At 41.0% G+C, this 144179-nt stretch overlaps 2 long non-coding RNA genes and 1 pseudogene across 5 annotated transcripts; 1 reads left to right on the top strand and 2 right to left on the bottom strand.

Moving 5' to 3' along the window:
• Positions 1–10884: 10884 nt before the first annotated feature.
• Positions 10885–19044, bottom strand: LOC141277649 (uncharacterized). The gene is made up of 2 exons (XR_012329379.1): positions 14917–19044; positions 10885–11869 (listed from the first exon to the last, which is right to left on the bottom strand). It is a non-coding gene; the product is annotated as an uncharacterized lncRNA (long non-coding RNA).
• Positions 19045–30782: 11738 nt separating this feature from the next.
• Positions 30783–126639, top strand: LOC141277624 (uncharacterized). Of its 4 annotated transcripts, none has more exons than XR_012329312.1 (3): positions 30783–30883; positions 32129–39236; positions 53800–55241. It is a non-coding gene; the product is annotated as an uncharacterized lncRNA (long non-coding RNA). The 4 variants fall into 4 exon arrangements; XR_012329311.1 differs by having other exon boundaries at positions 32126–39236; XR_012329309.1 differs by lacking the exon at positions 30783–30883 and adding an exon at positions 68888–74507 and having other exon boundaries at positions 32035–39236; positions 53800–53982.
• Positions 41348–41799, bottom strand: LOC117310189 (large ribosomal subunit protein eL42-like; annotated as a pseudogene).
• Positions 126640–144179: the final 17540 nt, after the last annotated feature.

Below are 144179 nucleotides of genomic sequence, written 5' to 3'. Positions count from 1 at the left end.
AGTATAAGGAAATCCATGGGAAACCACCTAAAATCCCACCATCCAAAGGTAACACACAAAGTGTGTGAATTTTTTCCATTCTTATCAGTGAGAAATGCTACCTCATTTCTACTATTTCTTTTTTTTATTTTCATGACTACTAGCAGGGGTGTGTTTACTGGCTTTTTGGATTGCTTCCTCTGTTACTCATTTTTATCAGTGGCCCATTTTTCTGGGATTGTTTGCCTTTTTCTTAGGAATTTCTGGGAGCTATTATCTTTATGTGTTGCAGCTATTTTTCCCAAGCTGTCATTTGTCATTTTTTTTTAACATCTTTATTGGGATATAATTGCTTTACAATGGTGTGTTAGTTTCTGCTTTATAACAAAGTGAATCAGTTATACATATACATATGTTCCCATATCTCTTCCCTCTTGTGTCTCCCTCCCTCACACCCTCCCTATCCCACCCCTCCAGGCGGTCACAAAACACCGAGCCAATATCCCTGTGCCATGCAGCTGCTTCCCACTAACTATCTACCTTACTAAGTTTGTTAGTGTGTATATGTCCATGACTCTCTCTCGCCCTGTCACAGCTCACCCTTCCCCCTCCGCATATCCTCAAGTCCGTTCTCCAGTAGGTCTGCGTCTTTATTCCTGACTTACCCCTAGGTTCTTCATGACATTCTTTTTTCTTAAATTCCATATATATGTGTTAGCATACGGTATTTGTCTTTTTCTTTCTGACTTACTTCATTCTGTATGACAGACTCTAGGTCTATCCACCTCATTACAAATAGCTCAATTTCGTTTCTTTTTATGGCTGAGTGATATTCCATTGTATATATGTGCCACATCTTCTTTATCCATTCATCTGACGATGGACACTTAGGTTGTTTCCATCCCCGGGCTATTGCAAATAGAGCTGCAAAGAACATTTTGGTACATGACTCTTTTTGAATTTTGGTTTTCTCAGGGTATATGTCCAGTAGTGGGATTGCTGGGTCATATGGTAGTCCTATTTGTAGTTTTTAAAGGAACCTCCATACTGTTCTCCATAGTGGCTGAACCAATTCACAATCCCACCAGCAGTGCAAGAGTGTTCCCTTTTCTCCACACCCTCTCCAGCATTAATTGTTTCTAGATTTTTTGATGATGGCCATTCTCACTGGTGTGAGATGATATCTCATTGTAGTTCTGATTTGCATTTCTCTAATGATTAATGATGTTGAGCATTCTTTCATGTGTTTGTTGGCAGTCTGTATATCTTCTTTGGAGAAATGTCTATTTAGGTCCTCTGCTCATTGTTGGATTGGGTTGTTTGTTTTTTTGTTATTGAGCTGCATGAGCTTCTTGTAAATTTTGGAGATTAATCCTTTGTCAGTTGCTTCATTTGCAAATATTTTCTCCCATTCTGAGGGTTGTCTTTTGGTCTTGTTTATGGTTTCCTTTGCTGTGCAAAAGCTTTGAAGTTTCATTAGGTCCCATTTGTTTATTTTTGTTTTTATTTCCATTTCTCTAGGAGGTGGGTCAGAAAGGATCTTGCTGTGATTTATGTCATAGAGTGTTCTGTCTATGTTTTCCTCTAAGAGTTTGATAGTATCTGGCCTTACATTTAGGTCTTTAGTCCATTTTGAATTTATTTTTGTGTACGGTGTTAGGGAGTGTTGTAATGTTATTCGTTTACATGCAGCTGTCCAGTTTTCCCAGCACCACATATTGAAGAGACTGTCTTTTCTCCATTGTATATTCTTGCCTCCTTTGTCATAGATTAGGTGACCACAGGTGCATGGGTTTATCTCTGGACTTTCTATCCTGTTCCATTGATCTATATTTCTGTTTTTGTGCCAGTACCACACTGTTTTGATTACTGTAGCTTTGTAGTATAGTCTGAAGTCAGGGAGCCTGTGTCCTCCAGCTCTGTTTTTCTTTCTCAGGATTGCTTTGGCTATTCGTGGTCTTTTGTTTTTCCATACAAACTGTAAAAGTTTTTGTTCTAATTCTGTGAAAAAATGCCATTGGTAATTTGATAGGGATGTCATTGAATCATACAGATGGCTGAAAAGCACATGAAAAGATGCTCAGCATCACTCATTATTAGAGAAATGCAAATCAAAACTACAATGAGGTATCACCCCATACTGGTCAGAGTGGCCATCGCCAAAAAAAAATCTATAAACAATTAATGCTAAAGAAGTGTGGAGAAAAGGAACCCTCCTACACTATTGGTAGGAATGTAAATTGGTACGGCCACTATGGAGAACAGTATGGAGGTTCCTTAAAAAACTAAAAATAGAGCTACCATATGATCCAACAATCCCACACCTGGGCATATATCCAGAGAAAACCATAATTTGAAAAGGTGCATGTACCCCAATGTTCAAGAAGCACTATTTACAATAGCCAAGATATGGAAGCAACTTCAATGCCCATCAGCTGAGGAATGGATATAGAAGATGTGGTACATACATACAATGGAATGTTACTCAGCCATAAAAAGGAACAAAATAATGCCATTTGCAGCAACATGGATGGACACAGAGATTGTCATACTGAGTGAAGTAAGTCAGACAGAGAATGACAAATATCATATGATATCACTTATATGTGGAATCTAAAAAAGGGGTACAAATGAACTTACCTACAAAAGAGAAATAGAGTCACAGATGTAGAAAACAAACTTATGGTTACCGAGGGGTAAGGAGGGGGGAAGGGATAAATTGGGAGATTGGGATTGACATATACACACTACTATATATAAAATAGATAACTAATAAGGACCTACTGTATAGCACAGGGAACTCTACTCAGTACTCTGTAATGGCCTATATGGGAAAAGAATCTAAAAAAGAGTGGATATATGTATATGTATAACTGATTCACTTTGCTGTACACCTGAAACTAAAACAGTATTGTAAATCAACTGCACTCCAATAAAAATTTTTAATAAAGGATATATAGTTGGCAGATAAGTACATGAAAAAGTATTCAACATCATTAGCCATTAGAGAAATAAATGCAGATTAAAACCACAATGAGAACTATCACACATCAGAATGGCTTTTAAGAAAAAATGATGACAGCACCATAGCTGGTGAGGATGAGAAAGTAGATCACTCACACATTGCTCATGGGAATGTAAAATGATACAGTCACTCTAGAAATCCATTTGGTAGTTTCTTACAGAACTAAACATGTAACTACTGTATCACCCAGCAAATGCACTCAGACACTTACCCCAGAGAAACTAAAAGTTCTCTTCACACAAAAACCTGTACACAAATATTCATAACAGCTTTATTCATAATAACCAAAAACTGGAGATAACTCAGATGTCCTTCAGTGGTTAAATCAGCTGGTACATCCATACCAGGAAATACTACTTAGCAATGAAAAAGAATGAACTATTGAAACACACAACTTGGATGAATCTCCAGGGAATTATGCTGAGTAGAAAAAGCCAATCCCAAAACGTCACAGACTGCATGATTCCATTTATATAACATTTTTGAAATGACAAAAACTATAGAGATGGGACTTCCCTGGTAGTGCAGTGGTTAAGAATCCTCCTGCCAATGCAGGGGGCACGGGTTCGATCCCTGGTCTGGGAAGATCCCACATGCTGCAGAGCAACTAAGCCCATGTGCCACAACTACTGAGTCTGAAACCTGCTAGCCACAACTACCGAAGCCCACGTGCCTGGAGCCTGTGCTCCACAATAAGAGAAGCCACTGGGATGAGAAGCCCACGCACGACAATGAAGAGTAGCCCCTGCTCGCCACAACTAGAGAAAGCCCGCACGCAGCAACAAAGATCCAATGCAGCCAAAAAAAAAAAAAAAAAGGAAAGAAAAGAAAAGAAAAAGAAATACAGATTAATGGTTACCAGGGGTTAGGGAAAGGTAGGTAGGGAGAGCTAGGTGTAGTTATAAAAGGAAAATTCAAGAGATCTTTGTGGTGGTGAAAGTGTTCTGCATCTTGACTGTGTAAGTGTCAGTATCATGGTTGTGACATTATACTATAGCTTTGCAAGGTGTTACTACTGGGGGGAAATGGGATCTCTGTATATTATTTCTTACAACTCCCTGTGAATCTACCACTATCTCACAATAAAAGTTTAATTGAAAATGAAGAGATAGACTGAGAAAAAATCCTCATGCCCAGGCCACACTTTAGAGTGGTTAAATAGAAATCTCTGGGGGTGGGACCAGGTATTAGTGTTTATTTTTAAGTTTTCCATGTAGTTTCAGTGTGAAGCCAAATTAAAGAGCCAGTTTTTTAGACACCTGTGTGGAGCATGTGGCATCAGTGTAGAGGTGGTGGAGAGCTTCAGGGCTTGTACATATCAACTTAGACCAGCTGTGTGGTCTTGGAAAAGCCATTTAATTTCATTTAACCTCAGGCTCTTCATTTGTAAAAACGGTGACTACCTGTCCTTACACTTCCCAGCATTTTTCTGAAGATCAAAGAGAGAATGTAGGTGAGTGTTTTATAAATTGTAAAGTGCAATATAAATGTTCTGATCAATGTACAGTGTGTGCTGTATATATGTGCAAGTGTGTTTTTAAATATGTACAGAATACCTACTGCATGCAGAAATCTTCATATTTATCTCATTTAATTTCATCAACAACCTGGCAATGTAGGAATTGTGATTCTGATTTTACAGAGAGGAGGAGCAAGAGGCTCATAGAGATAAATAGTAACACCCCTGGTGTTAGGAGTATAAGTAGATTGTAGTCCAGCAAAACTCCACTCACTGGCCATGGGTTTGCCCAACAGCAGCAGATGTCAAGTCATTTAGGTTTAAAGATAAGCCCCTACTTTCACTTCTAAGACACACAAACAAATAAAATTCCTGTAAGGGTAATTTCTGTTGAATTATCTGAGTAATAGTCTGAATTCTTCACTTCATTTGCCTATACAGATGAAGCTAGGTATAAGTGAGGAAAACAGAAAAACAATTGAGAATAAGAAAGCACCTGGTTTCCAAATGATTTATTCCCAGCATGAAGCCAGAAGAGAGGCCACCTGGGGTAAGAACGAGTTAGGGCTTGTGGTGTGCCATTAGCAAGTGTTAAATCCCTCTTTATGCCCTTGTTTGATTAGGAAGGAAGTTAAAAATGCCTTAAGTATGGAAAAGGTGATTCTGGCTGGCATCAGACTTCTACAAAATAAGTGCCAATGTAGAGGAGAGAAGGAAGCTCTCACCTTTTTATGTGCTTCTGTTATAAATTAAATTAATTACTGGAACATTTGTAAAAATAAAGTCTAAGAGGGATCAGTTCCAAATAGATCCGAGAACTGAGACAATTATATGTTAAAAAGTCCACATATGTAGCTGAAAATATCTTGGTCACTGGTATGCTTTTTGAATTAAGACAATTACTTTATTGACCAGCCATGTGTGTGCAAATAGAGACCAAGTAATTCAAGGTCTTCTACCTCCCAGATGGAGTTGGAACAAGGGATCAGCCTCAATGCTGGCCACCTGGCAACGTTTCTCTAATGATCTTCCAAGAATTTGGAGCTTTGCACGAACTAGCCACCATCTTTCCACCTCTGAATGATATTTTTCCATCCACTATAATCTCTGGTACAGATTCCCAAGTAAATTAGATCCTTAAAGTTTTAGCTCAGTGAATTGGCAGCAACTCATGGGATGAATTTTAAGAGATGGGGGAAGAGGAAGGTAAAGACATGAGGAGTCTATTTTTGCAGCTTATTCCTTTTCCTTTTTTCCTTTTGAAACCAAGAAGCAACCTTCCTACTGACCCAGGTCTTGGGGGAAGTGGCCGGATTCAGTCCTAACTTGAGGACATCTAAGACTTGAAGTAGTTGGACATGGAATTTTACCATTCTTGGTCTTATTTTCCTAAACTTGTGAGATGGTAATAAGAAACATGGTATGGAAAACCATTTGGCAATCTCGGGGATCTTCTTGGCATTGGCCTGGGTCACTGGGCATTGGGGTTTCTGGTGAGGCACCTGTCAGGACAGTATCTGCTTCTGTCTCCAATGGGTACTTCCCCTCTGCTCTTCTTTTTACCCTCTTCCTAGCTATCAGGGAACCCCTGGATTTTCTCACTGTCTCAATTCCTTTGCCATGCTGTTTCTTAGCAAGCAATTAGTAGCTTTCAATATTTAAAACTATTGAAAAATCAGATTAGATATAGGCTGTATATTTCCCTTTTATTATGTTAGAAATGCTAATATTGGTAATCGTAGTCATCTTTCACAAACTGCAGCTTTTCTCAGTTTCAAAGCACCATTGCACTTCACCTGTGGCATTTGATACTTATAAGTAGCCTAGAAGAAAGTGTGGGGGAGTGGGTGTTGAACAGTATTCTCATTTTATAGATGAGAAAAGTGAGGCTCCAAGATACATTGAATTTAATTATTGTGCACATAGCACTGTGTCTGCTGCGCTGGGGGGACATAAGGGACATACCATTCCCCATGCAAAGCATAGTAAAACCTAAGAGGGCAGACAATCACCATTCGCTGAGCATCTGACTTTAATTCAATACAGTAAACTGAACTGAGCACCCACCTGGTCCAGGCTCTGTTCTAGCCCGTGAGGGTGGGTGGGTGGGACAGATGGAGTAGCCTTGCTGTCAAGTTATTTATGGTTTGTCGGGGTAGGGTTGTCAGATTTAGCAAATAATGATAATGATACCCAGTTAAATTGGAATTTCAATAAATAAGAAGTAATTTTCAGTATAAACATGTCCCATCCAATTTTATCTGGCAGTATTTTACATGGAGGAAAGTAGACTAAAAGTCTGAAACTATTGTGACAAATAGTGGGTATTCTGGGAGGATTTCCTGGAATAAGTAACAGTTGAGTTGGGTCTTGAAGGCAGTAGAGGCCATAGAAAATGTAGTCAAAGGAGGCACAATAGAGTCCAGCGAGCTTAGGGAATGGGGTTATTTATCATTTTGGTCTCAGTTTCCTCATCCGTAAAATGGGGGTAATAATAGCATGCCTGTTGTAGGATTTTTGTGAGGATAAAATGAGTTTATATGTGTGAGGCACTTAGGAAAGTGCCTGGCACAGAGTAAGCACTATGTATGTATCTCCTCCAGTGAGAGGTGACAGTGAAATTAACTAAGGAAGGGAAAAGCTGAGGAAGAGGAAGGGATTTTCCAGAGGGTCACGTTACTGGACTCAACTGACCGGGGGAGCAGAGGAGTGAGGCAGAAGGTGGAGGGGAAGAGAAGTGACACACATTCCTAACAGGGGTGAGTGGGAAAAGCTGGAGCCTGGCAAGAGGTGAAGAGGAGCTGGTTTGGGGGAAAGTGACCAATTCCATTGGCACCTGAGTTTGGGGTGCCCGCTCCAGGTGGAGAGATGTGGCTGGAATCAGGAAAGAAAGCAGGGCCGGGGGTAGAGGTTTGGGAGGCTTAAGATTGGAGGTGAGGAAAGCCAGGGCATGAATGAAATCACCCAAGGACTGAATGAGAAGTGAATAAGAATGCTAAAGTCCTACCTTGCCAATGTTCTGCTTGCAACTCATAGCTATTCTTAGTATTTAATGTAGTTTACACTCAGTAAGGCAGTTTCATAAAAAACAAGGCAACCATGGAGGTCCCCCAAAGTTATAGACCTGCACTTATGGATGTGTGGACATGGGCCGTCTCTGAAAGGCAGGCTCTGATGAGAACTAAGAGACCTGGAAATGGTGGGAGGAAAACTTACTTTTTAATTTATATCCTTTTATGCCCTTTTATTTTTCCTCCAAGTAAAAGTGCTATTTGAATGAAATTTATTTTTAAGAAAAGGAGAAAACACTAGAAATTTTGGTAACATAGTGTAAGAGCCTGAAAAAAGTGCTCTCATTTACATTTCATTCTTTCTTTAGTCATCTTGGAGTGGGTTTTGTGGAGATCTATGGTTTTGGTCACTTTCACCCTTAGAAACAAAGATTTATGCCTCAGGATGTGTCATGCCTTGGGTGTGTCCATACAGTCTTAGCTTAAGGAGAAAATATTGTTCTAACCATTGCACACATTTTTCATTTCTCTCAGTGCCTGCTGTCTACATCAGTCTCTCTGTAGACTTGGATTGTGGGGACCAATAGTGAACACTGTATTAAAATTCATTTGACACCTGTTTGAGACTGGCCCAAAGTGCCAGCCCAAGGTCCTGGTCCCCAGGAAGTGCACAGGGGTGAGTCACTTTGGGAACCTTGGACTTTCCCAAGTCTGGTAATGGACATAGGAGAAACAGATGAGAAGGAAAAATTTGCCTTTCTCCTGTAGTTACTGCTGAAGTGTTCCAAGCAAGAAATAGATAAGGAAAGGTCATGAACAACTGGGGAACTGAAACATAAATGACCTGGTCAGATGATTTTTAGATGAAAAAACAGGCTCTGGGTTGGGAAGCAGCTTGCCCAAGGACACATGACTGGCAAATGGAGGAGCTGGGACCATTGTGAGATTCCCCAGGGTCTGGTCCTGCACTCTCTCTACAGCATTGGAGATTCTGGTGCAGCTATATGCAGCTTGGCACATCCAAAGCCTTTGCACTGCTTTCTAATCCTTTAAGAATCACTTAAGCAACAGATTTGTCTGCAAGTTCAAGTGACCTGACAGGAGTGCACTCTTTGCAGGAACAATGTGATTGTGCTCCCTCTGCGGAGAGCAGGAATGAGTCACCTCCAGTAACAGCCAAGCCAGTTTCTCTCACAATACTGGGGGAAAAGACTCCACACATCAAAACCATATCTTCAGAAGACAGTGTGGTGGTGCTCTGGCCTGAGTTCCCAGGCACCCTCTTTGGGTCCCAGCTTTTCCATCAGTGTTAGGGAGCTCACATGGCCAATTGTATCTCACCAAGAGGTGTGATGGCATTAAACACACTTCCCACAAATGGCATAGGCTCACAGCTAGATCAAGAACAAGCCAAGCCTTCTTGGTGAAGATGGGTAAAGCAGGAAGAAGGTCATGGCAGAGAATAATAAGTCATTTAGCAAAACATTCCTCTTCTTCGATAGGATTTTTAGCTGGACACATGGCTGCCCAGTTGGAGCCTGCATTTACCAGCCTCCTTTGCAGCTAAGTGTGGTGTGGCCATGGAACTAAATTCAGGCCAATGAGGTGTGAATGGAAATGCTGTGTGCAACTTCTGGGTCATCTTCAGTTTAAAAGAAGATGTTCTGGAATAGCTTTCCCTTTCCTCTTTCCTTGAGCCAGAACGTGAATGTGCTGTGACCTAGCCTTGACCATGCAGACAAGAATAATGCCCTTGATGATGGCAGAGCAATAGGATGGAAGGAACCTGGATTCCTGAAGGGTTACATGGAGGGAAACCACTCACTAATCTAGACCGCAGGGCCATCAGTGACAGAAAAACAAATCTCCATCTCCTTTCAACTACAATATTTTGGGGGTCTTTTGGATATAGAAGCTTATCCTTTACTTTGACTTCAATGGGCAGAGCATAATAGGAAGTGAGTGATATTTTGAGCAAAACCCCTTTTGGAAAATTACTGGATTGGGCACAGAGTTTCTCTGTAGAACTATTCCCCATCTCTTTTCCTTTTCTGACAGTTTCCTAATTGAGCAAATCAGCTTTCTCCTATGACCCTTATAATAATCCTGTGAACAGGGTTTTCTTCCATTTTATAGTTGAGGAAACTGAGACTCAGAATGGGGAGGTAATTTCCCCAAGATCACACAATTAATAAATGATAGGAATATGATATAAACTCAGGTCTCTGTGATTCCACAGTCCAGGCTCTCTCCTCTGTGGGATGCCGCCCCTCCCAATAAGCCAGAATGTGTTTCTGAATATAGTTGCACACTATGTCTTGGTGGTTTTAAAGGCTTAAGATCATAAGTAGAAGGAGCTTGGTTGTTTCATTGAGGTAGAGGCTGGCAGGAAGCTGTAATTTCAGGAAGTACCCAAGTTGTAAATTACCAGTGCTCTGACAGTTCATTTACATTCCTGTTCTATGGAAATCAGACCATGTTTTTCCATAGAATCAATGTGATTCATGGTGACACACGCCCAGGCTAGCTCCCAGATACCTCTATCACTCATAGCCTAGGTCTGGGTCTAGGGAGCAAGGAAAGAGAGTCATGGTAGGGATAATGATTCTCCAATGACCAGATGCCTCAGGCCCGTTCTGCCCTATGCTTCTGGCCTGCCTTGCCTCCACACTGCCACTTCCCCTATATTTCAACTGAATCTCCCAACTCCTTAGTCTAGCTCATTTCATGTAGGAATAAATAAGAAAGCAACGTGGTTGATCAAATTTACACTAACATGATTGTTATCTAAGAAAATCTTATGCCATTCAGTATGGTAGACTTAGAAAAATTTGCTTTCAATTTAGTGTATTTAATTACAGTGCTATTGTGGTCTACAAACATACTTGGACCAGGCCGGGGAATTGTTATTTTATTGATCACTTTTAATTCTTGCAAACAGACTAAGCTTCATATGGAAAGGTATAGGTAGTATCTTAAAGCAGAGTGAGGTGGGGAATCAATTTCAGAGGGCAATCAGATATATAGCTACCTGGTACAATTGCTAGAAGACTGGATGGCATTCATGGAGTTTGGAAAGCAAACGAATTATCTGGGAACACAAGAGCTCTGTGGTAAGTCTTCTTTGTTCCATATCAGTCAGAATTTGGTTCAGGAGACAGAATTCATCCTGAATATATTTTTTTAGCAGGAAGAGATTTTAATGCATGAAATCTTACCAACTTTTGCTTACCAAAATGGTGGTGAGTGTTGGCACAACTGGCTCTGGTTCTGGGCCTCTGGGTATGCAGAACACTACAGAAGTGACCCACTAGGAAAACACCCATCTCTTATGCCGAGGACCAGCCCCAGCGGTACAGGATTGCCTGAGGGGAAGACGGAGTCGGCGTGGACAGAACTCAAGACACCTCTTCTTGGATGCAAGGATCTGACATTTTATTAGCAAAAAACTGCAGTATTTATAATTCTACAGTTCCTTATTCTTATTTTTCATAACATCATTTAACCTTTCACAACCTTTTGTTCTTGAGTCAAAAATCTTGCACAGGCAATAACACATTAACCACCTTAACAAAAATACCCGCTGACATAAGCGGCTCACACAATGGTTTCATTAATGTTTTCCCCACACAGTCTCCTGTGGTTGAGCATATCCTGGTCACAGTTTCGATGGTCTCTTTGTGCTTCGATAAAATTAGGCACAATCCCTTTGGTTTTTCACATCTCGGTGATTTTGTGACTCACGTAAGCTGTTTTCTTCATAGGTCAGTACCAAGCAGTCCAAGTCCCACCAGGTGCTCCATGTTCTGCTTTCACAGGCCTGCCGTTCCACTTCCAGATCGTATCTCTTCCTGTTGTTGGCCATCTCGGAGGACACTGTACTGCCTAACTTATTCTTAAAATATCCATAATAAATCAATTAAGCTTTATATCTATTTCTTTGCATAGCTTTATCTGTATCTTTAAAATTTACATATCCCATGATCATTTTAATTCTAGCTATTTCCCACATAACCCAATATAGTTTCTTATATACCCAATCTACTAAAAATCTTCCCCACACCAAAACCAAATGTTTCCTTACCCATCAGTAATTCCCCACAATATAATTTATTGCACAGCAAAAACACCACAAAGAGCATTATTTTACAACCAGGGAATTGCTTGGGGGAATCTTGAGGGGAATCACCTCCTGGGAAGCTTTGCTCTCCCATTTTGTACCTTCCAGTACTAGCTTTGCTCAGTACTGTCGGCCTTGGCTTTGCACAGGCCTCTTGGTACATTCAGAGCTGGGTCCCGACATCTCCCCCTTTTTTATTTTTTTATAAAGGGTATGCAATTCCAATTTGGTGTGATAAACGCTCTTTAAGGCGGTCTGGATCAATCTGACAAAGACTGGAAAACAAATTAAAAACAAAATTACTACAATGCCAGCTGCTCCATAATTTATCAACATGTGGGTAAAGGAATTCCCTTGGAAAAAATTTCTCATATTTTGAAACATTTCTTCTGCAATTTTGGATGGATTAATGTTTAACTGAAAGGAAGCAATATCATGTATTTGTTGATGCAATTTGTTTAAATCTATTCCTATATCACTGGAATTCCAGACATTTAAAATATGCATTTGTATCTTCTCCCAGGTATATTCTGATTCATTTACTATTAACGGTGTTACACAAACCCAAGAAAACTTTACATGACAAGTAAGAGATAATCTTATTTTTAGAGCTGTTAGCTCTTGGCCTACATGCAAAACTGCTTCCTCTAATGCATCAACCTTATTTTCTAATTTCCTATCTATAGCTTCTTGAATTGCTAAGGCTAAGGATATATTTTTAGACAAATCATTAATATATTGAGCGGTTTGTACTTCCTTAACTAATGTATACGTTGCTAAGGAAAAAGAACTTACAATCCCTATTAAAGCAGATATTCCTAAAATTAAAGTAGCAACAAATCTTTTAGGCCTCATTAATTCATTAACCCTTTTAATAACTTCTACACCTTTATCACTATACCAAGATTCTTCTAAAGTAACTGGCAACATAATATAAGCAGGTTTTTTCAATAACATAATAATTTGAACTTTCATATTGGGTATTATACAGGTGGTCAACATACATTCTGTACATAACACATAAAATCTATGATATTTTCGTACAATCTGCAAATTATCAGACTTATTAGTTAACAATAAAACATATGGAGACATAACACAAGTTTGTACATAATATACATTTTCCTTAACATTTGGTCTCTTCAATGTCACATTTCCTACAGCTAATAATAATCTCCATAATTGAGGTTGTATATAAACATTATTTTTATGATTAAAGGTATACATAGGTGCTATCCAACCAAAACTATTCCATCTATTAATTCTTAAAGGAGAAGGAATTAAAGAGTCCTTCCAGTTATATCGTATTACATGTTGTAAATACTGTCTATAATCACTATCAGGCCTATCCATACTCCAATCAGAAACATAATATTTACTCCCAGGAATAATAATTTTAGCTTCCTTATTATGCATGCAATAAACCCAGGATGGGAACCCAACATTAATATCTATCCCTCTCCATTCATCTATTGCTTTATCTGGTATAATATCACAATCAGGATATTTAAATGGATGGATTTTTGATTCTCCTCTAGTACCTGAATCTACAAACTTTCCTATTAAAGACCATAAATGTCTGGTGGTTTTATCTCTACCTGAAGGCTCCTTAGAAGAATCTGTTAATAAGCCAATATCACTTACTGGCAAACATCCATTTTTTCCTTTATCTAAGCTATATTTCTTTACATAAAAACAAATTGGTGGAAGATTAGTTTGCCCTTTAAACGTATAATTTCTATTTATTACAAATTGCCCATAATTTTGTATTCCCTTTATACCATCTGTCAATTCTGATAAAGATGAAGACACTGTAACAGCAGAATCCTTCCAAGTAACAACATGTAATATAGGCGGATCAGGAAAATAAGCCCAATAGGTTGTATTAGCACTTACCTGAACTGAAAGCAAGGTCAAAAGAGCCATAAAAAAATTACAGGTAGTAAGCGGTAAGCCTTGAGTATTTACCACAGCCTCAGCATTGTTACACAGCCTTTTAATAGCCCCCCAGGTGACTTCGGGGGCATCTAAGGTGGACGCAGCATATCGGCGCTTGCTTCCTCTCTGACTCCTTTTATTAAATGATAAAGCTTTAGACCCTAAGGACAGAGAGGAAGTTTGAACTTCCTTGTTACATTTTTCAAGAGAAAGCTGCTGAAGCGGGGAAATTAGTTGTTTCACAGGCTCTATGTCTGGTTTCACTTTCTTTGACATTTGATTTGACATTTTGTTCGTCAGCAGAATTTCCTGTTATTCGCTGCGTTAAGTTCCCCGCCACGGGATGTCTCACTAGACGATCTGGTATCCAAACAGGTGAATCAAAATTCTGAGGAAACACACAAGCATATCCTCTACCACTTGTTAATAATTTTAAAGGCAAAGGATCCCAATGTACTTCTTCATCAAAATCTCCTTCATATAACACAGGAAAACATGCAGCAAAAGCATAATCATCCTCCTCACCTTGTATCCTTTTAAATTTTTTGTATAAAGATTGTAATTTATTAAAAGATGGAGGTGGTGGAGGACCCCTAGCATATTTATTAATTTTAAACTTTGATTTTAAGGAAGTATGATTCTGAGAAGTTGGCATAGAAAACGGAACTTTCAAAGTTTCTTTTTTAATCAATTTAGCTTCCTCAATAGTAGGAAGTATTTGTAAAGATTCATGTTTTTTCCTTTCATAATCAAAGGCTGCAGCATCTAAATCATCTTCATCTGCCCTAGGTAATTTATCATCAAAAGGCGAATCGGCAAAAACATTCGATTTCTCAGGTTTTGAGTCATCCTCAACCTCTGAATCATTGTCCTTAGTAACACAATTTTTTAAAAGCTGCAGCTAAAACTTCACCCTCATCGGGCGGAGGTTTCGGAGGAAGCAATGGAGTACTTTCATCAATATTGGGAGGGTATTGATAAGGTTTTTTTTTGACCCTCAGGCAGGGGAGCAATACTTTCCCTAATTAAATTCCACAAAGCAAAAGTGTCTACAGGAACTTTTTCAGGCCCAAAATGAGTATAATATACCTGCAAAGTTTGTCCTACCTTCTGCCAGGTCTCTAGATTTACCGAACCCTGTTCAGGAAACCAAGGGCATTGTTCTTGCACAAACTGAAAAAATTGAGTTAACTGTTTGCTAGTAACCTTAATACCTCGTCCATGCAGCATATGCTTAATAATATCAATAAATAATAGTCTCTCTTTAGACTCAGCATGTCCCATATTAGTACCTATTACTCACCTTCACTTGCCAGTTCTCCTTTAACTGGGGGTCTGCAGCACCTTATGGTGAGACTCCTATCCGTCCGAATATTATACTTACCCCTTCAGGTCCCTGTTCGGGCGCCACTTGCCGAGGACCAGCCCCAGCGGTACAGGATTGCCTGAGGGGAAGACGGAGTCGGCGTGGACAGAACTCAAGACACCTCTTCTTGGATGCAAGGATCTGACATTTTATTAGCAAAAAACTGCAGTATTTATAATTCTACAGTTCCTTATTCTTATTTTTCATAACATCATTTAACCTTTCACAACCTTTTGTTCTTGAGTCAAAAATCTTGCACAGGCAATAACACATTAACCACCTTAACAAAAATACCCGCTGACATAAGCGGCTCACACAATGGTTTCATTAATGTTTTCCCCACACAGTCTCCTGTGGTTGAGCATATCCTGGTCACAGTTTCGATGGTCTCTTTGTGCTTCGATAAAATTAGGCACAATCCCTTTGGTTTTTCACATCTCGGTGATTTTGTGACTCACGTAAGCTGTTTTCTTCATAGGTCAGTACCAAGCAGTCCAAGTCCCACCAGGTGCTCCATGTTCTGCTTTCACAGGCCTGCCGTTCCACTTCCAGATCGTATCTCTTCCTGTTGTTGGCCATCTCGGAGGACACTGTACTGCCTAACTTATTCTTAAAATATCCATAATAAATCAATTAAGCTTTATATCTATTTCTTTGCATAGCTTTATCTGTATCTTTAAAATTTACATATCCCATGATCATTTTAATTCTAGCTATTTCCCACATAACCCAATATAGTTTCTTATATACCCAATCTACTAAAAATCTTCCCCACACCAAAACCAAATGTTTCCTTACCCATCAGTAATTCCCCACAATATAATTTATTGCACAGCAAAAACACCACAAAGAGCATTATTTTACAACCAGGGAATTGCTTGGGGGAATCTTGAGGGGAATCACCTCCTGGGAAGCTTTGCTCTCCCATTTTGTACCTTCCAGTACTAGCTTTGCTCAGTACTGTCGGCCTTGGCTTTGCACAGGCCTCTTGGTACATTCAGAGCTGGGTCCCGACATCTCCCCCTTTTTTATTTTTTTATAAAGGGTATGCAATTCCAATTTGGTGTGATAAACGCTCTTTAAGGCGGTCTGGATCAATCTGACAAAGACTGGAAAACAAATTAAAAACAAAATTACTACAATGCCAGCTGCTCCATAATTTATCAACATGTGGGTAAAGGAATTCCCTTGGAAAAAATTTCTCATATTTTGAAACATTTCTTCTGCAATTTTGGATGGATTAATGTTTAACTGAAAGGAAGCAATATCATGTATTTGTTGATGCAATTTGTTTAAATCTATTCCTATATCACTGGAATTCCAGACATTTAAAATATGCATTTGTATCTTCTCCCAGGTATATTCTGATTCATTTACTATTAACGGTGTTACACAAACCCAAGAAAACTTTACATGACAAGTAAGAGATAATCTTATTTTTAGAGCTGTTAGCTCTTGGCCTACATGCAAAACTGCTTCCTCTAATGCATCAACCTTATTTTCTAATTTCCTATCTATAGCTTCTTGAATTGCTAAGGCTAAGGATATATTTTTAGACAAATCATTAATATATTGAGCGGTTTGTACTTCCTTAACTAATGTATACGTTGCTAAGGAAAAAGAACTTACAATCCCTATTAAAGCAGATATTCCTAAAATTAAAGTAGCAACAAATCTTTTAGGCCTCATTAATTCATTAACCCTTTTAATAACTTCTACACCTTTATCACTATACCAAGATTCTTCTAAAGTAACTGGCAACATAATATAAGCAGGTTTTTTCAATAACATAATAATTTGAACTTTCATATTGGGTATTATACAGGTGGTCAACATACATTCTGTACATAACACATAAAATCTATGATATTTTCGTACAATCTGCAAATTATCAGACTTATTAGTTAACAATAAAACATATGGAGACATAACACAAGTTTGTACATAATATACATTTTCCTTAACATTTGGTCTCTTCAATGTCACATTTCCTACAGCTAATAATAATCTCCATAATTGAGGTTGTATATAAACATTATTTTTATGATTAAAGGTATACATAGGTGCTATCCAACCAAAACTATTCCATCTATTAATTCTTAAAGGAGAAGGAATTAAAGAGTCCTTCCAGTTATATCGTATTACATGTTGTAAATACTGTCTATAATCACTATCAGGCCTATCCATACTCCAATCAGAAACATAATATTTACTCCCAGAAATAATAATTTTGGCTTCCGTATTATGCATGCAATAGACCCAAGATGGGAACCCAACATTAATATCTATCCCTCTCCATTCATCTATTGCTTTATCTGGTTTAATATCACAATCAGGATATTTAGATGGATGGATTTTTGATTCTCCTCTAGTACCTGAATCTACAAACTTTCCTATTAAAGACCATAAATGTCTGGTGGTTTTATCTTTGCCTGAAGGCTCCTTAGAAGAATCTGTTAATAAGCCAATATCACTTACTGGCAAACATCCATTTTTTCCTTTATCTAAGCTATATTTCTTTACATAAAAACAAATTGGTGGAAGATTAGTTTGCCCTTTAAACGTATAATTTCTATTTATTACAAATTGCCCATAATTTTGTATCCCCTTTATACCATCTGTCAATTCTGATAAAGATGAAGACACTGTAACAGCAGAATCCTTCCAAGTAACAGCATGTAATATAGGCGGATCAGGAAAATAAGCCCAATAGGTTGTATTAGCACTTACCTGAACTGAAAGCAAGGTCAAAAGAGCCATAAAAAAATTACAGGTAGTAAGCGGTAAGCCTTGAGTATTTACCACAGCCTCAGCATTGTTACACAGCCTTTTAATAGCCCCCCAGGTGACTTCGGGGGCATCTAAGGTGGACGCAGCATATCGGCGCTTGCTTCCTCTCTGACTCCTTTTATTAAATGATAAAGCTTTAGACCCTAAGGACAGAGAGGAAGTTTGAACTTCCTTGTTACATTTTTCAAGAGAAAGCTGCTGAAGCGGGGAAATTAGTTGTTTCACAGGCTCTATGTCTGGTTTCACTTTCTTTGACATTTGATTTGACATTTTGTTCGTCAGCAGAATTTCCTGTTATTCGCTGCGTTAAGTTCCCCGCCACGGGATGTCTCACTAGACGATCTGGTATCCAAACAGGTGAATCAAAATTCTGAGGAAACACACAAGCATATCCTCTACCACTTGTTAATAATTTTAAAGGCAAAGGATCCCAATGTACTTCTTCATCAAAATCTCCTTCATATAACACAGGAAAACATGCAGCAAAAGCATAATCATCCTCCTCACCTTGTATCCTTTTAAATTTTTTGTATAAAGATTGTAATTTATTAAAAGATGGAGGTGGTGGAGGACCCCTAGCATATTTATTAATTTTAAACTTTGATTTTAAGGAAGTATGATTCTGAGAAGTTGGCATAGAAAACGGAACTTTCAAAGTTTCTTTTTTAATCAATTTAGCTTCCTCAATAGTAGGAAGTATTTGTAAAGATTCATGTTTTTTCCTTTCATAATCAAAGGCTGCAGCATCTAAATCATCTTCATCTGCCCTAGGTAATTTATCATCAAAAGGCGAATCGGCAAAAACATTCGATTTCTCAGGTTTTGAGTCATCCTCAACCTCTGAATCATTGTCCTTAGTAACACAATTTTTTAAAAGCTGCAGCTAAAACTTCACCCTCATCGGGCGGAGGTTTCGGAGGAAGCAATGGAGTACTTTCATCAATATTGGGAGGGTATTGATAAGGTTTTTTTTGACCCTCAGGCAGGGGAGCAATACTTTCCCTAATTAAATTCCACAAAGCAAAAGTGTCTACAGGAACTTTTTCAGGCCCAAAATGAGTATAATATACCTGCAAAGTTTGTCCTACCTTCTGCCAGGTCTCTAGATTTACCGAACCCTGTTCAGGAAACCAAGGGCATTGTTCTTGCACAAACTGAAAAAATTGAGTTAACTGTTTGCTAGTAACCTTAATACCTCGTCCATGCAGCATATGCTTAATAATATCAATAAATAATAGTCTCTCTTTAGACTCAGCATGTCCCATATTAGTACCTATTACTCACCTTCACTTGCCAGTTCTCCTTTAACTGGGGGTCTGCAGCACCTTATGGTGAGACTCCTATCCGTCCGAATATTATACTTACCCCTTCAGGTCCCTGTTCGGGCGCCACTTGCCGAGGACCAGCCCCAGCGGTACAGGATTGCCTGAGGGGAAGACGGAGTCGGCGTGGACAGAACTCAAGACACCTCTTCTTGGATGCAAGGATCTGACATTTTATTAGCAAAAAACTGCAGTATTTATAATTCTACAGTTCCTTATTCTTATTTTTCATAACATCATTTAACCTTTCACAACCTTTTGTTCTTGAGTCAAAAATCTTGCACAGGCAATAACACATTAACCACCTTAACAAAAATACCCGCTGACATAAGCGGCTCACACAATGGTTTCATTAATGTTTTCCCCACACAGTCTCCTGTGGTTGAGCATATCCTGGTCACAGTTTCGATGGTCTCTTTGTGCTTCGATAAAATTAGGCACAATCCCTTTGGTTTTTCACATCTCGGTGATTTTGTGACTCACGTAAGCTGTTTTCTTCATAGGTCAGTACCAAGCGGTCCAAGTCCCACCAGGTGCTCCATGTTCTGCTTTCACAGGCCTGCCGTTCCACTTCCAGATCGTATCTCTTCCTGTTGTTGGCCATCTCGGAGGACACTGTACTGCCTAACTTATTCTTAAAATATCCATAATAAATCAATTAAGCTTTATATCTATTTCTTTGCATAGCTTTATCTGTATCTTTAAAATTTACATATCCCATGATCATTTTAATTCTAGCTATTTCCCACATAACCCAATATAGTTTCTTATATACCCAATCTACTAAAAATCTTCCCCACACCAAAACCAAATGTTTCCTTACCCATCAGTAATTCCCCACAATATAATTTATTGCACAGCAAAAACACCACAAAGAGCATTATTTTACAACCAGGGAATTGCTTGGGGGAATCTTGAGGGGAATCACCTCCTGGGAAGCTTTGCTCTCCCATTTTGTACCTTCCAGTACTAGCTTTGCTCAGTACTGTCGGCCTTGGCTTTGCACAGGCCTCTTGGTACATTCAGAGCTGGGTCCCGACACTCTTAGGCCACTATTGAGACTATTGAGTTCAAGAACCCATCACTGTAGCTTTGACCTTGGAAAAGGAAGTGGGAATCATGAAGCTGCGGCCACTGTATCAAGGCCAGTGCCAGTGCCACACCTACCTTTGACACACAGGAAGCTGAACAGGCGCTGGTGTCTGCTGCAGAAAAGTCTGCCATCTTCATGGTCATGCTTATCTTATTTTTTACCTCACCAAACTCAGACAAGCATATCTAGTTGCATGCAAACAAAATTTGCATCCAGAACCTGCAGAGGAGTGCGGGAAGTGTAGTTTTAGCTTTCTAACCTCTGCCATACAGCAAGGCCCTCTAGATCTACCCTGTCCAATAGAATTCTCTGTGATGAGGGAAATGTTCTCTCTCTGCACGGCCCAGTACAGTAGTCTCTACCCAGATGTGGCATCTGAATACTTGAAATGTGGCTAGCACAACTGAGGGAGTACATTTTTAAATTTTATTTAAATTAAATTAATTATTTAATTTTGAATCTCCACCTATGGCTAGTAGCTAAGGTATTGATTAGTGTAACTCCAGAAGGAGGGCGGAAGGGAGGTTGAATGAGCCAACCCACAGTATCCTTAACACTGATTATAATCCTTGCAAATCACTGTGGAGGATAACCCTCATGGCCTCTATTTCTGCACCTGTAAAATGAGGATAACTACTTCCAAGGGTAATGTTACAATAAAGTAGCTGGGAAACAGTTTATGATTAGCAATACATTCAGGACCATGAATACCAGAGGGCTGGGATTAGGATGTAGTAGGAAAGATTATCCCAGAGGGTATTTCACTTTATCCCAGATAAATTCACTTGAAACTACGGTCTGGCACAGTACCCTTAACAACTCAAGGGCTTTACAAAGTGTACTTTTCCAAGGAGAAAGATGCTGATATGTGCTTGGCTGAACTTGGCTTCTCCAGTCCAGACCTCTCTCCTGAACTCCATATCCACATATCTATTTACTGAATGGCTTCACCTGGATGCCCAGCAGTCACCACAAATGCAACACATTTATCCATCCACCCATCTGTTTGGCCATTTGTCTGTCCATCCATATATCCATCCATTCATCCAAACATTCATCCAAACGCACAAACATGTATTATATGCTATAATATGCCAGGTAATGAGCTAGGCACTTGGGGTGTAGTGTTGAACAAAATATAATACTTCTCTCTCGGAGCTTACAGCTTAACAGGAAAGACAGAAAAGTAACAGACAGTCGGGTAAGTAGAAGTGTAGGGTGCAATGGGAGAACCTTGGAGGAGCATCAGCCCTTTACCTGGAGGGCCCAGGTTGGGTCAGAGAAGGCTTCCTGGAGGATCATAAGAGTTAGTCAAAATAGAGAGATGTTAAAAAAAAAAAAGAAGGGCTCAAACTTTCATTGCTGGCTTTGAAGATGTAGGAAGGGGGCCACAAGTCAAGGAATGTAGTAACCTCTAGAAGCTGGGAATGGTTCTCAGCACTTGGGGAATGGGTGAATATTGGTCCACAGAACCTGTAAGATAATAACGTTTGTTTTGTTTTGTTACTACATTGGGGGTAATTTGTTGGGGAAGCATAACAACTGAATACAGGCCCTCACATGCATGGTTGGTAGGCACATCAGTCAGGGTCCAGTCAGGAGCTTAAATCACACTAGCGATTTGAACAAATTTATTATAAAGAATTATCAACTAGTAAAAGGTGATTAACAAATAAAAAGAGTAAGAGAACTCTAAGGAATATAGGAATAGAAACTGTAGGGAGCAGCTACTACCTCTAAGGCTGAGAGAAAGTATCAAAGAAGGAGTAAACTTGGCCAGATGATTTTAAGGAGGTCTTGAAAGGAGGGGAATTGATTGGGATGGTTTAGAGTTTATGGCATAATAGGTTTGGATTGGTGCATGAAACAAAGCAAAGATCTTGAAGCAAGCCTTGATAAGCAAAGATCTTGAAGCAAGCATTGATAAGAAATTATTAGTCCTGGTGAGTAAATAATTTTAGTTGTTTTGCATTTTAATCTTCCAGGAGTAAAGCATTTCCTGGAACAAAAGCTAAATTATTTTTGCTTGTTCTCAGTGTTGCTTAGCATAATGATGGAAAAATATTCAGGTCCTAGTATTATTTAATACAGATACAGAAAAATATGTTAGTTTAAATTCTCATTATTTTGCCATTCTAATAGGGGGAAAAAGATACCTTCATTGTTTAACTTTTTGTTTCATAAATGAGTTGAACAGCTTTTCATGTATAGCTATGTGAGAACTCCTGTGAATTAATCATTTTTTCTGACTCATCTGTAAGAATGTTGCATAAAAAGGGCATTAATTCCTTATCAATTGAGTTCTAATTTTTCCCAGTTTGTCATTTGCTTTTGACTTTTATAACGTATCTTTCAATCCTAACAAAAGGTATCTTACTCTCCGAAAACAAATTTTCTCTCCAGCCTTCTTTTAAGTCTCTAGGTAGAATTTTAGGAACTTGTGAATTCTGTGTACTTACTTTTTACTTAGCTACTTTATTATTTTATAATCTTATCAGTTAATTCTCTTGACCTTTCTAATTTTCTTAACTCTCTGTTTTAAGCACGTAGTTTTATAGATAACATAGTACGTGGTTTCATTTTTGAACTCAATTTGAGTTTTTCATTTGCTAAGGATTTTTTTTAACATCTTTATTGGAGTGTAATTGCTTTACAATGGTGTGTTAGTTTCTGCTGTATAACAAACTGAATCAGCTATACATATACATACATCCCCATATCTCCTCCCTCTTGCGTCTCCCTCCGACCCTCCCTATCCCACCCCTCCAGGTGGTCACAAAACACCGAGCTGATCTCCCTGTGCTATGAGGCTTCTTCCCACTAATTATCATTTTACATTTGGTGGTGTATACATGTCCATGCCACTCTCTCACTTCGCCCCAGATTACCCTTCCAACTCCCCGTGTCCTAAAGTCCGTTCTCTACGTCTGCGTCTTTATTCCTGTCCTGCCCCTAGGTTCTTCAGAGCCAGTTTTTTTTGATATCCCAGTAGCAATGTTAACTGAGAATCTATCCCTCATTCTTGGAAGATAGTTGTGCTGCCAGTTTCAGCAAAGCCTCATCATCTGGGTGGGAAAGGACCGAGTGCCCTGGACTAGGACTGTTTCAGGGAAGGAAATAGTTCGGTGCTTAGTTCACAGAACTCATGTGATCCTCACGACAATGCTGTGAGGTATGGAGGCCAGGTATTACCTCTGAGGAGGAACTTGAAACTTGGGGAAGTGAAATAGCTTGTCCAAAATCAGGATCCAGGAGTTCTGCCTCCAAAGCCAACCAGTGGTTCCAATATATCTCACACCACCACCAGTGGCCAAGACCCATGGCCCAGCTCCATCATTCTTTCATTTGGGTGGGTGGGCAGAACAGGGAATATGAATCCTTCTTGTGAGCCTCCTCTCTGAGAGCTCTGTTTCCTAGTAGAGACGTGCTCTGAAGTGCAACTCAGGCTCAAACAACTGAGCACATCCTCAGAGATTGTGGACTGGGCCCTCATGGAAAGGTGAGATTAAGGTTAAACTTTGAGTAGCCCAGGGTTGACTAGACAAAGCCTTACCTTTTAATTCTATACCTTTGTTCCTCTTTTTGACTCTGCACTGATCTTGAGAGACTAGAGTGAGAGGCTAGGATTGAAGTTTCACTTTTTTCTCTCTGGGCAAGCCATAGACATTCATTTATTCATAGATAATCTGATTTTCCATATTAAATTAATAGAGCTCTGTGATCCATCCCTGTTAGTCACTTTAAAGTGGATAAAAATATGTTCTATTTTTCCTTCTTTGAAAATTTCAAGAAGTATTTTCCGTATGTCATGCTCAATTGATTTTTTCAGTCCTATCCTTTGCAGATGAAGGGCACTAATTTCCAGAACTTCAGGCGCATGTGTATGCCTTCACATAAGACTTTCCCCTGCTAACAGAGCTCGGGCTCAGCATCTGATTCACAGCTTTCAAAGGCTCGGAGCATTGTTCCCCACATCAGCCCTAACACAAAGGGAAGCCATGGCCCAGAGATACCTGAGGTGGAACCATGACTGGTGAATAAGAGTTGAGGGACTCGGTCCTCCTATAAGAATCCTGAACTCTATTAATAATCCAATCCCTGGCCAGTGACTCACTGTGTTCAGGATTTTACCATGGAGCCCTCTATCACAGACAGATAGATGGTCTGTGAGCTTCAAGCCCTCCCCTGTTCCCCACATTCTAACCCTCCCTGAGAGTTTCCGTCTTAGGTGGCTCTCTGTGCCAACATAATTGATTTAGAAAAGTAGGAAGAGGAGGAGGAAAAGGTTATTCTCTACTGGTGGCTGACCTTAGAGTTCCTTTGCCAAATTGATGTGTCTATTTTTCCTAAATGTTAGTTTTTTATTTCTCTGTAAATAGTACAGGAATGGAAAAATGAACCCCATACTATACAGAAAGTATGAAATGCAACTAGTGCCTCAAGACACACTGAGATGCATCTGAAAGCAGAGTTTATCTGAAGTACACCTCAGGCTAAAACAACTAAGCACTGAGAATATGACCACTTCGTGGAGCTATGGAGAGGGCCCTTAAAGAGCAAGATGAACTCACAATTCCTTTTCACAGCATCCAGCCTGGTAGATCCCTCCAACCTTTCCTGGGTCTCCTAGATCCCTCCATCCTTCTCTGAGCCATAGTATTTTTCCAATTCCATCCTTTTATCATATCATAGATACACTGTGGTGTTATTTTCTATTTATTCCTCCTATAGCACAGATAGTAGCTGGGTTGTCCATTACCCCCTTGGTCACCTGTGCTTCAATCCTACCAATTATACAGCCTTTGAAAATCTGGAGCTCTTCCAGAAATTTTTGCTAACTCCTAGATATTTGCAGTCTCAGGGTTTCCTGTGCTCTCATCTCCAACTTCCCACCTCACATCAAGCTAGACACAGGACATGACTCCACCTTCACGTTCACGCAGGAGAGTTCACTTTCACATAAAAGTATTAGTGAGCAATGTAGCCTTTACAAAAGATACTGTGAGGATGATTAAGAGTGCTACAGGCACACCTCACTCCTGGCAAACAACTTTAAAGTTTCTAACTGCTGAATTAAGCACTGAACTATTTCCTTCCCTGAAACAGTCCTAGCCCAGGGCACTCAGTCCTTTCCCACCCAGATGATGAGGCTTTGCTGGAACTGGCAGCACAACTATCTTCCAAGAATGAGGGATAGATTCTCAGTTAACATTGCTACTGGGATACCATTGCTTTTAGGTCCTCTCAGTGAACAGAAAAAGTTAAAAAAAAAATTAACCATGAGTTCGTATTAGTAGGTACACATGAGGATCACATGAGTTAATGTCCGTGAAAGGCTTACTATTATTGTCATGGACAATTCTGTATACTAAATTTGGTGCTTTCAGAGTCCTAGTCTCCCAAACGTCTCCCCCAAAGGATCATTCCACTCAGCCTCCTAAAATAACACTTTGCTCCTCTCTTCACCACAAGTAACCCAGATTTTTGGATTCTCACAGTGGAGAGGCTGACTGAAAAGAATCCACTGTAGCACAGAACAAGCTTTCCTAATGAACAGGAGATTAATCTCTCCCCCTCTCTCCTGTATCCCTCTTCCTAGGATGACTTATGCAGTTCCAGGGCCCAGTGCAGCCTGGGGTTGACGTTGGAGGGAAAACCTGTAGGGAAGGGAATGTGAAAGAAAGCCTTGGCATGAGGAATAAGAGAAGCATTGTGAAGTCTGGGATGTGGGGGGATGTAATGTGTTTCTAGCTCTGTGAGGCCCTCATCCCAGCCCTCTTGATTTTAGCTTATTCCTCTTGTCTTCTGCAGACACATGGCCAAGCTCCCTGTTGCAGGAAGTCTGTGGCCACTGTTTCATCAAGATCCCCACTGTGAGTGGGGAGGAGTGGTCATGGAAGCTGACATTCTGCTGTTTGGGGAGTCTATGGAAGATGCTGCCGCCTCATAGTCCCATCCCTCCCACCATTCCTCTGAGGGGTTCAGTTCAGTCTCTGCCTTCAACCTCTCAGTGACCCTCAGAGGACCTATAACCAGGCCCTCTCTCAGCCCTTGTACCTGTGGCTTCTACCTTCTTACTGGATTCCACAGAGGCCCATGTTCCAGACCATTTACAGACTCCATAGCACTGGCTTCCATCTTCTCTGGGGACTCTGCAGAGGCATATTTACTTCTGTTGTCTTTTTGCCTGAGTATCCTTTGGGGCCCATCTACCCTCACTGAACTCTTAACTCTCTCCTTTCCTCTCACTGTGTTCTCTTTTCTTTTCTTTTTTTTCTTTTTTTGGCTGCACCGCACAGGTCTTCTGGGTCTTAATTCCCTGACCAGGGATTGAATCTGTGCCCTTGGCAGTGAAGGCATGGAGTCCTAACCACTGAACTGCCAGGGAATTCCCTGTGTTCTGTTTTCTCAAAGTACCCCCTTGTCACTCCTTTCATCTCCATCACTGGCTTTAGTGAAAATTTGTTTGGAATAGCTAAATTTTCACAAAACGTTTCTGAGCATTGTTTTGTTTAGGACTGAAACCTTCCTTTCTATGTATGACGTGATAGGGGGTTTTAGAATTCTCGTTGTTTGGCCTATTATAACACTATTTTTCATCCCCAGATCACTTTTTGGTGATCTGGGCAGGGAACTAAGATCCCACATGCCACGGGGCAACTAAGCCCATGTGCTACAACTACTGAGCTCACGCACCTCAACTAGAGAGACTGCATGACGCAAACTACAGAGCCCACACGCTCTGGAGCCCACACACCACAAGTAGAGAAGAGAAAACCCACACGCCACAACTAGAGAGAAGCTCGTGTGCCACAACAAAAGATCTGGCATGCTGCAACTAAAAGATCCCACGTGCCTCAACGAAGATCCCGAGGGCAGCAACTAAGACCTGATGCAGCCAAATATAAATTAAATAAATAATAATAATAAAAAGAAAACTCTTATCTAGGCACAAAATAACTTGGTCATTTTATCGAAAGAAAACCCTAATATTACTCTTTTTGTGCGTATTACAATTTGCAGTAAAAGATTTATAAGCCTTTTTCTGTGAATAAATCTATTAACATGGAATATACCTTTGAATTTTCCTTTTTGTCATGTATAGAACTAAATTAATATGCCTTTGTATGTATATGTAGACATACATAAATACATAATGCATATATAATGAAATTTTAGTTTTTATGATATACTTTATCTCAGCATATTAAAACAAGTTTATATATTACACTGAATTATCATTTAATAAACGAATAATTCCTTAACAAACCATATTCATTATCTTATATACATATTCACATTTTCTGTAATTATTATATAAATATAGTCTTTATAATTTTTATTGATTACCACATTTAGCCAAGGTAACCAATTTTTGTTTTCTCCAGACACAGGGAAAACTAAAAGGCAAGAAACCAAGAACTGCTTAACTAAATTTTTATGGGTACACATTTTAGATTACCTTTTACATTTTCAGGAAACAGAATAAACACATCAGCCAAAGGTGCTTACATACTCTATTAATTTATGACCCTTATATACTGTATATGAATATGGGTAAATTAAAACTATATGTATGTGTGTGTGTGTGTGTGTATATATATACATATATATATATATATATATATATACACACACACACACAGACACACACACATATATATAGTTTAGCTTAGAAACTGTTCAGGTATCGACATATTATATAGCAAGTAATTCAACATTTTCTAGTCTTAACATTTTAACTAAGTATTTAGAAATTACAATTTTAGCTAAAACATTAAGTCCTCATGATTTGTAGTATTTTAAGAATTTTATAAAATCAAAACCCTTTAAAAGACATCTATCCTGGAATTCCCCTGGCGCAGTGGTTAAGAATTTGCCTGCCAATGCAGGGGACATGGCTTCGAGCCCTGGTGCGGGAAGATCCCACATGTCGTGGAACAACTAGGCCAAAAATAAATTAATTAATTAATTAATTAAAAAAAAGATTAATTGCTCAGAAAGAAAACTGTCACTATTTTGCATACTAAATAGTAAAAATATCTAAGAGACAAGAAAAATGCCAATAAACAGTTTATTTTGCATTATAAAATGTAGACAAATGTATTTAAAGAATAGCCTTCATTACTATAGCTATGAGAGATCTTACTTTCAATATAAGAGCTTTTTACATTTTAACATTTTTTAAATTTTGTCTCATGAATACAAGTTTATAAAGTATATTTTTTAAAGTATCCTGTAATATTTCTGTTAAATTTGGACAAATTGGAATGAGTTAATCATATTGATGAAAGACAACCCTATGTCTATACTGCCCTGGTTTTACTATATAAAATTAATGCTAAGACAATATTCTAGTGCACATGACTAGTATTAAAACTTCAAGACTTAAAATTTCTAAATTTTGTATATTGGTTTTATGGGGCAAGAAAAGGATCATTGTTGAAACAAATATTTTAAGCTTACAAAATATAAAATTGTTTCTAAGTTAAATCATAGGATAGATGTCTTTTTGTAATTTTATTTATTTTTTGGCTGCGTTCGGTCTCCGTTGCTGTGCGTGGGCTTTCTCTAGTTGCGGCATGAGGGGGCTCCTCTTCGTTGTGGTGAGCAGGCTTCTCATTGTGGTGGCTTCTCTTGTTGCAGAGCACGGGCTTTAGGCATGTGGGCTTCAGTAGTTGTGTCACACAAGCTCAGTAGTTGTGGCTCGAGGGCTTTAGAGCGCAGGCTCAGTAATTGTGGCACACGGGCTCAGTAGCTGTGGCTCGAGTCCTCTAGAGCACAGGCTCAGTTGTGGTGCATGGGCTTAGTTGCTCTGTGGCATGTGGGTGGGATCTTCCTGGACCAGGGCTCGAACCCACGTTCCCTGCATTGGCAGGTGAATTCTTAACCATTGCGCCACCAGGGAAGTCCTCTGAGTAATTAATCTTTAAAAAATGTCCCAAGTGAGGGGAAAAGAGAAGGATAGAACAATAACAAAACAAAACAAAACAAATAGTGAGAGAGAGATAGCTTTAGACAAATATGAAATCATCACTGTCAGAGTTTGTCTTTTTTCTGTAAGGAGAAGGGAGAAAGTTTAGATGCAGGAAAACCTTTTTCACATATACAGAGACACAAAAGAGAAAGTCATTACAGCTGCTTTAAACAGTAACTCAAGTCCCTGACAATATTATGAAGCCATACAATTAAAAGCCAATCCTTATTAATTCCTAAAGAATGGGAATAGAGGGAAATCTCCTACATTAATCACAGTGTTCTCTCTTTTTTAGGCAGACCAGTTATACAATCTCCTCTTGAGAGTTTCTTTTCCCTTTATGCCTCAGGCATTTCTCGAATGAACATCCTTGTTCATGTCAAAGCTCCCCAAGTGGCCACTATAATTTTAATTTATCCTCAGTGAAGTTATGCCAGGAGGTAGCACAAGCTTGTTAGCAGACAAGCCCATGAGAGATTGCTTGACTGTTGATCAAAGGTAAAACATCACTTGTGTTGTGAGTCCTCAACCCCAAGGTTAAGCTGCCTCTACTTACTGACCTGAGAAATCAGCAGCCACCTGGCTCTCAGAAAGTGTGGCGAGCTCTTTGCCAAAGCCAAGTTCTCATACCCAGAAAACACTGGGGAAAGTTCTCATAGACAAATAGAAGACAATAGATAAACAGAAGGCAGGACAGGGTGTTAAAAGCCAAATTTCACCAGGGAAGACGAGTCTGATGGGAAACCAAAAATTCCAGGAGACAAATAAACTGATATTGAAGGACCAAAGAAGACAACCAGAATCTAAATTCAATGTAAAACCATGCAATCAAAGACAAATCTTGAACGTCTTGAGACTCAAGGAATCTCAGATATGCACATTATTACTATCTTGGAGGCCAGTCCTTCGTAGCGGGGGGATTTGACCGACTATCAAGAGAATCTCCAAATGTGCTAATCAGGACACCCAGAGCAAATCTGTAGTCTGACAAAGTCAGGGTTATTGGCTCATTTCAACAAAGGAGGTCACACATTGGAGGAACCATGGGGTGTGTCACCAAGAAAGAGAAAAGTTATGATACGATTTTGGAGAAGGGTGGCATTAGGTGAAATTTATATGAAATAGTATTTTGATATGTTAAAGCAAAGCAGGGCTGTGCATAAAGGGCCAACATCATGTCTGGATGGCAAAGCGGACACTAGGTTTCCTTTCCTTAGAAACTACAAATTAAGATAGATGTGAAATGTTAATATCCCAAACCCCCTTATCTGAATCTGCACCAGGGTTGAAAATTAAGGCAGGTGCTCTGTGTCAGTGTGAATTAGATCCTTCAGGCAAGAGTGGGATGTTTTGTTCTTACTTCAAAAGCAAAGTTTCTGATAAACTGTAATTTTAGAAAACAGGATTTCTCAGTAACGAAGTAATAGTTATGCTACTGAGTGTCATTCAGACACTTTACAAGCTGTAGTGTTTCCTTGGGAGAACTATAATTTTCTGCTAACTTTGCACCTGGCTTTATCTGTGATCTGTGTCTGTTTTCCCATTTTGATGAATGGCATGGCAGATTTTCATTTTTTCGGTCAAACTAACTTTCACTTTTTCTCTTGTTTTAGTGACTTGTTGAACTTGCCGGAAAGAAGCTGTGGTGGCATGGGACCTTTTCTGGAAGTCATTAATCTCTTTCCTTTTTTCCTGTTTCCCACTTCCTAGCATGGGCTATATAATTTTAGGGCCCCAGTGCAGCCTGGCATTTCCCCTGAAGGAGGAACCCGCAGAAACCAGAATGAGAAAGCAAGCCTTGGGGTGAGGTATAAAGGAGTATAATGAAGTCTCAGATGTGGGGCATGGGAAGGGGCAGCATGCTTCAGGTGCCCTTACTCTTGCCAGACCCTCTTGTTTCTACTCTGTTCCTGGCAGCAGCTTGCAGCCTCTTGCGGTTTTGGTAACTGCTGGGTCAAGATCTGTGCAGGGAGGGTTGGGAAAGCATCACTGTGGTGGCTGACCTTCTGCTTTGGGGAATCCTGTGAAAGATGCTGCTTCCTCTGTGTCCCCTTCTGTTCTGTTGAGCCTTCTTTAACTCTGGCCTCCACCCTTTCACCAGACCTTCCAGCAGATCAATTATCAGTCCCTCTGTCTGAGCCCTTTCACTTCTGGCCTATTTATCAGCCTTTCCTTCCAGGACCCTACAGAGTCTCATCTTCCCCTGCTGCTCCCAGTTTTGTATCTGACTCTGCTCCTGCATAATCTGTTTTCTTCTCGTGCCTTGCTCTGTTTTCTTCTCTGCCCTGTTCTTCATAATTGGTCCCCCTCCCTCATCACTCCTTTCATCTCTATACTGGCCTCTCTGCCACCAGAGGCTCTGTCATTGGCTCCCACATTCTCGCTCATCTTTTTTCCCACTCCCATGATGGCCTTCTCCCCTCTCCCTGGGAGTCCTCCTTGCCTTGATCTCTCCTAACATTTCATTTATCCTTATTTCGCCCCATTACCAGCTTTCTCATCTTTTCCACGAAGGTCCTCTCTGCCTCCACTCTGCCCCCCAGGTCCCCTTATTCAATCTCAACACTGCAGATCCCTTTCTGCCTCCGGAGCTACAATCTTAAGGGACCATCTTCTGCCCCCATCATCTACCCTTCCTCCTTTCCCCTAGAACACACTCAGATACTAGACTCTCTTCCCCAACCAGATCCCTCCTCTTGCATGATCCTACCCTTGTTGTCAGGAACTCAACCTCTTATCACTCACAACATCCCATTCACTCCATGAATCCCACTGATTCATTTGCCTGTCACCCCATCATCACCAACAGTCTCTACCCCACCACTGCCAGACTCTCCTTTAATACTGACTCAATTTGGCTTGATTTAAATCCTACTGAACACTGTTCCAGAGACCTCATCTTCAGAAAACCCCCTTTGACTGACTTCTATTGCAAAAAACGTAGGCATTGACTGCTCAAAAACCTTGTCCATTTCAACTTCCTCCTGGGGGCAGCTGTCTGTTAAGGACTTGCTTTTCCCTACCTTCTCATACTGTGATTTCCAGCAGGAGGAGCTTTCTCCTTTCATCCAGCGAGTTCTGTCTCTGGGGAGACCCTGCAATCAGGCATGTGGAAGCAAGTAGACACTCTTTCCTTAGCTCTGCTGTCCAGAAGCTCCTGAAGATATGTCACAAAGAGTGTGGATTTCCAGATTTGGGAGGACAAAGAAGAAGGGATCATTCTAAAACAACGGAGGGCATACTACCAACTCAGTTCTTCTGCACCTTCTTTAGCATCACTTGCTGTTGAGCACTACTCCACAGCCCTCCAACCCTTCTAGAGATGTGAAGGCCAACCATGGTAACTGCATAGCCCATAGGAGTCTCCGAATTCCAAAATCTTGGGAGACTCTGCAGCATAAATGTAGCTAGCTCTTCAGAGGTCCCCCTCTTCGCACAGTGAGTCCCTGCTGGCTACCCTTATGTTCTTTGATAGCAGTCCCACACTAGTCTCCCTTTCTCTTATTCAATCTCTAGCGTCCCCCTCCCCCAGTCCAAATACACTTAACCAATCCCCCATTGCTTCCTCAGCCCCAGACCCTGCCCCCACCTTAAAGCCTAGCCCCAGTCCTTCGGGAAAAATTCTAGAGGGAAGGAGCTCACCAGAGGACAGTATCTTCTCTAAGTTGAGTTTCCACTTTAGGAATATGATGATGGAGGTGAATTTAGGTATTCTTTCAAAGATTAAACAGTCCAGGGAGATAGTCAAGGCCAAGGAATTCCCCAGCTCTGAAGCAGCCTAGGTCAGCAGAAGCCCTGTGTTCCTAAGCTTCAGGCCCCAAGGAAAAGCCAGAAAAAGAATTTAGCCCCAAAGGATGAGAGGACCTTAAGGAGATCCAAAGTTTAAATACATCAAGGAGGGGAGGTAGGATTAAGGATCTTCGAAGCCAGTCACCCCCTTCCAGATTCAGCTGACACTCTAGTGAACAAGACCCCTCCCTAGTTTTTGCCCCAGATGTAAAATAGACTTCGACAAATAGTCACCTGGAGAAAAAGGATGAGTTGCTTGTTCAGTGGCTTTGTCCCAGGACACGAGGCTAAGGGCAAGGAGGTCACTTACAAGAAACTACATCAACTGTGCACGGTCCACATCCAGCTGAAACCAGAGGAGTCTTTGGCTGAAGTATCCTAGTCATTGTTTCAAGCATTTGGGACACATGAGCAAGAAAAACAAAGCTCCCTCCCCTTGTGGAGCTTACAGTGTTGGTCCTTGAGTCAGCTCCTTCTCATCATACTCAAAATGATATCAAACCTCCTTCACTTTCCTCAAGCTCCTGCCCCTCCCTCCCCCTCAACAGATTTGCTGTTTGGCCCACTTTTGAAGGAACCATAAGCCTTCAGATGGGAACTTTTCATCATCAGATCTTCAAAAACGGTTGCATAGCACCCTCCTTTCCCTCTTCCTTACTGCTATGTAAAGCGGGGGTCTTTCTGGGAGGCCTTCCTTGACCCTCCCAAGACACGAATGGTGACCTCACTTTCACCATCACAGCTCTATTTGTAATTTTGGGCTACTCTCTAGGTCCCCAAAGTACCAGGACCTTCTCTATCACCCTCACTAGTGGCCTGGTGTATCGCATCTAGTTAACGGTAAGTCAATAACCCTTTAGACGAACTAACTAGCGAGCCTTGCACAGAACCTCCGCAGGGAGAGCCCCACCCAGCGTGCTTTGCGGGCCCGGCCGAGGCCTGGAGGGGGACTACATCCGGCGGGACTACCCCTGGGGGTGGGGCCATATCTGGGGCGGGGCCACATCTGGGACAGGGGCCAAGACCTGGGCGCATGGCCGGCTTTTAGAGGCGGCAACAGTTTCTCCTCGGAATCCTGAATCCAGAAGTCACAGCTCAGGATTCCCCTCACGGATGAGGTTGTGACGGGGCTTACTGGCTGACTGAGGGGCCCTTCCACCACTTCTGCCTGCGGCGTTCCACTCGCTATCGCTTCACCTCAGCCCACTGGGGCCACACCATCCAGGCTGCGGCCTCCCAAGACCCTGAAAGGCCCCGGAGGCCCTGAGCACGGGACCTGCCCTCTCTGCCTGAACTTAAAGAGAACATCTTCGTCACCATCACTGTAACGCCGACTGCTGTCTGGTGGGCTCTGGGCAAGTCCTTGGGCTCCCAGCCCAGATGTCACCCTGCCACAGGCCAGGAACAGGACGGTACACCGACCTAGTGAGGTGGCCGAGAGGAGTGGAAGGAACCGTGAGCCTTTGTTCAGCACCAGGGCCCAAGGCTGGCCCAGAGGCTCTGCTGCGGTTGCCACCTGGGCTGGCAAGGTCGCAGCTGGCACGCTCCCGGCAGGACCAGTATCCACACCGTGCAGGGTGCTTGCCTCCCACTGGGAGTTGTTTTCTGAGGAGCTGCCGGGAAGGCCCTGCCAGCCAGGCCAGGAGGCAGGGCTGGTGAGGCCCCGAGGGAAAGGCCCGTGACAGAAAAGGGCAGTGTGACTGCGGAGATGAGACCACGCCGGAGGGGCACACGCAGGACCCTGTACAGACGGATGCAGGGATCTCACCTCCCTGGGCTGGGCTGAGGCCTCCAGGTGACGTGGTGGGGCCGAGGGCACAGAGGCTCCCAGCTGCCTTCACAACAGGTACTGACACAGCCATTGCGGGCCCTCAGCGCCAGGTCCTGTGTTACACAAGAACTCTGGCGTGGCGTGGGGGTGGTCACTAGAGATGGAAGGAAATATCATGGTTCTTCTTTCTGGGGGGACAGGTTGTCTTACTCGTGCATAAGTGTTTTATAGCGAATTTGCAAGATACAGAATAGTAGATGGCAGTACCCCATGGACCCCTAAACTCAAAACATCTAATACTAATATTTTGATGTATTTTTGTAACATCTTTACTGGAGTATGATTGCTTTACAATGGAGTTTTAGTTTCTGCTTTACAACAAAGTGAATCAGTTATACATATACATACGTACCCATATCTCTTTCCTCTTGCGTCTCCCTCCCTCCCACCCTCCCTATCCCACCCCTCTAGGTGGTCACAAACCACCGAGCTGATCTGCCTGTGCTATGCGGCTGCGTCCCACCAGCTATCTAAGTTTTGTAGTGTATATATGTCCATGCCACTCTCTCACTTTGTCCCAGCTTACCCTTGCTCCTCTCTGTATCCTCAAGTCCATTCTCTAGTTGGTCTGCGTCTTTATTCCCGTCTTGCCCCTAGGTTCTTCATGACCATTTTTTTGTTTGTTTTTTAGATTCGATATATATGTGTTAGCATGCGGTATTGGTTTTTCTCTTTCTGACGTACTTCACTCTGTATGACAGACTCTAGGTCCATCCACCTCACTACAAATAACTCAATTTCGTTTCTTTTTATGGCTGAGTAATATTCCATTGTATATATGAGCCATATCTTCTTTATCCATTCATCTGTTGATGGACACTTAGGTTGCTTCCATGTATTGGCTATTGTAAATAGAGCTGCAGTGAACATTGTGGAACATGACTCTTTTTGAATTATGGTTTTCTCAGGGTATATGCCCAGTAGTGGGATGGCTGGGTCGTATGGTAGTTCTATTTTTAGTGTTTAAGGAACCTCCATACTGTTCTCCATAGTGGCTGTATCAATTTACATTCCCACCAAGCATGCAAGATTGTTCCCTTTTCTCCAAACTGTCTCCAGCATTTATTGTTTGTAGATTTTGTTGATGATGGCCATTCTGACCGGTGTGAGATGATATCTCATTGTAGTTTTTTTTTTTTTTTTTTTTTTTTTTTTGCGGTACGCGGGCCTCTCACTGTTGTGTCCTCTCCCGTTGCGGAGCACAGGCTCTGGACGCGCATTCTCAGCAGCCATGGCTCACGGGCCCAGCCGCTCCGCGGCATGTGGGATCCTCCCGGACCGGGGCACGAACCCGTGTCCCCTGCATCCACAGGCGGACTCTCAACCACTGCGCCACCAGGGAAGCCCCTCATTGTAGTTTTGATTTGCATTTCTCTAGTGATCAGTGATGTTGAGCATTCTTTCATGTGTTTGTTGGTGATCTGTATATCTTCCTCGGAGAAATGTCTATTTATGTCTTCTGCCCATTTTTGGATTGGATTGTTTGTTTTTTTGATATTGAGCTGCATGAGCTGCTTGTAAATTTTGCAGATTAATCCTTTGTCAGTTGCTTCACTTGCAAATATTTTCTCCCATTCAGAGGGTTGTCTTTTCGTCTTGTTTATGGTTTCCTTTGCTGTGCAAAAGATTTGAAGTTCCATGAGGTCCCATTTGTTAATTTTTCTTTTTATTTCCACTTCTCTAGGAGGTGGGTCAAAAAGGATCTTGCTGTGATTTATGTCATAGAGATTTCTGCCTATCTTTTACTCTAAGCGTTTGATAGTGTCTCACCTTACATTTAGTTCTTTCAGCGATTTTGAGTTTATTTTTTTGTAATGGTGTTAGGGAGTGTTCTAATTTCATGCTTTTACATGTAGCTATCCAGTTTTTCCAGCACCACTTATTGAAGAGGCTGTCTCTTCTCCACTGTATATTCTTGCCTCCTTTATCAAAGATAAAGTGACCATATGTGTGTGAGTTTATCTCTGGGCTTTCTATCCTGTTCCATTGATCGACATTTCTGTTTTTGTGCTAGAACCATACTGTCTTGATTACTGTAGCTTTGTAGTATAGTCTGAAGTCTGGGGGCCTGATTTCTCCAGCTCCATTTTCTTTCTCAGGATTGCTTTGGCTTATCGGGGTCTTTTGTGTTTCCATACAAATTGCAAAATTTTTTGTTCTAGTTCTGTGAAAAATGCCAGTGGTAGTTTGATAGGGATTGCAATGAATCTGTAGATTGCTTTGGGTAATGTAGACATTTTCACAATGTTGATTCTTCCAATCCAGGAGCAGGGTATATCTCTCCATCTCTTTGTATCATCTTCAATTTCTTTCATCAGTGTCTTATAACTCTCTGCATACAGGTATTTTGTCTCCTTAAGTAGGTTCATTCCTATATATTTTATTCTTTTTGTTGCAATGGTAAATGGGAGTGTTTTCTTAATTTCACATTCAGATTTTTCATCATTAGTGTATAGGAATGCAAGAGATTTCTGTGCATTAATTTTGTATCCTGCTACTTTACCAAATTCATTGATTAGCTCTAGTAGTTTTCTGGTAGCATCTTTAGGATTCTCCATGTATAGTATCATGTCATCTGCAAACAGTGACAGCTTTACTTCTCCTTTTCCGATTTGGATTCCTTTTATTTCCTTTTCTTCTCTGATTGCTGTGGCTAAAACTTCCAAAACTATGTTGAATAAGAGTGGTGAGAGTGGGCAACCTTGTCTTGTTCCTGATCTTAGAGGAAATGGTTTCAGTTTTTCACCATTGAGGACGATGTTGGCTGTGGGTTTGTCGTATATGGCCTTTATTTTGTTAAGGAAGGTTCTCTCTATGCCTACTTTCTGGAGGGTTTCTATCATAAATGGGTGTTGAATTTTGTCGAAAGCTTTCTCTGCATCTATTGAGATGATCATATGGTTTTTCTCTTTCAATTTGTTAATATGGAGTATCACATTGATTGATTTGCCTATATTGAAGAATCCTTGAATTCCTTGGATAAAACCTGCTTGATCATGGTGTATGATCCTTTTAATGTGCTGTTGGATTCTGTTTACCAGCATTTTGTTGAGGATTTTTACATCTATGTTCATCAGTGATATTGTCCTGTAGTTTTCTTTCTTTGTGACATCTTTGTCTGGTTTTGGTATCAGGGTGATGGTGGCCTCATAGAATGGGTTTGTGAGTGTTCCTCCCTCTGCTATATTTTGGAAGAGTTTGAGAAAGATAGGTGTTAGCTCTTCTCTAAATGTTGGGTAGAATTCGCCTGTGAAGCCATCTGGTCCTGGGCTTTTGTGTGTTGGAAGATTTTCAATCACTGTTTCAATCTCAGTGCTTTTGATTGGTCTGTTAATATTTTCTGTTCCTTCCTGGTTCAGTCTTGGAAGGTTGTGCATTTCTAAGAGTTTGTCCATTTTTTCCAGGTTGTCCATTTTATTGGCATAGAGTTGCTTGTAGTAATCTCTCATGATCCTTTGTATTTCTGCAGTGTCAGTTGTTACTTCTCCTTTTTCATTTCTAATTCTATTGATTTGAGCCTTGCCCCTTTTGTTCTCGTTGAGTCTGGCTAACCGTTCATCAATTTTATTTATCTTCTCAAAGAACCAGCTTTTAGTTTTATTGGTCTTTGCTATCATTTCCTTCATTTCTTTTTCATTTATTTCTGTTCTGATCTCTATGATTTCTTTCCTTCTGCTGACTTTGGGGTTTTTTTGTTCTTCTTTCTCTAATTGCTTTATCTGTAAGCTTAGGTTGTTTATTTGAGATGTTTCTTGTTTCTTAAGGTAGGATTTTATTGCTATAAAGTTCCCTCTTAGAACTGCTTTTGCTGAATCCCATGGGTTTTGGGTCATCGTGTTTTCATTGTCATTTTTTTCTAGGTATATTTTATTTCCTCTTTGATTTCTTCAATGATTTCTTGGTAATTACGTAGGGTATTGTTTAGCCTCCATGTATTTGTAATTTTTACAGATTTTTTCTAGTAATTGATATCTTGTCTCATTGTGGTTGGAAAAGGTACCTGATATGATTTCAATTTTCGTAATGATGTATTTTTTCCCAGCTTTGCTGTGCATGTTTTCAGTGTTTAAATAATATAAATACATAAAATATTGTTTAGCCTCCATGTATTTGTATTTTTTAGATTTTTTCCAGTAATTGATATCTTGTCTCATTGTGGTTGGAAAAGATACCTGATATGATTTCAATTTTCGTAATGATGTATTTTTTCCCAGCTTTGCTGTGCATGTTTTCAGTGTTTAAATAATATAAATACATAATATATATATATGTGTATATATATATATATACAAATATATACATATATATATATATTTTTTTTTTTTGGCGGTACGCTGGCCTCTCACTGTTGTGGCCTCTCCCGTTGTGGAGCCCAGGCTCCGGATGCACAGGCTCAGCGGCCATGGCTCACGCGCCCAGCCACTCCACGGCATGTGGGATCTTCCTGGACCGGGTCAGGAATCCATGTCCCCTGCATCGGCAGGCAGACTCTCAACCACTGCACCACCAGGAAAACCCCGTAATAGTTTTTAAAAGGTAGGAAAACACGTATGCAATGTCTGAATTATTGTATGCTCTTCTTAAATATCATTTTTAGTGTCTTCCTTTTTAACCATTCTGTTTTTCTATGATATGTAGGTTTGTTGCAACTTTTTGATATTGTAAGACGTTACTTAACATGTTTGTGCATGATTGCACTTGCTTAGAACTGCCTTATTCCCAATCATAAAGCTTTTCTTGAACTTTATTTTCTCATCATGGTTCTACCCTTGATTCACATCTCTTCTCTTTCTGTAAGTCTCTTAGGCAAGAGACTTACACCCATGCAGTAAGTTATTTCACTGCTGACTTCTCCCGTTTGCGTCACATTTATAAATCCGGATGCTTGGTAAACATTCCCAACCTTGATTTCCATAAATGTAGACCATGATCTTCCTCTGCCATCAACCACCATTGCTTGCCTAGTCCCAGTATGAATTAGTAGCACCTGGTCCCCAAGCCCAATGCATAAGAGCCCTTCTGTGCTCCTCCTCCTCCTTCATCCTTCCCATAGTCAGTCAGTCACCAATTCTGCTTATTTTATTGGTTACCTATTTCTCAAATTTTAATCTTCTCTTCATTCTTACTACTACCTTGGTAGTTCAGACCCTCATCATCATTCACCGAATTATGCCATGGCTTCTTAACTAATCTCTGATCTTAACCAATCCTCTACTTGCTGATTTCTACTTCTTTAGCTTCTGCTATTCTAAACTCTGTTTTTCTACTCCAGTAGAAACACTTGTTTTGTTCAGTGCTTCCACGTCCCTACTCATTGTTTTTTTAATTGAAGTATAGTTGATTTACATTGTTGTGTTAGTTTCAGGTATACAGCAAAGTGATTCAGATTTTGTGTGTGTGTATATATATGTATATATATGTATTATGCCCACACATTCTTTTTCAGATTCTTTTGCACTATAGGTTATCACAAGATATTGAATGTCATTCCCCGTGCTGTACAGTAGGTCCTTGTTGTTTATATATCAGTATTTTATATATAGTAGTGTGTATCTGTTAATACCAAAGTCCTAATTTATCCTTCCCCGCCTTTCCCCTTTGTTAACCATAAGTTTGTTTTCTACATGAGTCTATTTCTGTTTTGTAAGTTCATTTGTATCATTTTTTTAGATTCCACATATAAGTGATATCATATAATATTTGTCTTCCTCTGTCTGACTTCACTTAGTATGATAATCTCTAGGTCCATCCATGTTGCTTCAAGTGGCATTATTTCATTCTTTTTTTATGGCTAATATTGCATTATATATATATATATATATACATATATATATATATTAAATACATACACACACACACACACACACACACACACACCTCTTCTTTATCCATTCATCTGTCAGTGGACATTTAGGCTGCTTCCAGGTCTTGGCTATTGTAAATAGTGCTGTTATGAAAATTTGGGTGCATGCATCATTTCCAATTAGAGTTTTCTCTGGATATATGCCCAGGATTTGGATTGCTGGATCACATGGCGACTCTATTTTTAGTTTTTAAAGGAACCTCAGTACTGTTTTCCATAGTGCCCGCACCAATTTACATTCCTGACAACAGTGTAGGAGGGTTCTTTTTTCTCCTTACTCATTTTGATTTCTCTACCTGGAGTTCCTTAGGCAGATAAATACTAGAGTTCTCCCAGTCTACTACAGTAGGTCAGGGCTGTGTTTTTTTTTCAGGGAATTTGTCCATTTCATCCAAGTTGGTGAATTTAGTGGCTTAGTTCATAATATTTTCTTATTCTTCTAATGTTAGTAGATCTGGTGATTTCCCCTTTTTCATTTTTGGTGTTTGTAATTTGTACCTTCACTTTCTTGATCAGTCTGAGTAGAGGTTTATCAATTGCCTATTTTTTTCCCAAAGAAACAACTTTTGGTTTCATTGATTTTCTTTCTTTGTTTTTCTGGCTTTATTTCATAGATTTCTGCTCAGGTTTTTATGTCCTTCTCTTTGCTCTGAGTTTATATTGCCTTTCTTTTTCTAGTTTCTTAAGGTGAATTCTCATTAGAGCATTGATTTGAGACCATTCTTTTCTTCTTAATGTAAACTTATTTTTTTGAAGCTAACATAACCTCAAGATTTTATTTCCCTTATAATAAAACAAAAGGTGAAGCCCAGAACGGGATGATTTGGCCTCTTCTCTTGTTGTCTCTTCCCAGTTCATAATGTATGCATCTATCAATAGCTGGCATTCTTTTAGATGTATAATAGGGCTTAAGCATTCAAGCCTTAGCACAATTTTCTTTGTAGTTTTAGCCTTTGCCGGAAAATCCACTTAGCCTGCTCACCATAGCCACTCTACTTCCTGTGGTAACACTGCTTTCCTGGGACAGGCCAGAATCCTTGCCCTTCTTGTACCATGTCATTTTGTTGGGTTGTGCTAGTCACACTTCTTATAGAAAGTCTAGTGGGTCTTAGGAATGTTTACCATGTTTACCAGGGTACTATCCCTATAAATTTTTAATGCTTTGAATTTCCGTGTAAACACTGATTTATTTATATCCCACAACTTTTCATGTGTTTTCATTTTCAATTCAAGTTTTTATAATTTATCATTTGACTTTGAGTGATTTAGAAGTGTGGGAAATTTTCCAAATATCTTTCTATTCTTGATTTCTAATTTAATTATGTTGTGAATTCAAAGTATTAATTCAAAGTATTGAGAACATACTTTGTACAATTTCAGTTTTTTAAACTTTGTCGAGATTTGACTTATGACCCAGTATACTCTTGGTGACTATTTCATATTTACATATGACTCACTTATAGCCAGCCCTTCGTATCCAAGGTTCTTCTGTATCCAAGGTTCCACATCCATGGATTCAACCAATCAGGGATTGTGTAGTACTCTAGTATTTACTTTTGAAAAAAAATCTGCCTATGAGTGGATCTGTGCAGTTCAAACCCGTGCTTTTCAGTGGTCAGCTGTACTTGAAAAGAATGTGTATTCTGCTGTTTGTTGACTAGAATTCTCTATAAATATCAATTAGGTCAAGTTGGTTTACAGTGTTGTTCAGGTCTTCTGTGTCCTTACTAATTTCTTTTGTGTTCTTTTATTACTAAGAGGGTTGTTGATGTGTCTGACTATAATCATGGAATTGTCTGTTTCTCTTCTGAGTTCTAGCAGTTTTTGCTTCATGCCATTTTGAAGCTCCAATCTTAGGTGTATATACATTTAGGATTCTTATGTCTTGGTGGTGGTCCCCTTTATCATTATGTAACGACTCTCTTTATCTCTGGTAATATTCCTGTCCTGAAGTCTACTTTGTGTAGTATTCATAAGGGCACTCAGCTCTCTGATTAGTGTGTGCATGGTCTGTCTTTTTGCATCATTTTAACCTTTTACTTTTTTATGTCTTTATATTGAAGGTGAGTTTCCTGTAGACAGCATAATGTGTTGTCTTGTTTTTTATCCAGTCTGACAGTCTCTGCCTTTTAATTGGGGTGTGTAGATTACTTACATTTCTACTATTGATATGGTTATATTTAAATCTACCATCTGGCTAGTCATTTTATATTTGTTCCATCAGTTCTTTCTTCCTTTCCCTTCTCTTTGCTAACCTGCATGTGCATTATTTTTTTATGGTTCTGTTTTCTCTTCACTCTTGTCTTATTTGTTAAATTTCTTTTTTCTAATAAAATTTTATCTTTATGTTATTTAATATTCATCTTTATCACATTTTTGAACAGTCATCTTCAAATTATGTTATACCAGTTCATGTATAGAGTAAGAACTTTTCCTTCCCCCCATTTCTTGTGCTATTGTTATATACTTAGGGGCTGTATTATTTCAAATTAATTTAAATTTCTTAAGTAATTTATGATTATAACCTTTGAGTAAAAATATTAAAATATTTCACACAAAGTCCCCTTGACCATCCCTTCCTTGGAGGTAAACAATGTTACCAGTTTGTTACACATCCTTCCAGATGTCTGCTATGTATATGTGTGTGTATGTATGTGTATGTGTAGGTACATATACACACACACACACACACACACACACACACACACACACACACACACTTAGAATATGTACAGTTTATTTGTTTTCCATAAAAGTTATACTATGCATACCATTCTTTGGCATGCTTCTTTTACTCAACAATATGTCTTATCAGTCTACCCATATTAGTACTTTTGGATCTGCCTCATTCTTTTGAAGTGCTGCACAGTATTCTGTTAAATGGATTTCTCAGAGTTTTATTATTATTTTAGTTGATGGACATTTTTTTCCTGATTATTCATTATGGTAAATAAGGCCCCAGTGAATATCCTTCTGTATGTCTTATTGTGGACATTTGGAAATGCTTTTCTAGAGTACATACCTAGAAGTGGAATTACATTTCTCATAGAAACCTCCAGCAAGAAATAAAGGGGAGAGGAGAGGCAGAAATTAACCCAAGAAGGTTTTAAGGTTGCATTGGGGCTAGTGGGTGTGGTAATGGGTGTGGTGGGTGTGTCAGGGATGTGATAGATGATTTAAAGCCTTGGAAACTCTTTGGAGAATTTAATACAGTAATGGTCTCATCTTTGGAACTCAGGGACTTCTGAGGGAACATGGATTGGTTACTATTTTCATGCCTTGGGTATAAAGAAGCAACTTATTTTTATTCATCAGAGATAGAAAAGAGAAGGCTGTGACTCATCTTGACGGTCTATCAGATGGGTCAAATAAGTTGACCCAAGTCACATGGCTGTCACAGAGGAATGAGCGACAGTCCAGTGGGCTAAAGAAAGTTACTAAATTTAGAGATTGTCTGGTTGTATACCTTCACTGTTTACATAGGAAGCAAGGCCTGGAGAGGGAAAGAGACCCGCTCAAGGTTTCATAGTAAGTCAGTGATACTGCTGACATATTTCAGCCCAGCTGTAAGAGGCAGAAAAGCAGAAATAGGAAGGAGATAGCTTAGTCCAGCTAGGGGAAGTGGTGGTGGGGGGCCGAGGAGACAGAGAAGCAAACAACATTTCCACCTACTCTGCCCCCTGCAGCCCACTCTCTTCCTTTCTCCAGATTTTTGTGGACTTCTTTCTTCAGCAGCATCAAAGAAGTCCAAAAAGGAAAACTAAACAATCCAAATTATAGGATAGAGGAAAAACCCATGTCCTTGTAAATGTTACCATTCTGCAGCAAAACAAACATGGTAGAAATAATTAGGCTTTGGTCTGGGTCTGCGATGTGGAAGATGGGCATAAATAGTCGCTAAACCATCTAGTGGAGCCACAGTAATTCTTTCCTGGAGGGTAGAGCAATGGGTACATTACCCAAATGCAGCTATTCAAAAAGTGGTCTAGATTCCCTTGCAATAATCATTAATTTCAGGCAACAAAACAAAATAAAATAAAGAAAACAACAAAAGGAGGGGTGGGTCATTAAAACAAAAAAGCTGGGCACTCAAAAGAGACTTCCCACAGCTAGAAAGTTGTGGAGGATGGATTTGAAACTGTCACCAGGTGCTTGCCTACTTTTACAGTAGAGGTCCTCAAACTGACCTGCCCTTAAGCTGACGAAGGATGCCCTTTGAGAAGTGCAGCATCTTGAGATGCTGTCTTTAGAGTTATTGGGAACAGAATATTCTTCCGGTTTGGAGATGCTCGAGGGGAAGTCCCCTAGAGCAGTCTTTCTGTCTTGGGGTACTTGGGATGCCTTTTAAAAAGCCAGATTCCTGAAGTACCTCACCCCAACTCCAGTACTGGATCTGTGGGTGGGCCCATAATCTGCATATTAAACAGTCACCCAGATGATTGTTATGCCTGCCTGCTGACATTTGGCCCAGGATGGGCTTGCCCAATCATTCTGCAGTGATAATGGTACTGTCTTTTTGAAGACCTGCATTAATTATGTCGAAGACCTGCATTATGTCGAACCCCTTTGGTAATGGTAATTTCACATGGTTCAATCTAGTATCTTTGTTTCCTTTAAATTTCAACTGAGCTCTAGACAATGAGTTTTCTAGGTCTTTCTTTGGGCACACAGGGTGAAGAGAATTTTTCAGGATGTGAATGTTAACTGACACGTGACCTTAGGACAGTGGTTTCCATATCAATAAGTTTGGAAACATTTCGGGGGGGCAACTTAGAATTCCCCTTTCTATTTGGAGTCATGAAGTTCAAAGATACATTTTATGAGGTAGCAGGTCTTCAGGTTTTAAAGATAGTTATGTTGTTATTGGTGTTCCAGACCTAATCCCTTTTTCCGAATCTCTACAAACACACTGGGAGGGGTTTCTCCCCGTATTGCAGGTAAGGATTTAAGGTGTAAACCTCTTCTGGAATGAGGCAGGAAAATCAACTCTTCAATCAGTCAACACAAAACTCCCAGTAATGAATTGAGAGGGCCAGGATCACAGACATAATAATTGGGAGAATTAAGCCTTGAATGTATGTCTTTTGGAAGAGTCCTGGTGCTGTAAAAAAAAGAGTATGAATTAAATTCAACTTTGATCCTAAATTAGGATTGCTAGCTACTAGTTAGTTATGCGACCCTGGTCCAATCAAGTAATCTCCTAGAGCTATCTGCATCTCTAAAACAAAGAGAATTACATTTTGCTGAGCTGGTGGGGTTGGGGCTCCTGCTGTTTCCGGAGAAGGTGTGTGACACCCTCAGTGCAGTGCAGTGCATGCCCATAGGTGGTGCTAAGTAATGGTTATGATTAGTGAATTCCAGGCTGAAGTTTTATTTTTCCACAGATGCACGGCAGCCTCTCAGGTCTCCCAGCCTGTTAGACCAGTTGCAACTCTTCCCCTCCTCCCCCCACCATCCCCTTCACATGTACAACTGCCCTGGGGCATTTATCCTCCAGGGGATAATTCTCCATGAAGCTGGCACATCTGTCATGGGCACTAGTAGGTGCCAGCAAAGGCTAAGCTTTCAGAAGGGCTCCTTCATTTGATTTTTATCATTCTTCCATCCCCCCAGTGTGACTCATGAAAGCCCAGACTTCCTTTCCTTTCATCCGGAGTGATCTCTGACTCTCACAGCCTTTCTTGCTTGCCATTCTGAGCCTGGGAGAAAATGCTCAGGGTTACACTGTCAAATATCAATGAAGAAAGACCTCCTATGTTGGGCATCCTTGTAACAAAACTAATAAACACCAGTGTAGGGACTTCCCTCGTGGCTCAGTGGTTAAGAATCTGCCTGCCAATGCAGGGGTCACGGGTTTGAGCCCTGGTCCGGGAAGATCCCACATGCCGCGGAGCAACTAAGCCCATGCACCGCAACTACTGAGCCTGTGCTCTAGAGCCCGTGAGCCACAACTACTGAGCCCACGTGCCACAATTACTGAAGACCACGCACCTAGGGCCCGTGCTCCACAACAAGAGAAGGCACCGCAATGAGAAGTCCGCACACCACAACGAAGAGTAGCCCCCGCTCGCCGCAGCTAGAGAAATCCTGCGTGCAGCAACAAAGACCCAACACAGCCAAAAATAAATAAATAAATTTATTAAAAAAACAAACCCCCAAAACACCAGTGCTACATTTGGACAGAACTTTACAGTGTGCCATGTACTTTCATATCCATTAGCTCATTTAATAGTTGCAAACTTCTGGCAAGGTAGTGTGATGGTTAAGGGTTAGGCTCTGGAATCTGCAGATTGCTTTTAAATTCCGATCTTCACCTTTTCTCAGCCGAATCATCTTGGGCAAGTAACTTAGCATCTCTGAACGCTGTAGGTTTAAGTGGAAAGTACTCAGAACATGGTCATAAGTGCCCAATAATTGTTAACTATTACTTCTATCATGCCCATTTTACCACATGACCTCAAGTTTTTCTGTAACCTCACCATTGGTCCTTAACCTAAAGGGTCAAACCTCACTTTCTTTGCTTTTCCTCTTATCCCCCTGCCTCCACACTCTCCTCAGCTTTGCTCCCCCCTCACACATAGCCTACAGTGAACTTTCCTTTTTCTTTTTGATAAACTTAATTAATTAATTAATTAATTTATTTATTTTTGGCTGCGTTGGGTCTTCGTTGCTGTGTGCGGGCTTTCTCTAGTTGTGTCGAGTGGGGGCTGCTCTTCTTTCTGGTGTGCGGGTTTCTCACTGCGGTGGCTTCTCTTGTTGCGGAGCACGGGCTCTAGGCACATAGGCTTCAGTAGTTGTGGCTCGTGGGCTCTACAGCGCAGGCTCAATGGTTGTGGTGCACGGGCTTTGTTGCTCCGTGGCATGTGGGATCTTCCCGGACCAGGGCTGGAACCCACGTCTCCTGCATTGGCAGGCGGATTCTAAACTACTGTGCCACCAGGGAAGCCCAGTTTTCCTTTTTCTGTTCAGCACAGGCTATCTCAGGCCTTTGCATGGGCTGTCATGTCTGTCCTGAGCCCACATACTGAATCCTGGTAAATACCTACTCATCCTTCAAGTAGACTGACTCCCTTTTATCACCAGGCTCCCAGGTTGCTTTCTGCACACCTTGATTATAACAAGACTGAGATTGTCTCTTTTCCTAATTTATCTATTCATTAGACTGAGTGCTCCCTGGGGAAAGGGATCATATCTTCTCACTTGTATAACTCCTGTCCCTGATATCTGTGATGTGCCAAATAAATGTTGGTTTGAATGAACAAGTGTTATAGAATTCATCAATCCACCTAAAACTATGTTAGATAAACATTCAAGTTACTGAACCCAGAGGCTGTGGAGACAGTCCTGAAACCTAGGCTCCAGCTCCTAGTCCCCAAGCTCTCTGGGCATCCCCCAGGCTGCCTCTCATTGTGGTCTCCTGACATTGCTGTGTAATTTTTCCAACCAAGCTGGACACGGAAAGAAAGAAAAAAAACAACTAATCATATGAAAGCACTAGACTTCATAGTTACAGGCCCAGTAGAGGTTTCCAGATGACAGCAAGCAGGCAGTATGCAAAGGCCTGCTTTTAATGTATCAGAAAAGACAAAATTATAGTGTGCCTGCCTTTCATGTGCTGTCTGTTTCGTCTTGCTGAATAAAAGGGAAACTCTGGCTCCAGGCTGATTTTCATTTACAAAAACAGACTAAATTCTAACCCTTAAATTATCAAAAGTGCCATATACTTGACAAGCAGCTAAGCAGAGAGAGCAGAAACTGCCAAGTTAGTAATTAAACAGAGGTTAAGTCAAATTAAAAGAGACAGACATTCTTGTCTGGCGGTCAGAACAGAGGCCTGGAGAACCCCAGATCTGGCCCTGGTACCTGCATGTGTCAGAGTGAAGACTTGATGTGCAACCATGGTTGCCAAGGAGAGACCCCATGGGCTCCGTCCACCCCTGTCTGACTTCCTGGAAGGTCTTCTAATGTGAGAACCGGGGATGTGTTCTTGTTGAGAGATGGGATCAGGGGAGGGTAGGCCTGAAAGGAGTCAGGAGGAGGCTGAGGGGACCCAGCTCTCCTCCATTTTCAGAATTTGTTTCCAAATATTATAAGGGACCATGGAAGAGTTTTTTAAATATAAAATGATTATAACTTAGGATCTCTTATAAGTACTTCAATATAAATTATTCATTTACTCAAAATATATTGAGTGCTCACAACTGTGGACCAAGCTAAGTCCTAGCCTTGGGTTGTTGACATGCTGGTAGAGGAAGGCAGACAATAAACAAGCAAATAAATGCATAGTATTTCAGGTGGCTCTAAGTGACATGGGCATAACTATAGTAAAGGAGGAGGATAGGGAGATCAGGAGTAGGAGAGAAGGGAGTGGGGGAGAAGGGGAAGATGGAGTTGCTATTTATATTAGGCAATCAAGAGAGGCCTTTCTGATAAGGTGATATTTGAGCAGAAATCTACAAGGGGAAGAGAATTTCCGGCAGAAAGAACAGCAAGTGTAAAGGTCTTGAGGTGGAGGAGTGTTTAGCAAGTTTGAGGAAAAGCAAGGATCTCAGTGTGGTCAGATCGTGGCAAGCAAAGAGGGCGTGGTAGGAGATGAGGTTTGAAAAAGATTAAGGGCTAGATCATGTAGGCATTCTAAGAACACTGGCTTTTATTCTAAGTTAAAAATGAAGGCTTTGAAGGCTTTTGAGAAGATCTTACATGATTTACAAGGGTCACTTTGGGCTGCTGTGTTGAGAGTAGAATGTAGGGAGATGAGAATAAACAGCAAAGGGAGACACAATTGTGGTTTAGGTCAGGTGGTGGTAAAAAGTGGTTGGATTCAGAATAACTTCTGAAAGTAGATCTTGTAGGATTTGCCGATAGTTCGGATCTAGGATGTTAAAGAAAGAAAGGATTCAAGGATGACTTCAAGGATTTTGGCCTGATCAAGAGGAATGATGGAGTTCTGTTTTAACGAGATGGAAAGACTGTAGGAAGAATAGGTCTGGGAGATGGAATACAAATCAAGAATTTGTATTTGGATATGATAATTCTGAGATGCATATTATACTGCTATAACAAGTATTGCGAAGAAGCACAGCTCTGGGAATCAATTGGAATGCAATTTTAATTTTGTTTCCTAATGTCCCTTTAACATTGATTCAGTGGAGGAACAGTTTTCCCTGCCATTGGGTGAAAACTCTGGCAGGCATCATGATTTTTCTGGTCACTCTTAGGTATCAGAAAGTCCCATGGTTCTCCTTAAGTAGGAACCCAGACACTTGATTCAGAAACAAGAATGTCCAGTTCAGTTTGTTACTTAATACTTACATCTTCATTAAAAGGTCATGTTTCTTCTGCTTCCAACTTCCTCTACCTTAGCAGGTTAGTTACCCCCACTGGGGAAGAAGTTATGGCTGGCTTTTTTCCCTTTCTTGCTCATCATCTCATTAGCTATGGTTTCAGCTGCTCCAGAGTTGGTGTCAACACTCCACTAGGAGGGTAGAGGGGAAAGAGATCAGAAAGTTCTTACTTGACTGGGACTGTCCTAACATGATTTTAACTTTCTCTGGGGCTGACTAATATTTAATGCTGTGTCTTCCTTGGTTCTTTTGTAGATTCTGTGGAGGCTCCACTGCTGTGGCTTCTCTTTTGGCAACTCCACTGGTGTGGGTGATGCATCCTATTCCTCCAGCTGCCGTGGGTTTTCCCGCAGCTCATTCCACGCAAGCTTTCTCATTTACAGTCCCATCACCCCACCAGGCAAAACACTTGAGCTAGGATGATAAGGCTCTTGCTGACTCTCCTGTGTGGCTCACCTCCTGTCCACAGGAAGTATATACCCTGTGCCTTGGCTATTCCCAGGGGAATCTCTTCTCTGCTGCAACCCACTGCTTTAGCAACCTCTCACCTTTAGATTCCCCAGTTGGGGTGGGGGGTCAGACTCCAGTTAATTAAGCAGCTCTCCCCACGCCCTTTCTTCAAACTACAGGGAACGCATATCAGCTCTCTGAGTTATCTCCTATCACTAGGTCTGAGCTGAGGGGTCTTCCCCCGTCCTTTCCATTCTCCAGGGAGAGGAGCTATTCACAGCACAGCTTTCTTCAAAGAAAACCTTTTACAAATTCTCCCTCCCTTCAATCTCCGGTAATGGGACCATTTTATGGCATTGATTACAGTGAGGGGTCCAAGTTAAACTGTTCTTAGATAACCACTTTGAAAATATTGATTTGCATCAGCCCCTTACTTTAGTATTTGATATCTATTGTGTTGAAACCGTGGTCTAAACTCCCCCCCGCTTTTTTTGTTTTGCGATACATGGGCCTCTCACTGTTGCGGCCTCTCCCGTCGCGGAACACAGGCTCCAGACACGCAAGCTCAGTGGCCATGGCTCACGGGCCTAGCCGCTCCGCGGCATGTGGGATCTTCCCGGACCGGGGCACGAACCTGTGTCCCCTGCATCGGCAGGCGAACTCTCAACCACTGCGCCACCAGGGAAGCCCTAAACTCCCTTTTTAACATCTTGGTACACTTTTAAAATTTGAGAGTCAACGGCATATGAATTGTGCTTAAAAGTCATGAGATTAGAGGACGTCACCTATGGTGCGAACGGCAAAAAATATCTGACGACTGAGCCCTTTCATAAGTTAGAAATGAAGAACCAGCAAAGGATACTGAGAAGGAGCACTCAGAATTTGCCCTGTTTCTGGATTGGCTTAAAAAAAAGAAAAGAAACACTTTAGGCCCTTAGAACTCATCCTCCATTCTGAATTACAATCAATACTCCAGCAATGGCTTTTCCAATAGTGAGTTTTCCATTTTTCCTGATGCCACTCTTCATATGTAAATGTCTTTGGCATTTACAAAGTGTCCGTTATTTCATTTCAACTACCTTATACCCCTGTGAGGAAGGTTTCATTACAGATGGGGAAACTGAGGGCCAAAGAACTTTAATAGATTTTCCCAAGGTTCAAGGAGTAAGAGGCAGAAGATGGATTTGAGTTCAGGTCTTTGGCTCCAGGTTTTGAGCTCTTTCTTTCGTAGCCACCTCAGAGACACTCAGGACAATCATAGCTTTTTAAGGTTTTGCTAAAGTAGACTATTTAATAAATGTGTGGCAAAGGTTTAATCTCACATGCCAGCTCCCATGCATTAATCAAAGTTACCTGGAGAGCTGTGTTTAGCAGGATTCTGATGTATAATGAGGTTTGGCAGGAAAGAGTACGTTGATCAGTTAGTGATGACTGCCATTGCTTGGTAGGGATTCTGGTGGCATATGTGCCATGCATTTGACATCACTGATTTAATTATTTCGTGTGTGTGTGTGTGTGTGTGTGTGTGTGTGTGAGAGAGAGAGAGAGAGAGGGAGAGGGAGAGGGAGAGGGAGAGGGAGAGGGAGGGGAGAGGGAGAGGGAGGGAGGGGGAGAGAGAGAAAGAGAGATACAGATGTTCTCTGGAACAGTTGTAGTTTCTCAAAACACATTAAAAGAAAGAGCAGCCTAAAGCCATATTGGGTTACTGGAGATGACAACATTGTATACATGCATTCTGAGAGCACACATTTTTAAAGATGTGGTGCTGGCAAAGGAAATAGCCTGAACTCTGAACAGCCTTGCAAATAAATAAAACTAGCCACTGTTCCCCAGCATTTTTCTCTCCCAGTTCTTATTTTGAGTAATTTTTAGCTAGCAGAAAAGTTAAAAGAGTAGTACAATGAATGCCCATATATCATTTTCCTAGATTTCCATCATGCATCATTTCCTAGTTAACATTCTCTCTCTGCTTTTATTCTGAATTATTTGAAAGTAATTTAAAAAATTCACAACACTAAAGCATTCATTTCTTAAGAACAAAGACATTCTCCGACATAATCACAGTACCATTATCATACCTGCAAAAATAATACATAGGTCATATTTAAATTTCCCTAGTTGTCCCTAAAAGTGGGATCAGATTGAATGTACTGCTCTTTGTTCAGACTTTATTTTGGTAAGTGACATATTGTAAGATTTTTCACTTCATTGATAAAATGTCCTTCAAAAATGACCATGTGGGACTTCCCTCGTGGCGCAATGGTTAAGCCTCTGCGCTCCCAATGCAGGGGGCATGGGTTCGATCCCTGGTCAAGGACCTAGATCCCACATGCATGCCACAACTAAGGAGCCCGCCTGCCGCAACTAAGACCTGGCACAACCAAATAAATAAATAAAATAAATATTTAAAACAAACCCCAAAATGACCATGTTATTTCATTACCTGGATAGAGTACGCTTTATTTTACTAGCCCTTTACTTTTGTGCATTTAGTCTATTTTCTATTTAGTGATTGCTGTCGTAAATGCTGTTGCAATGAACATCATGGGCACATGGTGCATTGGCCTCAATATATATTCCAACCTCTTTTTTAGGGTCTTCCTATACCGAGAAGACTAAAACTTCCCCAGCCTGCCTTGCAGTTCAAGTTCTAGATGTAATTTAGATTCCACCAATCACTTGCACCTACATAAGATCTGGAAGGCAAAAGCATGAGGTAGAGGTCATGCATTTGTTGCCCCTGTGCTTTTTCTGGAAAGTAAGGCCATTTATTGTTGGTTTTTTTCCTGCAGTGCTAGGAACTAATACTCAGTTCATTTACTGGGAAACTTTTAAGTATATTAGAAACAATTTGTGTATGTGAATCAGTTTTTTAAGCTATAAATTGTATGATCTAAATACAGTTAAGTATTTGCAATGAAAATTTCGCATTCATATTCAGATGTGCTGTAAGTGTAAAAAGTACGCTGGAGTTTGAAGACTTCGTATGACAAATGTAATATAAACTATGTCACTAATAATTTTTATATTGATTACATTTTGAAATGATAATACTTCAGATATCTTGGGTTAGGAGAAATTTATTATTAAAATTAATTTCATTTGGTTTTACATGTGGCTTGCATGATATTTCTCTTGGACAACACTGCTCTAGAATTAGCTATGAAGAAAATTTGTGTTTTCTTAACTAGGGATTTCCAGATCAGACCAGTCTAAATCGTAGTTCAAATTTCTCAATTTTTTCAAATAAGGAATTTCTGGAGCAACCTATTCTGTACATTAGGCACTGACTTATTTCTGCTTCTTTAAATTAGTGGAGACTCTTGTGTTTGCTCATGGAGGTTTGTTCAGATCTATTGTGAGGAGGCGTCCTCCCTCTGTTCTCAGTCCCAGCAGCCAGTCTGGCAGGAGTGACTTCCTAACTCTTCTTGACACCCTCAAGGCTTCCTGGGCTTGTGGACTTGGGCCCCATTTTGACCTGACTTCCGGGCTGATTCTATTTGACTCCACGCATGCTTGGTTTTGGCACTTGCTGGTGAGACTCCACCTGGATCTGTGCTGCCTTGGCTAAATCCCACCGTGTAGGACACGATTGGACGTGGCTATGGAAGAAGCTGGATTGCAGGTAATCCACACAGACATTCCTTAAAGCTTGTGTGAAAGTTTAGCACACCCCCAAATAGACATATCTGCTATAAGGTGAGGACTATAAACCCAACAGCTGAAATATATTATAGTCTCAAATAATACCTTGTCATTTATCCACAATCTCTGATGTTATCTTCCCAACATTTCATATATGCTCTTTAATTTTGTAGTTGTATTCACAGTTGGAAATACAGTTAACGAGCTAAACATACCACTAAGACTAAAGATCTGCCACTTTTAACACCCCTAATAAGTGCCTTTGTTTTTCTCAAATATATTAAATTTATAAATTTAATTTAAATATTTAATATAAATATATTAAATTTATAAATCCCACACCTCTTGTCAATAGAATTAATATTTTCACTTTTTTGCACTGTCTAGGTGGTACCATGATGTTTTTTTTTTAATTTACTTATTTAATTTATTTATTTGGCTGCGTTGGGTCTTTGTTGCTATGTGCGGGCTTTCTCTAGTTGGCGGCGAGTGGGGGCTACTATTCGTTGCGGTACGCAGGCTTCTCGTTTTGGTAGCTTCTCTTGTTGCGGAGCACAGGCTCTAGGCGCGTGGGCTTCAGTAGTTGTGGCTTGTGGGCTCTAGAGCACAGGCTCAGTAGTTGTGCTGCACGGGCTTAGTTGCTCCATGGCATGTGGGATCTTCCCGGACCAGGGATCAAACCCGTGTCCCCTGCATTGGCAGGCAGATTCTTAACCACTGTGCCACCAGGGAAGTCCCCATGATAATGTTTTTGATCTGATATATAAGAGCCTGAAATTGGCAGTTGAAAGTTGGTTTAGGATGGTTACAGTGTTATGTATAAAAATGGGTTGTTGTTCACTTGAGGCCTGATTGGTCCCTGCTGGATTCTTCAATCTCATACTGGGCAGTCCTGGAGGAAGGTCCTGTGTATTTTTTTTCTAGGAGAACATGCCTATAATTTGTTGGTGGAGGAGGAGAACTACAGATAAAGAGACCTTACTCCATGCTGAACAATCTGTTTTTATTCCCTTATCATCCAGTTTCCTGAAGGTCATGGGTTATCTTCCTGGCCAAGTTTGCCTCATAAACCAAGACAATAAAGTGTGTGGGACACTTGCCAAACACATAAAAACAGACTAAGAGCTCTTAAATGCCCTTCTTCCTAGCTCCCCACTCCCTGGTCCCCACTGGGTGTGGTTGGCATGGTGGTGGGGAGGGAACATCTCCAGTATCTCAGTGGGCATGAGCAACATCATATTAATAAATAACTATTCTATTCATGGTTAAGAAATTCCCACTTTTCCAAATAAGATCTGCTTTCAGTCAGAGGGCAGAAACTAAGATCCCTGTGCAAGCGAATGGTTTATCAAATTGTTCTGGGAGTGAAAGCACTTAAACAGGTTATCAGACCCCATCCTTCTCAGCAGCAATCTCTTTGGCTCTGCACCACAGGCTTTAGTTCTCTAAGAGAAACAACTGGAAAGGGGGATGCCAGATTTGGATTATTTGCCATATGATTGGCTCCCTACTGTTTGCTTTAAACAGGTAACCTCACTGAATCCCCACAGTAGTTCTGCAAGGTGGGATTTATTTTTCCATTAAAACATGAGAAAACTCAGGCTCAGAGAGGTGGTGTATTTGCTGAAAGTCACACAGCTGGTCACTAGGCATTGCTCTGAAATCCATTTGCTTATGTAACATTAGGAAAACACCTTCAACATTAGAGTGAATAATTCCCACTTTGTATCCCTATAGCGTTTTGTACACAATAGAATATAACACACACCATGACTTGTGTTATGCACCCATCTCTCACTGTGTGTGGGTTCCTTGAGGCTAGTGAAGGGGGCAGATACTTTTGGTTCTCCCATCAGCCACTCTTTTCCTCTTCTCTGCCAGTAAGTCTTATTGCCCAGAATGTAGTCAGATGACCATAGTTAGTTGCAAGGAAGCCTGGGAAGTAGTCTTCCAGCCTAAGTGGGCCATTTCTGCCCTTAATAAAAATTGGGTTCTATTGCTAAGGAAGGGAGTTTGGATATGGGGTAGAAAACTAGCAGTTTCTGCATAGTGTATGTCAACTGAAAAAAAACTGCACAACCTAAAAGTTGAGAAAAGTATGTTTTATTTGGTGGTCTTTCTGAGGACTTCAAGCCCGGAAGACAACCTCTCAGATAGCTCTGAGGGACTGTTCTGAAGAGGTAAGGGAGGAGCCAGGATATATATGGAGTTTTGCAACAAATACCAGACAATCAAAAGATTACCATTAATTGAAGAAAACCAGATATCTCAAGTTAATGAATTTAGCGCTTTTCTATGTATGGGAAGATGCAACAGTCTGGGCTCACTGAAACCATTCCTTTGATATGCACCTTAGCTATTTAGGGCCAGTATCCAGTTCTTTCGCATCCAGAGTTCCCTAACCATTGGGTGCACCGTTGAAGGTGGCTGCAGCGACTGAGGGCTTGGCAGTGGGCAGCCCAGTTTTTCTCCATCCTGAGTTCCCTCAGGGCTCACCATTAGGGGCAGTGGCTGTAGTGGCTTGATGGCTGCAACATCCTTTGTTTACTGTTATGGCAGGCAAAGTTTTCATTCACAGGTACTTTTAAAAATACATATTTTTAAGTACCGTTAAAAAGGGTACATTTTCCACACCCCTTTCTACTCCTTTTTCCCTTTAACCTGGCCCAATTCACACATTTGTGTTACTTCTAGGCACTGAATTTAGAACCTGGCAGAAACCTCTGTGTAGGCAGCGCCCTCCTTTCTTCGCTGGACATTTCTTCTCTGAGGTCATTCTGCATCTGAAGGGGACTCCCAACCACTGCCTAAGTTCTGGAGATTAAGCTGTAACTTCCTGGGAAGTGGTCCCCTTGAATCTGTGCTTGCCCCGTTCTTGCTTTCTAAAGCATTTCTCCTGTCTTATCAAGTTCCTCTAACGTGTTTAAAACACAGTTCAATGTGATTTTCACCTAATTTGCAGGAAAATGTCCATTGAGGAAGGTGGGGGTGGAGGTACTTGCCACAGCTGTCGCATTTGCCTGGAAACTATAAGTGACATAATGTTATAGTTCTTCAAGTAGAAATGCATAGAACCACTATGACTGTGGTGCCTGCTCTCTTATCTAGCTGCTAGTTCTAGAGCAAATACAGATGCAAGCAAACTGTTGTCTCCACTCCCTTAGGAATGAACTATCTTGGGTCTTTGTTTTAGGTGTTGTGGTTATTGGTATTTGTGTTATGATTAGCCCATTTAGAGAAGAGACCTATGGAATCTGAGTGAGTGGTTAGAATGAAACTATTTGCCACTTAAAAAAATTATTTGTTTGTTTGTGTTTATTTTTCCCTGCAGTTTCTTTGATCCTTGGGAAGGCTTTTAGGGAATTGGTGAAATTTGGGCTATTTCCAAAGACTTCTCCACTTGATTTCCACAGGAAATGTAAAAGCACACATTTAATTTTAGTTCATTTGGAAGTATTTCAGGAGACAGATCTACTGTGGATATAGAGAAGAATGTATAAACAGACAAACAAACAAACACTTGAAAAAAAAACCAAGGAATGATCCATGTGCATTTGAAAGGAATGTGTATTCTACTGCTTTCGGATGGAATGCTCTATAAATATCAATTTAGTCCATTTGGTTTAATGTGTTATTTAAGGCTTGTGTTTCCTTATTGATTTTCTGCCTGGATGATCTGTCCATTGATGTAAGTGGGGTGTTAAAGTCCCCTACTATTATTGTGTTACTGTCGATTTTTCCTTTTATGTCTTTTAATATTTGCCTTATATATTGAGGTGCTCCTATGTTGGATGCACATATATTTATAATTTTTATACCTTCTTGCTGGGGACCAGCCCCAGCTGAACAGGATTCACCCAAAGGAGAAGACGGAGTCGGCGTGGACAGAACTCAGTACACCTCAGAGGATGCAAGGATCTGACAAATTTATTTTCAAGATTCCAAAAGCTTTTATACTATAAAGTGATCTCATTTTCAAATTTAACATTTTCATTTCCATGCCAAAAACTTCCCCACATAGGCCACAAAACAAAGGTAATTTACATCAGCAGATTGATTAAAACAGGTTAGGTAATTTTCCCATCGCCCAGAGTTTCTTTCTTCTCCTGTGGTTAGTCACATGTTGGTCACATCTACGTCAGGAACACAGTCTGTGGTTTCATTGTCTTCTTTAGAAAATTAGATGTTCTTGTACCTATATGTTCTTGTTCAATCAGCCAACTATTCAAAGCACAAACTCAAGCACATTATTCTTTTAACAATTGTAAATATTTATAGACTATTTTCTTCTACCTTTATAATCAAAACAAGGCACTAAATTATACAAAAAACAATTCTACTTATAAAAGGCTACCAAGTAGCCTACTCTATCTAATTTATTATGTACCCACTGTAGCATAAAACCTTCCCACCACCATAGCCAAAAATTTCCTAACCTACAATAGTAATCAAAACAATCAAAACAATACACATCATTTTTTATACTTCTAAAAAACCATGGGAGCGGACATTGTACCGTAAACTCATTGATTAAACCCACTGTTGCATAAAACCTTGTCACCATACCCAGGTATTTCCCAGCATGTTTATAACTCCACTGGGAGGCCATAACTCTTGCAATTTTTCTTTTAAAGTACAAAGCTGCTGCAGAAATGTTCCCACCATTGTATTTTCCCAACAAATATAATCATTAAAGGAGCCAAAGTAGTTATAATCCTTCTCTTGATTTTTACCCTAAATTGGGGTCTTTCCTAAACCCCTGCATTAAAACTATACATTTTTCCCAACACCAAAAGCAATCCTATAAAAATCACCTTAGGCAAAGGCAGGGGAAGACAAGGGGAGCCACACAGAGGAAAGCTTTGCTTCCACACAGAGAAAAGCTGTGGTTCACGAAGGAAATGGGAAACAGAGCCCTGCTGCGGTGGAAGAGCAGTTGCCATTGGCCAGGTCTCTGGTCTGCTACCTGGGTTCTCATCTGAGCTGGGCGTGGGAAGCGAAGCAGCCATGGGGACAAGAGACCTCTCTCAAAAGGGGGTGAGGGTTTAGGCTCCTGCAAAGTTGGGGGGGTGAGGGTCTATGCCCCACCTCTGTTGGCCCCCAAGTTCTCTCCTGATGGCCCCTCTGCGACTGTGCCTGTCTTAGGTTGTTCCTTCCCTGAGGAATCTTACCCGTCTTTGGCTAACCAGCCATCCTCCGGGGCCAAGCAGGGAGATGTGAGGTGTGCGAGTGAGCGAGGTGCAGCGCCCCCAGAGAAGGTCAGTTTTCTGTCACCTTGGTAGCCTATGCCCCCGTGGCCTCCACGCCCAGCACCTGCCCTGGGAATCCCTCGCCAACTGGCGGGGCCCTGGCTCTGATCACATGTCTTCGGGAACCCAGGTTTCTCCTCCAGAGAGGGCCCAGCTTACAGCACTGGGCAAGAGAGGCCAATTGCACGGCACCAGCCACCAGGAGGCCTTAACCTCAGTGTGGGCAGAAAAGCCCAGGCACCAGCCCTGGGCAAGGAGATTGTGAAAAGAGAGCACCTCTTGGCTCAAAGCAACTCCATGTATGGGGGATGATTCGGAAAAAGGCTTTGTTTTTCCAAATTTATATCTGACAGCATCAGCTTTGCAGAGGAGAGCTTTGCTTCTCCATATTTATACCCGATAGCATCAACTTTGCTTGATACTATGGGTCTCGTCTGTGCTGTGACTCAAAGGCACTTCCCATATGGCTCCCAACATCTCCCCCTTTTTTATTTTTTAAAAAGGCAGTATGCAATTCCACTTTGGTTTTATATACACTCTGGAGGGCAACTTGAATTAATCGGATAATGACTGGAAAAGAAATAAGGAGCAAAATTATAACCACTCCGGCAGCCCCATAATTTATTAAAATATGCATAAAGGAATTACCCTTAAAATAACTTTGTAAATTTTGTAAAAATTCTGCAGCAGCCTTAGAGGGATTTATATCATTTTGAGAGGCTGTAATATCATGAATTTGTTTATGTAAATGTTCCAAATCAATTCTTACATCACTAGAATTCCATATATTTAAAATATGCATTTGAATTTTTTCCCAGGAATATTCAGAATAATTTACTTTTAAGGGAGTAACACATATCCAAGAATATTTTTTATGGCATGTTAAAGATAGGCGAATTTTTAAAGCAGTAAGTTCTTGACCAATATATAAAACTGCTTCTTCAAGGGCATCAACTTTAGCTTCTAACTTTCTATCTATTGCTTCCTGAATCGCTAAAGCCAAGGATATATTTTTTGATAAATCATTAGCATATTGAGCGGTTTGTACTTCCTTAACTAATGTATACGTTGCTAAGAAAAAAGAACTTACAATCCCTATTAAAGCAGATATTCCTAAAATTAAAGTAGCAACAAATCTTTTAGGCCTCATTAATTCACTGACCCTTTTAATAACTTCTACACCTTTATCACTATACCAAGATTCTTCTAAAATAACTGGTAACATAATATAAGCAGGTTTTTTCAACAACATAATAATTTGAACTTTCATATTGGGTATTATACAGGTGGTCAACATACATTCTGTACATAACACATGGAATCTATGATATTTTCGTACAATCTGCAAATTATCAGACTCATTAGTTAACAATAAAACATATGGAGACATAACACAAGTTTGTACATAATATACATTTTTCTTAGCATTTGGTCTCTTCAATATCACATTCTCTACAGCTAATAATAATCTCCATAATTAAGATTATATATAAACATTATTTTTATGATTAAAGGTATACATAGGTGCTATCCAACCAAAACTATTCCATCTATTAATTCTTAAAGGAGAAGAAATTAAAGAGTCCTTCCAGTTATATCGTATTACATGTTGTAAATACTGTCTATAATCACTATCAGGCTTATCCATACTCCAATCAGAAACATAATATTTGCTCCCAGGAATAACAATTTTTGCTTCCGTATTATGCATGCAATAGACCCAAGATGGAAACCCAACATTAATATCTATTCCTCTCCATTCATCTATTGCTTTATCTGGTTTAATATCACAATCAGGATATTTAGATGGATGGATTTTCGATTCTCCTCTAATACCTGAATCTACAAACTTTCCTATTAAAGACCATAAATGTCTGGTGGTTTTATCTTTGCCTGAAGGCTCCTTAGGAGAATCTGTTAATAAGCCAATATCACTTACTGGCAAACATCCATTTTTTCCTTTATCTAAGCTATATTTCTTTACATAAAAACAAATTGGTGGAAGATTAGTTTGCCCTTTAAATGTATAATTTCTATTTATTACAAATTGTCCATAATTTTGTATTCCCTTTATACCATCTGTCAATTCTGATAAAGATGAACACACTGTAACAGCAGAATCCTTCCAAGTAACAGCATGTAATATAGGTGGATCAGGAAAATAAGCCCAATAGGTTGTATTAGCATTCACCTGAACTGAAAGCAAGGTCAAAAGAGCCATAAAAAATTACAGGTAGTAAGCGGTAAGCCTTGAGTGTTTACCATAGCCTCAGCATTGTTACACAGTCTTTTAATAGCCCCCCAGGTAACTTCGGGGGCATCTAAGGTGGACGCAGCATATCGGCGCTTGCTTCCTCTCTGACTCCCTTTATTAAATGATAAAGCTTTAGACCCTAAAAACAAAGAGGAGGTTTGAACTTCCTTGTTACATTTTGATTCAAGAGAAAGCTGCTGAAGCGGGGAAATCAGTTGTTTCACAGGCTCTATGTCTGATTTTACTTTCTTTAACGCTTGATTTAACATTTTGTTCGTCAGCAGAATTTCCTGTTATTCGCTGCGTTAAGTTCCCCGCCACGGGATGTCTCACCAGACGGTCTGGTATCCAAACAGGTGAATCAAAATTCTGAGGAAACACACAAGCATATCCTCTACCACTTGTTAATAATTTTAAAGGCAAAGGATCCCAATGTACTTTCTTCATCAAAATCTCCTTCATATAACACAGGAAAACATGCAGCAAAAGCATAATCATCCTCCTCACCTTGTATCCTTTTAAATTTTTTGTATAAAGATTGTAATTTATTAAAAGATGGAGGTGGTGGAGGACCCCTAGCATATTTATTAATTTTAAACTTTAATTTTAAGGAAGTATGATTCTGAAAAGTTGGCATAGAAAACGGAACTTTCAAAGTTTCTTTTTTAATCAATTTAGCTTCCTCAATAGTAGGAAGTATTTGTAAAGATTCATGTTTTTTCCTTTCATAATCAAAGGCTGTAGCATCTAAATCATCTTCATCTGCCCTAGGTAATTTATCATCAAAAGGCGAATCGGCAAAAACATTCGATTTCTCAGGTTTTGAGTCATCCTCAACCTCTGAATCATTGTCCTTAGTAACACAATTTTTTTAAAAGCTGCAGCTAAAACTTCACCCTCATCGGGCGGAGGTTTCGGAGGAAGCAATGGAGTACTTTCATCAACATTAGGAGGGTATTTATAAGAATTTTTTTGACCCTCAGGCAGGGGAGCAATACTTTCCCTAATTAAATTCCACAAAGCAATAGTGTCTACAGGAACTTTTTCAGGCCCAAAATGGGTATAATATACCTGCAAAGTTTGTCCCACTTTTTGCCAGGTTTCTACATTAACTGTTCCCTCTTCTGGAAACCAAGGACATTGTTCCTGTACAAACTGAAAAAACTGAGTTAATTGCTTATTAATTACCTTAATTCCTCTTCCATTTATCATATGTTTAACTATATCAATAAATAAGAGCCTCTCTTTGGACTCAGCGTGTCCCATCTTGACACCGCCTTACTCACCTTCCTAACCAGTTCTCCTTTAACTGGGGGTCTGCAGCACCCTACGGTGAGACTCCTATCCGTCCGAAAATTATAATACTTACCCCTTCAGGTCCCTGTTCGGGCGCCACTTGCTGGGGACCAGCCCCAGCTGAACAGGATTCACCCAAAGGAGAAGACGGAGTCGGCGTGGACAGAACTCAGTACACCTCAGAGGATGCAAGGATCTGACAAATTTATTTTCAAGATTCCAAAAGCTTTTATACTATAAAGTGATCTCATTTTCAAATTTAACATTTTCATTTCCATGCCAAAAACTTCCCCACATAGGCCACAAAACAAAGGTAATTTACATCAGCAGATTGATTAAAACAGGTTAGGTAATTTTCCCATCGCCCAGAGTTTCTTTCTTCTCCTGTGGTTAGTCACATGTTGGTCACATCTACGTCAGGAACACAGTCTGTGGTTTCATTGTCTTCTTTAGAAAATTAGATGTTCTTGTACCTATATGTTCTTGTTCAATCAGCCAACTATTCAAAGCACAAACTCAAGCACATTATTCTTTTAACAATTGTAAATATTTATAGACTATTTTCTTCTACCTTTATAATCAAAACAAGGCACTAAATTATACAAAAAACAATTCTACTTATAAAAGGCTACCAAGTAGCCTACTCTATCTAATTTATTATGTACCCACTGTAGCATAAAACCTTCCCACCACCATAGCCAAAAATTTCCTAACCTACAATAGTAATCAAAACAATCAAAACAATACACATCATTTTTTATACTTCTAAAAAACCATGGGAGCGGACATTGTACCGTAAACTCATTGATTAAACCCACTGTTGCATAAAACCTTGTCACCATACCCAGGTATTTCCCAGCATGTTTATAACTCCACTGGGAGGCCATAACTCTTGCAATTTTTCTTTTAAAGTACAAAGCTGCTGCAGAAATGTTCCCACCATTGTATTTTCCCAACAAATATAATCATTAAAGGAGCCAAAGTAGTTATAATCCTTCTCTTGATTTTTACCCTAAATTGGGGTCTTTCCTAAACCCCTGCATTAAAACTATACATTTTTCCCAACACCAAAAGCAATCCTATAAAAATCACCTTAGGCAAAGGCAGGGGAAGACAAGGGGAGCCACACAGAGGAAAGCTTTGCTTCCACACAGAGAAAAGCTGTGGTTCACGAAGGAAATGGGAAACAGAGCCCTGCTGCGGTGGAAGAGCAGTTGCCATTGGCCAGGTCTCTGGTCTGCTACCTGGGTTCTCATCTGAGCTGGGCGTGGGAAGCGAAGCAGCCATGGGGACAAGAGACCTCTCTCAAAAGGGGGTGAGGGTTTAGGCTCCTGCAAAGTTGGGGGGGTGAGGGTCTATGCCCCACCTCTGTTGGCCCCCAAGTTCTCTCCTGATGGCCCCTCTGCGACTGTGCCTGTCTTAGGTTGTTCCTTCCCTGAGGAATCTTACCCGTCTTTGGCTAACCAGCCATCCTCCGGGGCCAAGCAGGGAGATGTGAGGTGTGCGAGTGAGCGAGGTGCAGCGCCCCCAGAGAAGGTCAGTTTTCTGTCACCTTGGTAGCCTATGCCCCCGTGGCCTCCACGCCCAGCACCTGCCCTGGGAATCCCTCGCCAACTGGCGGGGCCCTGGCTCTGATCACATGTCTTCGGGAACCCAGGTTTCTCCTCCAGAGAGGGCCCAGCTTACAGCACTGGGCAAGAGAGGCCAATTGCACGGCACCAGCCACCAGGAGGCCTTAACCTCAGTGTGGGCAGAAAAGCCCAGGCACCAGCCCTGGGCAAGGAGATTGTGAAAAGAGAGCACCTCTTGGCTCAAAGCAACTCCATGTATGGGGGATGATTCGGAAAAAGGCTTTGTTTTTCCAAATTTATATCTGACAGCATCAGCTTTGCAGAGGAGAGCTTTGCTTCTCCATATTTATACCCGATAGCATCAACTTTGCTTGATACTATGGGTCTCGTCTGTGCTGTGACTCAAAGGCACTTCCCATATGGCTCCCAACACCTTCTTCTTGGATTGATCCCTTGATCATTATGTAGAGTCCTACTTCGTCTCTTGTAACAGTCTTTATTTTAAAGTCTATTTTGTTGGATATGAGTATTCCTATTCCAGCTTTCTTTTGATTTCCATTTGCGTGGAAAACCTTTTTTCCATCCACTCACTTTCAGTCTGTATGTGTCTATAGATCTGAAGTGAGCCTCTTGTAGGCAGCAGATATACAGGTCTTCTTTCTATGATTTTATATCCATTCAGCCAGTCTGCGTCTTTTGGCTGGAGCATTTAGTTCATTTACATTTAATGTAATTATTGATATTTATGTTCTTATTGACATTTTGTTAATTGTTGTGGATTTGTTTTCGTAGGTCTTTTGTTCCCCTTTCTTCTTTTGTTCTCTTCTCTTGTGATTTGATGACTATCTTTAGTGTTATGCTTGGATTCCTTTTTCTTTTTTGTGTGTATGTCTATTATAGATTTTTGGTTTATGGTTACTATGAAGTTTTAGTACAGCAGTCTATATATATATATGGGATTTTATTTAACATCTTGTTGTTAAACATCTTTATTGGAGTATAATTGCTTTACAATGGTGTTTTAGTTTCTGCTGTATAACAAAGTGAATCAGCTATGTGTATACATATATCCCCATTTCCCGTCCCTCCTGAGTCTCCCTCCCACCCTCCCTATCCCACCACTCTAGCACCGAGCTGATCTCCCTGTGCCATGTGGCTGCCTCCCACTAGCTATCTGTTTTACATTTGGTAGTATATATATGTCCATGCCACTCTCTCACTTCGTCCCAGCTTACCCTTCCCCCTCCCCATGTCCTCAAGTCCATTCTCTACGTCTGCACAAGGACACATCAAAGACTCCAGCTTTCCTGCTTAGCTTTTGGGCCCGTGGTTCTCGTTTTTATAGTCCTGTGACATCGGGACAGCATTAGCATTTACTCACATTTGCTAAGCAGCATGCCACAAGAAGGCAATGGCTATGAATATTCTCATGGAAAAAAGTGGCCAACGTAGGAGAAGAACTCAGTTTTCTGACATTTGTCAAGCATTTGCTGTTGACCTTAGCAAGAGTACAAAGGAAAGAGCCCACCACTCAGAGCCTGCCTGGGTTTCACTTCTGCCTGCCATCTCCTGGCTGAGATTCCAGGCAGATAGTTTAACCTCTCTGAGGTTCAATTCCCTACCTGTGAAATGGGATAACAGCACACCCACTGCTCAGGGTGGTGTTTAAGGGTTGAGAAGAAGGTATTACTGTAAGGCGTTCATGACATATGAGATTAAAAAAATTTTTTTTCATTTTGACACAGGAGCAATATGATATGCTTTTTTGTGTTCTGAAATGGGAGTTCAGGTAGGGTTAAAAAATGGGTCAAAATAACATGAGAACTTGAAGAGCTTTAGTGAGCAGCAGCAGGGTCTGAATTAAGGATAACTGAAAATAAAAACAAAAGAGTGATTAGGATTATGTGGGAAAAATATACAACAGTTGCTAATGTCTCTCACGTTCTGCAAGAAGGGAAATCAGGAATCTTGAATTCATCAGGGATTCCTGAAGGGCCAGACTGCCAAGGATAACATCAAGCTGGTGACCATGACTTCTAATTGATTATCAATCTTCCAGAGTATTTATCCACTTTCTGACTCTTCTGCCTTATTGGACCATGCAGGTATCTGTTGAGCATCTATCATGAGCCAGGCATGTGTCACTGCTGGGGACAGTAGGAAGTCAAGGGCAGGTCCTGGCCTCCACGATCTGAGAGGGAAAGTCTAGGTGAAGAGGCAAGTTCACCATTCCTAGAGCAAAGGGCCTAAGGTGAGGCCTGCCCCAGCAAGGAGGGAGGTGGGGGAAGTTCTATCTTCTAGGCAGGAGTAAGGGAAGACCTGGCTAAGGAGGAAGTGTCTGGGCTGGGAGTGGGGGCTACTGAGGGCATGGAGAAGGCTGTGGAGGGACCAGTGAGGGAGAGGAGAGAGCCAGCTCCTGAGGAGAAGTGTGCTGCCTCTCAGAGTTAGGGAGGAGGAGATAGTAAGGATTGGTAAAATAACCTGTTCACCCCTTCTCCTTCCTTCTCATAGAACATAAGAGCCAGGTTATCCCACAGAGAAAACTTAAACCTCAGTGGAAAAGCCTTCTCCTGCCTTTAGCTCTAGGAGGACTATTCAAACATATACGTGTCCCATTTTAACTCTGACCTTCAGGATCTGATAGCATCATCTTAGATACTAAAGGAAGTACCTGGAGGAAGAAAAAGATCCCCAGGGAGCATGTGTATTTAAATCCATAGCTTCTCTTCAGGGACTATTGTGAGCTAACTCAATTGGCATTTGTTTTTTTAAAAAAATGTTAACATTGCTGATGAGTTTCTGTTGAAAATGACACACTTGCTGTCTCTAGTGGCAGAGAAGTTTGGTATAATGCCTTAGGAGAACCGTTTGGTAATTTGTAGCGATAGCCACGAACATATTATGTCCCAGTAAACCCAGTGTAAGTTGAAAATATCGTTACTTTGAAAATGAATTTAATATACCCAACTTACTGAACATTATAGCTTAACCTAGCTTACCTTAAATGTGATCAGAACAGTTACTTTAGAATACAGATGGGTAAAATCATCTAACACAAAGCCTATTTTATAATAAAGTGTTGAATATCTCATGTACTTTATTGAATACTGTACTGAAAGTGAAAAACAGAATGGTTATAGAATGGGAGGAGCTTCAAGGTGGAGGAAAAGTAAGACACGGAGATCACCTTCCTCGCCACAAATACATCAGAAATACATCTACATGGGGAATAACTCCTACAGAATACCTACTGAACGGTGGCAGAAGACCACAGACCTTCCAAAAGGCAAGAAAATCCCCACGTACTTGGATAAGATTTCCACACACTAGGAAGATACTTTGTGGGCGGAGACTGCAGGTGGCGGAGGGGGGAAGCTTCTGAGCCACGGAGGAGAGCGCAGCAACAGGGGTGTGGAGGGCAAAGCAGAGAGATTCCCGCAAAGAGGATCGGTGCCAAACAGCACTCACCAGCCCGAGAGGCTTGTCTGCTCACCCGCCAGGGCGGGTGGGGGCTGGAGCTGAGGCTCGGTCTTTGGAGGTCGGATAACAGGGAGAGGACTAGGGTTGGCTGCATGAACACAGCCTGAAGGGGCTAGTGTGCCACAGCTAGCCAGGAAGGAATCCGGGAAAAAGTCTGGAGCTGCCGAAGAGACAAGAGACTTTTTCTTGCCTCTGATTCCTGCTGCGAGAGAAGAGGGGATTAAGAGCGCCTCTTAAAGGAGCAGAGAAGGGCGTGAGCCACGGCCATCTGTGCGGGCCCCAGAGGCGGGCATGAGATGCTAAGGCTGCTGCTGCAGCCACCAAGAAGCCTATGTGCAAGCACAGGTCACTATCCACACCTCCCCTCCTGGGAGCCTGTGCAGCCCACCACTGACAGGGTCCTGTGATCCAGGGACAACTTCCCAGTGAGAAAACACAGTGCGCCTCAGGCTGGTGCAAAGTCACGCCGACCTCTGCCGCCGGAGGTGCACCCCGCACTCCGTACCCCTCCCTCCCCCTGACCTGAGTGAGCCAGAGCCACCGAATCAGCTGCCCCTTTAACCCCGTCCTGTCTCAGTGAAGAACAGACGCCCTCAGGTGACCTACACTCACAGGCGGGTCCAAATCCAAAGCTGAACCCCTGGAGATGTGCGAACAAAGAAGAGAAAGGGAAACCTCTCCCAGCAGCCTCAGGAGCAGCGGATAAAATCTCCAAAATCAACTTGATGTAACTTGAATTGGTGGAATACCTGAATAGACAATGAAACATCCCAAATTGAGGAGGTGGATTTTGGGGGCAATGATATATATATTTTTTTCCCTTTTTCTCTTTTACTGAGTGTGCATGTGTATGCTTCTGTGTGTGATTTTATCTGTATAGCTTTGCTTTTACCATTTGTCCTAGGGTTGTGTCTCTCAGTTTTTCTTTTTTATTACTTTTTAAAATTTTTTCTTAATTATTTTAATAACTTTATTTTATTTTCTTCTTTCTTTCTTTCATTCTTTCTTTCTTTTTTTTCTCCATTTTATTCTGAGCCATGTGGATGACGGCTCCTGGTGCTCCAGCCAGGCATCAGGGCTGTGCCTCTGAGGTGCGAGAGCCAAGTTCAGGACACTGGTCCACAAGAGACCTCCCAGCTCCACATAATATCAAATGGCGAAAATCTCCCAGAGATCTCCATATCAACGCCAAGACCCAGCTCCACTCAACGACCAGCAAGCTACAGTGCTGGACACCATATGACAAAGAACTAGCAAGACAGGAACACAAACCAATCCATTAGCAGAGAGGCTGCCTAAAATCATAATAAGGGCACAGACAGTGCAAAACACACCACCGGACGTGGACCTGCCCACCAGAAAGACAAGATCCAGCCTCATCCAGCAGAACACAGGCACTAGTCGCCTCCACCAAGAAGCCGACACAACCCACTGAACCAATCTTAGCCACTGGGGACAGACACCAAAAACAACGGGAACTACGAACCTGCAGTCTGCAAAAAGGAGACCCCAAACACAGTAAGTTAAGGGAAATGAGAAGACAGAGAAACACATAGCAGATGAAGGCGCAAGGCAAAAACCAACCAGAACTAACAAATGAAGAGGAAATAGGCAATCTACCTGAAAAAGTATTCAGAATAATGATAGTAAAGATGATCCAAAATCTTGGACGTAGAATGGAGAAAATACAAGAAACGTTTAACCAGGACCTAGAAGAACTAAAGAGAAAACAAACAATGATGAAAAACACAGTAAATGAAACTAAAAATTCTCTAGAAGGGATCAATAGCAGAATGACTGATGCAAAAGAATGGATAAGTGACCTGGAAGATAAAATAATGGAAATAACTACTGCAGAGCAGAATAAGGAAAAAAGAATGAAAAGAACTGAGGACACACTCAGAGACACCTGGGACAACATTAAATGCACCAACATTCGAATTATAGGGGTCCCAGAAGAAGAAGAGAAAAAGAAAGGGACTGAGCAAATATTAGAAGAGATTATAGTTGAAAACTTCACTAATATGGTAAAGGAAATAGTTAAGTCTAGGAAGCACAGAGAGTCCCATACAGGATAAATCCATGGATAAACACGCCAAGACACATATTAATCAAACTATCAAATATTAAATACAAAGAAAAAATATTAAAAACAGCAAGGGAAAAACAACAAATCACACACAAGGGAATCCACATAAGGTTAACGGCTGACCTTTCAGCAGAAACTCTGCAAGCCAGAAGGTAGTGGCAGGACATATTTAAAGTGATGTAGGAGAAAAATCTACAACCAAGATTACCCTACCCATCAAGGATCTCATTGAGATTTGTCAGAGAAATTAAAACCTTTACAGACAAGCAAAAGCTAAGAGAATTCAGCACCACCAGACCAACTTTACAACAAATGCTAAAGGAACTTCTCTAGGCAGGAAACAAAAGCGAAGGAAAAGACCCACAATCACAAACCCAAAACAGTTAAGAGAATTGTAATAGGAACATACATATTGATAATTACCTTAAATGTAAATGGATTAAACGCTCCAACCAAAAGACATAGATTGGCTGAATGGATACAAAAATAAGGCTCGTATATATGTTGTCTACAAGGGACCCACTTCAGACCTAGGGACACATACAGACTGAAAGTGAGAGGATGCAAAAAAGATATTCCATGCAAATGGAAACCAAAAGAAAGCTGGAGTAGTCATTTTCATATCAGACAAAATAGACTTTCAAACAAAGACTATTACAAGAGACAAAGAAGGCTCTACATAATGATCAAGGGATCAATCCAAGAAGAAGATATAACAATTGTAAATATTTATGGACCCAACATAGGAGCACCTCAATACATAAGGCAAATACTAACAGCCATAAAAGGGGAAATTGACCGTAACACAATCATAGTAGGGGACTTTAACACCCCACTTTCACCAATGGACAGATCATCCAAAATGAAAATAAATAAGGAAACACAGCTTTAAATGATACATTAAACAAGATGGACTTAATTGATATTTATAGACAAAGACAACAGAATACACATTTTTCTCAAGTGCTCATGGAACATTCTCCAGGATAGATCACATCTTGGGTCACAAATCAAGCCTTTGCAAATATAAGAAAATTGAAATCATATCTAGTACCTTTTCTGACCACAATGCTGTGAGATTAGATATCAATTACAGGAAAAAATCTGTAAAAATTACAAACACATGGAGGCTAAACAATACACTACTTAATAACCAAGAGATCACTGAAGAAAACAAAGAGGAAATAAAAAAATACCTAGAAACAAATGACAATGAAAACACGACGACCCAAAACCTATGGGATGCAGCAAAAACAGTTCTCAGATGGAAGTTTATAGCAGTACAATCTTACCTTAAGCAACAAGAAACACCGCAAATACACAAGCTAACCTGACACCTAAAGCAATTAGAGAAGGTAGAACAAAGAAAACCCCAAAGTTAGCAGAAGGGAAGAAATCATGAAGATAAGATCAGAAGAAAATGAAAAAGAAAAGAAGGAAACAATAACAATGATCAATAAAACTAAAAGCGGTTTCTTTGAGAAGATAAACAAAATTGATAAACCATTAGCCAGACTCACCAGGAATAAAAGGGAGAATACTGAAATCAATAGAATTAGAAATGAAAAAGAAGTAACAACTGACATGGCAGATATACAAAGGATCATGAGAGATTACTACAAGCAACTATATGCCAATAAAATGGACAACCTAAAAGAAAAGGACAAATTCTTAGAAATGCACAACCTTCTGAGACTGAACCAGGAAGAATTAGAAAATATGAACAGATCAATCACAAGCACTAAAATTGAAACTGTGATTAAAAATATTCTAACAAACAAAAGCCAAGGACCAGATGGCTTCACAGGTGAATTCTATCAAACATTTAGAGAAGAGGTAACACCTATCCTTCTCAAACTCTTCCAAAATATAGTAGAGGGAGGAACACTCCCAAACTCATTCTACGAGGCCACCAACACCCCAATACCAAAACCAGACAAAGTTGTCACAAAGAAAGAAAATTACAGGCCAATATCACTGATGAGCATAGTTTCAAAAATCCTCAACAAAATACTAGCAAACAGAATCCAACAGCACATTAAATGGATCATACACCATGATCATGTGGGGTTTATCCCAGGGATTCAAGGATTGTTCAATTTACACAAATCAATCAATGTGATATACCAAATTGAAGGAGAAAAACCGTATGATCATCTCACTAGATGCAGAGAAAGCTCTCAACAAAATTCAACACCCATTTATGATAAAAACCCTCCAGAAAGTAGGCATAGAGGGAAATTTCCTCAACATAATAAAGGCCATATATGACCAACCCACACCCAACATCATCCTCAACGGTGAAAAACTGAAACCATTTCCACTAAGATCAGGAAGAAGACAAGGTTTACCACTGTCACCACCAGTATTCAACATAGTTTTGGAAGGTTTAGCCCCAGCAATCAGAGAAGAAAAAGAAATGAAAGGAATCCAAATCAGAAAAGAAGAAGTAAAGCTGTCACTGTTTGCAGATGACATGATCCTATACATAGAGAATCCTAAAGATGCTACCAGAAAACTACTAGTGCTATTCAATGCATTTGGTAAAGTAGCAGGATACAAAATTAATGCACAGAAATCTCTTGCATTCCTATACACTAATGATGAAAAATCTGAAAGTGAAATTAAGAAAACACTCCCCTTTACCACTGCAACAAAAAGAATAGAATATGCAGGAATAAACCTACCTAACGAGACAAAAGACATGTATGCAGAAAATTATAAGACACTGATGAAAGAAATTAAAGATGATACACATAGATGGAGAGATATACCATGTTATTGGATTGGAAGAATCAACATTGTGAAACTGACTCTACTACCCAAAGCAATCTACAGATTCAATGCAGTCCCTATCAAACTACCACTGGCATTTTTCACAGAACTAGAACAAAACATTTCACAATTTGTGTGGAAAAACAAAACACCCTGAATAGCCAAAGCAATCTTGCTAAAGAAAAACGGAGCTGGAGGAATCAGGCTCCCTGAGTTCACACTATACTACAAAGCTACCGTAATCAAGCCAGTGTGGTACTGGCACAAAAACAGAAATATAGGTCAATGGAACAGGATAGAAAGCCCTGAGGTAAACCCATGCACATATGGTCACCTTATCTTTGATAAAGGAGACAAGAATATACAGTGGAGAAAAGACAGCCTCTTCAATAAGTGGTGCTGGGAAAACTGGACAGCTACATGTAAAAGAATGAAATTAGAACACTCCCTAACACTGTACACAAAAATAAAGTGAAAATGGATTAAAGACCTAAATATAAGGCCAGACACTATCATACTCTTAGAGGAAAACCTAGGCCAAGCACTCTATGACATAAATCACAGCAAGATCCTTTTTGACCCACCTCCTAGAGAAATGGAAATAAAAACAAAAATATACAAATGGGACCTAATGAAGCTTAAAAGCTTTTGCACAGCAAAGGAAACCATAAACAAGCCGAAAAGACAACCCTCAGAATGGGAGAAAATATTAGCAAATGAAGCAACTGACAAAGGATTAATCTCCAAAATTTACAAGCAGCTCAATATCAAAAAAACAGCAACCCAATCCGGAAATGGGCAGAAGACCTAAATAGGCATTTCTCCAAAGAAGATATACAGATTGCCAACAAGCACATGAAAGAATGCTCAACATCATTAATCATTAGAGAAATGCAAATCAAAACTACAGTGAGATATCTTCTCACACCATTCAGAATGGCCATCATCAAAAAATCTAGAAACAATAAATGCTGGAGAGGGTGTGGAGAAAAGGGAACCCTCTTGCACTGCTGGTGGGAATGTGAATTGGTACAGCCACTATGGAGAACAGTATGGAGGTTCCTTAGAAAACTACAAATAGAACTACCATATTACCCAGCAAACCCACTACTGGGCGTATACCCTGAGAAAACCATAATTCAAAAAGAGTCATGTACCAAAATGTTCATTGCAGCTCCGTTTACAATAGCCAGGACATTGAAGCAACCTAAGTGTCCATCAACAGATGAATGGATAAAGAAGATGTGGCACATATATACAATGGAACATTACTCAGCCATAAAAAGTAACGAAATTGAGTTATTTGTAGCGAGGTGGATGGACCTAGAGTCTGTCATACAGAGTGAAGTATGTCAGAGAGAGAAAAGCAAGTACCTTATGGTAACACATATATATGGAATCTAAAAAAAAAACAAAAACAAAAAGATCATGAAGAACCTATGGGCAAGATGGGAATAAAGATGCAGATCTACTAGAGATTGGACTTGAGGATACAGTGGGGGGGAGTGGTAAGCTGGGACAGGCTGAGGGGGTGGCATGGACACATATACACTACCAGGTGTGAAGTGGATAGCTAGTGGGAAGGAGCCGCGTGGCACAGGGCGATCAGCTCAGTGCTTTGTGGCCGCCTGCAGGGGTGGGATGGGGAGTTTGGGAGGGAGGGAGACGCAGAAGGGAAGGGATATGGTGACATATGTATATGTATGACTGATTTACTTTGTTATACAGCAGAAAGTAACACACCATTGTAAAGGAATTGTACTCCAATAAAGATGTTTAAAAAAAAAAGAATGGTTGTATGAGTACAGAATGCTTTAAGCGTATCAGTTGTTCACCCTCGTGACTTTGTGGCTGATTGGGAGCTGCAGCTTGCTGCCACCCTCGTGACCTTGTGGCTGATTGGGAGCTGCAGCTTGCTGCCACCGCCCAGCATCATGAGGGATTATGGTACCTCATATCACTAGTGCAGGAAAAGATCAAAATTCAAAGTATGGTTTCTACTGAATGCAAATCACTTCCACATCATTGTAAAGTTGAAAAATCATTAAGTTGAGCCTTCATAAGTCAGGGACTGTCTGTATATCAGTAGGCCTGCACCTGGCCCTTATTTCCATTCACCTACCCGTAAAGGAACTAAAGGAATCTGCCCCAAGTAAGCATCTTCTCTGTGGGATCCACACAGACTGTGCACTGTGCTCCAGGGGTGTTATTCATTGTAGACAAGGGGAAAAGTATCACCCCCTGGAGCGGTCCACTGCTGCATTCTTGAGAGCAGAGACTTTGTCTTATTGATTGCTAGATTCCTGGTGGCCTGGATTTGCATCTGGCACACAGTAGTAGCTCAGTAAATACTTCCTGACCCATTGTCGTGTGCTTAAGTGAAATGCCAAAACATGAGTCCATTGTCTAGAAATTTAAAATGATTGGGCACAGTGGTCTGCCAGTGCAGGGGACACGGGTTCAAACCCTGGTCTGGGAAGATCTCACATGCTGCAGAACAACTAAGCCCATGCACCACAACTACTGAGCCTGCGCTCTAGAGTCCATGAGCCACAACTACTGAGCCTGTGTGCCACAACTACTGAAGCCCGCGCGCCTAGAGCCCGTGCTCTGCAAGAAGAGAAGCCACTGCAATGAGAAGCCCATGCACCTCAACTAGAGAAGGCCCGCATGTAGCAAAAAAGACCCAATGCATCCAAAAAATAAATAAATAAAATAAAAATCTTTTTTTAAAGATTTAAAAATTTAAAAAAAAATGACCATCATGAAGATAATGTGTAAACTCACTTAATGTTGAAACTTTAACCAGGAAAAAAGCAAGACTTAAATTTCACTTCTACTGTGTAATTACCACCAGGCACAATTATATACGAATATGAAAACAAAGCCTGAAATGGAAATGAAATGAGCAAAATGAAAATAATTATGTTAGTATGCTGAGATTATGGGCCATTGCTTTGCAACGTTAAGAAGTTTCCAAAATAAACTGAAGTCAGATATTTTTTTGACCACACATTTAAGGTTGATTTAAGAAAAACAAGGCAAGACATTATTAGTAAGTAGAATTGGATTTAAATAGCTGCTTTATTTCATAACTTTTTTTCCTCCCTTGGAGTTAATAAATATTCTTCAGGCATCTGTAATCCGTACTTTGTAGTATCAACCTATTCAAAAGCAAAAGGACTGCCAAGATGGAAACCTAGGAGAGTACTCTTGTTCTCAATATCTACTGTGAGAATGCATATAAACGAGCAATAAAGAACCACAAAGAGAAAAGCAAGCGCTGATTTGTTGGGAGGTTTACATTCACTAGTTGACCAGAGATAGAGTTCCTCTGATGAGCTGAGTGTACAGTGAAGGTGAGCGAAATAGGGCCCAAAGTTTCCTAGGGCAGAGTTGGCTTTGCCATAGGACATTCTGATTTGCCTCTTTCATTTTCAGACTTTATTCTCACTGAAAAGGATGGATTAGTTCCTAATTGTGGGAATGGGACCTGAAGTGAATCTTCCGGGGTTCAGTTCTCCATTCCACAAGAGAATCTGCATCCTTGGAGGAAGATGCATTCCTTTTCCATGTCTGATTTTCCCAATCTCTGGTTGGCTAATAGTTCAAGTTGCCACTGATTGCACAGAGATGCCTGTACAGCAGAAACTCTCAGTGTTTGGTGGGCACCAGAATCACCTGGAGAGATTCCCAACACAAATTCTCAGGTCCTGTCCCTAGAGATTCTATTCAGTAGGTCTGGGTGGGGCCTGAGAATGTGATTTCTAACCAGCCCCCATGTTATGGTAATGCTGATGCTGCCGATTGGGTTATCATCACTTTGAGTAGCACTGGTTAACAGCTTTCTCAGGTGGTCACCAGATGATGTTCTAGTGGTTATCTGGGTAAGGATTCACCTTTACTATGACCAGGTTACAGTTACTCCCTAACTATGAAGTGAAACCCATTTATTTCTTGAGAGGCAGCCTCACAGTACAAAGAGCAAGAGCTTTAGAATGAGGTCTAGGGTCAAATCTCTGCTCTGTCTTTTCCTCTGTGACTGTGGGAACCCAACCTCTCTGGGCCTCAGTTTCCTTACCCACAGTGGAGATGATGTTGCCCACCTGGTAGAGGTCTTTTAGAGATTAAATGAGACAGTGTTGGGAAAATACCTAGCACAGTGCCTGGCTTATAGTCGGTACTTAATAAATAGTGGTTCCTTTTTTTTTTTTTTTTTTGCCCCTTTATTGGAGTATAATTGCTTTACAATGTTGTGTTAGTTTCTGCTGTACAACAAAGTGAATCAGCTATGTGTATACATATATCCGCATATTCCCTCCCTCTTGAGCCTCCCTCCCACCCTTCCTATCCCACCCCTCTAGGTCATCAGGAAGCATTGAGCTGATCTCCTTGTGCTATGCAGCAGCTTCCCACTAGCCATCCATTTTACATTTGGTAGTGTATATATGTCAATGCTACTCTCTCACTTCATCCCAGCTTCCCCTTCCCCCTGTGTGTCCTCAATTCCATTCTCTACGTCTGTGTCTTTATTGCTGCCCTGCCACTAGGTTCATCAGTACCATTTTTTTTAGATTCCATGTATATGCATTGGCCTACTGTATTTGTTTTTCTCTTTCTGACTTACTTCACTCTGTATAACAGACTCTAGGGCCATCCACCTCATTACAAATAGCTCAATTTCATTCCTTTTTATGGCTGAGTAATATTCCACTGTATATATGTGCCACATCTTCTTTATCCATTCATCTGTTGATGGACATTTAGGTTGCTTCCATGTCCTGGCTATTGTAAATAGAGCGGCAATGAACATTGTGGTACATGTATCTTTTTGAATTATGGTTTTCTCAGGGTGTATGCCTAGTAGCGGGATTGCTGGGTCATATCTTAGTTCTGAAATAGTGGTTCTCAATGGAATTTATTTTGAGATGCTACAGATACTAAGATGCTATTCAGTTAATTCTTTAAGCATCTTTAGGGAGGTTTACAAGTGCACCTTTATGGAGTGGGTAGGTGGAACTAAAAGAAAGGGAAATGGAAAGGGGGAAAAACTGATCTAATTCATTAAACTACAGCTTCTCTATGATCCTAATTTTTGTGTTGTCTAGGGGAGAATGCTTTCTATTCTGTTCTGTCTGTCCTATCCTATCCTATCCTACTCTATCCTATCCTATTCATTAAAATTTCAAGTCCCTAAGACGCTATGTACTATACCAAGTGTTTTCTATCCTTAAGGAGAGGCAGCCTGATGAGATGCCAAAATTGTGGATTTTGAATCAGGCTGATTTGTGTTTGACTTTGGACTCTGTTACCACACCAGCTGTTTGACCTCCAAGCTGGTTATTTCAGCTCTCGTTTGTAGAATGGGGAGAATAAGACTGAAACCACTGGGCGGGAAGGTGCTTGGCTTACCTGACTGAGACTGGGAAGAACATTAATATAAAGTAATGAATCCCACCTCACAGAGGATGAAATCAAATAACAGATATGAAAGTGTTTTGTTATAAACTATGTAATGCTGTGCACATGTGAGGTGAAGAGGAAATAGTTTCCTTTTCACTGTGGGACTTTGATGAATATTCAGATCTGCTTTCCTGCTCTCATTCAGCCTTCTTGAGTTTTTCTCTTACAATCTGATACATTTCTTGGCAACGGGGAACATTTAATGACACCTTCATCACGGAACCTAATGACTCGCTGCTAAAGTAACTTTAAAGTAATCATGCTTGAAATGGTAACAGAAATTCTTCCTATTCTCTATGACAGCACTTGATGCTTTATTATGTAGCTACAAGTTTTTTGATTGATTAGATAGTCTGCTATGGAGGAATGATCCTGGACATAAAATTCAGAGACCCGGGTTTTAATCCTCTTTCAAATGACAGACCTTGGCAACTTCCTTCCCTTCTAGATAAAAACAATATCAGGGCCAGAAGTTAGAGATCCTTGAGTCTAGGAAAGGAAAACTATAGGCCAGAGGGCCAAATATGGCCCACCATCTGTTTCTGTAAATAAAGTTTTATTGGGACACAGCCATGCTCATTTGTTTACATGTTGCCTGTGGCTATTTTCTTGCTACAAAGACTAAATGAGTAGTTGCAACAGAGACCATATGGTGTACAAAGCTGAAAATCTTTACTCTCTGGCCGTTTACATGTAAAGTTTGCTGACTTCTGCTCTAGTCCAACATCCCGTCTTCCTTTTTAAATATGGGAAATTAATTCCAGAAAGAGGAAGGAACTTGTCCAGATCACATAAAGCATTAGCAAAAGCAAAAAGGCAAAAATTTAGGAAAGAAAAAAAATTAAGGTTAATGAATATTCTGTCATAGTCCAGAGCCTAGACATATTAATTATTCTAAGATCTTTCAGGGATATTTGAGAGGCATTGCCTTCCCTCATTTTATATCTGTCTAAGTAAGACAAATATTATCACATTTAAATGGTTCCAAGGAAAGGAGTGCCTTGGAGAGTCCTATAATGAAGGCTTTGCTGTATGAATCCAACACATTCACCATAATGAACATACAGCCAAAATATCCATTGGCATTTTGTTTTCGTAATACTCTCTTTGATGTCATGATTAATCTGAACTTCACTAATTTGGAAGTTGTGTTAATTTGATAACATAAATTCTGGTTAAATTTATCTTTGCATACTGCCTGACAAAATGCTTCATTAAGCAAGTTGATAGCATAAACAAGATTTTGGGGGAGTGGTGTTTAAGTTACTCAGGAGGGTGAATGATTTTTTAGGCACTGCCGAATCATTTAGAAGTGTTTATTTGAAAATAGATGATGATAAGGCAAATCACAAATCATTTCTGTTTGTAAATGCATGTTCGAGGTCCTTCAACTGGAAAACATTCTGACAATGTTTCTATTTGGATATTGAAAGTCATTTCTCTCAGGATAGTCTGTAACTCAGATTTTCCACTAATTATGATTATCCTTTCTCTACAGTAGGGCCCAAATGGCATATATATATATGGGAGAAGACCTTAGAAATTATCAGTTGTTTCCTAAACCATAGGGACATTGAGATAATTTAGGTGATAAAGCTACAGTCTTGTAGAGAGAAGCTTTTTAGTTTTAAGTCTCTATCAGTCTTTTTTCTCTTTTCCATTTTTTTTTTTTTGATTAGGAAAAAGTCTCAAATAGGTGTTGGAATATCCTTAACACCTCTTTACCATTTACTAATTTCTTTGCTTCAAAAACAGAGAGTAGACATCAGGGAGCCCATCCTTGAAAGGCTGCACTTTTCAGAGATAATTAAAAGCATTGTTTTGTTTTCATTGTATTTATTTTTATGGCTGCCTTCTGTTCTGGCAAGTGATAATGGTTTCCACTCATGGTAATTCTATCAAGTTTCCTTTTAAAATCAATTTCAAGGAAGAAAAAAAGTGAGGAAACGTGGCAATTTTAACCAAATATAATATGAAAATGTAATAGTACAGGTGATGTGTGGATATGACAAAAATCACAATGTGGTGTATATTGATATAGAAAACATAGTAAAGGTGGGCTCACATGATGGACATTTGGCTTAAAGTAATCTAGTCCAATTGCCTTATTTTATGGCATAGGGAACTGATGCCCAGAGAGGGCTAGAGACAGTCTAAAGTCATACCACCCTGGTGTCAGAGCCAAGAACAAGAAAAGGACCCTGACTCTCAGTTTACACTTTCTGGCACCTGATATCACCTTGCGCCCATTTGGGTGTTACTGCACAGGTATAAGCGAAAACATCTGGGAATGTGAGCTTGTTCTCTGAATGTTTTTTTTCACTAACCTGCCCTGCATCAAAATGTTTGCCTTAAACCAGCCTGCCCGGTGGCACTGAAGAAAAGTTTGCTGGAATGACGGTCAGTGAAACATAGGATCCGGCCTTCACCCTATTGTCATTCTAATTCCTTCTGTAGCTTTCCATGAGGCTATAAAATATCAGCTCTTTGAGAATAAGGAGATTCTTTCTCAGAATGTGGTCCTCTTCTCAATAATATCCCAGGAAGAATTTGTATTCCCCCCTCAGTGGAGCTTACTACTTCATAATGCGGCCTAGGGCTTCCCTGGTGGTGCAGTGGTTAAGAATCCGCCTGCCAGTGCAGGTGACACGGGTTCGAGCCCTGGTCTGGGAAGATCCCACATGCTGTGGAGCAACTAAGCCTGTGTGCCACAACTACTGAGCCTGCGCTCTAGAGCCCACGAGCCACAACTACTGAAGCCTGTGCATAGCAATGAAGACCCAACGCAGCCAAAAAGAAAGAAAGAAAGAAAATTAAAAGGCAAGTTAGAAATTAGAAAGAAACAAAAACATTATGTGGCCTATTCAATTAATGGTGGTGAATGCAATCTGTGGTTCTTCTGAGGATGAGAGGAATGGCCCATAGCTCTGAAATTTCATATGCCTACTTCCTTAGACCTAAAATAGCAGAGATGTCGAGGCCTCTGATATTAGAATCTTGTTGGGAGTCGGGAGTTGCAGTAATGGCCTCCTCAGTCTCTGTCTCTCCTTGCAGCAGGCCTGGAGGCAGCCTTGCGGGCAACTGGGGAGCTGATTGCCCCCATTTCCCCCAAGCTCCTGGCCTCTGGGTGCAGCTGAGATACTGGGTTCTTCCACCGTGGGGCCCCACCTATTGGCCATGTCTCTCTGGCATCCCAGGCCTGTGGAACATGGACAGATGTAACCTTGCTTTGAAAGTAAAGCAGTGGAGGGAACAAAGGCTCAGTTCTTAGAGTATTGTGCCAGGATACATATTTCCTATGCATTTTTTAGATGCCACTCAACCCGCGCGAGCCAATAATTGTGCAGAAACCACATACCAGCTCTTATGGAACATGATGACATTTATTTTTAACAGTAGCCCTTCAAGTGACACAGTGATTGGCAAATCAGGAGATGAAAGGTCAGATGAGGAAGCTGGCTAGAGATCAATATCTCCCCTCGCTCCACGTTTGGAAATGACTGAAGAAAGATTTAAACAATGGTAATAAAATCGCTTCCACTTATTGAGCATCTACTTTGATTCAGGCAGTATCCTAAGCACTTTATTTTTCTTGTCCTATTGAATTCTCTCAAACACTTTTTTTTTTTTAACATCTTTATTGGAGTATAATTGCTTTACAATGGTATGTTAGTTTCAGCTTCACAACAAAATGAATCAGTTATATATATACATATGTTCCCATATCTCTTCCCGCTTGCGTCTCCCTCCCTCCCACCCTCCCTATCCCACCCCTCCAGGCGGTCACAAAGCACCGAGCTGATCTCCCTGTGCTATGCGGCTGCTTCCCACTAGCTATCTACCTTACGTTTGGTAGTGTATATATGTCCATGCCTCTTTATCACTTTGTCACCGTTTACCCTTCCCCCTCCCCATAGCCTCAAGTCCATTCTCTAGTAAGTCTGTGTCTTTATTCCTGTTTCACCCCTAGGTTTTTCATGACCATAATTCAAAAAGAGTCATGTACCAAAATGTTCATTGCAGCTCTATTTACAATAGCCCAGAGATGGAAACAACCTAAGTGTCCATCATCGGATGAATGGATAAAGAAGATGTGGCACATATATACAATGGAATATTACTCAGCCATAAAAAGAGACGAAATTGAGCTATTTGTAATGAGGTGGATAGACCTAGAGTCTGTCATACAGAGTGAAGTAAGTCAGAAAGAGAGAGACAAATACCGTATGCTAACACATATATATGGAATCTCTCAAACACTTTTAATGGTAGATACTATAGCCCTCGATTTTTAGATGAGGAAATGAGGCTCAAAGAGGTATTTGCTGAGGGCAAATAGCCAGCATAAGGCAGAGCTGGGATTTGATCCCAGGTCCTTCTGATGTTGGAACTTATGGTCTTTTCAAACTGCAGCAGCCTTTGTAGAAACACTGGATTATCAGGACTCTCTGGTCTTGCCCAAATTACACTATTCATCAATAACACATTGGGTTAGAATCCATTAAATGAGAAATATTACAAATGGGGCGAGGGGAAGATTAAAAAGAAAAGATTATTGCTGGCTTGTTTTTGAATCCTCGGGGCAGCTGTCCCATGGTCTCACATCCACCAGATTGTGGGTGCTTCGAGGGCAGGGACCAGCACCCAGCACAGGGCCTGGTACCAGGGGCACTCCCAGGTGAATTGGATTTAGAATTATTTAGATCTCTGAGCCCTGGAATAAATACTCATTGGAGAGAGGGAAAGTCATCAGGAACAGATTGTGTTAAAGTTCCAAATAGTGTTACTAATAAGTGTTTCACATTTTTAGTTACTTGTTTTTTCTCTAATGCTATGCTCTTTTCCCTTCCAACATACATCCTAACTGTAATTAAGTCATTTTGATAACGCCATCTTACATCCATTTTTTCTGCCTCTGGTCTCTCTCTATTCCAGTCCGCTTAATCTCCCAACGTCCTGCCAGGACAAGGAGCACCTTTCTAAAATGCAACCCTGATTATACTTGTCCTCGCAAAACTGCTCTGTTCTGACGGAACTCTGTGAGCTCCTCTTCTCCCTTGAAGCTGGGAGCATTTTTGATTGCTTTTTCTCTCTCCCTCTCTCGCAATGCATAGTGCTGTACCTGACACAAAGCCGGGGCTTAATAGTGTTTTTTTGTTTGTTTGTTTGCTTTTTTTTATTGAAGACATTCCCTCTTAGTGAAATGTCCTTCCCTTTTTTCTTAATTAAAATACATTCCCCCTCATTCCTAAGACTGTCTCGGGTCAGGTTCCTCAAAGCAGAGCCTGAGATGGGGATACTTTTGCATATGGTTTATTGAGGGAGTGCTCTCAGAAGGAAAACCTGTAAGGAAGTGAGGGCAACAGGGTAAGGGGGGATGAAGCCAATCAAAGAGGAACTTTCAGCTGAAATCTTGCCTCAGCCTTATCCCACAGGGAGCCCTGGAGCATGAAGAGCACCCCTGTGGCAGGGTCAGGCCCTTTTTACTCTGAACCAGTCAGGTACTGACTGAGGGTTGCTCCTGTTTTGGTTTTGTTTTTGTTTTTGTTTGGTGGGGGATGTGTGCATAACCTCTCAGGCACTGGCAGGCCAGGTGGCTTCTATCTGCTGCAGGCAGGTCTCTGGAAAGGGGTGCAGCTGTGATCCCTTAGCAGCCAACAGAACTTCTGGGTGATAGGCATGTGAACCAAGTAAAGAGTTGCTGGGTCAGGGACACCACAGCATCGACCTCAAAAACCAAATCATCTCCCCTGTGACTCACTGGGGCAGGGCTTAAAAAATTAATGGTTTTTATTGTTACGAACATAGAATCTGCTGCCTTGTTCCACATGTGAGTTACTTGCTTAGTCATGGAGTAAACTGAGGCTTTGGAGCCAGTCACATCTGGGATTCAAATCTGGCTCTGCCCTTCATTGCCTTTGGTGCCTTAAACATCGCTTTACCTCACTGAGCTCAGTGTCTGCCTCACAGAACTGTTGCAGCACCCCGTGAGCTATGGACACATAGCACCTGGCCCACAGGAGACTTAAAAGAGTGGATCCAACCAATACATGAATGAACAACTTGCAATGGATTTTATGCTTTTCAAAGAGCTGTCAGTCCCCACCACTCTTATTACCCCCACTACATGGATGAAGAAACACTGGCTAGATGTGGTCACTTGAAGCAGGTAGCAATACCTGCTTCAGTAAATGGCAGGGCTTGGTCTTATCCTGGGACTCCACTAAGGAAAAACACAAGTGGATTTTGCTAGATTTTCCATGTAGCCATCACTTTCAGCTCTGGGGAAGCCCCAGTGATAATTAGATTGGAGCCATATTTTCTTTACCTGGTGGATAAGGCAGACCAAGAATAGAACTAATATGCATTGGGCACCTACCATGTGCCAAGCACGGGGGAAGGCATTTTTATATCTGAACTCTTTTAATCCTCATAACCAGGTGGGAAGTTTCATCCCGATTTAGTAAATGAGAAAAGTGAGCTAGTTGTTCAAGTCCCACATTTTGTTACGTGGAGCATCAGACTCTCTCCAGAGATGGGCTGCCTTCTTGAAGGAAGGAGTGGTGGCTCTTGCATTTGTCCTCTGCTGGAGTCTGACCTGACGGCAGCTTATTCAGCCCTCATCACATGCTGCCTCCTTCCTTGGTGTGTGTCTCCAGCCCTGCCCAGTGTGTCTGCGGATGGGATTGCTGTGGACACAGAACTAGGCTCTTCCTGGCCAGTGCCATCTGCCTGCCCAGTGGACACTGGAGGCTCTTCACATCACATACCATCCAGAGGCACATTCCATGCACTGCTCAAAGGTAGCGTTGTATGGGCCCACGTGTGTGCACTTGCCCAGGCATCCTAGCACCCAGGCGAGGCCCCTGGGATGAGACAGTCTGTCAGAATGCCTCTCAGGAAAGAAATTGGTGTGGTTGTCCCTGTTGTCTGTCCACAGATGTCTCTGTGCAGTGCCCTGGTGCTGGAGGCTGGCTGCTCCTTCAGTGTACACTGAATGGGGAGGCTACAATATTACAGCCAGTGCCTTCATTAATTGGTCCACTCACACATTCCACCCCCCCCCCCCACTTACTGAGCATGTGCTGTGTGTCACTCAGCCTTGTCCCTAAGGAGCTCAGAATCTAATGGGAAACATGCAGAAGGTAAAAGACTGTTACCACTTAATTTGTAAAGAGATGAAAAATTGTCAAAATTTACTGTAGCTGCTGCTGCCTTCTAAGGAGAGTGAGATAATCCATACGAAGGAAACCCTTTAAGCCTTCCTTCTTTTGTAGATTCTTCCCTAATGGGCTCAGGCAAGGTTCGCTACTCACTCTTCTATAGTCACACCCATGGTGGCAGATGTCACTTCTGTTGTAACTGTCCACCTATTTGTCACTATCTGGCATCAGATTATGAACTCTTTGAGAGTTTGAATATTGCCTGATCTTTTTGACTTGTGGAAGTAGTATGGTTTTGGAATCAGAGACACCCAGATTTGAATCCCAGAGCTGCTAGTTACTAATTCGGGGTTAGAACAAGGGTGAGGAGAGTGAGGCACTCACCTTGGGTGCCAATTTAAAGGAACATCAACAAACTCAGTAATCAAGGTAAATAATATTTTAGTGCAATATTTAAAATAAAATCAACATTAATGTAAAAAATCCACCATGAGCAAAATTTTAGATAAAGACAGGATCTGACCCAGAACTTGCATGACTTACCTCAATTGCCTCTTTGTAATATTGAGTTTTCATTAATTTGGATTAATGTCTGCGTTAATATTGACTTTAAAAAATGTCTCCCTCAAGGAGCTCATGTTCTAGTGGGGTAGGTAGATATGTGCACAAATAAACTTAACACATACTGTAAAGGAATGTACAACATACATGTGCAAAAGGCACAACTCACCTCCCAAGGTTGCTGTGGCTGATTGTGGCGTGAATGTTGGGAAACACCATTGAGAAGTGGTGACATTTGACCTAGGTTTTGAAAGATAAGTAAGAGTTCAGCAGCTGCTTGAGAGGTGGATAGTGGAAGGGAAGCAGAGGGAATTGCCCAAGAAGAAGCAGAAAAGCATGGGAGTGCTGGTATATCTAGGGAATGTCTAACGGGTTGGCTGTTAGGTTTGGTGAGAACTGTTCAGTTGATAAGAGAAATCATTATTTCCATTCTTGATGTATTGTGTTTCAAAGAACATTCAAGGGAAGTTTTCCTGCAGGCAGTTAAGATCCTGGGAGTGAAAATAGTAGAGAGGTTTTGGAGTCAGAGGTAGTAAAAGGTAGGAGGTAAAGGCATGAAAGAATGCTTCTCAAGGGAATGGTGTAGGCTATCTGGCCCTTTACAGAAAAATTTAGCTGACCCCTGGTCTATTATTTAGCAGGTATGCATTAAGTTCCTTATATGATTATGTCATTCAACCCTCACAGCAATCCTGTGTGACAGATTTTATCAGTTTATTATCTCTCATTTTAGAGATGAAGACCTTAGTGAGGTTAAGTAATTTGTCCAAGATTACATAGTATGAGAGTCACTGGAATCTAGGAAAGAGTTGAAGTCATAGGAAATTGCCAAGGGAGAGAGTAGAGAGGCTAGAATATTTGTTTTAAACCTCTTTCAAAAAGGTCACAAACTTCTTGGGAAATCTGATGAAAGCTAAGGACACCCCTTCTCCTCCCCTGTCCCAAGCACATATATACGTAATATTCTTCATACATTTTCAGGGAGTTCATGAAACTCCCGAAGTCACCTGCGATATTGTGACTTACGATAAGCAATATATATTTGGTCTTTGTCCCCAGTTCTGGCACAGAACTCCTAAGTGATAGGGGCAATAAAGGTGTCTTGATATTCTTAACAAACCCCTTTCCACCACACCTGAGTTTATGTTAATGAGGTGATTTGGGGAAAGCACCTAAGGATGGGGACTGGTTGCCAGGAAAACCAACCATGTGATTATAGGATTGGAACTTTCAGTCGTACCCGCCCTGACCTCCAGGGAGGGGAGAGGGGCTGGAGGTTGAATCTGTTGCTAATAGCTAATGATTTAATCAATCATTGTAATGGAGCCTCCATAAAAATTAGTAAGGACAGAATGGTACAGTTTTTACTAAGGATGCACCTACATCGACACATCATACTCCATGGTTTATCTTAGGATTCATTCTTGGTGTCGTGCATTCTACGGGTTTGGGTAAATGTACAGTGACATATATCAACCATTATAATGTCATGCAGAGTGTTTTCACTGCCCTAAAAGTCCTCTGTGCTCTGCCTATTTAACTCTCTTCCACCCCATCCCTGGCAACAGCTAATCTTTCTATTGTCTCCATAGTTTTGCCTTTTCCAGAGGGTCATATAGTTGGAATCATATAGTATGTAGGCTTTTCAGATTGGCTTCTTTCTCTTAGTAATATGCATTTAAATTCTCTTCGTGTCTTTTCGTGGCTTGATAGTTCATTACTTTTTAGCACTAAATAGTATTCTATAGTCTGGATGTACCACAGTTTGTTTATTCATTCACCTATTGGAGGACATTTGGTTGCTTCCAAGTTTTGGCAATTATGAATAAAGCTGCTGTAAACATCTGTGTGCTGGTTTTTGTGTGGATGTAAATTTTCAACTCCTTACATAAATATTAAAGAGCACAGTTGCTGGATTGTATGTAAGAGTATGTAAAAAGCAACCAAACTGTCTTCCAAAGTGGATGTACCATTTTGCATCCATACCAGCAATGTGCTGCACATCGTTGTCAGCATTTGGTATTGCCAGCCATTCTAACAGATGTGTAGTAGTACCTCATTGTTTTAATTTTCATTTCCCTGATGACATATGATGTGGAGCATCTTTTCAAGGTAATCAAGGTAAATAATATTTTAGTGCAATATTTAAGATAAAATCAACATTAATGTAAAAAATCCACCATGAGCAAAATTTTAGGTAAAGACAGTATCTGACCCAGAACTAACCCAGAAGCAATTTCATATGCTTATTTGCCATCCGTATATCTTTTTTGGTGAAGTGTCTGTTAAGATCTTGGCCCATTTTTAAAGTCATTTGTGTTTTAAGGGTTCTTTATAATTTTCTGGTTAGCAGTCTTTTATCAGATGTGTCTTACGAAAATATTTTCTCTCAGTCTGTGGCTTGTCTTCTCATTCTCTTGATGTTGTCTTCAAAAATTAAAGTTTTAAATTTTAATGAAATCCAGCTTATCAATAATTTCTTTCAAGGACTGCGTTTTTGCTGTTATAGTTAAAAAGGTATCACCGTACCCAAGGTCATCTAGGTTTTCTCTTATGTTATCTTCTAGGAGTTTTATAGTTCTGTGCTTTACATTTAGGTCCATGATTCATTTTGAGTTGATTTTTGTGAAGGGTGTCTGGGTCTCACTGTGGCTTTAACTTTGTAGTTCTCTTATAACAAATGATGTTAAGCTCTTTTTGCATTTATTGGCCATTTGTATATTTACTTTTGTGAAATATTTATTCAAGTCTTTTGCCCATCTTATTTGGGTTGTTTGTGTTTTTTAACTGTTAATTTGTAAGGGTTCTTTATATACTCATTTTTTTCCCACATGGATATACAGTGTGTCAGCACCATTTGTTGAGAAAACTTTTCTCATTGAATTGACTTGGTTGGTACTTTGGTAAAAAAATGAATTGGTACTATATATATGGGTCTATTTCTGAAGCCTCTATTTTGTTTCATTGATCTATTTGTCTATCTTATGTCAATACTACATTGTTTTGATTATGGTGGCTTTTTAGTGAGTCTTGAAGTCAGGTAGTGTAAATATTTCAACTTTGCTTTTTTTTTTTGAGGCTGTTTGTTTTGGTCATTCTAGGACTTTTGCCTTTCATATACATTTTAGAATCAACTTGTTAGCTAAGATGTTGATTGGGATATCTTTTTATTTATAGATCAGTTTGGAGGTATGGATACCTAATACTATTGCCTTTTTGAATCCATGAACCTGATGTTTATTTCTACATATTTAAGTCATTAATTATTCTAAGCAGTGCCTTGTAGTTTTCAGTGTGGTGGTCTTGCACATTTTTCATTAGATTTACTCCTAGATACTTGATTTTAAAATTGTTATTATAAATGGAATTGGTTTTTAAATTTTCATTTTCAATTAGTTGTTGCTAGTATATGGAACGTCAACTAATTTTTGTATGGTGACACTGTATTCTGAATAACAAACAATTTTACTTAATAATCTTTGTTTTTAGAGTCCATAGGGTTTTTCTCCACACATACTGATTCTTCTGTGTATGACTACTCTTTGACTACTTTCTTTCCAATCTGTATGCCTTTTATTTCTTTCTTGCCTTATTGCAAGTCAGTAGTCTTTTAAAGAAACATATATATGTATTATATGTAACTATTTTATTTTACTTTATTTTATTTTAGTATTTGCTACCTTTCGTGTGTATGCCCTTGTCTCTTCTGCTGTTGGCCTCTGCTCTTTGAGGGATCTGTCTCCATCCTTCTGCCCTGTTCTTGCTGTTCAAACATTCACTGCAATGCTCTTGGTGAAGGCCTGGAAGATCTGGGAAGGAGTTCTCTCAGTTTATTTGCCTCATTTTTCTTTTAATCTCATTTTTATTTATCTCATTTTTTGGACACCACTGCTGAGCACTCTGTGAAGTCCCAGAGTGGCTCAGAGGGATTTTCCTCAGTTCTCCTGGTCCTACCTCAGCGTGGGTCCCTGCCTTGTACTAGGTAAGTCTCCATGCATTTCACAGGGATCTCTCACAGACTCCTGACCTATTATAAGCCTTTGGAATGCCATCCCCATGCACTTGGTGAAGGCCTGCTGCAAAGAATTTGTTGGTGGGGTTAGATTTATCCTGTGACTGAGACCCCAAGTATTCTGATCCACTACGTCAGCCTACACCCAGGTGTTAACAGTTCATTGAAAGTTCAGCTGGTTTCTCTTTTCCCTATCTATGGTGGATCTTTGTCTTCTCCCCCAGGAAGAGTTTGCCACTTTCTGGAATTTAGTTCATTTGGGTTTCTTTATGTTGTCACCTCTCTGATGTGCTTCCAAAACACTATGATTTTGTAGCATACTTGGCTTGGTCTTGTTGTTATAATGGAAACAGTAGTCTCTTCTGACTCTCTACATCCTAACTGGAACTGCATCAAACTTTTTTGTGTTTTGTTTTGTTTTGTTTTGTTTTGTTTTTGTGGTACGCGGGCCTCTCACTGTTGTGGCCTCTCCCGTTGGGTATCACAGGCTCCGGACGCGCAGGCTCAGCGGCCACGGCTTACAGGCCCAGCCGCTCCACGGCATGTGGGATCTTCGCGGACCGGGGCACAAACCCGTGTCCCCTGCATCGGCAGGCGGACTCTCAACCACTGCGCCACCAGGGAAGCCCTGCATCAAACTTTTAAACAAATACCCTGCACCATGAGTATTATTATTTTGGTTGAGTTCTTGTGGCAAAGCCCTGCTAAACTTTCAACACCAGTGAGTTCTCACTTATCATCCTCCACACCCCTTCCCCACTCCATCAGTCACTTGACTGCTGAGTCTTAAATACCTATAGAATGTACCAGACTCAGCTTTTGTGTAGGATTCAAAGAGTTCTTAGGAAAAATGGTTTTGGTTATTAAAGAAAAGAGTCCAGGGAAGCAGATGCTGGCGTGAATGGTCAGGACCGGGTGTCCTCTAATTTGTGGGCTTTGTGTTGTGAGAGAGAATGAAAACTTCTAGCCTGTGATACACCCTGGCCAGGACTTGTTACAGCAGCTAATGTTTATCGGCCATAATATTTTTCATGTCCTGTTTCAGGCTGCCTGCAGTCTTATCCTCAACAAGAAGATGTGTCACGGCAGAAGTGGGTAAAATAGGAATAATAAAACCTATCCTGCAGGGCTCGTAATGATGAAATGAGGGAATGTCTATGACACAGATGGCGTGTAATAGGTGCTTAATAAATACAACCTCTTATTATCTTTAGTTAGAAGAAAAGGGCTCTCAGAATTGAGGACATTTCTTATCTTCACATAGAGACTGTATGGGACTGTTCAGAACTTGCGTAGCTGAAGTAACTCAATTTAAACCTCACCCCACTGGATTCAAACCTAGTTATAGAACTGGTGGGGTGTTCCCAACAGTAACTTATATTCATCATCAATCATGGAGCCTCCTGCAAAAATTTCATCCAAGGGAAGAAGGAGTCAGGAGCATGAGCTTGGTCCAGGCCTTAGGGGCAATTCTAATACTGTTCTCACTTAGATTTCTTTTCTGCTTCAGCCCTTGTGGATTCCTGTCTTTGTTCTTAGAAGACAGGGTGCTGTGTGTAAAAACAGTTCTTTTTATTTTGGTCTAAAATCATTTTGTGTTGAAATCAGGATCTCAAAGAGATCTGCACTCTCATGTTCATTGCAGCATTATTCACGACAGCAATATATGGAAACAACCTAAATATCCATCAGAAGATGAATGAATAAAGAAAATGATATAGAATATCATTCAGATATTCTATATTCAATAGAATATTATTGAATAATATTCTATTATTATTCTAAATAAGAATAATATTATCTATATTCAATAGAATATTATTCAGCCTTAAAAAGAAGGAAATCCTGCCATTTGTGACAACATGGATGAACCCAGAGGACATTATGCTAGGTGAAATAAGCCAGTCACAGAAGGACAAGGACAGCATGAGTCCTCTTATATTAGGCATCTAAATTAGTCAAAGTCATAGAAGCAGAGAGTAGAATGGTGGTTGCCAGGGACTGGGGGGAAGAATAAATGGTGAGTTGTTGCTCAATGGGTATAAAGTTTTAGTTACGTAAGATGACTAGGTTCTAGAGATCTGTTATACAACATAGTGCTTGTATTAACAATACAATACTTTACACTTAAACATTTGTTAAAAGGGTAGATCTCATGTTAAGCATTCTTACGACACACTCAGAAAGGGACTAAGGAAACTTTTGGAGGTGATGGATATGTTTATTACCTTGATTGTGGTGATAGCATCACAGGTGTACGTATATGTCCAAACTCATCAAATTGTATACGTTAAGCATGTGGTTTTTGTACATCAGTTATGGTTCAATAAGTCTGTTGAAATAAAATTAAATAAAATAATTCTCTGATGCTGAGTCCATTACCATATAACTTTAGAATCAGTGCAATAGACTGTGGCATGAGGGTAGGAGAGAGTTCTCCTACTTGTTGGGGGCAGCACATATCTTAGCAAGAGTTTTGGCTGAGTGGCCGACATCAGTGGGTAGAGGCAAACTCTTTAGCTGGAGCACCAACTGTGGTGTCTTTTCAGGGTCTTCCCAACTTAGGGATACCTCCTTTCTCTAGGCCTGACTCTTCTCTTTTTCTTAATGTCAATGGGATGGAAATATTGGGCCACTAGAGACAGAGATTGGTCTCACCCAGGTTTTATTCACTGTCAGACTCAATGCTCAAGCAATATCCTCCTTGATGGTGAGGGTCTTCAATTGCCTGAAGGGTCCTGGGCCCCAGAGCTGATGGGGATGACCAAGACAGAGGGGTTGTCCTCATAGCTGAGTCTCTCATGGTTGAGTCTTCCCCCAGCAAAGAGAGGGGCCTCCTCTGACCATTTTCATTATTTGCTTTGGCACAGAAATTGTGGACTCAAGGTAAAATTCAATTAGACTTTATTTTGCTTCATTTGGGGCATAGGGAAAAGTTTCTCTTTATTTATGAAGATGAACATTTCAGAAGAGCAGAAGACGCTTCTGAGATCAGAGGAGGTCTATGTGTAGGTTTAGTGGATGGCACCCCTTTCCTTCAATGCAGACATGCAGATATCTTAGAGGAAAGGGGGCTTACCTTGGACTTATTAGTTCCCCTGTGTCCCTAGGGAAGAAGAATCCTGTCAAGGCTGGTGCCAGGTGTTTCAGGCCCCACTGAGGGATTTTCTTGAGACTCCCCACCAGGGTACATGGTACCAGCAACTTCATTAGGTGGCAGTATCAGGAGCTTTAATGGGGGCTGACAGTTGCAGCAGTATGAGCAGCAGCATGAAGCAGGGTTGGTGGCTTTAAGAGTATCAAGGGACAAAGCCTCTGCCACAATTCACCATGATACTGCTGGCGCGTTCTGGCTGCATGGTGGCAGGAGGCACAGTTACGTGACTTGCCACCCAACAGAGACCCAAGAGCTAGCAAAGCATGACACATCAGGAGAAAAGGAAACTGGTGAACACTATATGGTGTTGGGCAGAACTCGATTATGTGCCCATGTGTGGTCGTCCTGCCCCATTAGCTCAGACTGGAAACTTTGAAAAGGGTTTTATTAATTTCCTAGAGCTGATGTAAAAAATTACCACAACTGGGTGGCTTAAAGCAGCATAAATTTACTCTCTTATACTTCTGTAGGCCAGAAATCTGCAATCAAGGTGTTGGCAGGGCTGCACTTCCTCCGAAGGCTCTAGGGGACAATCTGTTCTTTGCCTCTTCCAGGTTCTGGTGGCTGTTGGTACTCCTTGTGGCTGCCTTACTATATTCTCTACCTCTGTCTTCACATTGCCTTCTCCTCTGTGTGTTTCAAATCTCCCTGTGCCTTTTTCTTATAAGAATACTTGTCATTGGATTTCAGGCCCACCCAGATAATGCAGAATGAGCTCATCTCACGATTCTTAGTGTAATTACCTCTGCAAAGACCCTTTTCCCAAATAAGGCAATATTTACAGCTTCCAGGGATTTGGTGTGGACATATCTTTTTGGAGACCACCAATCCAACCCACTGAAGTGGGACAGGGTCAGAGGCCTAATATTGGTCTGGCTGACGGGATGCAGCTGGAGGGATGGTCCTTCTTTTATTCTGTGCTGCTGTGTCTAGCCTCGTGCATTATCCCCCCTCTTCAAGCAGACAACAAGCTTGATACTGTTCTTGGCTCTGTCCCTCAAACACAAATGTGCAATGACATACCACCTTCTAAAACCTTTCTTTACCTTTTGATCAAAGAGCCATTTGCTGTTTTTTAGGAAGCCTTGAGACCCCTTCTTTACCAGATGATTAACATATAATATATACGTGTGTGTGTGTGTGTGTGTGTGTGTGTGTGTGTCTGTGTGTCTGTGTGTCTGTGTGTCTGTGTGTTCAAAGATTGTCCTCTTGCAGCAAATGACTCGGGGGACCAATACCTTCCCCATGTCTATGGGCTCATTGGCATTCTTTCATCCTGTGTGTAGGCATCATCTGGCAACATTTGTATTTTTGGGCCTAGAGCAGCGAGCTGGTGGTATAAGGAGAAGAGGACAGCTCTGTAGTCAGACCTGCATTGGATGTGACCTGGGCCACTTGGCTCTGCTGTGGGACTCTGGGCACGCCACTGAGCCTCTCCATCTCCTCGTCCTGAGAAGAGGGATAATAATTTCTATTTATATGATTGTGGTGGGATTAAAAGAAAAAAAATGCATGTGTGGCACCTGGCACAGAGAAGGTGCTTAATAAGTTAGTTCCTTTTATCCTTTATTTCCTCTCATTTGTGTGTCTTGAGAAATCACCTTTCTGTCCCCCAAAGACATAACTCGCTTCTAGTACAAAGACACTCCAAAGACAAACACACAAATTGTTCAGCAGCGAACAATTTTGTGCCATGGCAACCTGCTGTTTTGTTTTGTTTTTTTAATTTGACAGATGGTACATATTTTTTAAAATTAATTAATTGATTTATTTTTGGCTGTGCTGGGTCTTCGCCTCCATGCGAGGGCCTTCCCCAGCTGTGGCAAGCGGGGGCCACTCTTCATCGCGGTGTGCGGGCCTCTCACCATCGCGGGCTCTCTTGTTGCGGAGCACAGGCTCCAGATGCGCAGGCTCAGCAGTTGTGGCGCACGGGCCTAGTTGCTCCAAGGCACGTGGGATCCTCCCAGACCAGGGCTCGAACCCGCGTCCCCTGCACTGGCAGGCAGACTCTCAACCACTGCGCCACCAGGGAAACCCTAACCAGCTGTTTTTAATTATCCGCCTTACTGTATAACACCTGTGGGGCACTTGATCTGGCCGAATGTAATTGAGTCTTGTGATGTGCTCCAGGTGTGGAGGTGTTCTGCCAGGTGTTTATTTGGGGTATATAGCACACACAGTCTTTCTCCCTCCCCTACCCCTCCTTCCCCCCACTCCACCCCAAATGTTCTTTTAGGAAGGGTCGAGGCCCTGGCCCTCAGCTCCAGGCCTGGGCCTTAGAGCCAGTGTTTTGAGTTCAGAGTCTTTTTAACTGGGCTTCCTACCTATTCTGGGGTTCCCCAGCTCCCTGGAGACTTGCTCTGTTAATTAGGAAAACCATTGCTACTGCTTTGAGAAGGAGCAGTGCAATGCCTTGGGCCTTGCCACCTTCTGCGGTGGTCTAAGTCAAGTGTTCTTTGCTTTCACTTGGCTGAGCCGGGTCTTGCTTGGTGACTTCACTTTATGAGCAGAAGCTTATCTTCCTATGAGGGAGGTAGCACTTTGCTTTCAAACTGTGGCTTGAACAATTAAAAATTGTTTAGAATCTAGGAGGCCATCCTTGAACTCAATACCGAGTAGCTTCCTCCAACAGCTCTGGACTGAATGCATGTTCTTTCTCATGCTGCAGCTGTGCTGGTGCCATGCCTGGACCTGGGATCTGGCTACCACTGAGTAAGAATGGGGTAGCTGTTGTGAAAGTGCTGCCTTTGGAAGTGGAAATGTGTCTTACTCTTCTATAATCTTTGTAAATTTGAGACAAGTCCTTTGGATCACTGATTTCACCCCCCACACACACCGTCTTTTGCAATTTTGGGGTAATTTGTTGAAAGAATTGAGCAAATTTAGCCATAAAAAAGGAATGAAGTAATGTCATTTGCAGCAACATGGATGCAACTAGAGATTATCATACTAAATGCAGTAAGCCAGAAAGAGGAAGACAGATATCATATGATATCACTTATATGTGAAATCTAAAATATGGCACAAATGAATCTATCTACGACACACACATAGAGAACAGATTCGTGGTTGCCAAGGGTGGGGTGGTGGGAGAGGGATGGACTGGGAGTTTGGGGTTGGTAGATGCAAACTATTACAAACAGAATGGATAAACAACAAGGTCCTACTGTATAACACAGGGAACTATATTCAGTATCCTGGGATAAACCATCATGGAAAAGAATATAAAAAAGAATGGATATATGTGTATAACTGAGTCACTGCTATACAGCAGAAATTAACACAACATTGCAAATCAACTATACTTCAATAAAAAAGAAAAATAATTGAACAAATTTAGCTGATGGTGGCTGGTATGAAACTGGGTTGAGGTCATCATTTAATTCAGTTTCACTTTTAACCCAGTCTAATCTACTTCATTTATACATTCAACGATTAGTTTTTGATCACTTACCATATGCCAAACACTCTTCTAAACACTGAGGAAATGACTGCAAGTAAATCAAAGTTCTGCTCTCATGGAGCTTATAATGTGGTAGGGAACAAAAATAGGTAAAACAAATAAATATATGCTATTTTTAAGGTATGGTAAGTGCTAAATACAAATAAATCAGGATGAGAGAATAGAAAACAAGGATTTGTTATTTTAGAAAATTTGCAAAACAGTAGATCCAACAAGGTAGAAGTGTGTATGTTTTTCTCATACAAGATCACACAATCCATTGCTGCCGAGCCAGCTCCCAAATCATCAGACACCTAGCACCTTTTATCCTCTTGTTCCACCATTTCGATATGTGGCTTGCACATCCTGGCACTTCATGGCTGCTTCAGCTCCAGCCATCATGTCTGCATTCTAGCAGGGAGGAAGAAAGAAAAGGAGAAGGGGATGGCTCTCTCATAAGATATTTCCTGGAAGTTGTGCATATAACCTGGGTTTTCATTTTCTTGGCCAGATCTTAGTCACATAGCCACGTAGCCACAAGAGAGGCTGAGGAAATGTTTTCTGTATTCCCAGTAGCTACATGCTACTGGAGTTTTTTTCATAGAAAAAAAATAGAAGAATGGATATTGGTGGATAGACATAGGTGGTGAGAAAAGACCTCTCTGAGGAGGCATCATTTGAAAACAGACCAGAATGACACGATTTTCATCCAATCCATTTAATAAATCAAATCACCTGAGTGCCTTCTCTGTGCTTCTCTGAATAATAATACGTAGTCTTGTCCTCAGTGCTTGCAATCCAGAGCAGAGGTGGCAAATTGGAGGTGCAGGGCAGTATCCGCCAGAAGGTGAAATTTGTTTGGCTGACATGTGTGTTAATAATTAGGAAATTTCACGTAAAAGTCAGATTTCTAGCTTTCATAAAAACTTGAGAAGATCTGGTAATATAGGGTCTGCATTCTCATATGACTGGAGGTGAATGGCGATTGACCTTTTCAAATTGGTCCTGAGCACTCCAGTTTGCCCCAGTCTCCCCCTTTTCCAACTGTCCCACACTGGCTTGTTTCCCTTTTTTACTTTACCTGCCTGGCCCCTGTAAGCATCTGAGTTTCCAGTCCATGGTCCAAAGGGGGAGAAACCAATTAATAAAATAAAATAATTAAAATAGGTTTCATGATTTGGTTTGTTTCTCTCACCATCAAGGATCCACATCTATCTATTGCTTGCTGAAACCTGAGTGGAGTTTCAGTCAAATTCACTCTGAAGTTCTGTTTTTCTTGATCACATGACATGGTGGGTAAAACAACAGGCCTTGAGTCAGAAGACTTGAGTTCAGGTTCTGCCCCTTATAGCTAGCTAGCTGAATACTCTTGGAAAAATTCCCTCCCATCTCTCCCAGAGACTCAGTTTCCCTATCTGTAAAAGAGTGAGTTTAGGTTATCATTCCTGATCTGGTCTTCCAGGATTTGGGAAAAAATAAACAAGATAATGTAAGTGGAAAAGATTTATAAGGTGAAGGTGCATCATTCTGGCAAGGAGCAGAAAGCTATTCAGACTCTAGACGCAGGAGGGACCCCTAGGAATGACACAGGAATGGAGCATAGCCTCATCTGTGGTAATTGGAGCTGAGAACTGGGAAGCCATTAGAAAATGAAGTGGCTGCTTTCTTCCTCCCTCTCTGGGACCACACGAGTTCTTTTCATTTATTTTTCTCTGTTTATCTAAGCCAATCTTCCTTTACTTTGCAGACTGTTTTTTTTCTTTTTCTTATTATGTACAAGTCCAAAAAGGGTAGCCCCAGCTCTAATGCTACATGACATTTTAGTTTAATTGCCCACCATCAATTAATAACAGTTTCTGCATCTCTTACTTCATACTTTCAAGAGAAAGATTCTTAATTGATACATTGATTTCCCCTGGGTTAAATGACAAGCCAAGGTCCACCGATCTCAGACTGTGGAAATAGGTGCACATAGTTCAAATATGGTGGTTTAGGCCCAGCCCTTTAATAGGTGCTAAGCATAGCCATTCCTAGAGCAAGGGTTGTGGCTGGGCAAGGACACCAAGTGTGTCTTCTGCAACATAAAAATGTTTAATATTACAACTATGATTCTGTCTTGAATGGCTCTGCTGACAGTTCTTCTGGCAAGTTGGGTGGAAGGCTCTTCCTAAAGAGACAAACCATCTGAGACAACTCTGTAATGAAAACATGATCATTTCCAGGTTATGGATGTGTGTACTAAAGTTCTTTGAAGAATTGTGCTACCTCGCTGCTCTACAGAACATACTTAATCTATAGCTGCTGCTAACTTTTGGGCTCCAAAAGAGGGAATTGTGTACAAAGAGACAGACTGAGGAAATGAAGTGAGGGTCTCCATGGCTACTGGCCTGAGTGTGCATAGGACAAAAGTTTTTGAACTGAAAATCATCAATTCATCCAAAATATTTTTCCTCTTCTATTTCACTTTCTTACTCGGTATGCAGAGAAACAGAGCAGGGGATGTTCTGGTACAAATATATAGCCTGAGGGGGTCAGAACTTTTCCAGCTGGCAGGAACATCACAAACAGAGCCTTGAGTGTTCAACAAATTTCAGGGACACTCGGAACCAGCTTGGGTAAATGTGAAGATAAGGAGTTTGGGTCTCATTCCTGACGGTCTCTAACTCAGTGATGTTGGGTGGATTACTTTACCTCTCTGAGTTTAGATGTCCCATCTGTAAAAGAAATAAATGCTGGTTGAATCTAAACCCTTAATTGAGGTTAGTGCTAACAACCTATATCAGCTAAGATTAGACTCATCTGCAAACGAAAGAAACTCAAGAGTAGCCGGCTTTAGTGCTGAAGGTTTTATTCTTTTGAGTAAGAGGCAATGATGATGCGATGCAATCACCAGAGACTCAGTCTTCTCCTTCCTGTTTTCTGATCCACTGTCCCTAGAGTGTGGCCCTCATCCTCACTGCCCAAAATATCTGGCAGGATTCTAGCTACGATATTTATGTTCCATGCCAGAGGATGAAGGTTGGTACATTTCTGTAATTTCATCCCCTTGTGTGTGGGCTGGACCTAGTGACTCACTTCTGTTGAAAAGAGTACAGCAAAAGTGATGTGATGTCATTCCTGAGATTAGGTTACAAAAAGACGGTAGCCTCTCTCCTCTCCCTCCTCTCCTTTCCTCTCCCTTCCATGCTCCTCCCCTTTCTACTTTCCTTCTCTCTCTCTCTCTCTTCTTCTCTTCACTCTGGGCTTCGCTGGTGCTGGGGGAAGTGAGCTGCGATGTTATGAAGCAGCCCAATGAGGAGGCCCAGGTGGAAAGGAGCTGAAGCTTGCCAACAGCCACATGGGTGAGGTTGGAAGCAGATTCTCCAGCCCTAGTTGCACCTTGAGACAACTGCAGCCCTGGCCGACAGCTTAACAGCAACCTGAGCGACCTTAAACTAGAAGGACTGCTAACCTGCACTCAAGATTCCTGATGTGCAGAAACTTTGGGATAAGAAATGCTTGTTATTTTCAGCTGCTAAATTTTGGGGTCATTTGTTATGCAGCAATAGAAAACGAATTCACCCTGCAACTGTTTTAGATGTATTCAGTGAACTTTGAGTACATATAGAGGCCCCCAGAGACAGCCTAACAGGAAATTGGACTTTGAACTTCTGGTTCTCCCAGGCAGCACATGAGCAGTGTTTGGGCCAAAGGTTTGCTCAGTTTCCTATCACTTGGATATTTTCCTAAAATTTGCTTAGAGGAAAAGAATGAAACCACCACAAGCATTCCATGCACAGAGCAGAACTGTCTTAGCACACATTCTCAGAACCTGCTCTGTGCATGCCGTGGTTTGACCCTGTGCTCTGGGGCACGGGGCATAGATCTGGTACAGACGTGGCAGATGGATAGTGCCAACTCTGCACGCTTTTGCTGGTTCCAGTGTTGCTTAGAAGCAGGCTCTCTGGCTCCAGGGTCTCCACGGCTAGCGTCAGCCCTGCTCAGAGGCCAGTGTACAGACTGCCTTCATACAAATCACACAAGGGCCCCTTCCTTGGATGTTGTAGCCCTGCCAGGGGGCTAGGCCTGGAGACTGGGGCAGGCTGGCTTTCAGCTCCCATGTGTTTTCCTGGCCTCTGTGCAAGACACAGGCTGCACCACTGTAGGTGGTCATGCTACCTCCAAGGATCAGCCATAAAGAAGATGATAAATAAATGACTTGGTTCTTTTCACAGTGCTGATCTTATTTTTATTTTTTTTGCACTATGCGGGCCTCTCACTGTTGTGGCCTCTCCCGTTGCGGAGCACAGGCTCCGGACGCGCAGGCCCAGCGGCCATGGCTCACGGGCCCAGCCGCTCCGCGGCATGTGGGATCTTCCCAGACCAGGGCACGAACCCGTATCCCCTGCATCGGCAGGCGGACTCTCAACCACTGCGCCACCAGGGAAGCCCAGATCTTATTTTTTTTTTAATTGAAGTATAGTTGATTTACAATATTGTATTAATTTCAGGTGTACAGCAAAGTGATTCAGATCTATCTATATCTATACATATATATTCTTTTTCAGATTCTTTTTCATTATAGATTATTACAAGATATTGAATAATCCTGTGCTATACAGTAAATCCTTGTGGCTTATCTATTTTGTATATAGTAGTGTATATCCGTTAATCCCAAACACCTAATTTGTCCCTCCCTCCCTTCCCATTTGGTAACCATAAGTTTGTTTTCTAAGTCTGTGGGTCTGTTTCTGTTTTGTAAATAGGTTCATTTGTATTATTTTTTTTAGATTCCACACATAAGTGATATCATATGATATTTGTATTCCTCTGTCTGACTTATTTCACTTAGTATGATAATCTCTAGGTCCATCCATATTGCTACAAATGGCACTATTTCATTCTTTTTTATGGCTGGGTAATATCCCATTATATATATATATATATATATATATATATATATATACACACACACACACACACACACACACACACACACACACACACACACACACACATCTTCCTTATCCATTCATATGTTGATGGACATCAACATATGAATGGTTGCTTCCACGTCTTGGATATTGTAAATAGTGTTGCTATGAACATTGGGGTGCATGCATCTTTTCGAATTAGAGTTTTCATCTTTTCCAGATATATGCCCAGGAGTGGGATTGCTGGATCATATGGTAACTCTATTTTTAGTTTTTTATGGAACCTCCAGAGTGTTTTCCATAATGGCTACACCAATTTATATTCCCACCAACAGTGTAGGAGGGTTCCCTTTTCTCCACACCCTCTCCAGCATTTATTATTTGTAGATTTTTTGATATAATGGCCATTCTGCCTGGTGTGAGGTGATACCTCACTGTAGTTTCGATTTGCATTTCTTTAATCATTAGTGATGTTGGGTATCTTTTCATGTGCCTGTTGGCCATCTATATGTCTTCTTTGGAGAAATGTCTGTTTACGTGTTCTTCCCATTTTTTGATGGGGTTGTTTGCGTTTTGTTTGTTTGTTTTGATATCGAGCTGTATGAGCTGTCTGTATATTTTGGAAAGTAATCCCTTGTTGGTTGCATCGTTTGCAAATATTTTTTCCCATTCCATAGGTTGTCTTTTTGTTTTGTTGCTGTGTTTGATTAGGTCCCATTTGTTTACTTTTGCTTTTATTTCTTTTGCTATGGGAGACTGCTCTAAGAAAATATTGCCACGATTTATGTCAGAGAATGTTTTGCCTATGTTCTCTTCTCAGAGTTTTATGGTGTCATGTCTTATATTTAGGTCTTTAATCCATTTTGCGTTTATTTTTGTGCATAGTATGAGGGAGTGTTCTAACTTCTTTGATTTACATGTGGCTGTCCAGCTTTCCAAACACTGCTTGCTGAAGAGACTGTCTTTTCTTCATTGTATATTCTTGCCTACTTTGTCGAAGATTAATTGACTGTAGGTGTGTGGCTTTATTTCTGGGCTTTCTATTCTGTTCCATTGATCTATGTGTCTGTTTTTGTGCCAGTACCATGCTATTTTGATTACTGTAGCTTTGTATTATTATCTGAAGTCTGGGAGGGTTATGCCTCCAGCTTTTGCAATTCTGGATCTTTCATGGTTCCATATAAATTTTAGGATTATTTTTTCTAGTTCTCACAGGACTGATCTAAGCTCAGAAGAATGTCCTTCTGAAAATATAGTGTTTTTGATTTTTCACCTTGTAGAACTTGAGTGAAAAAAATAGATCGCGAAACAGCATGAATAGTATGATCCCGTTTATTAATAATTGTATGCCCACACATATAATCACAGTTTTCTTGTAGTATTAATTAGCATTTAGTTGTTAATCATCTCTGGATAGTGGAAATTTGGATAATGTTTACTTTCCTCATGTTTTTCTGTAGTATTACAGTCTTTTTTTTAAAAACATAAACATGTATTATTCTTTTAAACATACAATAATAAGTCTTATTTTCATTTCGACAAAACACTATTTTCTCTTTCATTTGCATAGTGCTTTGCAGCTAAGTATAAGTATCCGCAATTCACAGATGCAGCAACTGAGGCTCAGAGAGGTGGAGTGACTGGCCTATTCATAAAGAGAACCCTCCACTACACCTTTTCTCTTGTTCTCTCTGCCCATCCCCCAGGTGTCACCTGTCTAGAATTTTATATGACACTATCAATCCTATATAACTTGGACTAGTCATTTCCCCTTTCAATTTTCTCATCTGTAGGATGAGGCTAGTAATAGCATCTACCTTATAGGGTTGTTATAGGGACTAACTGTGATAATGTGTGTGCAGCACTTAGCACAGTCCCTGGACCCCAGCATCAATAACTGTTAGCATTGGTTATTATTGGTGACTTGGGGAAGGCATTTCCCCTCTCTGGGTCTGCTTCTTCAAATTCAAAATGCATGGGTTAGACTTGATGATTATTGAAAATTCTGCATGTCAGTTCTCTGGTTCCAATTGTTTTTTTTTTTTTTTTTTTTTTTTGCTATTATATGAAACAAAGTTGATTTCAAGAAGCTGGATTGCAAGAAGCAGTTGTCATCCACTCATTCCTCTGTTGAGTTAACTCAAAAATGATTTGAATGTATGAACAAGTGAAAAGAGTCTGTGGGAAGGGTGTTTCTGGCACAGGAATAGCATGTGCACACACCCCAGCAAGGGCTAGGCAACCTGAAGGGAGTGTTGGAAGAAGCCCAATGCCAGGGCATGGGCTGGCAACTCTTTCCAGAATCAGGTCTAGAGCCACAGTCAAGGAAACAGTGCCCTGCTTCTCAGTGAGCCCTGCATGCCAGGTTGCCAGACAGCTGAGGAGTGTCATATGTAGGTGTTTTTAAAGGCACAACGTATTCTCTTAGCATCAGCTTTGAGTATCTGCTTTTGGTCATTTTTGTTGGGCACAAGAACATGAGAAAAGTGTTGAGTTCATGCCACATCATAAATCAGAGGCCTGGATGTGGCTTTTCCATCTTTAACAAGTCCACCAGGACATCTGTGGGAATTCCTGCCCTGGCCGAGCTGGTGGTGGGAACAGGTATGGTGGGCCAGGAAGCTGCTAGGATGGAGACATTCTGAAAATCCCTCTTCAAAGCCAATTAGGGAGGTGCAGCTGCATGACTGGGAGCTTGAGAGCATCTGGGTCATGGGGGAGTGGGGATCCAGCTAGGACAGGTGGCCAACCATTGACGTTATCTGGCCTTTATTAATTAGCTATAGATGTCATGTCCTTTGCCATGGTGTCATTGTGTTCATCTGGTGTAAGGGGACCAGTCAAAAACATTGGCTCCAAGTGGAAAGAGTCAATTATATTCTGCTTTTTAAGGATGGGAATGGAATTAGAAGACAAAAAAAACAAAAAACAAAAACAAAAGTAAGGCAAGCAAACAAAAATCCCCAAAACAGAATGGAGGTTGCTGGCTAATGAAGGATGCTGTTCCCTCCCCCATCTATTTTTATCTTGTCTTTCATCTCTCTGATAAAACACTGATAAACTACTTCCTGTCTGGATTGTTGGAATAAAATGGTCTCTGGGCTCTACCCCCAACTCCCACTGCATCCTCCACTTATCCAGTCCTTCAGGGTGCTTTGCTAGCACAGTGACCTGGTCATATTGTTCCCCTTTCATGGCTCCCTACTCGGTAAAGCACAAGTGCCCTAGCATGGCATGCAAGGCCTTTCATGATCTCGTGTTAACCCTCCCTTTTAGCCTCTTGAAGTAATTCCATTCCCTCCATATGGAATCATGGACTGTCAGAGCTGAAATAAATTTGGAGATCACCTAGTTCTTTTTCTTGCTTTAAGAAATGAAGGATTTTTCTTGATAAAATCTTATCTGAAACATCGAAAGGGCAGAATCTGCTTAGGTGAAGGAGTATGGTGGTAGTGATGGGACCCAGAGGCTCACTCTTGCTTGGACTCCTTTTAATCTCTTTCTTCCAAAACCTGCAGTGGCCTCTGAATTTATAGAGCGACTGCAGGGCTTGGTGGAGATGCTTGATAATCATTGATTTTATCCAGTTCTCTCCTATTACAGAGAGGTTGGGTTGCTTGCCCAGGGTCTTTGAGCTGGTATATTGCATAGTTAGTTCTCTGAGATCCAGGGTAGTGACCTTGCCTGCATGTCTTCCCATTCCACCCCCAATGTTCCTGCTCTGATTTAGATTGTAAACTCCTTTGAAGTGTTATTCAATTGCATCTCCAGGCAAAGTTCTTTCCATAAGGAGCAACTAAAGGAAGGTGCCAAGTAACCTTGGCCAGGTATCTCTTTCTCAATCACTTGGTCTTTAAGGTCTTGAGGATGTGGGCAGCCCAATAGCCAGACTGCTTCGCAATGTCATCAAAACCCACAAAATCCCAATAGGGAGTCTCTTCTTTTTTGAGGGTTTATTGATTAGCTCCTTGAAATATCCTCCTACTCTTAGGGAATATTTTCCTCCCAAATAGACTTCTTGACACAGGATCAGATTTACCTTTAGAATTCCATCTCTGCTGGTTTATTTAGCTTTCACATCATTCTGAGGAACCCTACTCCAGCATCTAGGAATCATAAAGTTGGAGAAGCTGCCTCTTTTCCCCCATCTCACACGATGTCCTTTGGCATCTCTGGCCTATCCAGTTTCTGGTAGAATTTGCTCAGAACTGACTTTGTTCCGGTTGCTGTGCTGGATGGGAGGACTCAGATCCTGGGGAGTAAAACAAGTGTTTCAGTTCTTGACCAGCTGATTATATTTGGTGTGATAAACAGGACAGGGGAGGCTGAGCTTATCTGGGAATAAATTTGGTGCTCAACTTGAAGCTCTTAAAATGACCTTCCTGAATAAATGCTGCTGCTGCTGGTGATGGTGATGATGGTGATAATAACAGCTAATATTAATTTTGCATTGACTGTGTACTAGGCCTCGTGCTAAGTAGTTTACATAGATGATCATTTTAAAAATCCTTATGAAAATCCTATGAAGCAGGTTCATTTTATAGGTGAAAAAAACAGAAGCTCAGACAGTCTAGGTAATTGCCCATGGTCACACAGCCAGAAAGTGGCGAAGCCATGAAAGAGAGGCACTTAATTACGACTCTGTGTATGACACTATTTCAATGTTAAAGTCAAGAAAATAGCACACAGAGTGAAAGAAACGACAGCTGAAAGCTGAGCTCTGTCGGAGTCCAAGGAAGAATGTGGTTTCTTGAGAACCTTACTGTACCCCCACTCTTTGGGAATGGCCACTGGGGACAGACTGGACAACTGGACAAGGTAACCCCCACCCCCACCCAGAGCTTATTGGTTGAGAGGTAGCTACCCGACCATGGGGTGGTCAATTAATTGACTGATCAGCAACTTATCAGTCTCTCCCTGCAAATTTGAAATGAGATGTGGGAATTGGAGTAAGTTGGTCTTGGGCCCTTGGCCCAAATGTTGAGTCAGAGTAGAAAAGAAAACTGAAGTCTGCTTTCCTGTTTGCTTATTTCTCTCTTGTTCAGACTGCTCTTGTTCTGAGAACTGGATGGAGAAGGAAAGGGGAACAGGCTTTGAAACAGAGAAGAGAGATTGGTGACAGTTTACTCCATCCCAGGGTGACTATGATTTTGCCAGGTGACCTTAGAAATACTAAGAAACCCAAAACCAGGGAAGCTTTGGCTTCCCTGGCTACCCAACCAGTGGGTGGCGGCAGTGGCCTAGAGCTCAGGTTCTACTCCCCACCCAGGGGAGAAGGGACTTTAGGAAAGGAGAGGGAAGGTTGTGTTTCACATTTTCATCGGGCATTTAGAAGGGAACAATCTGCTTCAAAGAGAGAAGCCTGGATTGTATTTTGCCCTGAACACATGAAGGAAAGTTACTAGATCCACTCCAAATGTGAATGTTTCATAGCAATCATTATATTTCTGTCCGATTTACCTGTAGGGCTAGGGTTATGCATATCTGGGTTTAAAAGCAAATTTATCATGTTTCTTTAGAATTCATGAAGGTGTCCCTCCCTAAAAACTGGGGTGGAGAGGGAAGAAAAGGAGGCCGGGATAAAGCAATGACTTCAAGCTGAGCAGAGAGGGATTCCCTCCTTGCATTTTCGGTGAGAACTGCACACACACCCTGAGAAATGTACTTTGTCCAGTTACAGGTTATTTTTCTCCCTCATTGATTATGTCGGATACTAGCAACTCTGTTTATGATGCACTGTGGGACTGTTACTCTCTGTGTAATACAATCGTCATTAAACACCGGCTTTAGGAAAGCTGGAATCGTTGTTTTGATTGTGGTTACTATGGCAACAAGTGGCCCATTGGTCCTGAGTGTCTCGTGTGATGCTCACAGTATTTCCTGGTTCTTCTGTTACATCGTTACATGCACGTAGCAAGTTACATGTCCAGTAGCTCAAGTCAGAGTTGTAACATGCCCACACATAATCAGGGAAAGGCAGTGAGGGAGAGGAGAGCCTTCTCATGGAGGGGGAAAGGGGTGAGGTTGGAAGGCTGCTGTCAACGGACTAAGAAAGTCCTCTGAGGCCAAATAGATCCTGTCCCTGTTGTGCCTCTGCTTTGCTACCTTCTCCCAGGCCAGAGTCACTGACTTTCCATCTTCCAACTGACCTCTGCTCAGGCCTTAGATCCCTTTGGACTTGAGTAAACAGCCCCAGCCCCTTGGAGATCTCTTTTTGTGTCTTACACTTCTGTTCCAATCAAATGTCTGGGCCTATAGGCCTTTTGCAAGATCTGGAGCCTTGGTCCAGCCTGGGACCCAGTTGCCTCGTGGGGATAGGGACCTGATGCCCTCTCGCCACCACTTCTCTCATACAGTATCAACTGCTCCAGCCTGGTCTTTCAAGTGTCCCCTGCCCCTTGTGACACTCTGCCCCCTACTAGCATACCGTATGTATGTTTGCCTGGGACTCCTACTATCTACTGAGCCTCAGTCTTTTGGACACTATGCTTTGTTTATGCCTTGACTACCTGCTGGAATGCCCACTGTCATCCGGGCCTTTCCCCTCCAGAATCTTGCCTAGTCTTTATAGGTTTGGCTGGAACCCAGTTCTGGCTTTTCTCTGCTTCCAGTCTTTTAGCCAGCATCAGACACAATTTGTTTGTCTTTCCTTTTCTTTTTTTTTTTTTTTTTTTTTTTTGGGGTACGCGGGCCTCTCACTGTTGTGGCCTCTGCCATTCCGGAGCACAGGCTCCGGATGCGCAGGCTCAGCGGCCATGGCTCACGGGCCCAGCCGCTCCGCAGCATGTGGGATCTTCCCGGATTGGGGCACGAACCCGTGTCCCCTGCATCGGCAGGTGGACTCTCAACCACTGCGCCACCAGGGAAGCCCTGTTTGTCTTTTCTGAAGTACGACCGTGGACCAGTGGGACAATTCTCGAGTCACGTTCTGGCCTGGGGGTAGCTGTGAAAATTTATCTTGTTTCATTGGCACTTTCTACTGGCTTTTAAAGAAGAATGCACAAATGATGCAGACTGAGCCACAAGTAAGAGCCACAGGGAGGCAAATCCCTGTCCTCCTTTTTGTTTTAGGGTCCAGTGACCCCATTCTCTGACTTTGCAGGATCAAACCTTTGCAGAATCATATCTTTGCACAAAAAGCCTTACTGCTTCCTTTTGGTTTCCAAAATGAAGTTCAACATTTATCCAAATAAAACCTCCCTTGGTCTGTCCTCAGCTTGCCTCTCCAGCCTGTGAAACTGGTTTATAGGACGACTGAATACAGTTTGGTACAATCAGGAAATGGTTTATTTTTCTCCCACCGGTGCTTCAAAGGTGCCCCATCAGTGCTCATTCTCGCACCCTGTCCAGTGACTTGGGACAGATCCCATTGCTTGCTGGTCACTTTAAGCCATAAGAGATGGTCTCATTTTCAAGTCTTAAAAGCCCAGTCCAAATCTTAATTTAAATCTGCATCCCAATTCAAAACTTCTCTCTTCCTTCACACAGCCATCAGCTCAGGCTTAGCTGAAGCTTGGGGACCCACTTAGTGGCATTCTGGCCACACTGGCTCCTGATAGATTGCAGAACTCATCAGCCACATTTCATTTTTTTAATTTATTTATTTATTTTATATTTGGTGTGTTGGGTATTCGTTTCTGCGTGCAGGCTTTCTCTAGTTGCAGCGAGCGGGAGCTACTTTTTGTTGTGATACACAGGCTTCTCGCTGTGGTGGCTTCTCTTGTTGTGGAGCATGGGCTGTAGGTGCACCGGCTTCAGCAGTTGTGATGCAGGGGCTCAGTAGTTGTGGATCGCGGGCTCTAGAGTGCAGGCTCAGCATGGGCTTAGTTGCTCCAGGGCATGTGGGATCTTCCCAGACCAGGGCTCGAAGCTGTGTCCCCTGCATTGGCAGGTGGATTCTTAAACACTGCACCACCAGGGAAGACCCATGTTTCATTTTAGAGCCTGCTCCTCTCTTGTCTTTGCCCGACCAAGTACATACTCAGATCTGGTCACATGGCTGGTTCTGTCTCAGCCGTCAGCTCTCAGCTTCAGTGTCCTGCCTTAAAAGGACAGATTCTGACTGCCCTGTCTGAATTGTGCCCTTGCTCCAGTTTCTATACATAGTAATTGCTCTGAGCTGTTTTCACTATTTTAATTCGTTTGTTAAATTTTTTTTTTTTGGTTAGCTGAACTGTTATCTGCTTTTTGCCATAGTAATGTTAACCCCAAGAGGGCAGAGACTGTGTTTGTCTTGATTAGAGTTATATATCCGCAGCCTAACTCTATGTCTGTCACACTGTAGGCACTCAAAAAATATTTGTTTAATTAGTAATAAATTTCTATTTATTTTTATTTACTTATTTTTTTACATTTTGGCTGTGCCGCACGGCATGTGGGATCTTACTTCCCCAACCAGGGATCGAACCCGCACCCCCTGTAGTGGAAGCATGGAGTCTTAACCACTGGACTGCCAAGGAAGTAATGGATTTTTGTTTAAAATCAAATTCTAATATTTTACCTCATGGCCAAATAATAGATTTGGAAGATATGAAATTGCTGACACGTGACCTTTTTTTGGCCTGGAAGAAGGGCAGTTTCATATGGTTCATCCTAATATTTGAAACATTTCCATCAAAGTCAACAGCAAGATCAAGTTGGTTGTTGTCATTAACATATTACATTTTCCTGGAAATTTAGTTTTGGTCAACATAATAAAATGAGAAAAAAACAGGTATAATATTGGAAATACTAGTTGCAGAGGATAAAATTGCCTATCTGCAGAACCAACAACAATTAACTGAAAAATTAAGAGTTTCAATAAAAATTAAGGGTCCTAATAAATGTGTTCAGTTAAGATGGCCATACAAAATATACCCAACTAGAAAATAGCAATTATGAGTGAGGTAAAAGAAAATATATAATTCATAATAGCAACCGTAAGATAATAACAACACTATGAGACTTTCTCTCCCCCAAGTCCTAGAAATTAAGGAATATATGTGATCCCATATGAAGAAAACTAAAACTTCCCAGAGAATCCTTAAAGAAAACTTGATAAATGGAATGACAAATACATTTCAGGGTGGGAAGGCTCAATATTATGAAAATTCCAGTTCTCTCTATAATTAATGTCAACATTTATTTTCATTTCAATACAACTTCTTTTTTTTTTAACATCTTTATTGGGGTATAATTGCTTTACAATGGTGTGTTAGTTTCTGCTTTATAACAAAGTGAATCAGTTATACATATACATATGTTCCCATATGTCTTCCCTCTTGCGTCTCCCTCCCTCCCACCCTCCCTATCCCACCCCTCCAGGCTGTCACAAAGCACCGAGCCAATATCCCTGTGCCATGCGGCTGCTTCCCACTAGCTATCTACCTTACTACGTTTGTTAGTGTGTACATGTCCATGACTCTCTCAATCCAACTTCTAATAGAAGTTTGGGGGCATCTTGACAAAAACAAATGCCAGGATCATCTGAGAGAAAAAAAGTCAGATCATTCAAGAGTCTTCTGAAAAAAGAAGAGAAATGTGTAGGAAAATTCCATGCCTGATAGTAAAACAAACTATCATGCTACAATAACTAAAACTGTGTGACAGTGGCCCATGAATAAGCTGACATATAAATGAAATGGAAGAGAACTCACGACGCCAAATCAATTTTACACAGTAACTTAGCATATACTACAGGTGGCATGCAAATCCAGAGGAGAGAGAAGATGTGCTCTAAAAACCATTTTGGGATAACTAGCTATCATTAAGAAAAAAAAATCTCCCACTTACACCAAAATAAATTTCAGGAATTAATTTAAATGTGTCTATACACATTATTAATCTGTAAATACCTTAGAAGAAAACATGAGAGGATAGATTTATTCAATCTTAGGTAGGAAAGGGCTTTCTAAGCAAATAAACTAAATATAAAACTCCAAAGAAAAAATTGTTAAGTATTTTAATATATTAACAAAAGAACCAATTTTGTTTGTAAAAAACATCACAATATTGAAAAGGAGCTGTCCAACTGGGAAAATACTTTTAACATAAATGATAGAAAAAATAGCTGAAATTCTTAATATATAAAGGGCTTTAAAAATCAAAATAAAAAGACAAAAAACACAGTTCAAATGGGCACAAGACATAAATAGGCAAGTCATAAGATGAGAAATATAGAGAATGAGCCTGTATACGAAGGTCAAATTAACCAATGCAGGAGCTGCCCTACCTCAGTTATTCTTGCTATGTGAAATAATGCACATTTAAGCCATTTTGAGTGGAGGGTTTTTTTGTTTGTTTGTCTTTTTGTTGTTGTTTTTATTTGCAACCCTTCCTGATCCATAATTTGGTACCAGGAGTAGACTATTGTAAGTAATTGACCTAAAATGTGGCAGTGACTAAATAGTGGAGGAAGTATACTGGGTTGTGATGACCCAACTATTTAAGGTTGAGAAGTTGGTGACTCTTGTTATATCACCATGAAACTTTTTCTTAACCTCTCACCTTAGGATCTTGCCTGTATGCCTTTGGAGGTATGGTACTGGGGGAATGGTAAGAACAACTCAGGATATTGGCACAGGTGGCCTCATTCTATCTGTCTTCAGTAAGATTCTATAAGAAAGGAGGCCTATCTGAAGGTAGAAAGGGAAGAAAATGCAGCTTTGCCAGGTGAAGTTCTTTCTGCCTATGGCCTGTGATACAGTCCCATAATTTGAAGTCTTTGCAATGAAAAAAGCTGAATGTTGTATTCCAAAGCTAATATCAGCCAGGCAGGGAGGTGGGAGAGTTAGCAGGAGAGAACTGATGTGATTTGGGGAAATCAAGCCTTATTACTTTCCCCCAAATTTTCCTTTCATTTTAATTCATTAATTAATTAATTGTTTGTTTGTTTATTGATTGATTGTATTTTTAATATATGTCTTCATTTATTTATTTGTTTTACAGTAGGTCCTTGTTGGTTGGTTAGATTGGGAGTTTGGGATTGACATGTACGCACTGATCTATTTAAAATAGATAACCAACAAGGTCCTTTACTTTAAAACACAAAACAAAACAAAACACTTTGAGTTGGATTTTTCTTTTACTTGAAGTTGAAAACATCCTAAATGATTTAAAAAATAGCAAAATAATAGAAACAAACAAGTTGTCCAATAATGTGGGCTTAGTTAAACAATGAGGGGTTAGTTAAACCCTTCACACAATGGGATATCATGCAATGCTCCTGATATTTAATGTGAAAAAATTAGGTTGCAAAACTGTTGAACAGGGTGGGGACTAGAGAGGGATCTTTTGGCATAATCAGTGTCATGATCATTACCGTTTAATGAACAGTTGCTAAGTACCAGTTACTGTCCTAAGGGCTTTATGTGCATTACGTCACTCAGTTTGTCCAACTGCACTCTGAGGAAGATACTGTTCTTACTCCCTTTACAGATGAGGAAACTGAAGCTGAGGTTTTATAACTCGCTCAGGTGAATGGTAGAACAAACAATTCAAGCACAGATCTGCTTCATTCTAGAGCCTGGGCTTAAAACTAAGCTATTTTTGGGGACTTCCCTAGTGGTCTAGTGGGTAAGACTCCGTGCTCCCAATGCAGGGGGCCTGGGTTCGATCCCTGTCGGGGAACTAGATCCCCCATGCATGCCACAACGAAGATCCTGCATGCCTAAACAAAGATCCGGTGCAGCCAAAATAAATAAATAAAATAAATAATAAAAAAATAAATATTAAAATAAAACTCAGCTATTCTTTGCTTTCTCTATCTCTCTTGCTGTGATATCTAGTCAGTTTCCAAATTCTATCAATTCTGTATTTAAAATTTATTTTATTTCAATCCTTTCCTTTTATGTCCAATTATACCAGCCTAGTTCAAGCCCTTTTTATTTTTAGCTTGAACAGTTACAGCAGTCACTTAACTTATTTCCTTCCTCTATTTATTTTCTGTTGCCCGCACAATGAATTCATTTTATCTATCACTTCTGGATTAATCTTTGAAACATTTCACTTTAATTGTGATTAAAACATAACTGTCTTCACTAAATACCTGCTCAAAAAGTCTCTGGGGACTTGTGAATGTTTACCAAAGTCTAAATTCATTGACTTGGCATTCAAGTCTATCCACAATCCCAGCCTGCTTTTTCAACTTTATCTTCCATTATTCCTCTAAATCAGGGGTCAGCAAACTAAGTCCTCGTCCTGTTTTTGTAAATAAAGTTTTATTGGAACAGAGCCATGCCTGTTCATTTACATGTTATCTATGGTGGTTGTGATGGAGACTGTGTGGCCCACAAAACCTAAAATATTTAGTATCTGGTCTTTTACAGAGCAAGTTTGCCCATCCCTGCTCTAGATGAACCCTTTGCTCTAACCAAATGGATCTACTCTTCATCTCTATCTTAAATAATTTTTGGAACAAAATAGGATAGGTTAAAACATGTTCAGTGTTTTCTGAACACCACTTGGACTTTCTTACCTACCATGTCTTTTAAAAATGCTTTCTCATTCAATGAGTGAATGGTTAAACAAATAAATTCCATGGTACGTTTATACTGTGGGATACTACTCAACAATAAAAAGGAGCAAAGTAACCCTTCAAAGCTTAATCAAAGTTCTATTGCTACCTGTTCATGTATTAAGACTTCTTTGATTAATGTGGAGAAGTTCATCTCTGAACTCTTCCTCTGAACTACCTGCCACTGCCTCACACACTCTAAAAAATTTTTGTACCATTCACGCATGTTTGTTTTCTCTTTCCTGATCAAATTTCTCATTCTTTAGGACTTTTTAGGATATAGACATGTGTAGGTCATTTCCCCCCATTGTATTCACACAGCAAACCAGTGAGGGTAGGCAGTGATGGGTTTATAATTGACATTTTTTGGTGGAAGAAGCTAAGGTGTTCTAAGGTTCTGTGATTTGCCAGTTGTCACAAGGCTGGTCTTTGGAATCCCCAAATTTAGTGCTGGTCTTTTTTTGCCATCTTCCTGAGAGCAGCAGTCCAGTACCTTGCACAGTTGTATTGCTAGTACAGTTCTGGCATTGGGAAGCAATCAGTGAACCACAGATCAGTAGTTCTCAAAGTATGGTCCCTGCACCAGTATCCCTAACATCCCCTGGCAACTGTTAGAAATGCAAATCCTCGGACCCACCCAAAACCTACTGAATCAGACATTGTAGGGTGGGGCCCAGCAACCTGTGTTTTAACAAGTCCTCTAGGTGATTCTGATGCCGGCTCAAGCTTGAGAAGCACTGGCCTCGGTAATCATGAGACATACTTCCTGCTTTTTTCTAAGTCTGAATTGGTACTGCATGGTGGAAGGCAGGAACACCCCGACACCCCTTTCAATGATCATTTCTCATGCAGCTAACTGACAGCAAGGATAGCAAGGGAGGTCAGTTCACCAAAATGTTGCAATTGCACGTGCATTTTCTGAAATTAAATTAATGAAGCCTTTGTCTTTCAACATAGGATCAAAGGCCAGAAATCCCTTCTTATGTTACCTTGGATCTCCCCTCAATTAAATAACCTTTACCTTCCCACAGGAGAATGAGGTAGATTAGTTAGGACTTCAGTAGGGGTAGAATTCATTGTATGCTTTTCCCACAGATGAAATTAATAAATGAATGAATAAATGAATGAATCCACTTGAACATCACCTATGCAGTATCTAGTATTGAGCAAGCACTGGAGTAGTCTTTATTAATAGAGGACACAAACAGGTAGACATATACTTACAATATAATATCATATAGACAATAACAATTAAGCACAAGATATGAAGTGATATGGAGAAGGGAATAGTGGCCTGTGTATGCATGCTTTTGTGCACATGCATGCGTGTGTGTGTGTGCATGCATGTGCGTATGTGTGTGTGTCTTGTGTAAGGTAGGATGGGTTCAGGGAGAGGTGTTTAGGATTTCACAAAGCAGGACATTCTTTTTTTTTTAACATCTTTATTGGGGTATAATTGCTTTACAATGGTGTGTTAGTTTCTGCTTTATAACAAAGTGAATCAGTTATACATATACATATGTTCCCATATGTCTTCCCTCTTGCGTCTCCCTCCTTCCCACTCTCCCTATCCCACCCCTCCAGGCTGTCACAAAGCACCGAGCCAATATCCCTGTGCCATGCAGCTGCTTCCCACTAGCTATCTACCTTACTAAGTTTGTTAGTGTGTATATGTCCACGACTCTCTCTCGCCCTGTCACAGCTCACCCTTCCCCCTCCCCATATCCTCAAGTCCGTTCTCCAGGAGGTCTGCATCTTTATTCCTGTCTTACCCCTAGGTTCTTCATGACATTTTTTTTCCTTAAATTCCATATATATGTGTTAGCATACGGTATTTGTCTTTTTCTTTCTGACTTACTTCACTCTGTATGACAGACTCTAGGTCTATCCACCTCATTACAAATAGCTCAATTTCGTTTCCTTTTATGGCTGAGTAATATTCCATTGTATATATGTGCCACATCTTCTTTATCCATTCATCCGATGATGGGCACTTAGGTTGTTTCCATCTCCGGGCTATTGTAAATAGAGCCGCAATGAACATTTTGGTACCTGACTCTTTTTGAATTTTGGTTTCCTCAGGGTATATGCCCAGTAGTGGGATTGCTGGGTCATATGGTAGTTCTATTTGTAGTTTTTTAAGGAACCTCCATACAGTTCTCCATAGTGGCTGAACCAATTCACATTCCCACCAGCAGTGCAAGAGTGTTCCCTTTTCTCCACACCCTCTCCAGCATTTACTGTTTCTAGATTTTTTGATGGTGGCCATTCTGACTGGTGTGAGATGATAGATGTAGTTTTGATTTGCATTTCTCTAATGATTAATGATGTTGAGCATTCTTTCATGTGTTTGTTGGCAGTCTGTATATCTTCTTTGGAGAAACGTCTATTTAGGTCTTCTGCCCATTTTTGGATTGGGTTGTTTGTTTTTTGTTATTGAGCTGCATGAGCTGCTTGTAAATTTTGCAGATTAATCCTTTGTCAGTTGCTTCATTGGCAAATATTTTCTCCCATTCTGAGGGTTGTCTTTTGGTCTTGTTTATTTTATTTTTTTTTGTTTTTTTATTTTATTTTACTTTATTTTATTTTTTTGTTGCAATGGTAAATGGGAGTGTTTTCTTGATTTCAATTTCAGATTTTTCATCATTAGTATATAGGAATGCCAGAGATTTCTGTGCATTTATTTTGTATCCTGCTACCTTACCAAATTCATTGATTAGCTCTAGTAGTTTTCTGGTAGCATCTTTAGGATTCTCTCTGTGTAGGATCATGTCATCTGCGAACAGTGACAGCTTTACTTCTTCTTTTCCGATTTGGATTCCTTTTATTTCATTTTCTTCTCTGATTGCTGTGGCTAAAACTTCCAAAACTATGTTGAATAAGAGTGGTGAGAGTGGGCAACCTTGTCTTGTTCCTGATCTTAGTGGAAATGTTTTCAGTTTTTCACCATTGAGGATGATGTTTGCTGTGGGCTTGTCATATATGGCCTTTATTATGTTGAGGAAAGTTCCCTCTATGCCTGCTTTCTGCAGGGTTTTTATCATAAATGGGTGTTGAATTTTGTCAAAAGCTTTCTCTGTATCTATTGAGATGATCATATGGTTTTTCTCCTTCAATTTGTTACTATGGTTTATCACACTGATAAATTTGCGTATATTGAAGAATCCTTGCATTCCTGGAATAAACCCCACTTGACCATGGTGTATGATCCTTTTAATGTGCTGTTGGATTCTGTTTGCTAGTATTTTGTTGAGGATTTTTGCATCTATGTTCATCAGTGATATTGGCCTGTAGTTTTCTTTCTTTGTGACATCCTTGTCTGGTTTTAGTATCAAGGTGATGGTGGCCTCGTAGAAGGAATTTGGGAGTGTCCCTCCCTCTGCTATATTTTGGAAGAGTTTGAGAAGGATAGGTGTTAGCTCTTATCTAAATGTTTGATAGAATTCACCTGTGAAGCCATCTGGTCCTGGGCTTTTGTTTCTTGGGAGATTTTTAATCACGGTTTCAATTTCAGTGCTTGTGATTGGTCTGTTCATATTTTCTATTTCTTCCTGATTCAGTCTTGGCAGGTTGTGCATTTCTAAGAATTTGTCCATTTCTTCGAGATTGTCCATTTTATTGGCATAGAGTTGCTTGTAGTAATCTCTCATGATCTTTTTTATTTCTGCAGTGTCAGTTGTTACTTCTCCTTTTTCATTTCTTATTCTATTGATTTGAGTCTTCTCCCTTTTTTTCTTGATGAGTCTGGCTAGTGGTTTATCTATTTTGTTTATCTTCTCAAAGAACCATCTTTTAGTTTTATTGATCTTTGCTGTTGTTTACTTCATTTCTTTTTCATTTATTTCTGATCTGATTTTTATGATTTCTTTCCTTCTGCTAGCTTTGGGTTTTTTTTGTTCTTCTTTCTCTAATTGCTTGAGGTGCAAGGTTAGGTTGTTTATTCGAGATGTGTCCTGCTTCTTAAGGTGGGCTTGTATTGCTATAAACTTCCCCCTTAAAACTGCTTTTGCTGCATCCCATAGGTTTTGGGTCGTTGTGTCTCCATTGTCATTTGTTTCTAGGTATTTTTTTAATTCCTCTTTGATTTCTTCAGTGATCACTTCATTATTAAGTAGTGTATTCTTTAGCCTCCATGTGTTTGTATTTTTTACAGATCTTTTCCTGTAATTGATATCTAGTCTCATGGCATTGTGGTCAGAAAAGATACTTGATACAATTTCAATTTTCTTAAATTTACCAAGGCTTGATTTGTGACCCAAGATATGATCTATCCTGGAGAATGTTCCATGAGCACTTGAGAAAAATGTGTATTCTGTTGTTTTTGGATGGAGTGTCCTATAAATATCAACTAAGTCCATCTTGTTTAATGTATCATTTAAAGCTTGTGTTTCCTTATTGATTTTCATTTTGGATGATCTGTCCATGGGTGAAAGTGGGGTGTTAAAGTCCCCTACTATGAATGTGTTACTGTCGATTTCCCCTTTTATGGCTGTTAGTATTTGCCTTATGTATTGAGGTGCTCCTATCTTGGGTACATAAATAGTTACAATTGTAAGATCTTCTTCTTGGATCGATCCCGTGATCATTATGTAGTGTCCTTCTTTGTCTCTTTTAATAGTCCTTATTTTAAAGTCTATTTTGTCTGATATGAGAATTGCTACTCCAGCTTTCTTTTGGTTTCCATTTGCATGGAATATCTTTTTCCATCCCCTTACTTTCAGTCTGTATGTGTCTCTAGGTCTGAAGTGGGTCTCTTGTAGACAGCAAATATAAGGGTCTTCTTTTGTATCCATTCAGCCAATCTGTGTCTTTTGGTGGGAGCATTTAGTCCATTTACATTTAAGGTAATTATCGATATGTATGTTCCTATTCCCATTTTCTAAATAGTTTTGGGTTCGTTATTATAGGTCTTTTCCTTCTCTTGTGTTTCTTGTCTAGAGAAGTTCCTTTAGCATTTGTTGTAAAGCTGGTTTGGTGGTGCTGAACTCTCTCAGCTTTTGCTTGTCTGTACAGGTTTTAATTTCTCCATCAAATCTGAATGAGATCCTTGCTGGTTAGAGTAGTCTTGGTTGCAGGTTTTTCTCCTTCATCACTTTCAGTATGTCCTGCCACTCCCTTCTGGCTTGTAGGGTTTCTGCTGAGAGATCAGCTGTTAACCTTATGGGGATTCCCTTGTGTGTGATTTGTTGGTTTTCCCTTGCTGCTTTTAATATGCTTTCTTTGTATTTAAGTTTTGACAGTTTGATTAATATGTGTCTTGGCGTATTTCTCCTTGGATTTATCCTGTATGGGACTCTCTGTGCTTCCTGGACTTGATTAACTATTTCCTTTCCCATATTAGGGAAGTTTTCAACTATAATCTCTTCAAGTATTTTCTCAGTCTCTTTCTTTTTCTCTTCTTCTTCTGGAACCCCTATAATTCGAATGTTGGTGTGTTTAATGTTGTCCCAGAGGTCTCTCAGACTGTCCTCAGTTCTTTTCATTCTTTTTTCTTTATTCTGCTCTGCAGTAGTTATTTCCACTATTTATCTTCCAGGTCACTTATCCGTTCTTCTGCCTCAGTTATTCTGCTATTGATCCCATCTAGAGTACTTTTAATTTCCTTTATTGTGTTGTTCATCGTTGCTTGTTTCATCTTTATTTCATCTAGGTCTTGTTAACTGTTTCTTGCATTTTGTCCATTCTACTTCCAAGATTTCAGATCATCTTTACTATCATTATTCTGAATTCTTTTTCAGGTAGACTGCCTATTTCCTCTTCATTTGTTAGGTCTGGTGCATTTTTATCTTGCTCCTTTATCTGCTGTGTGTTTTTCTGTCTTCTCATTTTGCTTATCTTACTGTGTTTGGGGTCTCCTTTTTGCAGGCTGCAGGTTCATAGTTCCCGCTGTTTTTGATGTCTGTCTCCAGTGGCTAAGGTTGGTTCAGTGTGTTGTGTAGGCTTCCTGGTGGAGGGGACTAGTGCCTGTGTTGTGCTGGATGAGGCTGGATCTTGTCTCTCTAGTGGGCAGGTTCACGTCTGGTGGTGTGTTTTGGGGTGTCTGTGGCCTTATTATGATTTTAGGCAGCCTCTCTGCTAATGGGTGGGGTTGTGTTCCTGTTTTGCTAGTTGTTTGGCATAGGTTGTCCAGCACTGTGGCTTGCTGGTCGTTGAGTGAAGCTGGGTGCTGGTGTTAAGATGGAGGTCTCTGGGAGATTTTCGCCGTTTGATATTATGTGGAGCTGGGAGGTCTCTTGTTGACCAGTGTCCTGAAGTTGGCTCTCCTACCTCAGAGGGAGAGCCCTGACTCCTGGCTGGAGCACCAAGAGCCTTTCATCCACACGGCTCAGAATAAAAGGGAGAAAAAGTAGAGAGAATTAGTAGAAGTATGAGGAAAGAAAGAAGGAAAGGAGGGAAGGAAGTAAGCAAGGAAGGAAGGAAGGAAGAAAGAAAGAAAGAAAGAAAGAGAAAGAAAGAAAGAAAGAAGCAAAGAAGGAAAGAAGGTGAGAAGGAAAGAAAGGAGGGAGGGAGGGAGGGAGGAAGGAAGGAGGGAAAGAAGGAAAAAAGACAGAAAGAAAGAAGATACAGTAAAAATAAAATAAAGTGTAATAAAGTTATTGAATTAAAAAATACCTATTTAGGAATAAAAATAGGGACGGATAGAACCTTAGGACAAATGTTGGAAGCAAAGCTATACAGACAAAATCTTACACAGAAGCATACACATATACCCTCACAAAGAGAGGTAAAGGGGGAAAAATCATAAATCTTGCTCTCAGAGACCCCCTCCTCAATTTGGGATGATTCGTTGTCTAAACGAGGGAAGGAAGGAAGGAAGGAAGGAAAGAAAGAAAGAAAGAAAAAGAAAGAAAGAAAGAAGGTAAAGTATAATAAAGTTATTAAAATTAATTATTAAGAAAAAAAATTTTTTAAAACCATGGACGGATAGAACCCTAGGAGAAATAGTGGAAGCAAGACTATACAGACAAGGTCTCACACAGAAGCATACACATACACATTCACAAAAAGAGGAAAAGGGAAAAAAATCATAGATCTTGCTCCTAAAGTCCACCTCCTCAATTTGGGATCATTCCTTGTCTATCAGGTATTCCACAGATGCAGGGTACATCAAGTTCATTGTTGAGCTTTAATTCGCTGCTCCTGAGGCTGCTGGGAGAGATTTCCCTTTCTCTTCTTTGTTCTCACAGCTCATAGAGGCTCAGCTTTGGATTTGGCCCTGCCTCTGCGTGTAGGTCGCTGGAGGGCGTCTGTTTTTTGCTCAGACAGGACGGGGTTAAAGGAGCCGCTGATTTGGGGGCTCTGGCGCACTCAGGCCGGCGGGGAGGGAGGGGCACTGCATGCGGGGCGGGCCTGCGGCGGCAGAGGCCGGCGTGACGTTGCACCAGCCTGAGGTCCGCCGTGTGTTCTCCCGGGGAAGTTGTCCCTGGATCCCGGGAACCTGGCAGTGGCGAGCTGCACAGGCTCCGCGGAAGAGGGGTGTGGAGAGTGACCTGTGCTCGCACACAGGCCCCTTGGTGGCGGCAGCAGCAGCCTTAGCGTCTCCTGCCCGTCTCTGGGGTCCACGCTTTTAGCCGCGGCTCGCGCCCGTCTCTGGGGTTCGCGCTTTTAGCCGCGGCTCGCGCCCGTCTCTGGAGTTCCTTTAAGCAGCGCTCTTAAACCCCTCTCCTCGCGCACCAGGAAACAAAGAGGGAAGAAAAAGTGTCTTGCCTCTTTGGCAGGTGCAGACTTTTCCCCGGACTCCCTCCCGGCTAGCCGTTGTGCACTACCCCTTCAGGCTATGTTCAAGCCGCCAACCCCAGTCCTCTCCCTGCGCTCCGTCCGTAACCTAAACCCGCGCCTCAGAGCCTCAGCTCCCAGCCCCGCCCGCCCCGGCGGGTGAGCAGACAAGCCTGTTGGGCTGGTGAGTGCCGGTCGGCACCGATCCTCTGTGCGGGAATCTCCCCGCTTTGCCCTCCGCACCCGCTGCTGTGCACTCCTCCGCGGCCTCGAAGCTCCCCCCTCCGCCTCCCGCAGTCCCCGCCCGCAAAGGGTCTTCCTAGTGTGTGGAAACTTTTCCTCCTTCACAGCTCCCTCCCACTGGTGCAGGTGCCGTCCCTATTCTTTTGTCTCTGTTTTTTCTTTTTTTCTTTTGCCCTACCCAGGTACGTGGGGAGTTTCTTGCCTTTTGGGAGGTCTGAGGTCTTCTGCCAGCCTTCAGTAGGTGTTCTGTAGGAGTTGTTCCACGTGTAGATGTATTTCTGGTGTATCTGTGGGGAGGAAGGTGATCTCTGCGTCTTACTCTTCCGCCATCTTCAAGGTCCCCCCCAGGACATTCTTGAGCTGGATTTTAAGATCAATCAGCTCAGCAGGAAGACAAGGAAGAGAAGAAGATTCCAGGCACGCTGAATAGAATGTGTAAACGTAAGGGGGCGTGAAATAGCATGAATAGCAAATAGGGAGCCACGGGCGGTTTGGTGTTGGTGCAGTCCAGAGTGTTTAGGAACAGCTGACAATGAGGCCAAATAAGGAGTCAGGAGGCAGATTATGCTAAGAATGAGCACTATTCCCTTCTCATCACTTCATACTTGTGCTTAATTTTGTTATTGTCCATAACAGAATTGTATGTTATTACTATATAATAAGATTATATTGTAAGTATATGTCTACCTGCTTGCATCTTCTATTAATAAACACCATTCCAGTGCCTTCTCAGTACTAGACACTGCGTAGATGATGGCAAGGACAGAAAGGTAGACAGGACATGTTAAAGGCTCTCAGAGCCCTTGCAAAAAAGAAACCCATTTAATTTTATTAAAATTTTCACATTTACGCAATTATAGAAATCTTTTTTTCAAAGACACTGGACCCAGTGTTTCATGATGTGTACACTTTGGGAGACCCTAGCCGATGGATCAAAAGCTAACTCCTTAGCAGCACATTCATAGCATGATCTGCGTCCTGACTCCTTCCTGCTGTGTGTGCTTAGAAAACCAAAGATGGGGATCCAAAAGGCGTAGGAAGTTTTCTGATGAGCCTCCTCAACATCTAAAGTTCCCCCAAAATGGACTTTGGACACTGCCACTCTGCAATTTGTGGCCTAGTTGCTGAGGGTACATTCCTTTCCTCGGAAGCCCATGTGCAATGCAATGTGTGGTCATCTGTATTTTAGCTAGTTCTTCTCGCAGTTAGAAGAGGTTGAAGGTCCAGGAGAAGAGAGCTGTCCTCCAGGCCATGCCCTACCAGGATGGACAGTGTCTTATTCTATTTGGGCTTCTATAACAGAACACCATAGAATGGGTGGCTTGTGACCAACAGAAATTTTATTTCTTATAGTGCTAGATGCTAGAAGTCCAAGATCAAGGTATCAGCAGATTCCGTGTCTCATGAAAGCCTCCTTCCTGGTTCACAGGTGGCTATCTTCTTGCTGTGTCCTCATATGGTAGAATAAACAAGGATGCTCTCTGTAGTCTCTTTTATAAGGGTGCTAATCCTGTTCATGAGGGCTTCACCCTCATGACCTAATTATACCTCTTGTAGGCCCCACCTCCAAGTACCAACATATTGGCAGTTAGGATTTAACATGTTAATTTTGCGGGGGACACAAACATTCAGTCTATGGCAAACCGACTCCTCACCCAATAGGCAAGGCTCTGCACTGCAGGATATTGGGGCATCTGTGGCTCTCCTCACAGCATGGTGCTCGAGGCCCATAGAGAAATGCATTCTAGCCTTTCCTCTCAGGCTCGCGTGAGCTGGCCTAAGGGTACTGTTTGCAGGAAAAATGTTATGCCAAGCACCCTCGAGAGAAAATAAAGTCATTGCTTGCCTGAGAGTGATTTATTCATTCATTAATAACATATCTCCTATCTTTCCAATGATAAATTAGGTCCTTACGGCAAATGTTTTTGTTCCTAACCTGGCTCAAAGGAGAGGGCTGTGCATCACTAACAGGCTGTCAGTTTTCCTGGTGTTCATGTTGGGTCAACTGACAAAACCTTCAAACTCATCATTAGCTGAAGTGTGTTTGAACTTTATTCTTGGGCTGTCTAATTGTCATACGATATGAAGCAGACCTCTAGAACAGGTTGCTTTATAACTAGCAGTGTAGCCTTTGCGGGAGGTACAATATGCAAAAGAAATTATGTGAGAAAAAAATCTAACACTTCTATTGAAGTTACTACCCAAGGTCTAGATATAGGTGTTGTAAAATGAAATCTGAGGTCATAAACATGCTTCACACATCTGGAATCTTGCCTGTGGAAGATATTCTAAAACTTGAGATGCTATGTTAAAGCAAGCATTAATTGAATACCTATTAAGTGTTAGTAGGCTTTTTCACACTTTACCTCATTACAGCAACCTTGCTAGCTGGCGTTACTTATTATCATGAATTTACAAAGTAAATAGCTTGAACAAAGTTAAGATTCAAACTTTAGCTTTCTGACACGGAATCTAATCACTTTCTGAGCACTTACTGCTGCCACTACAAGCCAAGTATATCAAAGAATTTACTAGGAACACCAAATAGTTTCACCTGGGCCAGAGGAAGATTCTAGTTTCTCAGCATTCATGAGAAAAACTCTTTGTCCTATGTGGGTGGACTGGTGGAGGGCTCTGAGCTGAGCCTGGGAGCTGGGTTTTAGAATAATGCTCTGCATCCAGTGGATGCTTTTGAAATGAACGTTGACTGACATGGCTATTTACAATTCAGTTATTGATTGGGTTATGACCCTTAATTCTCCTTTGATATCTTTTCTTACTTCTGTGCTAGAAGATAAAGAACCAGGATTTTTAAAGTCCTGCCATTTAGCTAAGAGAAGCAATCTTCTTTCAAGTAATTTACCTAATTTGTATTGTCATTAGAAATCAATGAAATGATTTCTTCCTTTCTTAGATGGACTGTTTACATTCCTGCCTACATTACCCATCAACTTCCTCACTGGGGTACCCTTGTGCCTCCACCTTCCTGGCTCCTGTGGTTGGGTGGGGTATGTGGCCACTTCTGGCCCAGTGGGTTGGGGGTGGGAATGATATGTGTCACTTGTACATCAGAGCATTTAATTGTTGGTGCTAGAGTCTCTAGAGCAATGACTTCCAATGTTCTCAAAGATGCTGGCTGATTTCTTGCTCATCTTGGATCCCTGAGTGATTTTGTTGAGGAGAGAGCTTTTCTGACGTCCTGTGATCAACTTGTACTCTGAACCAGAAAGAAACATTTATTGTTTTAAGACACTGAGATCCTGGGTTTTTTGTTATCACAATAATCTAGACTATCTTGATAGATACAAGAATTGTTTACTGAATGGAAACTTACAGTAAACGTCTAGTTTCTGTTCTCACCACTGTAAGTCCTAATAAATCTTACTACATTGTAAATCCTCATAGATTCTTTTTAGTTCTTATTCATTTGTATAATTATATTACAGTTGGCCTGCTAACTTCTAGGGCCCTATTTTGTCCACCCCTCACCTTTTTTTTTTAAAGCAAATTCATCTGCTTATGTGATTTCAACTACTACCTATATTTATAGCAAAACAGCATGAGGTATGTGAAAGAATACTAGATTTGAAGATAGATAGGCCTGAATTCCGGTTCTGACTCTATCACTTCATAGAGACCTTGTTAAACTGCTTAAACTGTCTCAGTTCTCTCATCTGTACAGTGGGGGTGATGATGACAGTCATGCCTGTTTCACCAGGTCACCTGTGAGAATCAGATGAGAGAGCAACTTCGGTAAACTGTAAAGAATTATTCACATGGGGGGAAGTATTTTAGAGGAACTCTGAACCTCCATCCAGCAAAGCTTCTTCCCTGAACTTCCTCATGTTCAAGATCTACCTTGCATGGCTGTGTCCTCATTAAGATGACCCGCCTCCACATCCGTGCTCATCTACTTTGTTGTGGCTGCATTTTCATCATCAGCTGTTTGTCCCCAGGGCTCACCCCACCCTCTCTCCCTATGGCCAGCCACATCTTTATTTTTCTGTCACTTTTTCCTGATGATTCACCTTCAACAGGCTTCCTGGATCTCACCTGTTTCAACCTGGTAACCATCTCTAGGCAGTGCCCTAAAGGTTTATGCTGCAATTGCAACAGCCAAACTCAGATGTACATCTCCTTCTGAAACGGAGCAGGACCCTGTGGTCCTTGCCCCGTCCCCCATGTCCTCAGCCTGCCTTTTGTCTGTGGAAAAACTTTAGCCAAAGAATAAGTTTAATCAGAGAAGTGAGAAAATGCAGAAACAGAGGAAAACAGTCAAAGGAGACCAAATAATAATAGTTTAGTCATTAAGCGTAGTCAAGGGCCTTTAGTTTCTCCTTAAGGGCTACAGATAATATTCTGAGCCATATCCTGTGAGCTGTCTTATAGATACTGAAACCGCCACCAGGTGGAAGAAGTTAACTACATAATGACCAGGCTGTAGCCATGACATAAGCTGCCACAGTTCTGAGAATTGGCCTCAAAGAAATGGAAACAGACCGACCCTGGAACTGAAGATTAACTGTACCTAACACAATCAAGATGACACTGGTCAGACCACCGACAACCAATTTCAAGATGACTGTCAGAGCTGAGTGTATTGTTTCTGCATGTAGCCCCCTCACTCTGTCTATAAAAGCTCTTGTCCCCTGATTGTCAGGCCCTCCATTGTCCAAAGGAGTCAGCCTTTGGACAGGCATTCACCCTCTCCCCACCCTGGTTGCTGGCATCCAAAATAAAGCAAACTTTCCTTTCCACCAGCCTGGCCTCTTTATTGGCTTCTGAACGGCGAGCAGCCGGACCCCACTTTCGGTTACTCTTCAAGTTCTCACTCCTTTGACCCAACTTACTCCCAGCAGTGAAAACAAATTTCCCTGAGCCTCACATAACTTGTGTCACTTCACTCCTGAGATTAAACACTGGTTCCCAGGTGCCTCTTTAAAATAAGATGCACATGTGTGCACACACAATTTTTGTGGCTATTACAAGAGTGACTCATGCTTGATGTGCCAAAACACAGAAAAGCAAATGGAAAAATAAACAGATCACATATTAGCAAGTCACTTTAAGATAATCACTAAAAGCATTTCCATCTTTTCTATGCTTCTATATTTTATAAAAATGCTATCAAATAGTATGAAACATAGTGTTTCATACCTAGCTTTTTTCCCTTAGTAATATATTCTGAACTTTTTTTTTAGGTCATTAGGTAGACTAATTCAGTGAATCAATGGCTCCACTGCAGTCAATTGAATAGATTTACCATACCTGACTTATTTCAAACAATTGAAAAGCTTTGATTGTTTTCTATTTTAAATAACACTATAAAATATATTCCTATGCATATATCTTGTGTACATTTATATTTTATACTTTTTTGGGGAAGGGGTAATGAATCTGTACAGATAGAATTGCTTGGCTGAAGAGTATATGCGTTTTAAGATTTCTGAAATATGTTGCTAATTGCCTTTCAAAAAGTGTGTACCAATTTATATTTTGAGCAGGGTAGAAGAGTGTGAATATCCAAACACTCTCAGTGAGTTATAGTCTTTGCTAACTTTATGGCAAACATACCCCATTTTGAGCTTTTAATTTGAATGGTTTTGATTAATAGTAAAGTTGAATATTTGATCATATATTTACCAACTGTATTTCTTCTTTTGAAAACTGACTCCATATAGTTTCCTCATTTTTATAATGTAGGGCTAATCCTTTTCTCATTGCATTATAAAATCTCTTCAATGAATTAAAGATGTTCCTTACCTATCATATATGTTTTATTTAAGTTTTCTATTTTGTCATTTCCTTTTTTTTCTTACACTATGAAAGTTCTTTATTTTCAGATGGTTCAGTGTATCAGTATTTCCCTTTAAGTTATCAGACTTTGTTATTATATTTAGGAGGAATATATATATATATATATATATATATATATATATTTGTATTTCTTTTATGATTTATTTTAAAACGTTAACTCTTAACTCCAACTGTAGTTTATTTCGGACTATGATGTAAGTAAAAGTGTGACTTAATTTACTTTCAAATAGTTAACCCATTAGTTCAAAAAAATTTCCCAGGGGAAGTAAATGCTATCCTGTCATTTAATAAATTCTCATATAGGTATACTTGGGACCATTTTTTGAGCTTTCTATTCTGTTTCTTTGATCTAGCTTTCTCTTCTGGCACCTATACAGCAATATTTTATTTATTGTAGGTTTATAGTAAATTTAAAATCTGATAGAACAAGTTTATCCACATTATTCTTCTTTTTCAATAGTTTCTTATTGGTTATCATGCATTTATTTTTCTAGATGAACTTAGGAATTACTTTCTCAAGTTCCAACAATACCATGGTAATTTTGATGGAAAAAGTAGTAAGTCTGTAAATTAATGTGAAGGCTTACCACCTCTACAAAGTCTGACTTCCCATCCAGGAGCATGGAATTTCTCTCCATTTATTTAAATCTTCATCTATGCCTCATTATAAAATTCTGAAATTTAGTAAGTATTACTTAGGTTTCTTAGTGGTATTTTAATTTTTTTGGTTACTTAGTTTGATGAGATCTTTAAAAAAATTATATTTTCTAACTAGTCATTGCTGATTCCATTGAACTCTTTTTATTGGTTCTAAAATAAATTCTCAAAGCTGCAGACGTAGAGAATGGACTTGAGGACATGGGGAGGGGAAGGGTAAGCTGGGACGAAGTGAGAGAGTGGCATGGACTTATATATACTACCAAATGTAAAATAGATAGCTAGTGGGAAGCAGCCGCATAGTACAGGGAGATCAGCTCTGTGCTTTGCGACCACATAGAGGGGTGGGATAGGGAGGGCGGGAGGGAGACTCAAGAGGGAGGAGATATGGGGATATGTGTATATGTATAGCTGATTCACTTTGTTATAAAGCAGAAACTAACACACCATTGTAAAGCAATTATACTCCAATAAAGATGTTTTTAAAAAAAAGAATCTTAAAAAAAAATTCTCTTGGATTTTTGTCGGAGTAAAATCTTAGCATCTGAAAATAATTATAACCTGATTTCCTCCTTTCAACTATTTCTACCTCTTTTTTATTTTTCCTGTCTTATCACATTGATTAAAACTTCTAAAACAAGGTTAAAAATAGGAGTGGGGGTTGGCAGTTCTATCTTATCCCAAGTGTTTCCCAGTTAAGTGGATTACTGGCTGGTGCTTTCAGCTAGTTATCCTTTTTTTCATCTTAAAGAAGTAAATTTAAGTTCCCAGTTTCTAAAAAAGTCTTGGATGACTATTGAATTTTATCAAATGTCTTTTTGGCAGTTTTACAATATATGTTTTTTCTCCTTTGACCACATCAGTAGATGTGATGAATTATGTTAATAGATTTCCTCATATTGAACTATCCTACATTCCTGGAATAAGCTCTACTTAGTCATTCTGTATTATTTTTCAAGTATACGGCTGGATTCGATTTGATAATATTTTATTTAGGAGTTCCGCTTCAATGCTTTTGAGATTGTCCTATAGAGTTTTTTTGAGTGGATTATCTGTGCCAGGTTTTGATTTCAGGGTTTTTCTAGCTTTCAAAACTGATGTTCTTCATCTTGAATCCGTTAAGTAGCGTTCCTAATAGGGACATGTAGGCTCTAAGGATAGAGTGATGGAAAGAACACAGGACTGAGAATTAGAAGACAAAGTTTCAATTCCTGCCTCTGCCCCATTAGCTCTGTAAATTGGGGCAAATTATTTCACCTTCCTAAACTTCAGTGTCTTTGTCTTTAAAATGGTAATTAAACCCAGTTTCTGCCCCAAGTACCTTTTGTTGTGACAGTCCAGTCGAATGAGCAGATGAAAATGGAAATACTTTGCAGGGGAGAGAAACAACATTCATCGAGTACCTTTTACATGCAAGGTGCTGTGTGTAGCATTTTACATGAATTATGTCATTACTGAGAATCCTAACTATAATTCTCACATGCTCTAGTCACATTGAGGACTCTTTAGAGCCTTGCAGCAGTGGTCCATGGCCAGCATTATCAGCATTACCCGGGGGCATGTTAGAAGTACTGAAATTCCAGCCTTACCACGGAAACAGAGTCCACATTTTCACAAGAACTGCAGGATGATTGACATTTACATTAAAGTTTGAGAAGCACTGGTGGCTTCTACATCATACTTGTACAGATTCCTCAGTATCAGAATAGAAATGCAAATGTAGCATTTACAAATAATTCCGATAATGATTCTTTTGTTCATGGTTCTGAGATTCTGGATGAGATGACTTCACCTTTGAGACTGTAAACGTTAGTTTTTAGAGCAAATATGAATATGCACACTAATTTCCAATCCAAAGTTGACTGTCCTTGGAACCTGAGTAAAACTGACCCCATCCATTGTGAGTTATTTTCTAAAAAGTTCAAAATTTAAAAATAGTTTTGGTGCCTGCAGATGTACTTTTCCCTGGGGAGACTCAATCATACTGCATTCCCATCAATGTGAAGGAATTTTTCAGCTGATCCTAAGCAACCACAGACCTTTCACTGGGGTGAGGATTACTTTGTGATCATTTTCATCACAAAGATTACACTAGTCACTCCTCTAGCATGTTTTGGCTTCCACCAAGAGCAAAGGGCAGCATGCTCTAAGCTTCAGTACACACATTAATATATGTACATGCATGCACACACAGGCTTAGAGAACATCTAAGATTATGGCGGGAACTGAAACCATGGCTACCAAGAGATCAACAAGGACTCTCTCCATGGGAGTTCTGCAGGGATGTGTAATGCAATCAGGGTAATTGTTTGCAGGCTGTGGCTGGCAGTTGCCATGGAGACCGGCAGTTGGGTGAGGGAAACCCTCCTCAGTGACGTGGCCAACAGCTGTTTTATTCCACCGGGTCTTGCATTCAAGCAATTCTTTCACACCCTATGTGAGAGGGAAGCACAGGTGTGTTTTTTGCTCAGCTAGGAAAGCAGAGGAGAAAGATATTCCTAATCGTGGCATTCTTCCATGATGGATAAAGTATTTCTTTTGGTCAGAGTTTAAATGGACATTAAAAAAAAAACTATCCATCATGTCAGGGATGCTATCATTTTAACCCAAAGTGTAGAACTTTCTCTGATTATAAAATAATTTCACTGTGTTAGAACTTCCTTCCCATTCAGATATTGTGTCTATACGGCTTTCTCCAGCTCCCTAGGGCAGAAATAATTGCTTCTGTGGATGTATGCACTCAGAAATTTGTCTCTAAGTCTCTTATAACATTTTGTAAATTATATTGTAGGTTAGTTATAACCATCATCTCCACTTAACTAGTTCACCTCCCTCTGTTAGCACTTAGGTCTGGGTCCATGGCCTAACCAAGTAAATATGGCCACTGTGCCTAGAACAGTGCCCAACACAAAGCATATTCATGACTCTTATTAATTAGGTATTGCTGTGTAACAAATTGCCACAAACTTAGCAGTTTAAAAAACACACATTTATTATCTCACAGTTTATGTGGGTTACCTGTTTGGCCCTGGCTTAGCTGGTTCCTTTGCCCAGAGTCTCATTAAACTGCAATCAAGGTGTTGGATGGGCTTCATTTTCATCTGGAGGCTCTACTGGGGAAGAATTTACTTCTAAGATTATCAAGTCATTGGCAGAATTCATTTCTTTGTAGCCTGTAGGAGCCGAGGGCCTCAGTTCTACAGGTTGCTCACAGTTCTGTATACATGGTCCTCTCCATAGGAAGTTCACAACATAGCAGCTTACTTCTTTGCCGAGGACCAGCCCCAGCGGTACAGGATTGCCTGAGGGGAGGACGGCGTCGGCGAGGACAGAACTCAAGACACCTCTTCTTGGATGCAAGGATCTGACATTTTATTAGCAAAAAACTGCAGTATTTATAATTCTACAGTTCCTTATTCTTATTTTTCATAACATCATTTAACCTTTCACAACCTTTTGTTCTTGAGTCAAAAATCTTGCACAGGCAATAACACATTAACCACCTTAACAAAAATACCCGCTGACATAAGCGGCTCACACAATGGTTTCATTAATGTTTTCCCCACACAGTCTCCTGTGGTTGAGCATATCCTGGTCACAGTTTCGATGGTCTCTTTGTGCTTCGATAAAATTAGGCACAATCCCTTTGGTTTTTCACATCTCGGTGATTTTGTGACTCACGTAAGCTGTTTTCTTCATAGGTCAGTACCAAGCGGTCCAAGTCCCACCAGGTGCTCCATGTTCTGCTTTCACAGGCCTGCCGTTCCACTTCCAGATCGTATCTCTTCCTGTTGTTGGCCATCTCGGAGGACACTGTACTGCCTAACTTATTCTTAAAATATCCATAATAAATCAATTAAGCTTTATATCTATTTCTTTGCATAGCTTTATCTGTATCTTTAAAATTTACATATCCCATGATCATTTTAATTCTAGCTATTTCCCACATAACCCAATATAGTTTCTTATATACCCAATCTACTAAAAATCTTCCCCACACCAAAACCAAATGTTTCCTTACCCATCAGTAATTCCCCACAATATAATTTATTGCACAGCAAAAACACCACAAAGAGCATTATTTTGCAACCAGGGAATTGCTTGGGGGAATCTTGAGGGGAATCACCTCCTGGGAAGCTTTGCTCTCCCATTTTGTACCTTCCAGTACTAGCTTTGCTCAGTACTGTCGGCCTTGGCTTTGCACAGACCTCTCGGTACATTCAGAGCTGGGTCCCGACACTTCTTCAAGGCTAGCAGGAGGACAAGAGTGACTCTAGAGAGACAGAGTTTTATATAGCACAATGTAGTCCTGAGAGTGACATCCCATCACCTCTGCCACATTCTATTGGTGAGAAGCAAGTCACCAGTCCTCCTCACACTCAGGGAGGGGATAATATAAGAGTGTGAGTGCCAGGAGTTAGGGATCACTTTAGGGTCTGTCTGTGATAATGACCCTTTGCAATTTTTCCAATGAACTGGCCATTCAGCTGCACCAGAAGCATGAATAGTCCATTTGAGCTTGTTAGGATGGGAAAGGAGATACCTACTCATCACAGAACTCTGTTATCATCTGTATTCTATTCTTGTGAGAACTGAGTTTCATCACATACAGGATGAGTCCATGTCTCTTATAAAAGGCTTTATTTTATTATAGTTGCCATTTTTGTATTTAGAAAAAAGTTGCAAAATGTCCAACTGGGGTTGTAAATAAAACAAGTGTTTGAGAAGAGTTCTAAATGTTTTTACCAGATTCTGTGCAAAATTACCATGGCAGCCATGATTATAGAGAGTATAATTGACTGAGGCCCCCAGCTGCTCTGAAGTTCAGCACTCTATTCAGATCAAACTCTTTCTTCCCAAGGGTTGCTCTCAGCCAGTGAAGAGCCTGGTAGAGATACTAAAAGAGGCCTGTTGCTGCACGATGGGGTCTCTCTGATGGGCCTCTTGGCCTGGGGAGTCCCTTCAATGACCTGGCCAAAGTTGCCTTAGGCCTGAATGGCAACCTGAGGTACTTCTATGCAGCCTTTCTTCTTTCTCCCTTCCCTCTCTCCTTCACTTAGGGCCAGACCTACATCATGGCCAGATGAGTCTCCCAGCCTCCCGACTCCCTTGCCATTTTTTTTCTCGCAATACATTTCTGACATTTCTGATATAATCCCATCTTTATATCTACTTCTCAGATGACCCAGGCTAACATAGTTATTATTCAGTGCTATGTCTTTGAATAAAGTCCCTCCCTCTCAGCTGACTGCGAGAATGGCATGGGGAGAGGCTGGAAAGAACATGGATGTCAGATCTGGAAGACTTGAAGTAGAATATTGGTATTACCTGGATGACCTTGAGTGAGTCACAGTTTCTCTGAGGCTCATTTATTTCATCTGTAGAATGGGAATAACATTAATAATAATGCATTCATGGTGGGGTTAAAATGAAACTGTGCCTAAAAACATAGCTCCCGGAACAGAGTAGGTGCTTAAAAAGTACTGTGTTGATACTTTGCAAGATATAGTAAAGCAGTGATACTTTTTGTAAATTGAGAGGGTGTATTGCCATGAGATGCATCTTTCTGTAAACCTCATTAGTGTTTACAAGGTAAACTCTCAGGTACAAGGAATATAGGGAGCACAGGATCCTTTTCAGGGCATCTTTGTGAGCAAGAATTTTAAAAGACCAACTAAATCAACATCTTTTTGTGACACAAGCCCATGGAAGGCTGGGAAGGGATGGGAGAGTACAATGGGGTTTACAATCAGGGCAGTGGGAAGGAGGGCAGAGCCTGGGGAAGTCTGGAGGGATGGGGCCTGCAGGTCACCATGCCCCATTTTGGTTTAGCAGTAGAAGTCACAATAGGGGTGATGACTATGCTTCTCACAGGGGCTGGAGAGAAGCCATTCCTGGGGTCTTCTCCTCATTCCCTTTTCCAGTTTAACCTCTACTGTACCTTCCAGGTAGGATTTATGGCTAGATCTAGTGAGATTTCTGTGGTTTCCTTGAACTCCCTCACCCTTTTCCCCTCCTCAATTCTCAACTCACCTAAACTACCTTTACCAGGAAGCAGAGTCCTTCCTTCCACCCTTAGATACAACCAGAAAAAGTGGAGAAGCCTTTGGGGGAAACATGTGACCCAGATTGCAGAACTAGTGTACATATATGTATTGTAGCTGAAAGCCTGGGTTTTGGACTCAAATGGTCTGGCTTTCACTCCTTTGCTCCTCTTCCTTTGTGATCCTGGGCAAGCCACTCAGCCTCTCTGAGTCCGATTTCCCTCATCTGTAGAATGAGGTAATGGTCTTTTTCTCTTATGCTATGAGAACCGATGACCTCTTCCTGGGGCTGGCACATGGGATGGGCTCAATAAATTGGCTCTTTTCTTTCCTTATATACAACATTGTTTAAAATGGCTTTTTCAGTTATCCTAATAAGCAATTTTGGTTCCTAATAGCAATATATAAAAAATGCTTGGAAGTTTACATGTGTTTGCTCATGTTGTGGCTTAGAGCTTTGGAAAGTGAGAAATGCAGGTGAATTGTGTGTGTGACAGTGAAGAGTAAATGGCCTTGGGCCTAGCTTCAGAAGTTGGTCTAAAGAGAAACCCACTACTCTTATAAAAACAAGTTGGAAGCAAAAAGCTTTCATATGTATGTTAGGGCCATTCTGCAAGTGTAGGCCAAAAAGCTCTTTTAAGTGGTCACAGGAAAAAATTAAGGGAGAAGCGTAGCTAGAAGAAACCTTCTAGCTAGTACCATCCCACCTTCTTCGGTCTTTTACTTTTCCCAGGAAGGGAAGCAAAGAGCTAGTTGTGCAGGATCCCCCACCTCAGATGAGAGTGACCATTGGAAGCAGAGCCTGGGCAAGTATCTTTACAACATAACCCTCTGTATGATGCCAGAGGCAGAGTGGAGAAGTGGAAATTTACCGGATCTGGAATCTGAAAACCTGGACTCCCATCTGCAATCTACCACTCACTAATTGTGTGACTTGGAGCGAGTCACTTCATCTCTCTGATCTTCAGTTTCATTATCTGTAAAATGGACATAACAAAATAAATCATAACACAGGCTGTTATGAGGCTCAAACAGGATAATGAATGCATGTGAAAGCTTCCTGTAAATTGCTGTGTAGAGGTTAGCTATTTATTGGAATACTATGTCCTATTACAACACCCCTGAGTTAGAGCTTCTCTCTGGTTATCGTTGAAAGATGGTCTTTAAATCACAGAGTTATGAAAATTTAGAAAAACTGGGTGCATCATACAGTGGATGATGATGAGGAGGAGGAGGAGGAGGATAATGACATTTGCATAACTCTAAGTGGTGACTTCTACATAGGAGGAATTGAGGAAAGCAATCTGGCTGCATGTGGGTGCCAAAAAATTTGTCTGGACGCTGCCTTTCATGGCACACACACTGTTTTTACTTATATCATGCATTTGTTCATTTGGGGCAGCTGGAGGAAGTGCCAGTGAAGATAATGGGGGGAGGCAGGGCTGAGGGAGAGTGGAGTCTAAATATTTATATAACTTTTTAAAGAGGAAATTTGGATCTGCTGTTTCGAGTCTCACAACTATCTTCTGTTTTCCCCCCCATTCTATAAGGAAACTGAAGTTCAGAGAGGTTAGTTAACTTGCACAAAACCACACAGCTCAAATGTTGGAGTTGCAGGCCTGACCTGATACCCCTGAGAAAATGCACATGGCAGGGCTTTGTAAGCAGTACAGTCCCACGGAGATGGACATCATCTCTCGTGTTGCATTTAAACAAAGAAGGCAACTAAAGCCCAGAGAAGTGCAATGGTTTGCTTAAGCCCACCCAGCTTAGAAGCAATAGAAGGGCCTAGAGCTGGATTTCCCCATTCCTAGAACAGGATCTGTTCTACCCTGGTTGCTGCTTTATGAGTGCTTTCTAGTCCTGACCCCTACCCTCTGCCCTTCCCCCTTTTCTTTTCTAATTTTTTAAAAATTAATAAAAGGCAGTCAAGCAATGGCTAATGGGCTCATGAGAGGCTAGGAAACATACTTGTGAGGCAGTCATAAGATCGCTTTCAGAGAAACACATGATCTTGGTAACAAAAGGAATATAGAAATACATTTCTTTGAATGCTCTTCAACCTAATCAGCCCTGATGCTGCTAAACTGTTTCTGACATTCTCTGGTGCCCCCTCCTTTAAGGCCCCAAATAAAGCATAATGAAATAAGCTATAAGCATTTGGGGGTTATTCAACTCTCTGAAGTGATTGAGGATGCAATTTGTAGGCAAGATGTTAAGGAATTAAAAAAATAAAATAAAAGCTGGCTGGTGCCAAGCCGGGTTGTACCAATTTCTCCATGGCCCTGTTGCATGTTAGGTATGCATATGGTCCACACATTTTTCAAAAACATACCCCCAGGTGTCAGGACCTATTCGTTAGAGTGTATCAACTAAAGGTGGAGAGACGGGTGTGCTGAGGAAATGAAAAATAAAACCCCAGCTGCTCCTTAGAACATTGCTGTAATTTGGAGGCTCGGCATAGGCTGCAATATTCTTGTCTAGAGCCCAACAGATGCAATACCCTAAAAGGTGAGCTCCTCCGGGGTTGGACTGAGGGTACTGGCTTGTTGTCCCCTGGCCCAGCATGGGGCCCAGCACAGAGCAGGGACTCAGGGAGCTCGAGGTGAATAAATGAATAGGCGAGTGAGGCTAGCAATCAAATTGGTATTAGGAGAGAAAAGGCCCTTTAGAAGAAGCTGATTAAAATAAGCCGTGATCCCAACCCACTTTTCCCTTTGCCAATTCCTGCCTGAAAACCCACCGCCATCTTAAAGAGTTGGCTGCATGTGTGGTGAAAAAAGGGGTGAGGAGTGAACCGTGGAGACTTGGGTGTATGACCATCAGGATTGCATTGGAGCCCTTTCTTTTCTAATGTAACAATTGTAGAGCACTTAGGGCCATGTTTGGCACACAGTAGGCATACATTTCATTCATTCAACTTACAATGTGCCAGACCTAATGTCAAAAGCTAGTGGTGAGGGCTTCCCTGGTGGTGCAGTGGTTGGGAGTCCGCCTGCCAGTGCAGGAGACACGGGTTCGTGCGCCGGTCCAGGAGGATCCCACGTGCCGCGGAGCGGCTGGCCCGTGGGTCATGGCTGCTGAGCCTGCGCGTCCAGAGCCTGTGCTCCGCAACGGGAGAGGCCACACAACAGTGAGACGCCCGTGTACCGCAAAAAAAAAAAAAAAAAAAAAAAAAAACGCGAGTGGTGAAAAGGTCACTGCCCTCAAGGAGCGCAAAGTTGAGTGGATTTGGAGAACTTTACTATCATTATTGAATTCTCTTGATAAGCCCTTTAAGGCAGAGATTATTTCTCTTCCTTGAGTGATAAGGCAGTCAAGCTTTGGAGAAGCTCCATGGTCAGCCTCCAGCCCTATAACCCTGAGTGCTGGTACGTCAAATGGAACACTGCATCAGAGGTTACCAAAGGGCAGCTCACAGCTCAGTTCTGTCACAGCACATTTTTTGTCTGGGCTGTCAATTGTTTGTGGAGAAAGAAAATATGGAATGGGAATGCCTTTAGACAGGGCATGTGCTTCGCAGTTCATGTGGTCCCTCCACACCCAAGTTCGAACCTGTGGGCAGCTGAGTGTGTAATCCCAGCTCAGATTTACTGTTTCTACACGCAGTGCTCTTTCCAGTGGGCTTAGGGCTATCTTATCTGCCTTTGACAGGGCCTACACCTGCACTACACATCTTCTCTGGGTATTTTCTGATGTAGTGCTGATGGTTACTGCTATCCTTCTTACAGTTTCTTCAACACCATGGACTGATTATTAGCTTTGGATTGAACAGACCAGACCACTTGTGGCAAGCACAGATTCTGGTATAGTTCCTGGACTTTTGGGGGGGCAGTAATGATGGTGGTGGTGGTGATGGAAGTGGGGGGACATTGTATAGCAGAGACTTGGCACATACTAGATGGTTGGTCAGTGTTTCCCAAATAAACAAAAACTATTCTGAAGCTAGCCTGCCTCTTCCAATAGCTCCAATCTTAAAAAGGTTTTCTTTTTTTCTTTTTAAAATAAGGAGCATTCCTAGCCTATATGCAGTTCACTTTCCTCATTTGTTTTATGGAAAGGGTGGGCAGCTGGTATTACATCCTCTAAAATGTTTCCATGCTGAGGTCATCGATTCCATTTAATGTAGTGTGTGGAGCTTTGGTGTCTCCATCAATCACTGGGAAATGAGCTGAAGAAAATGAAAATCTTTATCCAGAAAATCACGTTGGTCTTGGGTGCCCATGCTAGGCCTGACTTGAGCTGTCTTGGATGTGGGCAGGTATTGAATCTGGTCCAGAAATGTCTTCGGAGGAGGCAGGGCCACCCTGAAATCATAAAGAATGAAGGACCATTGCCTGTGCTGTAATTGATAGCACAACTTGTCTGCCCTTTTTTCACTTAGGTGACTTAATAAGGAGATGAATGAGTTCCAGGCCTTGTCCAGAGCTCATTGAATATATAAGATGCCCAGTGGGCCATAATTGGTCAGGTTGAGGTGGAATAGCCTGATGCATAAGAGTGAGGATTCGAAGACAGACTGCCTGAGTTAGAATCCTGGTTCTAGCAGTTATAAGCTCTAAGATTTGGGTACATTAATGGCCCTGTGCCTCAGTTTCCTTACCTGTAAAGTGGGGACAATAATAGCAGCTACCACATAGGGTGTTTTGTTTGTTTTAATTTTTATTATTATTTTTATTGGTGTATAATTGATTTACAATGTTGTTTTAGTTTCAGGTGTACAGCAAAGCGAATCAGTTATACATATACATATAGCCACTCTTTTTTTAGATTATTTTCCCATATAGGCCATTAAAGTTTTTGAGGATTTAATTAACTATTACACAGAAGTGGCTTAGAACAGTGCCTGGCATGTAATAAGCACTCAATGTGTGTAGCTATCAATCTTTCAAGATCCCCCAAGCCCACCCCTGAATTAGGCCCGATCTACAGAAAGCAGCCAACTTTCAGTGACCCAGCTTTTATCCTGTCCTTTTAGTTGACAGGAGTTGATGCAAGAATAGTGTTTCTATTCTTTATAAATGGCAGTTGGAGATGACTTCATTATCCATACAGTGTTCTTGCAGAAAGACACCTATCTCTGACTATGGATATGTTTGCTTTCTGTTGACAAAAAATGAGTGATGTTACTGTGTTTTCTTTTTGCCTTTTTGTCAGGGAACCTAGAGCATTAACCACTGCTTATCTTGAGTGCCCCAAAGCGTCTATTTCTTCCATTTCCTTCAAATGGATATTTATCTTAGACTAGAGCTTCTTAATTTTTCGATGGCACCACTAAAAATAGCCAAGAATAGTGACTGAGGGGAATTTGGAGATTATAGTCTTAAGAGTTCAGAAGCCTGAATTCTCTTTCAAATTTTGTATTTTAACTTGAAAATGTATACATATTTTGAACTTGAGCTCATTCCATATCTGTGTTTGCTTTAGTGTTCAGTCAGTGTTTTGAATTATCAATCTTTAAGTAGAACTGATGTTCCAGAAAGGCACACCTCTGAATTTATGACTCCTTGTGAAGCCATTAGTGCTGGTCGTCAAGTATTTCTTGATGAACCCCTTCCAGGCTCATAGTAGGACTGCATGTCCCAGTCAGCCTGAAGTCAGGTGTGACCCTGTGACTAGCTTGGCCAAACGAAGCACATTAGCTCTGGGTAGTGCGCAGTTTGCCACACTGCTTTGCTATGGAGAGGTAGAAGCTCAGGCTGAGAGGAAACCTCTATCAGCCGGGTCCCCAAGTGACTGATGAGCCAAGTTCTTCTACTGGATCAGGCTGGACAGGCTAGGTGGACAAGAAGTAAATGCTGTTGTTAATAGCCACTGAGAGTTAAGGGCTATTTGTCATCACTGTTATGATGCAGCCCATCCTGACATACAGCCTCCTCATCCCCTTTAGTGCCCATCAAGTTTCTGAAGGGGAGCCCGTCCTCCATTTTGAAAGTGTGGCCTCCAGTATCTTGCCTAAAACAGTACATTTTGGAAGATGAGGAATACAGATGAGAAATGAAAAAGTTCAAATGCTGGATTCCCACTCCCCCATTTTCTGGAAAGATTATTATTCTTACTCTATAAAATATAGCAAATAGTGTGAGATTTGTGAGTCCTTCTCAGATTTAGAGTCTCAATATGTAGACTAAAATCAACTTATTATTTGTTAATTTTTGGGATGTATCACTCTTTAACAGTTATTTATTTACTAAATGTCCAGGACTATGTACTGTATCTGAAAGTATGAATGATAAGTTTATGTTGAGCCATAAACCTTTGATTGGTGGATTTTGGTTGAAGTATCATGCCTAAATAGAGTGGGCACTTGGTAAATGGTATGGTGAATGAGTGTACTTTCATTAACCTAATAGTGAAAACTCACAGACCCTTCTTTGCCTGTTTATATCGCACTTGGGCATTGATTTAATTTTGTCATTTTGTTTTATAGCTTGCTGTTGATATGTTAGTCCCTCCGACTAAAACACTGACTCTTTTATGCAGGAACTAGATCATTTCATCTCTGAGTCTTCCAGTGGGGATAAGCGTAATTTCTGCACACAGCAGGTGTTCAATAAATGCTTGCTGAGTTGAATTGAGTTAGGTGATAAATTAGTGTTGTTTAGAAACCAAGGGTACTGCAATGTGTCCTGACATTATGAATGGATTCCCTTTGCACTAACTCTAATTCTCAGCCAGAGCTCACTCCTGTTTCTCTGGCAGAAACTTCTCACTGTGGTCAGGACAGTCCCTGAGGCCTATTACATGGGCAAACTACAGCAGCAGTCTGACTTTTACTGTCTCCCTTTCTCCAGCAATAAAATGAAAATGGCCCCAGCTCCTCATTTATGAAGTGCTACAGGATTCCTCTGCCCCAGCTGGTAGGATCAAAGCAACTATCAGGAATTTTCATATGTCTAAAACATCTGAGGAACCAGTTGACCAATCTGCATAAAAAAAACTTGCCTTCCTGGAACTTCAGGAGAAAGTTAGGAGAAAGATAAATGAGAGATGTGGGAAAGGTAAGAGACCCAGAAACATCAGAATCCAGGTGCTTTGTCTATTGCCACGTAACAAACCACCCTAAAACTTAGTGACTTAAAAAAACAATATGTTATTGTCTTTCACAGTCTGTGGGTTGCCTTGGCTCAGCTGGGTGCTTTACATTTGGGTCTCTTATGTGGCTGTTGTGTGATAGCAGCTAGGGCTGGAGTCAGCTGAGTGCTTGAGTGGGTTGGCCTCTGAGATGACTTCTCCACACACGTCTGGTACCTCAGCTGTATGGCTAGAATGGTTAGAGGCTGGCCAGGTCTCTCTGCCCCATATGACTAGTTTGGACTTCCTCCTTGCATGGCAGTCTGAGAGAAGTAGGACTTCTTACAAAGCATCTGGCTTCCCTTAGAGCAGCGTTTCTTGACCTTGGCACTATTGACATGTTGGGCTATTTTGTTGTGGGGAGTTGTCCTGTGCACTGTAGGATGCTTAGCAGCATTCCTGGTCTCTATCCATTAGAAGCTAGTAGTATATCCCCTACCCCGACCCCCATGTTGTGACATTAAAAAAACATCTCTAGACATTGCCGGATGTCACCTGGGAAGCAAAATGATCTCGGGCTAAGAACCACTCCCTTAGAGTGAGTGTTGCAAGAAACCCAGGTGGAAGTTGCAAGGCTTCTTATGACTTAGCCTTGGAGGTTAGGAAGAGGCATTTGTGTTCTGCTGGTCCAAAGTGAGCCCCGGGGCCAGCCCAGATTCAAGGAGAGAGGACCATACAAGAGCATAAATAGAGGGATACAGCGTTCGTTGGTGGGGGAGTCACCTTTGGAGATTAGGAGTTTGTTAACAGTTTACTCATGGAAACAATGTTCCAGGATTCTTCCTATGCTTCTTGTCAGCTCCTTTTAATGATTCTCTGCCGTATGCTTACTTTGTCCCCATTTCTGTGAGAGGCACTGGATAAAATGACATGGTTCCTGTACTGGTGGTTAAGTCATGGTTCCTGTTCCTGAGAATATTGGAGGCCATTTGGGGAGACAGATTCAAAACCAGAGATTTTCAACACGACATGGTATATGATGGCACACAGAGAATGAAAGGTGTGAAAGGAGCATGGGAGAGGGGTGCTTATTCTAACGTGGGAGTTCATACACGGCTTCCTGGAGGAGATAACACCTGAGCCGAGACTTGAAAGATGAGTGAATCAATCCAGCTGAGGAGATGTGGGAAAGGCATTCCCAGGTGAAAGCACAGTGCAGTGGAACAGACGTGCACACGGGTCTGTGCAGTGCCTACAAGCCCTAGGTGTGTAAGCCTGTTACGGGGGTGGGGTGGGAACTGATGCCGCTCAGAAGGGGAGGCGTAGAAAGTAGGGACCCTGTGCACCAGGCTAAAGAGCAGAGACTTGATGTTTTATCTGTTTCCTGGTTATTGATTTCCCAATGCCCAGTCACCAGGAAATGACACATCACTATCTAGTAAAGTAAACAGCAGTGAGGTTTTCCTTTTAGGGCACCAGCAACCTGAGGTTACTGTGGAGGCAAAACTGAGCACTGTAAACCGGGAGTGACGTGATTCTCTACTTTGATGGGTGGAGAGGCCAGGAGAGCCATCTGGTGTGTCGGGTGCCTCCTAAGCGCCAAACCCTTTGACAGGGGGCTTTGGAGACCTCCTGTCCGTCAGTCCCCATGACAGCTGTGTGAACGCATTCCAATCATTTGTAGAAGATGTCACTGAGAGTCTCAGACTTTAAGTGACTTGATCAATGTCTCACAGTCAGTTGAAGAGCTAGGATTGTACCCAGATTTTCTAATGGAGGTATGTGTGTATGTGTGTGTGTATTTAGATGTTGAGTGTTGTTTAAAAAAGAGAGAATAATAAAACTGAGCAACCTCGTGTGTTTTTGTTTTATGATTGAAGTGTTAAAAAATGCTGGCTTGTACACTATGGAGAACAGTATGGAAGTTACTTAAAAAACTAAAAATAGAATTACCATATGACCCAGCAATCCTGCTACTGGGCATATACCCAGAGAAAACAATAATTAAAAAAGACACATGCACCCCAATGTTCACTGCAGCACCATTTACAATAGCCAGGTCATGGAAGCAACCTAAACGTCCACCGACAGATGACTGGGTAAAGAAGATGTGGTACATATATACAGTGGAATATTACTCAGCCATAAAAAGGAATGAAATTGGGTCATTTGTAGAGACGTGGATGGACCTAGAGATTGTCATACAGAGTGAAGTAAGTCAGAAAGAGAAAAACAAATATCGTATATTAACGCATATTTGTGGAATCTAGAAAAATGGTACAGATGAACCGGTTTGCAAGACAGAAATAGAGACACAGATGTAGAGAACAAACGTATGGACACCAAGGGAGGAAAGGGGGAGTGGGATGAATTGGGAGATTGGGACTAACATATTTACACTAATATGTATAAAATAGATAACTAATGAGAACCTGCTGTATAGCACAGGGAACTCCACTGTACAGCAGAAACTATACAACATTGTAAAACAACTATACCTCAATTAAGAAAAAGAAAATGCTGGCTTGTAATTATTGCCTCAGTGTGCTGGGGCTCTGTTAGGTGCCTGGGACTGTACACATGTCCCTGTGGTTCTGGTGCCTTCCCTTCTTTTTTTTATGATTTTCTTTCTTTTAAAAATTTTATTGAAGTATAGTTGATTTACAGTGTTTAATTTCTGCTGTACAGCAAAGTGATTCAGTTATTCATATATATATATATATATATATATATATATATACACACACACACACATATATATTTTTTCA

The sequence above is a fragment of the Tursiops truncatus genome, chromosome X (assembly GCF_011762595.2).
Source record: "Tursiops truncatus isolate mTurTru1 chromosome X, mTurTru1.mat.Y, whole genome shotgun sequence".
In the NCBI taxonomy this organism is placed as follows: Eukaryota; Metazoa; Chordata; class Mammalia; order Artiodactyla; family Delphinidae; genus Tursiops; species Tursiops truncatus.
Note: the sequence above shows the minus strand (reverse complement) of the source record. Positions and strands in the feature narration are given on the sequence as shown.